At 39.1% G+C, this 144,179-nt stretch overlaps 6 protein-coding genes across 14 annotated transcripts; 2 read left to right on the top strand and 4 right to left on the bottom strand.

Annotated features, from left to right (window-relative positions):
* Nucleotides 1-5,332: 5,332 nt before the first annotated feature.
* Nucleotides 5,333-12,251, bottom strand: fam3c (FAM3 metabolism regulating signaling molecule C). Its single transcript, XM_063500859.1, has 10 exons — nt 12,144-12,251; nt 11,693-11,748; nt 11,461-11,565; nt 9,989-10,015; nt 9,510-9,633; nt 9,230-9,288; nt 9,080-9,130; nt 8,897-8,981; nt 8,676-8,802; nt 5,333-6,143 (listed from the first exon to the last, which is right to left on the bottom strand). Exons 2-10 carry the CDS (start codon nt 11,706-11,708, stop codon nt 6,054-6,056), a joined length of 684 nt encoding a protein of 227 aa, XP_063356929.1. The 5' UTR covers nt 11,709-11,748; nt 12,144-12,251; the 3' UTR covers nt 5,333-6,053.
* Nucleotides 12,252-13,736: 1,485 nt separating this feature from the next.
* si:dkey-159a18.1 (sortilin) lies at nt 13,737-27,446 on the bottom strand. The gene is made up of 21 exons (XM_063460591.1): nt 27,186-27,446; nt 26,839-26,901; nt 26,218-26,294; nt 26,048-26,144; nt 25,447-25,614; nt 25,218-25,291; nt 24,923-24,969; nt 23,989-24,125; nt 23,817-23,900; nt 21,482-21,542; nt 20,192-20,344; nt 19,363-19,460; nt 19,180-19,279; nt 18,907-19,081; nt 18,619-18,812; nt 17,861-18,053; nt 14,726-14,842; nt 14,502-14,643; nt 14,297-14,403; nt 14,091-14,208; nt 13,737-13,830 (listed from the first exon to the last, which is right to left on the bottom strand). Exons 1-21 carry the CDS (start codon nt 27,444-27,446, stop codon nt 13,816-13,818), a joined length of 2,481 nt encoding a protein of 826 aa, XP_063316661.1. The 3' UTR covers nt 13,737-13,815.
* Nucleotides 27,447-46,244: 18,798 nt separating this feature from the next.
* On the top strand, nt 46,245-64,412 carry impdh1b (IMP (inosine 5'-monophosphate) dehydrogenase 1b). Of its 8 annotated transcripts, none has more exons than XM_063500637.1 (16): nt 46,245-46,502; nt 53,234-53,332; nt 53,510-53,587; nt 56,695-56,743; nt 57,916-58,017; nt 58,129-58,203; nt 58,572-58,778; nt 58,874-58,961; nt 59,056-59,255; nt 60,526-60,616; nt 60,753-60,848; nt 61,177-61,320; nt 61,443-61,587; nt 61,675-61,818; nt 61,935-62,018; nt 62,308-64,412. In XM_063500637.1, the coding sequence occupies exons 2-16, from the start codon at nt 53,235-53,237 to the stop codon at nt 62,327-62,329; spliced, it is 1,623 nt and encodes a 540-aa protein (XP_063356707.1). In that variant the 5' UTR covers nt 46,245-46,502; nt 53,234; the 3' UTR covers nt 62,330-64,412. The 8 variants fall into 8 exon arrangements, with proteins under 8 accessions (XP_063356707.1, XP_063356711.1, XP_063356704.1 ...); XM_063500634.1 differs by lacking the exon at nt 46,245-46,502 and adding an exon at nt 46,511-47,124; XM_063500638.1 differs by lacking the exon at nt 46,245-46,502 and adding an exon at nt 50,993-51,133.
* A 112-nt stretch (nt 64,413-64,524) lies between these two features.
* Nucleotides 64,525-85,812, bottom strand: prrt4b (proline rich transmembrane protein 4b). The gene is made up of 4 exons (XM_063460558.1): nt 85,717-85,812; nt 78,800-79,940; nt 72,665-72,787; nt 64,525-67,168 (listed from the first exon to the last, which is right to left on the bottom strand). Exons 2-4 carry the CDS (start codon nt 79,845-79,847, stop codon nt 65,136-65,138), a joined length of 3,204 nt encoding a protein of 1,067 aa, XP_063316628.1. The 5' UTR covers nt 79,848-79,940; nt 85,717-85,812; the 3' UTR covers nt 64,525-65,135.
* Nucleotides 85,813-95,740: 9,928 nt separating this feature from the next.
* Nucleotides 95,741-99,552, top strand: LOC134646966 (uncharacterized). 2 transcript variants are annotated; one of them, XM_063501036.1, is made up of 5 exons: nt 95,741-95,930; nt 97,354-97,988; nt 98,346-98,487; nt 98,573-98,641; nt 98,826-98,935. In XM_063501036.1, the coding sequence occupies exons 1-5, from the start codon at nt 95,905-95,907 to the stop codon at nt 98,833-98,835; spliced, it is 882 nt and encodes a 293-aa protein (XP_063357106.1). In that variant the 5' UTR covers nt 95,741-95,904; the 3' UTR covers nt 98,836-98,935. The 2 variants fall into 2 exon arrangements, with proteins under 2 accessions (XP_063357106.1, XP_063357105.1); XM_063501035.1 differs by lacking the exons at nt 98,346-98,487; nt 98,573-98,641 and having other exon boundaries at nt 95,751-95,930; nt 98,826-99,552.
* Nucleotides 99,553-102,882: 3,330 nt separating this feature from the next.
* Nucleotides 102,883-103,525, bottom strand: LOC134615842 (leptin-B-like). The gene is made up of 2 exons (XM_063460530.1): nt 103,363-103,525; nt 102,883-103,220 (listed from the first exon to the last, which is right to left on the bottom strand). The coding sequence occupies exons 1-2, from the start codon at nt 103,510-103,512 to the stop codon at nt 102,912-102,914; spliced, it is 459 nt and encodes a 152-aa protein (XP_063316600.1). The 5' UTR covers nt 103,513-103,525; the 3' UTR covers nt 102,883-102,911.
* Nucleotides 103,526-144,179: the final 40,654 nt, after the last annotated feature.

Below are 144,179 nucleotides of genomic sequence, written 5' to 3'. Positions count from 1 at the left end.
GGGCTGAGCTATTCCAGTATCAGATAAGAGATTATAAGGGAGTGGTTACAGCCTCCAGACAACATAAAAGCGCACAAATAACTGTGTTTATGTTAGGAGAGAAGTTGCCCCGATTCAGGTCCTTCTAGCTGGATGGTGTAGTCTGGGAAACTTTTAGAGGGATGCCAAATATTCTGATAACACTCTGGTAAACAAAATATCTTCTAAAGGGGGAATGACAAGCAAAGTCAGGTGGGAATAAAGCAACAAAAACAACATGACTTAGAAAGGGGCTTCAAATAAGTGATTCAGTAAACTGAAGGACAAACACGCTGAATCCAGATTAAGACAAAACAAGGTCAATGTGGCAACTAAAATATTCCAACTTTTAGTTAGTGTCAGGACATCCATCCTGTCCATCCTAACATATCAAACTTTTAAGCTCAAGGCACTTTGCAACTTTCAGGCCAACCACAACACTAACAATTAGTATTAGTAGCAGTTGAGTATGCAGTTTTATAGTAGTCTAATGAGTTACTTAGTCACCCAGGAGAACTTAGAACTTTGTAACAGAGGTAGTCCATTAATAACAGGGGTTAATGGTTCAATATTAGCTCCTGTTTACATGTTAAACATAGACTATATATATATAAATGATGTACCCTCAAGGTCTTATCAGAAGTGCTTTAAACCTGCATTCCTTTTAAAACCCAGCATGTCTACTTCTCTCTTTCTCTGCAACCTCAGTAAACACTTTCACCGTGAGTTTATTGTTTCAATTAGTTTCACGTGGTTTCAGGTCTTTTATAATTAAACAGAGTGTTCATTTTAGAAATGATGTTCCCATTTAGGACAAAATAGACAATAAAACAGAGGATGCTTTAGGACATGACTGTCATTCAAGCAGACTATCAAACTACCAAAATGTCAAACTTGAGACTTCAAAACAGAAAAGGGCCTAGAAAGGGTCTTTACAAGGGCCTCAGTTATATAAGCTGAGCGACTGGTTGCCCACCTGCCCACCTCCAGTCGCTAGGCAAAGATGTGTTATTTGTTGCAATTTGTCGCAAAGAAGATCCCAAAAACCAAAACTAAAAACCTCCTTGTGATTGCTTTGGTTGCTATCAAATTGCTGTTGTCAGTCATACTTGGTGTGGAAGACACTGACTTGTCTGCAAACACTTGCAAACTACTAGCAGAACAGCAGTGAAGCTGGAAAATGTGCAGCACATAGGGTTAAAGAAAGCTGTGCCCTTAAAAGCAGAAGTTCTCCATTTCTATCTTGCTTTGCTGTCTTTCAGGTTTCACTACCACTTGCCAAATTGTTGGCAAGTATTTGCAGATAAATTAGCGTCTTCCACTCAAACTGTGAACAACTATAGCAGTGCGCTAGCAAACAAAGCAATCTCAAAGGTTTTCCCCTTGCAATCAGCAGTTGCCAAATGATCATCTTTAGGTCTTTATGGCTGAAGCCTAAGCCTAAGCAAGGCCCTTAACTCTAAATTGCTCATGGAACAATTAACTGATAGCAGCGCATAAAAGCTGAATAAGTGGATGAATAAGTCATCTAATGTCCATCTCAGACTCAAGATATGAGGCCTAGGCTATTTCTTGGAATCCATGCCATTGTAGACCAGTGGGTTGGTTCATATTTTTTCCTTCAAGTTTCCCTGAAGTCCTTTAAATTAATATGATAGAGCTTAACAATCTTACACCTTTTTGTAAACTATTTAATTTCACAACATCAATATCGTTCATTATTTCCATAAAAAAATAGTTTCCAACCTGACTCAGACAACAGCGGAGGGAGGTCACAAATTTAGCGACAAATCAGGTCTTCCATGAATCTTAGCAGATCGTGTAGCATTCGAATACCAAAAAGATACTCAAAATGTCATGTACTGGGCAAAAATGTTAAGTGGAATTTAGTTCAACTCATAGCCACAAAAGGCATTAAAAGGTGAAATTTAAGTGCTTTGGTAGTATGATGGGAGCTGACAAGATGCAATATTAACAAAATATAATAGGAAACATAGACCGTAATAGATGCTTTAATGCATATTTTACCCCAAGTGGTGATTTCTGCTTGTCGTCTGTTTTATTTGAATCTTGCAGAGACTAAATGGGTTTTCAAGAGGCCAGAGCTGCGATGTTCAGGTCACTGAGGGATGTTTGGTCAGCAGACTCACAGAACAGAGGTCAAGGGAAGGTACAGTACTGGACTGAAATGAGTGTATGAGCATGTGCATTTACAGAAAATACCAATGCAAGCATGTTAGAGTCTCATAACTAGGTCAAGAAGAGATGCATGTTAATCACAAGGTTCATGTTAAATAGAAGACAGTTGTTACGAAGCTTGTTTTGATGCAATGAGAACCTCGGGGTGTTTCGGTCAAAAGGCTAAAGGGCGGAGGTCAGGGGTCACAATCTGAAAATTTAGTGCTTCTGAGGTTCTTTCAGAGGCAACCACCTTTGTGTGGTGGACAGATTTATTTTAAAAACACACACACAAAAAAGGAATCTCAAACAGGGTTTTGTTCTACGCGCTAAAAAACAGTAATAGTCCTCTTGTGTTCATATAGTTTAGCACTCATGCTCGCACTAGACGTTTCTGTGTTCATATGTAACACGAACATGACGAAACATGACGCTCTGGAGAGGTTCGGCCCACGGGAGCACTGGCTCCCTTCTGAAGGCATCATGCAGATACATCTTTAACTGCTTCAAGAAAAACAGTAACATACTACGTCCTAACATAGCAGGCAACAGTGTCACACACAAATTACTACATATGGAACAGTTGGTAAACAAATGTTGCCCTTTAAAAAACACACGGGCATATAAATTACAACGGGGATGTGGGATGTCATGTGTGCTGCGCAGATGACATCAAAGAAAATACCCCACTGTGATTCTTCCACTACTGGGAGAGCTTTTATGTTGAGAGGAGATGAGGAGGTCACTTCAGTGGCAGAAGGTGTAAAAAAAAAAAAAAAAAAAGTGACTAATTGAAGAACTGTTGGCTTGCTGCCATGGTGCAGAGCATGCAGATAGTAAATATGCTTTGAGGAGGGAGACCGAAAAATTTTCCACTATAATGTGACGCTGACACGAAGAGAAAGCCCCAGGAGAGGTTAGGCAACTCAATTTTCACACCCTCAATAGACATGCAAGCAGGTACAGCATTTTCTATCACTTTTTCATGTATTAGGTTAATTATTCAAGAGGAAGAAATTGCATATTTAGTTGAAAGTAGGCCACACTTCATCATTAATGGGATATTTACAGGAGTGCTGATGGAATCTGCTACACAGACGTGATTGTACGAAAAAGGCCTCGGATCTTTCATTAGAAGGAGTAAAGCCACTCACGGACACTTACTCTACTGTACAGCTGAAGCAAAACAACATGCAAAGAGGGAAGTCACTACAAAACATATGGCCTGCCGCCTGAAAAAAAAATAAGGCAATAGCGCTCCCTACAGGTCACTTTAAAGAGTGTTTCTTTAACCAGTTGTTACATTTTTAAAGACTGAAAGGGCAATATGGTACAGGTGTGCTGATTTAATGTAAATATGACTCTAAACACAATGATCTAGTAATTACACCGCTATACTATAACTCAACATAATGACAAGGAATGTCCAGTGTGCAAAATAAATCTCAATGCAGCTAAATCTTGCCAATCAAAACAGTTAAAAGTTTATAGATAATCTGTTTATATACTCACTGACCACTTTATTTAGTTCAACTACTTATTAGCACAAATATCTCATCAGCCAATCATATGACAGCAACTCAATGTATTTAAGCATCTAGACATGGTTAAAATGGCCTGCTGAAGTCCTAATTGAGCATCAGAATGGGGAAGAAAGGTGATTTAATTGACTTTGAATATTGGTGCCAGACAGGCTGGTCTGAGTATCATTGAAACTGCTCATCTACAGGGATTTTCCCACATAGCCATCTCATCTCGGGCGCACAGGGAATAGTGTGCAAAAGGGAAAATATGCAGAGAGCAGCAGAAAAGCCTTATTGATACCAGACATCAGAGCAGAATGACCAAACATCTTTGAGCTGATAAACCTTTGCAGCAGGTGGGCTACAGCAGCACGAAGACCACACAGCTAAGAACAGGTAACCAAGGCTAAAATTTGCAATGAAAATTGCACAATAGAAGACTGGAAGAACGTTGCCTGGTCTGATGAGTCTCGATTGCTGTTGTCACATTCTGATGGTAGGGTCAGAATATGGTGTAAGCAATGTGAAAACATGGATCCATCCTGCCTTGTATCAGCGGTTAAGGCTTGTGGTATGGTAATGTCAACATGGACTGTTGGGAATATTTCCAGCATCTTGTTGAATCTGTAGAGAACTAAGGCAGCTCTGAAGGCAAACATTGGTCCAAACTGGTACTAGCGAAGTGTATCTAAAAAAGTGGCCAGTGAGTGTAAAGTCCCTTCACTGACTGCTTTCAAAACAAAAGGTTTTAAAAAATAAAAATACAATCTTATGACAGCATTAGAGACTTAAGAGTTAAAAGTTGTTTTGCACTTGTAGATAAGTTATGTCAAGTGAAAAGTGAAGTTGATCGGTGCTTTATTTTGTCACTTCAACAGAAAAAAGAAAGAAAAATGTGCAACTTTTAAACAGTGTTGCACAAACGTTTTCGAAACGTTCTTGTATGTGGTAGACAAAAGGAAACTGCACAGTGTGATCTGAAGTTGTGTAAAAGGTGAACGCAAATGGAAATGTAGTGCATGAGTATGTTGTAAAAGTTATGATCGCAGGGGCTAAGGAGTCGTTCTGAGAGCCGGTGTTTCCTTATGTTAAAAAAAGCTTCTTTTTTTTCACAGCCATAAAGAGTTTGGAAAAAACATTCGACAATTCAGTGACTGTAGTCTTCTCCGGCACCTCTAACATAGCTGTACAACAATAGTGCAAAATGACTCCTTTTTTTGGTAGCTACTCTAAAAAGTTCCCCTTTTTATTCAAAAACAAGTGGAAATATTCATGAACTAGTTCAGTGTTATACTAAAGCCACCAAAGATTTTTAAACCTTACCCCAAATAGAAGCTAAGCTGAAGAGAAGACAGGATGTCACGCCTAGCCAGTGTGAAACAGCAAACGCTCTATTATCTTGTTTGAAAGTGATAAAATGGTGAGCAAACAGAAATCCAATCCATCTACACCTAATGTTTAAAGAACAAGGTCTGTTTCAAGGGAACACGAAAAACCACATAGCAGTGCAACTGCTGTGGACACACTGAAAAAGCTACGTCCTACTTTAAGAGGCTACAAAACACTTAATCAACCGCAAACATTGTCAACAAGATCATTTATTTTAAGAAATTATATTAGTATTCAAATGCTCATTAAATTAATCCCTTTCAAAACTGCTTCTTTCTCTAAACAAATATATACAAAACATCACAGTGAATTTGGTACATTTGGTTATAAAATCTTCAAATCTAATTTAAAAAAAAAAAAAAAAAAAAAAAAAAAAATCACATTTCTAACAACAAACATCTGGAACAAACAAACAGATCTAACAATGGTTATTTAAGGCAGGGTACAGGTTATCAAAAAAATTAGCCACCCCTCCCCAAAAATCTGATCTACTACGTCCTTTTTGGTCAGCATTGCCATAATGCAACACTATCACAACCAAGTCCCAAGAGAATCTAAAGATAGAAAGTTTGATTGAGAGCAAATCATTAAAGCCTTCTGATCAGTGCAGTCTACTCATAAACCCGATTTAGCATCTATTTAATAGCATCCAAACAGAAGGAGAAGTGCAATAGAGTCCGAGTTTCCTTTCACACATTGCTTCCTGCTCTGATTGAAGCATCATCACAGCAGCTGCTTTTTCCTGCTAATGTCTTCTTTAGTGAGATTGTTGCTGTGGTGGACAAATTCAGATAAAAGGCTTCTGGGTAAGAGGTGTGCAATGGCCTTACTGAGCACAAAAAGTGCAACGACTATAAAGTCTCATCAAGATAGGAACATCAGTGCAGGTGAGAGCACATGGGTAGACAAGAGTGAATGCAAAGGTGGGCAGCACTTTAAAGAAGGTCAGTCCTGCCTCTGCGGTATGCAGCCTTCCATCTCCAACACTTCAGGCCAGCCTTCAAATTTGTTTGTTTCTGCGCTGTTCTTTATATGCTGAGAAAACAAAATAAAATACATGTTAAAGGTTAAAGTCATAAAAGTCTCTCTTGTTAACAGCTAATGACATGAGAAGAGTCAAATGTTATGATAAGAACAGACAAGGACCAGTAACCAACAAAACTGGTTTGTGGTCAAAGATGACAAACAGGCTGTAGACTGAATATCTGACTGCAAAATATGAATCCCTGAATGACTGATTGTGTGCACTAGGTATTCTTAGTAATAAAAAGCCTACTGATGTTCTGTTAGCAGTGATTCCACCAGTAAAATTAACTTAGCTACAAATTACAACCGAGCATAAAAACATATTAGCGTGACGCACACAGTTTGCACTGCTGTAACTTTACAGCAGAGTTTCATTTGGTTGTGTCAGCAAGGAACATCTTAGAAGGTTGTATACAACAGATTCCTCCAGTGGAGACTCAGCATCACGGAGCATACCATAAGTGATTTTAAATGAAAATTCTAAACAAAACATGCTGCAGAACTATGTTAACTGAACCAGGAAAAGAACCTCTGGGGATTTAAAGATTTACCATCTTACTTGTATTAAATATCGATGTATACATAAAATAGGGCAACTACTCTTGTGCCATCATCCACACAAGTTTTAGACTTTGCAGAGCCATCTAGTGGGCTTGACTGAACCCTTAGGTAGATAAGTTCTAGTCAATTCTAGTCTGCAGTTCACGTGTTTCACAAAGCTGTTCCCGACTCTACAGGTCTACTTAACAATGTATAAGCATATTCGTTGGCATTATCGGTTATGCAACATGCAAATAAATGCCTTCTGCTTTATCCTCCTGAAAACCAAGATAAAAATGAATCTTCCCCTTGAACCTTTTTTGTGATTTCCTCCTGAAGAGTGCTTTTTAGCAGGTAACTGTTAAAATGAAAATGATTCCAGATGTCGTGCACGAGAATTTTGTCTCAAGGCAACAAGTGTCCCACTTAGTCTTCCTTTGTTAGCTAAGTGTTACAAACTTTTACACTTTCAAGAAGCCAACACAGCTCAAGTTGACAGCAAGTTGTTACATTACCGTAAGCCCAATAAAAGCTGCTCAGTAAGTGTTAATCAACCCAAAGCTACAGCCGCCTGAAGTCAGCCCCAGATATCTGAATTTTTTTTGCAGCCAACCAGAGTGATGCCAAAAGGGAAAAGGGCCATAAAGTGTAGCGGTGCGCACGCACAAATGTCCACCAAGATCAAAGAAAACAACCACAGGATGTAATCTGACAAGAGATTTTGACAGTTCAGCAGAATCATTTGCTCAAGACTATCTTAGTAGCCTAATAGAAATAAAGTGTCAAGCTGTTTCATCCTCATATTTTACTCTATGGCTCTGTAATGTATGGCTCTTTCGTCTGATGTGCGAATGATCCCTGGTTCAAGGCTGGGACGGGGCACAATCTAAGTCCCATGGGTCACAAACCCCTAGTTCCTGTCCCAAGACTGGATAAACAGTAGAGTTTTTTTCCAGAAGTGTCTTTGTCATAGACAGACAAGGTCTGTTGTTGTGATACACTAGCAAACAAAGGAGCTGCTGAAAGTACCTTCTCATTTTGTTCTTCGTCTAATGTGCTGTAACTTTACCAGCAGTTTAAATTTAAAGACTATAAAGAGTAGGGCTGCAGCTACTGATTCTTTTATTAATCAAGAATTCTACTGATGATTCCATCGATTAGTTGAGTAGTAGGATAAGAAGTACTTTTGTCTTAATAATGAGCAATAATAAATCTTCAAAAGAGAAAAAACAGATCTTTTAAAATAAACTGCACACACCAACACAAATATCATTCCTAATGAGACCTTGGGTCAGCATCCCCTCAGTTTAAACATCACTCTTGTTTCTAGCTTAGCGTTAGTATGCTATCTGTGCAGGTGTGTGCAAAGAGCTGAAGTTGTAATCACAGCATAATCCAGTTGTTTTTTTGTCCTGGATGTAGTTTGCACTTCACCATTGTGCTCTCACCCTTTTTAAACAAAAGTAATACTTATATCCACGCTGTAGACTGCGTCACTATGTTCCCTCTCTGACTCACAAACGGAAATTATTGGATTGTAGTCAAGTGCAAGTGGAACCAATACGCAGAATCGATAGGCAAGCAGATTAACAATTGTAGAGATCTGGATCTTGATTCCCATTCCTACATACAATCTAAACTAAGGCATAAAACAAAATTGTTACTTCTTGGAGTGCTTTCTGACACTAGTGGGAGGAAAAAAAGGGTTGGATCTCCCGCATGAGGTAGATTAGGTGCGTGTTTGTGTAAATGTGTTTTGTGTGTCTGTATGCTTAAATGTGCTAGTGAAGGAGTAGGTGTGTGTTCCTGTAAGCCTTTAAAGGGACATATGGTGGAGGCAAAGAAGAAAAGCAAGTGTATATGCATTCTTTGTGGTTTGCCTTGTGGTTTGATCTGAATGTTTGAAGAAAACACACATTAAAATGGTGTAGATGTTAATAAGGTCACTAATAATTTAGTTTCCAGCTTTTGTCAAATATGGGATTTTGTGCATCATCTTACCTGCTCAAATGGACTCTTGGTCTTGATGCCTTTCCCTCCCACAAAGATCCAGTTATCTCGAAAGCCCAGATTATTAATAGCTGAGCTGCCAAGATCAGCAATTAACTTCCTGGCTTCATCATTGAGTCTATATAACAAAGAAGACATATTATTTCATGACCATCCCCGCAACTAGAAACAGCAAACATATTTATTGATCAAGCGAGTTGAAATGCTCTTACTTTGTTGCAGAATCATCAAATGAGGCCATCATTACAACGGTCCCATCTTCAATTTCATTCAGGAATTTAATCAAGGGAGCCACATCTATGCAAAGTGACATACGGTTAACAAACTGTATGAACTGGATTTGTAAATGTCTACAAAAAAAAAAAAAAAAAAAAATGGTTCTCAAGTATACTCACCTCCAGCCCACATATCAAAATATTCTGTTTTGACAACTTCCCCTGTCCTCCCTATGGAAAAAAAACAAACAAACAAACAAAAATACAGTTTTTCAGAATTAGGTTTGTAACTCGGAATTTAAAGTGGGGGACTCGAGTGGATAACGTCACCATTAACCAGGGCGATGTTGATTCCTCTTCCCACGTTGTTCTTCACACCGCTCATTACTCTACAACCATAAATAGGAAAGGGGGAGAACATATGGATACATTTAAATATAAAAGCATATAAACTTAAGGAAATGATTGATTTATAGAAGGATGGCACTTCATAACATGTTTAACATACTATAATGTAGATTTCCAGACAGCCCAGAATAATCAGACAACACTTTCTACCACACAAGTGAGTCTTTCTTTCTTATAACACACTGTCTCACATCTTACTTACACTTTGTCCTCCAGGCAGATTCTGGGCCCGACCACACTGGCTGCACCACTTGCCATCTTGAAGGCAAAATGTCCAGCTGAACATGCCTTGGACAGCCCACATTTATGCCTGACAGGCTTCGTTGCTGAGAACACAAAATTCCATTTGCCCAAACAGCACAGTATCAGATCCAATTACATTGTTTAAGGCTTTTCACAAACAGGCACAAATACGGGTGATCAAGGAATGGTACAGCTTGAACTCATCTAAAGGGGGTCTATTTGCACACTAATGCAATAGCTAAGCTTAAAACACACAGTTAAACTCGATATCTAGATGTTTTCAAAAGGATTTAGCTACATTACAATCTGAGACAAGCTCCTTATTACCATTTTTGTTCTGACTGTTACAGAGATAGATAAAAAAAAAGACAGAGGCATATCAAAACACATGAGTAATAGAGAATAAAAAGAAAAAAGTAAACAATTGAGAACACTTACAAATGACATCTGCTGGCACAGATCTTGCTGAAAAGCAAAAAAGGAGATGTAGATGTAAGTAGACTTTATAATATCTAATATATTTATTATTAGGATTATAAATAAGATTTATATTATATTTTTATAAATGTTTATCCAAGTAGCAACAATTAATACAGATAAGTAATAAGTGTGCAACATTTCTTTATGTCAAGATAAACTAGAGGCATAAAAAAAAATTACAACCATCAGTTATAGGAGTGCAGAGGATACTTTCAATGTGGAGGAATAGCGGCTCTACTCTGAGCTCCTCCTGGATGGCCAAACTCGTCACCCCATCTCTAAGGGAGAGGCCAGGCACCCGTTGGAGAAAGCTCATTTCTGCTGCTTGTATTCACAAGCTTGTTCTTTTGGTTACTACCCAAAGCTCATGAACTTAAGTGAGGGTAGGGACATAGATCGGCCGTTAAATCGAGAGCTTCGTGTATACACTCAGCTCTCTCTTCACCGCAACAGACCGGTACAGCACCAGTCTGTCTATTGATCTCCCGCTCTCCTCTCCTCTCCTCTCACTTGTAAACAAGACCTTGAGATACTTAAACTCCTCCATCTGGGGCAGTAACTCCTCCCTGACCCAGAGTGGGCACTCCACCCTTTTCTGGCTCAGGACCATGGCCTCAGATTTTCCACCTAGAAATTCTGTCCATAAAAATCATGAACAGAATCTGTGACTTAGGGCAGCCCTGGCAGCCACCAGGAACAAGTCCAACTTTTTGCTGGCTTAGTGGACCAAGCTCTTGCAGCGGTTGTATACGGATCAAATGGCCCGTAGCAATGGGCCAGACAACCCATGCTCCCAAAGCATCTCTCACAGGATACTCCAAGAAACATGGTCGAATCCCTTCTCCAAGTCAACAAAACATATGTAGACTTGTTGGGCAAACTCCCACACACACCCTTAAGTAACCTCGAGAGGGTAAAAAGCTGCATTTTTTTTTTAATTTCTCCACTTTCAAAACATGATAACGAACTCTAAGTTCACAAAAGAACTGAATGTTTCATCTTCTTCTAAAACTGTGCCAGACAGGCAGATAACCCTCCTGGAGCCAGGAAAGAAGAGAAGGGCCTATGAGATAAAATACTGGCTGGCGGCTCACAACTGACTTTAATCGATTAAAATGAATAATTTATTAATAATATATGTAGTAAACAATACATATACATTGCATTACAACCCATTATATCATGAACTGAAACCTGTGACTTACATTTTTTGTCTTTTTCCTGTACATAAATAAAGATTATTTAAAAGTCATAAAGTGCTGACCCAATAAATAAAGAAATAAATTAACCAAGATGCAGGACATGCCTGACTTAAAATGTCCCTGCAGACAGAAAGTACACAAAGTAAATGACTGTCCTGTTTCCTTTACAGATGATTATCTCCCACCTACACAGCTGTTCAATCCAATTTTACAGGAAAGGTTACTCACAAATCACATTAGCCAGTTTAAAATCCGTATTAATCTCGAATAGCTGAAAAGCCAGGAAGACAGCCAGTAGGAATGCAATGACCAACACTGTCAACTTGATAATTCCTGCGAAGAGAGGGAAAACGGAGAGGTCCGGTTAATCAGCCATCTGAATCACTGCGCAGATGAGAAATGGTTTTAGATAGCAAACATGTGTTTGTTTAAATATTTATAGTAAATATATCTGACTTACCATTAGCCCTAATCATCTTTGCGACTCTCCAGAATATTTTACAAACAGCCGACAACCTGTAATATCAAATAAAAGTGTAGGTGTCTGTATGTGTATATCAGTGACTACAGTCAATGGTGTATATCTGCGTGGCTTTATAGGGTGGTCTAAAGGGGGAAGTTAGCTTGTGCTGTGTGTTATTTATAGGAGTGTCTAATGCCGAAACACAGTGACCTTGCTCTTTTTCTAATAACTAGTTATTGCGACCGAATTAACGAACAATGTAACGTATGTAAGCACGTAATACATTTTTAAAGCTATATTTTGAAAAGCTAACTAGCTTTTAACCCCGTGGACAACTTCTTCGTCTTTGACAGGTTTTACTCACTGACACTGGAATGACTGCATCTCAGCCTCTACAAAAGACAAATACGTAGCTGAACTTTGAGATAAATATTCACGACTTTCTTACCTGTTTACGTAGCAAAATACCGGTGGACGCTCCGGTGTGGTTCTTTTAAGACAGGCTGACTAACTTATGATGATGGCGCTGATACGCGTCATGACAGCTGGACTGTGGAGGAGGAGCAAACCGTGAAAAAGAGGCGCCACTCCGCCGGAAAAAGGAAAGACGAACCGGAAATAAAGCGCCTGGACAGTACAAGAAAGAGCAGCTTCCGTAATTATTAGCAGGTAGTCTTTTTCTTCCTATTATTAAACAAACAATTCATATATATATATATGTATATATATATATATATATATATATATATATATATATATATATATATATATATATATATATATATATATATATAAATAAATTTATTTATTTATTTATTTTTAATTTTATTTAATTTTATTTTTTAATGATTCAAATGAAAATATAACCTACTGGATTTGGAAAGAGTAGGGAAATAACTGAATATGGGCTATTCCAAACAACAATATAGCAAACAAAAAATATACATCTACCTCAAAAATATCTACAGGAGATGCACAGCATGGGAAAGTCATGTCCTTAAAAAATAGGAAAAAATCCAGCAAAGACCTGACACATGGTCTAAGAGAGGAATCATCAGAAATGTGCAAAAGTAAATCGTTAGTATGGCCACTTTTACTCTTCACAACATAAACTCTCTTGGCCAATCCAAGACTGTTTGTCTATCATGGTATGCGTTTAGTGCACTGACAGTGTGTTAGCCAATCAGATCATTTCCAATTGCATCATTTCCTATAGCAACTGTTGACCAAATGTGCAAAACATGCTTCACTAAAGCCTCAGTGAAAAAGTCTCAGTGAAAGGGGGGTTCTAAAGAAGCCGATATTAAGGAAGGGAAACATGGAGAAAGGGCTGAGGTGTGCCAAATTACACAAGAACTGGACTGAAAATCAGTGGCAAAAGGTCTTATGGAGTCATGAATCTAGTTTTGAAATTTCTTACTCAAATTGTCCGCAATATGTACAGAGGTAGTCAACAGAATGAATCTTCAGACATCTGTAATACAGAGGCTCTGTTTGGGGTTGCATTTCAGGAAGTAGTCCTGGAGAGCTTGTACCATCAGAGATTAGTCCGCCAGCAAAAACATGCTGTCAGTGATTGGCCAAGAGAGTTTATGTTCTGAAGAATAAAAGTGGTCACACTAACTACTGACTTTAAAGTTTGTTAGAAGCGGTTTACCGTCCCATGTCTCTTTGTAGTTTTTTTTAGTAGTGAGTCATCTGTCAAAACAAAATCTTCACCATGTCACACCAACTTCCTGTTGCATCTTCTTCTTCAGTCATTTTAAAAGTACATGGGAGCGATAAAAGCGTCAACAGCGCCATCAAATGGACAGGTTTTAAGCAGAAATTTATTGGAGTATAATTTAACCTGTAACATTTTGATGAAGACTCCATAATATGCAGAATTTGTTTCATTTTAAATGCACATTCTGTTTTGGGTTTTATTTTTATGTTGTACAGAAGTACAATGTGTTAAACATGTAAATCAAGAAAACATACATATGTACAAAGAGCGAAAAAAGCAAAGTCAGCTCAATAAATTAAGACATTCAAACATTTGGGGAGCTTCAATAAAAAAAGAAAATCAAGGCAACATGCAGTCCATTTCAGTGCAGCTGGTGTCAATCATATCTGCTGTGTCATTCAATGAGATCCTAGAAAAAAGAGAACACAAAATGTATGTGTGAGAAAAATTACACCATCTGGAAAACATTATAAAACAGTGCAAAATAACATCTCGATGCATGCTTAATCATGCTGGTAAGGAAATCCCAAAATGTTGATTCTGTTCATCTGGATGCAGCGTTTTCAGTAGGAGAAACGTTTTGTCACTTATCCAAGTGACTTCCTCCTACAGTCTGAAGAAGAGACGAAGAGATCAATCAACCTTTTGGGAGTCCTAAATACCACTTACATCATCTGAGTCCTGTTGGCAGGCTGTGCTATTGCTGCTCGTGCCGCTTTCACGATCAGCTGCAGTGGAGTTTTCGTCGTCCTGGAGTCGAAGGTTGGAGAAACGATATATTGGTGTCCTGTAGCAGACAGCAGGAGACCACCACGGTCAGAGCTTTCAGGGTGCTTAAATTTGAACGTGCAGCAGAGACCGTATGCGTGCCTCACCTGTTTCTATAAATCACTCTCTTGACAACAATCACAGCAGAAACAATAGCTATGAGGACGATGATGACTGCTCCTGCACACACCAGGATCAACACCAGCTTTTCTCTCTGGAAAATGCACAAAAAGGTTGATATTTATCCAAAAAAAGACAATTTTATAAAATGAAGCAAAGACTGAAAGAGCACAATCAATCAAACCTACTGACCGGTGTGTCAAAGTGTGTGACTGAAGATGTGGACTTTGCAGGAGGAGCAGGACTAGGTTTAATACCACAGGCTTTGACTGTCTGCTTTATGAGCTGAGGACTGAACCCACCCTCACACCTATCACTCGGGACCTTGCGGTACCTACAAAGACAAAAGGGAATAGAGTGAGATTTGCATGTGCGCATAAAGGTAGTGTTTCTCTTTGCTTTATGAAGGCAATTACCCTTCTGTCAGAAGCTCATCCTCCTCTCCATTCAAACAGAGCTCATAGGTTTTATTTGCAGCGCTTGGCTGTCTCACACACTCTGAGGTGTTCACATGGCGATAGTAACCAAAGTCGCTGTAGTAAAGGAGAAAAAAGAGTTTTACTGCAACCACAAAATGCTTTTCTCTTCTTAAACTCTATATTTTGCAAGAAAGTGGGTGCAGCAAGTTATTAAAACATGTGCAAAGACACATGAAAATGCAGTACATAAGGAAAAAAACACAGTTATGGTGGGTTTTTGGCTGAAGCTATGTCTTTGGCTAAGAATGCAATTAAAATGTTTTAATTTTGTTTTAATTTTGTTGTCTGTTATGTGCAGACACAGCATCCCTTGAGTTAGCTGCCTTTTTTGTGCTTGAGTGATTCACATGTTTTCCACACAGAGCAGCATTATGTTTTACACACTGTAAGAACACTGGTCTCTCTTGGTTGCTTGCTGCAAAAAGAAGTTCATGATCATCTGCTTTCTCATCCCTGGCAAGGAAAGCACTCAGGTCACATTTGTATGGAAGTCCGTTTCCGCCACTAAAAAAAAAAAAAAAGGATCCATAACTTGAAATTTTGAGTTATTTTCTCGAAATTTCGACTTATTAACTCAAAATTTTGACTTATTAACTCAAAAGTTTGAGAAAAGTAACTCGAAATTTCGAGTTAGCACTGCCAATCAGTAATCTACGTGGATGACATCATTTCCTTGTTACCCGGAATCTGAAGCCCTCAGGTAGAAATGCTACAGCTAAGCTACCAGTATTACATCCAGTCATGAATCCACAGATTGCTGAGTATTTTCAGCGTGGCTTCAAAAATGATGAAATCCTTGTGTTATTAGCTGAATCACATGGCGTTACTATCAGCAAACTTACTCACGAAAGCACCAATTTGTTGCGATCCGGTTTTGAGTGAGCGTTAGTCTGCACCATATGCTTCCGGGTAACAAGAAAGTGACCTCATTCACGTAGATTACTGATTGGCAGAGCTAACTCAAAATTTCAAGAAAATAACTCAAAATTTTGAGTTATGGATACTTGTCTGTTTTGTTTTTTTAGTGGAGGAAACGGGCTTCCATAAAAATGTACCATGTCGACCATTCAAAAAATGATATGGCAACATGACATTTGGTTGTTTAGGAAGAGGGGGAAGGTTTAGGAGTGATGGCGAGAGAGAGAGAGAGAGAGAGAGAGAGAGAGAGAGAGAGAGAGAGAGAAAGAAAGAAAGACAGCAGAAAAAGAGAGAGAGCGAGTTTTGAGATGTGAGAGATTTGTGATGTTTAGCATGTTTGGAGTGTGTAGTTAGTGTGTTGTCTTGTGTAGTTCATGTGTAGTGTTGTGGATGGTTTTGTGTTGTGTGTCAGAACAATGAGGTGACTGCTGTCTCCACGTAGAAACAGGATGAGTGATACATCTGCTGCTGTCAGACCTGCAGGTATCAGGCTTGTGATGTTCTCCTTTATAGTGGATAGAGATCTTTTTCTCTTTTTTTTTTGGAGTGGCACAAATAATTTGTGTGGCATCTTGTTGAATGCAGAACAGCTGAATGTTCTGTAAATAGTTTGAAATGGTTATTATTATTATTATTATTTTTTTTAAAAAGCTAAATGGTAAATGGCTGCAAATAACTGTTGTTTGCAAAACTTGTGCATATGATTTTAAAATTGACAATTTATATTTGCATTTAAAGTTATGAAATATGATTCAATAAACATGTTTGTGGTTGTTACAGTAAAAAATATAACTTTTTCTACTCGGATTTTATGTTTTTTGTCTGATTTTAGATCAATTGTGTTAATACAGTATATGAAAATGAAAACATAACTGTAAATTCAGACACATGAGATTGTGCTGAAAAGTATGATACCAAACAAGGCAAAGTAAATAGTTTTTAAAGGTGAAATGTGGAGGTAAAATCAAAAGTAGTTAACAATGGCCAATTATACCCTGGACCCCAGAGGGTTAAACATTTTTTTTAAAGTAACGCAATAGTTACTTTTCAAGTAATTAATTACTTTTAATATCTTGCAACTCAGTTACTAACTCAGTTACTTTTTTGAAGAAGTGACTAGTAACTATAATTAATTACTTTTTCAAAGTAACTTGCCCAACACTGAGTAAGACCATCTATAGTCTTCAACAGAGCCTGTACTCTCTTCAGCAAGCCTTCTTCTAATTCCTTTAAGTCGTTTTCAGGAATAAATCTCCAGGCTCCTTGAAAGACATTCAAAGCTCTTTGGATGTTTCTGCCTTTTGTTCCATTCTCCTTCAAGATTATCCTACACTGCTCCAATAATACTGAGGTCTGGGCTCTGGGAAGGCCAATCCATGACTGATAGTGTTCCATTGTGCGTTCTTCCATCCTGGTATGCTTTTACTGCATTCACTGTTTGCTTTGGATCACTGACATGGTGAAAATTTAAGCCACTGGCAATCAAATGCTTTCCTCGCCCTAAACCATGACAGAGCATCCACTGTGCTTTACAGATGGCTTTAGACAATCACTGTTGTACCTTTCCTGACCTCATCCATACATACTGATGACAGCTTGAACCAATAATTTCAAATTAGGACTCATCACTCCATAAGACCTGGTACCACTGATTTTCAGTTCAGTTCTTGTGTAACTTAGCGTACCTCAGCCACACATCCACTGAGCCCATTTCTGACCACGCCAAACAGTGAGTCTGTTTTTAAATACTCACTCCCAGAGTCCAATATAATGTACCTGAGAGATACTTCTTAAGAACATGATGTTCATATACTGTCCATCTATACTGTAGATAGTATTTTTTTAAGTCTTCCATGACTTCTTTTGAAACCTGCCCACTTTCATCACATTATTAAGTGGCTTAACAAATGGTCAGATGGTGACTGGAAATGAGTGGAAAAGTGGCCAGTGTGCAAAGAAAAACTTTAGAAGACCTTCAGAAAGCCTTGAGAACTATTGCTCAAGGTCATTAAAAACAAAGAGGAAAAAAAAGAAAAAAAGAGTCTGGCTCACTGGAAGCAAAATATAATGAAATGAAAGGGTTTTTTTCACAGTAATACAATAATATGTAATACGTTACAGGACCATTAAAAAAAACAAAACAATCCAACATACCACAAGAAATCTTCTCTGGTGCACAGACAAGGGTTTTGCTTTTTCATCACCACAAAGCTTCGCCCATTTCGGCATAGAGATTGCTTCTTTAACCTCCTGTAGGTCTCCTTAACACCCAGGACACATCCATTTCTTTCTGAGTCCCCTCCTTCTGTTGAATGAGCCAACCACTCTTCATAGTCGTTGTCATTACCTGATGAAGGCAGTGATGACCTATTTAACTGTGACTAACAATCCTTTTAAAAAATGCAGGTTTAACAAAACCAAACCTAGAATGTAAATAAAGCAGTTTTAGGCAATGTTAGTCAAACTAGTGACGCATAAGTCTGTCCCAACACTTACTTCACTTACATCAGATTACTAATGCAAGTGCAAAACGGCATCTGCAATACAACTAAGCAAAATGCCACAGGGGAAATATCAAAAGTCCTGGGAAACTCGAAAGTATCTATCTTTTCACCACCAGATAAAAGGGTGTGGTTTAATTACAGCATCTCACACAAATTGTAGAGAAAAAAACAAAACAAAATGCAAACAGGTCTGTTTTCTTCTTCAAATCTGCGTCATAAACAGAGGTAAAACAAGAGGAATGTGTTTTTACAGGTTTTTAGAGGTTGTGGAAAATCCCTGCTTCTGCAGTGGAAAAACAGCTACTGCAAGGCACCAACTCACATGAACCTACCACCAGGTGGCAACATGCCATAAAAACCAGTGAAGAGCAAAGAGTGCACAGTAGTCGTAGATGTTATTAGACTTACATTCTCTGGTAATGAGACTCTGGAAATCAATGGTGACTGCTACCCACATGGGCTGGCCGTCTTCCTCGGGCCGGAAGCCCCACACACTGACAGTCATGGCATTGGTCCCCGGCTCAGACGCCAGGCCTGCAAAGAAGAAGGGCTGATCCGTAAAGTTATACAACTTCCAGCACTGACCCTCATCCGTGGAGAATCTGGTGGTGAAAAACAGTAGAAAAAGAGAAAACTTTAAATCTAAGAAAACACTTCCTGTCACTTCCCTGTGGTCTTTAAATGAGAATAAAGTACTTGATAGTCTTGACTTGTCCTTCACGATGGGCCTCCACAGCCACAATTAGACCCCCAGAGTCCAATATAGTGTAGTGATGAGGACCCCTCAGTGTCCCCCTCCAGTTATAACCTCCATCTGAGGAAACAAACACGTCGGGGTGCTGCGATGACGACAGAGAATCACCCACGCTGCCTGTTAAAAAGAGGAAATCATCTGTAAGTGTAAATTTTACACAGTATTTGATGCAATGATTTGGACTGAAGCACTGAAAGTAATTACAAATTAATTACCATGCGCAATAACCAGACCAACAGCAGCCGGCTCAGACAGGGTCACCATGGGAACTATATGGTTATTACGACTGTGTTCCCCATGTATATGGAGATTGCACTGGCAAAAGAAAAAAAGAAGATCAAAATGAAATTACACACATACAGACACATAAATTAATTTTTTTTTTCTATGTAACATACACTCTTGATCTTGTCTCCACAATTTATGTTCTCGGGTTTGTTAAGCGGTCTCCACGTCCCTCCTCTGTTAAATGAAATGACCGATTTTATACGGCCATCTGAAAGAAAATTAAAGTATTCCGGTCAATATTCAGTAAGTTCAATCAGGATTTTAGATATAACTGTCATTATGCATCTCATGGCTGTTTATTGAAAAATCAAATGATTTGCTTTTAGGCTACTCTAAAAAACATCAGAAAAGAAAAGACTGAGCTTCTGCTCCTATGGGATGATTTTAGAAGTCTCACAGCCTGACTTTTGTGCTCTGCTCAACAATGCTGAGGCCATGCATGTGCCAATGACAACCTCTCTGTAAAGTTTAATAAGTTTTCCTACTAATTTCTTTCTTTCTTTCTTTTGTAGCTTTTATAAGCAGGGTGGAGTCCACCTGCTACGGGTGTTACAAACCGGGATCTTTGTCTTTGCCTTTGTTTTTTCTTCACGTCAGCAATCAGCTCCTTAGTTTCGTTAATGTTGGGTAATATTTTGTTCTCTGCACTGCAATATTGCTGATGATAGTGTTGTCAACCACAGACTTCACAGTCGTGTTCTCTTCTGTCAGACAATGATGTTATTGGTTGAGCACTAAATTGAAAGCGGCATGACAGCGTGTCCAAACTCTTCAATTAAAACACTTATAACTCATAAAGTGTCACAAAACAGACAACTGTGGGCTACATTTTGGGGGTTGGAATCAAAAGCTTTTGGCTTAAAGCCATTTTTTACAAGAGTTATGTACGAAAAGCTACAAGACAGAAGATGCATACAACACCTGTACGAAGAATCTTACCAACGTCTAGCTTATTAGTGAGGTACACTCCTCTCAGTGAAGTAATGTTGGTGAAGTCACTCTTTCGATGTCCATCAAACAGGTGGCGCTCTAGAGATTTGGAGAACAAGATCCCACGGTCGTCTGAGGTGTACATGGTCCCAAAGAAGGTGTCTGAAATAAAACGGAAAGGGGAGAAAAGCACAAATGTATCTCACAAAATTACAACATATTTTAACCTCTCCTATGTAAAGAGTTGAATTTTTGCAAAAGTCTCAAGCCACTACTCACGTCTTTATATTTTGCTAGAAAAATAGTAAATCAGTGCAGTTACTTATTGAAGCATATGCAAAAAACAAAACAAAACAAAAAAAAAAACAAGTTCTAGCACATTTGAAAGCCAGTACTGCAATAATGTTGTTGTCTGGACTCTGAGGAGGTTAAACCAAGGCTAATAGTGTTAAAAGCATTGATTTATACCTTGAGTTAGGTGCTATTCTTGTGCCTGAATGATTCATAGGCCAGTATTAAGTGACTTAACAAAATAAGTTATAATAATAATAAAACATTTCTCCATCACCTGAACGAGGTGATGGACATGTTAAGCTTTTGAATGTGTGTCCTCGTGTGTGCATGTGTATTTGTGTTACACCCTGATGCCAAGATATGCTTATCAGCTTTTTGCAGTGAAACCTAAGTCTTCCTCGTTTCAGCCAGCAAGAGACAAAGTCACCCCACATCACCCATGCACCACTGTCTCATGCAGGTGTGAGCCAAAAATTGTATTATACTAAAAAGAGAATAAAATGGCAATGGAATGAGGAAGGAAAAGAAAGAGGGCACGAGTTGGAGAGGGAGATAAAAACAAAGAAAGAAAGGAACAAAGCCATGAGATCTAGAGTTGCATGGACAAACACACACTCAGTATTATGGACTGATTTGTCAGCAAGTCCAAGAACTTGTTAAACCAGTCTTGCCTTTACAGTTGAAGTTTTCCATTATAACAGAAAAAAAACTGAAATGCTGTGAGGACACGTTTGCAAATATTTGTCAGTCATAGGGTTAACCCTCTCAAGGCAGGCGTTGCAGATTTGCAACAGTTAAAACACTAACAACCTGATTACCCCACATACATATTTTATGAGGTTTTTTTACTCAGAAGTACCACTGCAGGACTTGGTTGTGCATTAGCAACTAAAACTTAATTTGAGCCTGAGAGGGTTAATTTTTATAGGTGTGGCTTTTTGAATGGAAAACATTTCCAAAGATATTAAAAGGTCCCATTTGCGGGTTTATGTATCTGTCTAATACCTCCCGGGTTGTCCACGTGCAGGAAGAGCATATCCTCATCTCCATCCAGGATGGAATAAAACTGCAAACAGAGACACATATGAAAGTAGAGAGCAGACGTGGATGAAAAAACACACACACACAAAAGAGATGACTCATTCAATTTTTTGCTATAAATCTTGTCTAATCTTCGTGAGACAGAATGTGTGTTTGTACTGTCAACAAGATGTGTGGGTGTTTCATCAGAGCAGGTGTGTGTTCAGCTGGTGTTGAAAGAGAAGATGTTGCCACTGATGTTCTTTCTGTATATCAACCAACTTCCTTAACATTCAAGCAAACAGAAGTATCTGCATTTATCTTTAATGTTCCCCACCCATAAACCTGACACAAAGACAAATGGAGCGGTGCAATGAACATCTCAATTATCATTTAAAAAAATTCCTTATGTGCCAATTAAATTCAATTTAAAGCTACTGTGTTGTGCTGGGAGGGAAAAGGTAGAACCATATCTTGCTTATTAATAACTTACTAAGAACTAAGAGCAGTAATAATACTATATCTTTGAAGGGTCCTTGATATGTGCTGATAAAAAAAAAAAGCAGACAAATGTGTGTGCACTTTAGTGGAAGGTTACATTTCGGTGTTGACTAGACAATCTGTTTTTAAATACTCAGTGCAGGAGGGGATTAATAATGAGGGCAAAAGCTGATGATGTGTGGAGTTCACACATCATCAGCTTTTGCCCTCAGGCAATTCTGATGAATTTACCTACAGTAGATTAATTAGATCTGAAAAAATTCCTGAATCTACCTACAGTAAATTCACCAGACTTGCCTGAGGGAACACATCATCAGCTTTTGCCCTCAGACAAATGTGATGAATCTACTGGAGATTCATCAGAAAGCGAAAACGTTGCTGTATATTCATCAGATTTGCCTGAGGGCAAAAGCTGATGGTGTGCGGAGTCAAGTGACTCCAAAAATCATCAGCCACACTTTTGATTTAATTTTCAGCCTGTTACTGCACTACCGTGTTGGGCTACCCTTGAGAAACTGCCCTAATTTTGGTAATATATTTTGGTACCAACACCAAAACATTACTAACACATTAGACTGTTGTCATTAAGAGAGTGCTATACTATGCTTTGCAACACCTCAAAATCTCCCAGTTTGATTAGTTTAAAGTAACTCTTTAGTACTTGAAGGCACTAATAAGCTCTACTACCACTTCCACAGTGTTCACTGTGATTCTAATAAGGTCTCATACTGTTTGTAGCCTCCCAAGAGGGTTTTTTGGCTACATTGTACATAATGCTGCTGTCATCAAAACACTTTATGAGTTCTGTGCCACAGTTGCTTTTTTTAAGTACTCTCAGCTGCCCACGTATTTCCCACATACAGCAAATGGATCCACATGTGTGGTTTGGCACAGATTCCACTTTTATCCAGACTCTGGATCAGATCGAGGAATACACTACTTGTAAGGCTGAGCTTGTTTCTTCTCCCAGAACTGAACAAGGTAATTGTACCGTGTAAGGTGAATGTGTTAACCTCTACACTACAGAGATGCATCTATATTGTCTATATTATATTTATTATAGACATGAAATTATATACAGAGGATGCAGTATAGAAATGTTAACAACACTAAAGCCAAGGAAATCTGCACAGGCTTTGGATTTTACTTCATGCTAAGTTGGCCTAAAGAGAGAGACCACTGGGGATCTGCACAAAGACAAATATTAAACACTTTTGACTCTGAATCAAACAAAACTGCTCTAGTAGAGCCCAAGATTAAAATGGAGCTGAATTCATGCAGAACAGATCCTCTTTTAGTTTGAATGATAAGTAAGCAAGATCTGTCTGTGTACATCCTCAGTCGTCTCGGTCATGGTAATCTTAAGCACTTAAAATAAAGTAAACTTGACTTCTTCTTGTTTGTGAAAACATTTTGCCGCTCATCCAAGAGACTTCTTTAATTCTAAAAACTGATGAGTTAGATCATCGCCTTGGAGGTTGTCCCAAGAGTTACTGACTAAGGCTGCATGAGGGTATGAGGGTCACATGAGGTAAGGAGTGAATTTAGGCTGTCAGTACCACCTCTCCGTCAGTTTTCAGAACTTATGAAGTCTCTTGGATGAGAGAAAAAAATGTCTTCATGAATCAAAAAGACATCCAGCTGCCTTCATTTCAAGCGCTTAAGAAGTAATCAAGATCATACATTTGACTGCCTGGTGCTACAGTTACATTTTGAATACTACCAAACATAATTGGTTCAATTCCCAGACCTACCTGTAGAATATTAGATGTAGTTGCTAACACACTCAACAGAAATGATGGTTGATATTTTCTCTCACCTGTTCAGTGGATGCAGAAGGCAGGAGTGCTTGACTGAAAGTATCTCCTTGGTCTGATGAGAAATACATCACACGAGGAGATCTCTAGGAGAAAAATAATGCATGACTATATAGATCAAATATATACTACTCGATAGACCGAAGTGTATAAATAATGATCCAGCCATCTTACCGGGTCTTCCATAACGGAGAAGAAGAGAAACCCTCCTATGTAACCAAAACTGTAGATGTCCTCGTGGATTATGGTGAAGGTCTTCCCCAGGTCCTTTGTTCTTTTCAAGATTAAATCTCCCCTCTCCTCTGCCTCAACTGTATCGACAAATGACAACAATAACACAAATAAGTTCAATAAGAAATGTGCACTTGCCTTAAACACATTTAAGCTCATTGCTCATCCGCATACAGCATGCACCCTCACAAGCAATAAATGTTTTGAGTGAAAAAAAGTACTTATATTTATTTTGAGCTTGTGAAATTAGGCTCTGATGTACACAAGAGTAGTGATTTACACATCTGACGGACAAGTGAAAGTTGTCTGGTTTGATCCTGGAAAGAGACGCAGATCCTTTTGCGGTTGAGTCAAGAAGGACTTTCAGTGTAAAAATCCACCAAATCAAAAGCTGTGGAGGGTAAGGTAATAGTGTTTTCTCATGCAGCTGTCTAAGAATAAGCACTGCTCTACTTACAGATTTAGTCATTTTAGCAATTATAAATCAAACTTAATCTCAATACACTATACTCTACCCCTCAGTTCCTCACACAACTTGGTAATTTATTTACTTGTTTTGCAATGTGCTTATAGCATGTCAGTTTTGAGCTTCTTCAGTTGCTTTATTGTTTTATTGTACTTTAATAGCCTTTATGCCGCCCCGTAATCAAAGGATTTTTCCTGTGAGATAATAAAGATTTTAACTTGGCTGCAAAAGCCATAAAGATGCAGATTAGATTAAACATTAAAAGCAGAATTCTTATGACTATGCAAACCCTGTTACACACAAAATAAAAACATATATACACACTAGAATACAGACAAGCCTGTATTACAAAGTGTCTGATCTTTAAATTGCAGTTTTACAAAACCCTTTAACGGCTTCACAGGTTCTTACCTGCATCTACTCGACTGCAGCTGAAGAACAAATTTATGCCAGCTCCCCTAATGGAAAGAGGAAGGAAAAAAATTCACAAACACCCCAAAATTCACAACTTTAATAGGTCCTGTTTCTTTTTAAACAAGCATTTAGTGCTTCAGAAAAACCTTGCTTGTATCATCTCAGTTTATTCAAAGCTAAGTCCCAAATCTTACCCATTTCATTATGCATTTTCCAGTGCTGTTATATTTGTGCCACAGAGCTATCCACTGTTTGATATAATGAATAACTCTTTTTCCTTCTTTATTCTCACCATGAGAAAGAATGCACTCCATCATGAACTTTTGTCCACCAGGCCCCAAAGTCCAGAGAAAGCCAAAGACCGCCCTGAAAGTCCGGAAACAGAGCAATGTTTACACATTAAGGAGTGTTCCTGATGTGTGTTTGTGTGGATGATAAACATGTGTGTCTGTGTGATAGCTAGAAATATTAAACAAAGCAACGGAAACCACTAAGGGACTTTAAAAGTTCAACAGACTCACATCAATGCTGAGGGCCACAAGATAGTCAGGGTTGGAGAAGTGGTACACGATTGGCTGCGCCAGGTGAAAGGGCAGTTGGATGAACTTGAAGGTTGCACCAGCATCCGTGGAGGTGAAGATAATCCCACCTGGATTGTTAAGCACCGGTGTGTCGGCTGTTAAAATCACCTGTCAGTGAAAATCAATGGAAAACAGCTCAGAGATGGAAATTTGAGAAAGAATTTTAGCTTCATCAATAACTTTTGGTAGTTTCGTGCAGAATTGTCTGCTTAAAATTCAGTGCATGCAAGCTCTGTACTTGTGATTTCATGAACTTGAAAGAAAAAAAGAAGGAAAGAAGAAAACCATCCACTTTCTCAGCTAAAGATTCTGCTTGCATAGCTCCGTGCAATATAATCAGTCTGTGGACAAAACTGTAAGAACACTAGTGGGTAAGACTCAAGCTGATTAGATGTCAGTATACAAGATATTTTCACACCTTTATGTGAAAACATCACAAAGTCCACAGTCAAACGTGCAATGCAGTTTACCATCACTAACTGCTCTTTCATTGCACACCCACAGAAAAGTGTTAGTAAGAGTGTAAAATAGTGCTACTTACAGAAATCCCAGGTCCAACACTGACTCCAAATTCCTCCTTAATAAAGGTGTGGTTGATGCTCTGAGAAATGTCATGAAAAGATTTGCCGTAATCCGTGCTGATGAGAGAGGAAAGATGGTTACGTTTTGATTGAGGTACCCACGGTAGCTGCTGATCAGATTCTAACTCACCTTCTGTAAAGTCGTGAGGAGCCTCCTTCATTTAAAGGATGAACTGGACCACTGATTGTTGACAGCACCAAGACCACCTATCAAATGAAGAAATATAGTTACAACTTTAAACACTGGGTTAAAAAGTCACAGTTAGATTAAGACGATCCAGTCTTATAGCACACTTTAATTTGGCTTTTATTTTAAACCAGCATGTTGTCTAACATGTCTGTTACTGCACAAAAACCTGGTCAAGTCTGTGCTTTCATTCTATAAACAAATCCTTAAAGTACAAGATGGAAAGCTCAGAGTTTGTGACCACTGTAAGAGCTAATGAAATGTAGGTTTTTCTTATTTTTTCCTTAACACTTTATTACTATATTCCAGTTGTCACTGACAGAACTAGTAAGATAAGGATAAAACCAGGGGTATTGTGAAATTACATACCCATGGATATTAAAGAATGAGGAGAATTTGCTGTGTTTAAAATCAGCCTCAATTATATTTGATTCATTATGTATATTGATGCATATTTCTGTGTTGTGGCACTTTTTTTCGTTTACAAACTCTTGAATTCTATTGTGCCCCTGTGATATATAAGAGGCCATATGCAATAAACTTTCTGTATAAGAAGCTACTCACCCCTGTATCATCACCAACCCATGTGAGAATTACGTAGGAACCATCATCACCATTAAAACCTGTCTACAGAGAGAGGAGAAAAACTCACACATCACAAAAAACACGCCTAACAAGCTAAATTAGATCTCTTCTCACAATTTCCTGTAATTTTCCCAATAATACTCTTTGCCAAATGAGTATACGGGCTTACATTAATATACGTGTTTATATTACTTTCACTTGGTTGAGAAACCCAAACACAAATAAAAACTGGTACCAACTTCAAAGTCCTGGAATCTCTTTCTTCACATTAAATAAAAGGCAAGACGGACATTGCACCTGCCTATATTGACCAAACTGCAGCTCACCTCGTGTGTGTTGTCATCCAGAACCTCGTGTTCGGCGGGGGTGAGGAGGAGCCGACAGGAGGTGAAGGGAGGACCATGTGAAGGCTTGGAAGTGCCTGGGGAGCTGCTGGCATCCCTCCTGGGGCGACGGCGCATTCGGCCCTGGTTCTCACTATGCTGAGTCCGGCGGAAAGTCAGCGTCTTTCCCTCCCTGATTCTGCATTCAACTCCCATAAGAAGAACGACGGACACCCCCAAAAGCACCAAAAGTCTCCAGATCATGTCGACAGTGATGTGACTGCAATGAAAAAAAAAGAAAAAAGAGTCCCACTGACCGATATGCCTGGCAATAATGACTCACTTTTGTTGTACTCTAAAGGTAAGTGGGTGTGGGAAGTGCTTGGACGGGTCATTAACATAAAAAGTGCTGCGCTAAGTGGCACTTTCACCACCAGCAGGTGCTTCTGCCCGCATCCTGGTGACCTAACTGCAGGGAGAAAAAAGTTTGGGGGAGTTTGTCTTAAAACAACAGATTAATTCGTGATTCGTTCACTTATCGTCAATAAATTAACAAATGAATTAACAACAACAACAAAAACCAACTGGAATTCACATTTAGAGAAGTTAAGGACATTTTAAGGACAGCTTCAAAAGAGAAGTTGTGGCAAGCTTTGAAAGAAATAAGAGGCGTTAATGTGACATAAAATCGCAGTAGTATGGGCAGGTTAACGCAAGAGGTCGACATGTATTCACTTGTGTTGCTTCCAGATGTATAGAATAGAATAGAATAGAATAGAATAGAATAATCCTTTAATTGTCCCACAAGGGGAAATTTGGTTGCAACAGCAGCCAGAAAGACACATATACAAACAAACAGTACACAGGACACATAACAGAAATATACACAATTCTTTCTCACATATTTACATGTATGAACATGATAGGCTATGGTGGTAAAATACCTCAGGGAATTATGGCTATGATTCATCTAGTTAAGTTGCTACGACGTCATGGTCATGTCCTGAACAAGTCAGATCTAAGGAATCAGAGGGCTGGGTTTTTTTGGCCGGGGGGCGGTGCCAGAGAATTACACAGCTGCTTTAACCGCGGGGTGATTCAGCTGTAACAGGCTTTCCCTTTGGAATAAGTTTTCATTTCAAAGAGACCATGTGAGCTATTACAGGAACTTTCATCATAACAGATATAGAAAGTGAATTAATACATTGTTTCAATTAGGATTAAAGATAAAGAAAATTAATTATAATGGTGCTGTATGCATTTAAGGGTAGGAAACCGAAACCACTGAAGTGGTAAAACAAGATATCTAATAATTTGTGAGAACTGAAGTGTGGCACATTAGTTAAAAACACAAATCATAATCTTATGATGAGTCACCTCTAATGACTTGGTTTTAGGTACAACTACAACCCTTATAGTGAAAAAGCACTCGAGATATTGGAAAACTGACAGCAACACGTAGGGGCGCCACCAATGGGTGGTCAGTGGGGGGCTCTGGCCACCCACCCAAAATTTGCTTTGTGGGAGAGTGAATCTTAAGCTGCTTCTCCCTTGCTCTGTTGAAAATCAAAGCGATGGCTGGACTTCCAGTCAATCAGTCAGTTAAAACTGATTATTATGGATTTCAAAATCTTCTTTGGTTTTCATATGTGCCTATTTTCAGTGATATCAACTTTAATAGCAGGGAATTAACTAAGCTTATAATCCTTTTCTTTCTCATTTTTGCCATTTTCAAGTAACCTATATTTGACAACAGCATAATAAAACCGGAAATTCTGTTTTTGGTGTGCCACCCCAATAACATTAGAGAACCATCCCACAGATGTGTTTTCAAGCAAAGGAACTATAATAACTGCTGATATGATGAATGAGCTTCTTAAGACACTTGGCAAGGAACTTATCTCTGCAGGGGGACTATTGTAATTCATTGTTATCAGCTCGCTCTAAAAGCTCCCAGTTCAGATTCAGGCGATAGAAACTCTCTACTTTACAATAAGGCTTAAAATTTTGTTTAATGTTAAAGCCTATAGTTAGGGCTTGATCAGATGTTCCTGAACGCTGCCTTGATTATTGCTATAGTAGGTTTGGATTGCTGGGGGCTTCCCAATGATGCACTAAGTGTTTGTACTTCAGTCTTATCTCTTCATTCTATGTATGTTTATACAACACAATATTTAATCATTAGCAATTATTTCACACTGCCTCTCTTTCCTGTAGTGTGCCTTTTGTCCTGTCTCTCTCTGCTCTCTTGTCTTTACCCTCCCCTCACTGGTCACGGAAGATGGATTCCTCTCCCTGAGCCTGCTTTTCCTGAAGATTTCTTCCTGATAATAGGGATAAAAATATTTTCATTCCTACTGTCGCCAAATGTTTGCTGAAATGGAGTTGTGTGATTGCTGGAGTTTCTTTCTAATATTGTAGCTTAATGTACCTTACAATATAATGTGCCTTTAGGAAAAAGTTGTTATGAATTAGCGCTATGTAAATAAAATTGAATTGAACTGAGTGGCATGTTCCACCGGAAGGAGGCCCCTGGGCAGACGCATGGCGTGCTGGAGAGATTATATCTCTCTGCTGGCCTGGGAAGGCCTCAGTTTTCCTCTGAGAGAGGTGTGGGCCTTGCTGCTTAGGCTGCTGCTCTCGTGGCCTGTCCCATGAAAAGTGGAAGAAAATGGTTGGATGAATGAACTGAATTCTATAATAGGTAGAATAATACATGGTTCCAATTAGGTTTAAAGGTAAAGAAAGTGTCTTAAATGTATTATCCCACATCCTATTAGGGCACTTTTCTGTAATGACTTGTCTCTGATTTGGTTTTATTTGTGCTTGGGTTTGCTTACGTACAAATCCCACAACTGCTACCCTGATTGTCAAAACACTTTAAAAGCCCTTGGGATAATCAAAGACTGAGAGCCAAGTCTTTTGTGCAGTGAAACCATTCAAGCTTCAATGGTTATTTTGTCCACTTGAAAGAACTAGAACCACAAAACTCTTATATAATTCACATTAAAGAGTGGATGTCTCACGATGCAGAAGCATCTCAAAATGCCCCCAAAATGCTGTTTCTTTGATTAATATAATTTCCTATTTGGATTTTTTTTTTCTGGAACCAGAGATTTTCTGATTTAGCTCCCAACAGTGATTCACTGTTCACTTTCTATTTTCTGATTTTGTCTCCTGAAAAGCCTGAGATGGTATCTGCGCTTGATAAGAAGAACACCCAGGTTTATTTATAACATTTTACCTTTATTCATGTTGAAATCCTGCACAGAGTCATGCTTTTCAGCTTTTACAGATCATTTCCCAGCTTTGTCACGCAACACATATTTGATTCATAAAACCTTACTCACAACAAAAAGGCAGACAGATCTTTACACAGTGGAGGGCTTGTTGCGCAATTTTTGCTGGAAGTCTGAAAGGTTTTTTTTCTTTTTTTTCTTTTCTAGAGAAGTCATGTTTTGTTAAGACCTGTTAGTTTTATGGCAGCCTGCATTTCTCTTTTTGACTCCAGGTTCAGTTGCTGGATCACTACCAAACCAAAATGCACACCTTGTACTCTGACTTCTACATGCTGCAATAAACTTACACACATCAAAAACATTCATCAAAAAATAACACCCCCCCCCAATAAAAAACAACAACAACAATGTTTTCATTCACTTTGTTTAGAAAATATATACAAAATGTGTACTTTTAACACAAGGAATGTGTTCTGTGTTCAGTAGTGGTTTTACAGAATAGCTGCTACAAGACATGACAGCAGACAATGGGCTACAAAAAAGTGCCCAAACAGAAAGATCCATTTGGACCATAAATCCACATAAGTGAACATTCCATGTCCTTCCAGACAGTTGCAGAACATGTCCAAAAACTACAACATGACGATCTTCTCATGAGCCAATGTTTTTAGTCACGGGCCGCCCTCTCCAGTTGTTTGAAGAAATGTCCCTCTCTGTCTGTTGGTTCAGCTCCTGTAAGTAGTGATGGTCCTGCACGTGCATGAGACCACCAACGGAGTCCGCTATTTCATAAAGGACTGCAAGGACGGAAAGTGCTGTTCCAAAGAAATACATTTTCAGGATGGCTGCCACCATGGTTTCTGTGAGGAAGAGCTGCCTGCAAAAGGAGAAGTAAATATTCAGATTTTGATGACAGCCAAACATTAATTCTACAGCAGGGTGGCCATATTTTGATTTCCAAATAAGAGGACACTTGGCCCAGTCATGAAGAACTTTAATAATACTGTTTGCTTAAAGAAAACTTTAACATATTTAAATGAAGCCTTCTCTGTGCGGTTAATGAATGGTGAAATAAAAAATGTCATATAGGCTTTTACAAGTCAACAAGTGCAAAAAAAGACAGTTGGTCATCCTATTCAACAGCAGATTAAAAAAAAATGTGAAAAAAAAACAAGTAAAAGATTTGTAAGAAAAGTTGAGGCAAAAAAAACCTAAACAAAAACATGCATTGATCTATGCACTTTTGACAGATAGCTTGTCACCAGCCTACAGATTTTTGAAGCCAAGCAGGTAGCTGAATTTTGAAACAGTTCGTGTGCATTTTGATCAGTGTTTATATCGCGATACAGTTAGATGACTGCAAGACACAGTAAAAAAGTAAAAGTGTTCTGTTTTAGAAAGAAATGATCTAGGAAGGAAGCTTGAGTCACCGGCATACATCAACAGGAAGATAATTCGTGCTGCGTTTGCAAACTTCTGGAAGAATCAACTTTACCCTGAGGAATAATCTAAAGTCCTTACGTCTCTACACATTTTCGACGATGCAGCTGTTACTTTCAATGCGGATGTAATAGTTTCAGTTATTCACTGTGCTCAAATTTACTTAAAAGCTGTGATAAATAAAGAGTAATGGACGACTCTGAAGGCAACAGTCAGAAAGCGAAAGACACATGGCTTTGCGATAAAACGCAGACATTAAATGCTGCTTGTCGGTACTTTAACCGAAAGGCTCTTAAAGACTGGGACATGGTTTCTAATGGCACAATAACATACCAGAAGATCCACCGATCTGTAAACTGTCGTTCTCTCTCGTTTCTCGAAGCTGTGCAGGCTCTGTTTCTCCAGCGGGCACGACACGACACGGCACGGCACGGCACAGATCAACAAAGAAACCAGTTAAGTTGTTTGGTTATTTTGTCCGTCTGTTAGTTCACACGGTGTTTCGTCGTGCGAGGTGAGGAACTCTTCATCCAACCCGCTGTTGTGCCCGCACGGTCTGCCTTTGACTCTCCCACTCGCACTCTCTGCTGTGGTATGATAGACGACGTCACGAAGAGGAGAGTTCTGGGTTTTCCAGGCTGTTGATTAATTTCCTGTTTTAACAGCACTCAAATCACTTTCGGTCTAATTGTTGTGTCGATAGTCAGTTCACGACTGCCACATTATCTGATAAGGATATGGGAAATTTGTAAACGATTTCTAGTGAAAAAAATGACAGTTAAGTGTGTGGACTGTGGTTAAGTTCCTTAAATCTAAATTCTTTTTTTTTTTAATGACCAGCAATTGTTAACTATTCTTGACTATACTGAGGTTTTACAAAAATGTGCCATTTTGGAATCGTGACACTCGGGCTTAGAGACCAGGCAAGCCGGTTGTGAGGGAAAATGAAGATTCCCCAGCTAGTTTCCAGTAGTTGCTGGGAGAATGACTGATAAAGCTCGAGTCATGCAGCCCTACTGTCAGTGACACCCTGTTGCTAGAGAAACTGGCATCCAAATGCCTCTTGGTAATTGCCTTGGTCTTTAGCATATTGTTGAGCAAATTAAACTTGTCTACAAAATCTGTCTAGCTGTTCTCCAAGGTGTAGTTTCTGCTCTGCATCACACTTAGTTTGATAGAGATAGATAGTAAGTTTCAAACATGAAAAACTACAGGCAGCCATGCAATCAAGAAAATGTTTTTGGTTGTATCATATCTAATATTTGAACATCAACTGAGCAACGTGTGCATAATGTCAAGTGAGAAACCTTAAAAAAGGTTTTAACTTGCTAGGGAAGCCACCAGCTGTTAGGGAAAAAAACGTGCATTCCCAGATTTGTTGGCAGTGGTTCTTGAAGGTTGCTGGCTGTCGCTGGGTAAGTCGATTGCAAAGAGTATGCAGCACCAAAAACCTCATGATTGCTTTGGTTGCTACTCTCTTTGTAGCAACTCTTTTTTTAGCAGCTCTCTTTTTTACTCTCTTTTTTGGTTGACTACTTGACAAGCGGTAGTAAAGGTTGGCAAAGTGCGTGCCAACTTGCTAACGTTAGGGAATATAAATTTTTCCTCAGCAACCAATGGTTGTGGACCAGTGTCTAGGCCTGTGTGACAGGGACCAAATTCACTTGACCCTACACTTCCACTATGATCAACATCATGTGGTTAGGAGCCACACAACTGCAAAACCTCTCATTATTACTACACTTCTGTATGGCTCTAAGTACTGGATCCTGCTGAATGAGGGCATGGACAAGCCTGAAATCTCACAGATAAGATGCCTGTGTCAAATCCTGGGTGCCAATTTGGTCAACCGTCTTATGAACACCTGCGTCTATCAGTGCTGTTCCACCAAACCAACCACTCCAACCCTGATTCATCAAAATGAACTACGGTTATGTGGACAGGTCTACAAAATTTAGGCTGGTTGCTTTGCCAAGAATTTGCTGCTTGAAACCCAACATGCCAGATCCTGCCTGTCTACATGCCTAAGAAAGCGGCAATATCAGATTTTACCTTTCAGTCTTGATGCTCTAAAATCTTACAGATGCTTCTTATGCCCTGCACCAGCACAAACAGCTGAAACATGTTCACACCACAGTTGACGAAGTGTGTGAAATGGCAAAAGGTTGAATGTGATGCAAGCAAATTTGCTGTGAACTCCTTGCTGTGACACGACAAGAAGCTATGTCAAGTATGTTATTGTGATAATGAAATAATGAAGGGAGGAAACAGCCCCTAGCTCTGTTTCTGTGTCAAATTAGTAAAGGCCTTCATGTGATTCTATTGGCTCACTTAGTTTTAGGTCATAGTGGATAACACATGTTTGTAAAGCGAGGTGATTTTGTAATTCAGCATCATTATTAAAGGCAGAAAGGAGGACTGACCAAGGTGGGCTAATGACTTGTCAACCAAGTCATTTGCCAGTAAATGTGTGGTGTGCTTGGCTTTTGAGTTAGATCCAACCCTGGCTTATCACATCCAGCTTCAAAATGCCAAAACAAGCATAGGTTTACAATAAAAACAAAAAGAGGTTAATTTGAACTTTGTTTGACCTAACCTTTAATACTTATTTTTACAGTAATAATAGAGCACTGTATATTTTTAAAAAAAAATGTCATTATTACACATGTTCAGTTATAATATTTTGATACTTTATAAACTGCTCAGATTTTACCATGTGTAAATTTTTTTATGACATGGAACCATTTCTCCCCATTCAGTATCTCTAGGATGCCTTGGTCAAAGAGCACACAGTGCCACAGCACTATTGTTGATTTACCCTGTGTGCTTTAAGTTATTGTCTTGCTGGGCAGATCGAGCGCTTTGGGGTTCTTAGGGACTAGTAAAGCGCTATATGTGGGACTCATGTAATGGGTGGACACAGATTGTAATAGATATTGCCCCCCCCCCCCCCCCCCCCCCCCCCCCTCTCCATAATTTCATGCATTCTTATCATTGTTACGTTATGCATTCAGTTCTTTATTACTATTTCTGACACATACTGTGCTCACTGGCAATCCAGCTAGAATATTCTGGTTAATGATGATTCCCATGGGTGGTGCTCACGCAGGCACTGAATCGGGCAGCTTTGGGGTCATCCAGATATGTCATCCAGATGTGGGCCAGGCCTGGCATAGATGGCACTGTCTATGTGATGGCATGCCATATCTGGCTTGATTGTGGCTTGGTTTATGTGGCCCAGGCCTTCAGAAAACAGGTCTGGCCCAGATCTGGCATCTAGCTGGCACTTCTGACTGACTGGTGTTTTGGCAGAGTGTATGTCAACCGGATGTGTGCCAGGTCTGGCAATGACGCCACTGTTTAGGTGATGGCATGCCATATCTCAGGTTGTAGAGCAGGTTACAAAGTGATCAGAAGGTTAGTGATTCGATCCCTGGCTCCTCCAGTCTGCATGTCAAGAGTGTGAATGTGTATGAATGTAGTTAGGAAGCACTCAGTTAAGCAAAAGTGGGTGAATGTGGCATGTTGTATAGAGCACTTGAGTAATCTGGGAGAGTAGAAAAGCGCTATCAGTCCATTCACTGTCTGAACAGAGTTTCGGCATGTTACTTTTGCACTGTTTTGCATGTTTTACTGCACAGATAGCCTGCAGAGTGCAGCTACGCTAACTGAAGTGCTTGTGTTTTGTATTTGCAGGTGAGCACAAGTGATGTGATTTATAAACAGAATGATGTTGATTTATGAGAAATGTATTAGAGTAAGGTACTGTCATTAATGGAACACAACGCTAATGTCGGAGTTTGTGATTTACATGATGTACCTGAACTGGTGTTAAACGGAATATCACATCGCAAATGATTAATAAGGGGATCGAGAGGGTAGTCTCCAGGTGCTACAATACTAGTTGGATGAGCATGCGAGTGTGCAGAATATTGTAATATGAACATTGGTAGGAAAATACTGAGTGAATGAGTACTTTGTTAATACAGGTTCAGTAGTTATGTGAAAAGCTGTCGTGTGTTTTACTGCACAGATAGCCTGCAGAGTGCAGCTACGCTAACTGAAGTGCTTGTGTTTTGTATTTGCAGTTGCAAATGAGCAAGTAAAGAGAATGATTCTGAACTCATGCACGCCTGGAAGTGTCATTTGTCCAAGTGTGCAACATATACAAATACAAGCCATTTACCATTTACCCATCGATCCAAATATCGATTGTATCGATACCAAGTCAGTAACGGTATCGGATCGATACTAGCCCTGTGAGATCGATTCTTTACTTTAAGTTCCACTCTTGTTTGCAATGATGTGGTTTCGGCAAAGACGAAACAGCCAGGTCGCCGGAGTAGCCGCTCCTGTGTCAGCGCAGAGCAGGCACACTTTGCTCCCCCTCCCTTCTCTTGTGTTTAGATGTTGCGCCGTGGACTTAGACGCTTTGGGGGTTGTTAAGTTGTTTACATATTATTTATATTTTCACCAGTTGTTGTTTTTGTTGTTGAGAAATTTAATTGTAATTTTTGTATTATAGTTTCTCAACATTACTTGTTTGTTTTAATTTGTTTACTGGTTTGTGGTGCACTTTTTATTTAAGATTTTTCTGAAAGAAAATTATAATAAAGCACTTTCTCTTTAATTACAAACTTTGTCCTAATTATGTCCTGGGTTTTAACTATTTAATAATAAAAAAGGAAACATCACAAAAAACACTTAAGGTCATGAAAATTAATTGAGATTTAGCGATTCAATTACGCATCCCCCTTATTTATTGAAAAGTATCAGTATCAGCGATACTGGACTGTATTTACCAATTCACAGCTTTTATTTTGGTTTCGGATCGATACCAAAATATGCTGAATCGCACACCACTACTTGCTAGATCACCTCTTCATTTATGTCTGTCTATCCAGGGTAACTTGGCCACTGGGGCCTATCTCAGCTGTCATAGGGAGAGAGCCAGGGTGCTGCCCCAACAGACTGGATTCTAACCAAGGATCTTCTTACTAGGAGGCATCAGTACTACCAACCTGTCCTACTCTTCAGGACTTGGTGTTCTTTGTGCACCAGACTCTAAATACCTTTTGTTCCTTCAAATGGAGAAAACGTTCTTATCGAGAAATTAAACATCCTAGCAAACATCACTGAGAGAGCAGTCTTTTTCTCATTGTGCAGAAGCTAATGAATTTTAACTCTGATTCAGTAATTTCACAAGATTTTCTTACATGTCATGGGGGAAAATCACCTCTATTTGATGAAAGTACTTTGAATTCACTGTCTGGTTTTACTTTTTCTTTTTTCTTTCTTTCTTTCTTTCTTTTTTTTTTAGCTCCCTGGATAAAAATGGGTTCCTTATTCAAGCAAGTACAAAGATAACTGTCAAAACTATTTAGTGAGCTTTACTCTTCAACTCCTTACGCAACTGTCTCCATTATAGAACAAAACCATTTTTTTAATCTGCCTCTTCGTGTTTCTCAGAGAGCTTTCACCTTGTCAGGACATGCTTGGCTTTTGTTGCTGTAATGCTCAGGTCTCAGTTTGACTGCCAAAATGTTTTCAATATTTATTGAATTATTAGTAAATCTGGAACTTTCTTAGCCTGGATATATTATAAAAGGGCAAAATCAATGGGGAAATAACAGCAGTAAAACCATAACAACTTCTTTCAAAGGGGAAAAAATTAAAGCATTTTTAAATAAGCTTGTGTCTTAAAAAAAAAAAAGATTTGATTTGTGACTTTATACATGCAAATTTTATATCAAGAAGGAGCACTGAATAAATGGGTATTTATATAATGCAAAATAAGTGCCCAAAAAGTGTCCAGCGGCATTGTTTTGACAAGGACTTCTTTCCAGAGAACAGTCGACATTTTAACTCTTTTTTTAAAAGTCAAACATTCAGTGCAAGTAACATTCAGCAGTGACTAGTTGCTACAGGTTTTTGGGGATCAGATAGTAGGTTCCAAACACGAACAAACACGTTCATCATCACCATCGTGTCCTTGCTTTGCGAATGTGCCTAATGAAAAAAACCTCTGACATTCTCCAATGAGCCACCATGAAAGTGTCATGTTCTCAGTCACAGACATTCGTCATTGTTGGTTGTTCGCAGACCGCTGTCGATGATCCACGTCCTGCAGATGATGGTTCTGCGCGTACATGAGCCCGCCACAGGAGTCCGCTATTTCATAAAGGACAGCAAGGACAGTAAGAGCCGTTCCAACAAAATACAGCTTCAGGACCGTTAACACCATGGCTGTGGCTGCAGACGTGAAAGCAACCGATGCCTGCAGCAGGGGGAGAAAGGGATTAGTTAATCTGTGTAGGGTATCAAGCGATAAATGCCTTTTTACAGCCCCGCCACCCATTTTTGGATTTTTTTTAATTCAAAAATCTTTTGTGTGTGTGTGTGTGTGTGTGTAATCTCAATCTTCTGCTACTGTCACTTTGTCAGTTAAATCCTACGAGTTGAGCCCCGAGACCACAAAACTGAACCACAGACTGGGAGATCACGTTTATTTATTTATTTGTTTTGTTTTATTATTATTTTTACGACAAAGCACAGGGATTACAATGAAAATAAGCGGCAAATTAACCTACCAGAAGCTCGGCTGTTTGATAGCTCCTCTCGCTTCTCTCTGCAAGATGGTAGGGCATATAGATGTGCGACAACCACAACAAAGAAAGAAGTTCATTATTTATTGCTCACTTTAATGTTCGGGTTTCTCTTATACGCCGAAAAACTCTTCCCGCCCCCTGTTGTAACCACTCAACAACCGGATCGCCTCCGTGCGGCGCTGGTATTTGACGGAGAGGGACGTCACTTTGAGGAAGAGAGACTTTTATACTTGCTCGTTTGCTCATTTGTTTGACACCGTTTCTGTGTAAACGTTCATTTCGGACTCCTCTATTCTGATATGACCAAATAGGAAAATGTAACAACTTTAAATGACTACGGCCACTTTATTAGAAACACCGGCTTAAACGCTGGTTAATGTAAACCTCTAATTCACCAAATCACATGCCAGCAACCAAATGCGTTTAGGCTTGTGGACATGATCAAGATCATCGGGTGAAGTTAAAATCGCGCATCAAAACTGGGCTGAAAGGCGGTAGGCAGGGTCCGAGTGATTCGGAGACTGATGATCTAATGTAATTCCCCCCACACAGCTGTCTCTTAAAGTTTACAGAGAACGATCTGTCACAAAAATCCAGTGAGTGGCAATTCTCAGGGGAAAAAAGGAGAAGCAACAGTAACTAAAATAACCACACCTTACAACCAAATTATGCAGAAGAGCATCTCTGAATGTACTACAGGGTCCTGCACAACACAAAGGAAACTGAAGCTAGAATTTGCACAGGCTCACCAGAACTGGACGATAGGAGACAGGAAAAACACTGCCTGTTCTGATCAATGACTGTAGAAATGACTGTATGCTACAGTCATTGGTTCTGATGAGTCTCAATTTTTCAAATTTCAAATCCAATTTTATTTATAAAGCACTTAAAACAGCCCTATAATAATAATAATAATAATAATAATAATAATAATAATAATAATAATAATAATAATAAAAAGATAAAATAGCATAGAATCAACTAAAAACAACTAAAATAAAACTAGAACTAAAACCAACAACTCACATGGTGTCAAAGGCCAGGGTAAAGAGGTGGGTTTGGAGTGATTTAAAAACAGGTAGAGAAGAAGCCTGTCTAATCTCTAAAGGGAGATCAATCCACAGTTTTGGAGCTGCTACAGCAAAAGCGCGATCTCTAAGTTTACGCTCAGTCCTGGGTAGTTTCAGGACTAGCTGATCAGCTGACCTGAGAGAGCAGGTGGGTGCATAAGGCTATATAGCAGCTCAGATAAGATGATGCTAGGCCATGGAGGGCTTTAAAAGTAAATAAAAGAATTTTAAATTCAATCCTAAAAGAAATAGGCAGCCAGTGAAGTGAAGTTAAAATAGGGGAAATGTGCTAAAACTTTCGAGTGCCAGTTAAAAGACGAGCTGTGGCATTTTTCACCCTCTTTAGAAGAGTAATGTATGAAGCACTGACCCATATCAAGTGTATTACAGTAATCCAGCCAAGCGCTAACAAAGGCGTGGATAACTGTCTCAAAGTGCAGCCAACTGCCTGAGCTGAAAGAAGCTTGATTTTACCACTACCTTAATCTGACTGTAAAGCTTCAGTTCAGAGTCCACTTTGACACCCAGGTTTGGGACAGTTGGCTTAATATACTGGGCCAAGGTATCTTAATACACGTTGGGGGGTCTCATTGGGGGTCTCAGTGTGGCTACCAAAAACCAAGAATTTGGCAGAAACAACATGAAAGCATAGATCCATCCTGCCTTGATTCAATGGTTCAGGCTGCTGCTGGTGGTGTAATGGTGAGAGGGATGTTTTATTGGACGCTTAGGGCCTCCTTTGGCGTTAAAACTGATCATTGTTTAAAAGTCACATCCTGCCTGAGTACTGTTGTGAGCCATGTGCATGCCTTTATGACTACAGTGTACCCAACTTCTAATTGCTCCATCCAACCGGACAATACACCATGACACAAAGCTCAAAACATGTCAATTTTTTTTTAACATGACTATGAGTACACTGTAATCATATAGAAGTACAGCCAACAACTGTGACACTATCGTATTAATATGGACCAAAATATTCCCAGCTGAATATACTGTTGTATATGAAGAATTAAGGCAAAAGGCGGTTCAACCCAATATTAGCAAGATGTACCTAATAAAGTGGCCAGTGAGTGTGTATTTGCTTAATAAACATAGCCATTTATACTTGTGGCGTTTTCTAGTCTGTTTCCAAGTATAACAAGATACTACAATTAGGATTACAATAAAAATGAGTTTATTAACCTCCCAAAGCCAAGTCATGTCGGTGTAAGGACAGAACCTGTGTGGCTGTTAGCAGTACTGCTAACTACAGTACTGTAACTTAAATGCTAAAGTTATCTGGCTAATGCTGATGTTTGGAAAGCCTAATGTGTAATTTCCAACATCTTGTATTATGGTTAAAGAATGGTGTGTTAGCATGCTGACATTCGGCAATTAGCTGACCCTTAAAGTGACTGTGTATGGACTGCACACAAGTTCCTTGTACTCTTGTCCAGCATATTCAGACATCCATTTTGACTGGCTCTGTTTTACAAAAGTGAAAGCTGTGTCTCAAAAAATTTGGAATGTGACAAAACCTAAAATTTCCATTTTGTGCTCTTTTATAAAGAAAATAAATCTAGGCCTTTCATACTGACATTTTCTTAGTGTATTAATTATAACATTTTCTTGATGTAGCTTACAGTACACTCAACACTCAACTTTCTTATTGTTATGTGTTTAATTATTTATTTATTTATTTATTTTAGGATACTAAACTTCTTCGTAAACAGCAAACATATGTTTTCACTTCTTCATTTTCTTAGGGCTCCTAGACGGTGAGGTTTTATGTCTTAGATCAACATTTGGAAATGTAAGGGAAATCATTGCTCAATCTATTTACCACATGCTCACTGAGTCACAAGCTGAGAAATTATAAAGGACTTGAGTAATGACTCCACTTTCAAAACGATTATTACACACCTACTTTGATGGACGAGTTTAGACCAGTTTATCAAGAGGTTTGTCACTTTACTCATGTTAAAACTGAGATGAGATACCAGAAAAATATGTAGAGCAACATATATCGAGGTCACTTCATACTTTTCACTATCTTAGCTCAGAACTTTGTATGGTCTAAGCTTTCAGTTGTACTCGAGGTCTAGTTACTCAAGTATGTTAACCAGTAACATATTACAGTAACTAAAACAAACATGTACTTTCACAAATAACACTGAAAATAGTTTTCCCTGTGAGCTGATGTCATTATGATATCTGTGCATTGAATCCAGTCGTATGATTTCCTGAGGTTGAAAAAAAAAGGTTTGGAGTTGTCTAAGCAGCTTGTAGATGCTTGGGCATGCAAAGAACTGAGGTAAAAAGGGATCTCCTATGTCGTAACAGTTGGTAAAGAGAGCACTGACTTGGAACTATATTAATAGAAACTGATTATGTTAGTTTAAAAAGAATGAGAATAGATAACGTAGGGGCACAGTAACATGTAAGCTTTATACATGACCGGTTTAGACTCTCAGATTTTTAGTGTGTGGCACTACATGTACTCCATATATTTTTCACATGTTTAGTATTCTCTCTTACTTCTTGGCAAAAGTAGAAAGGCTCAGGTTGCTCATACATGCTGTTAATAAATAATTATGGCTTCCTTTTTAAAGCCTAGACTTTTGTCTCTCAGTTTAATACAGTTTTATTTTTTTAGAGGTCAGTATGGTTTTCTTGCCAGTGATTCTCAAACTTTTTCTGTCATGCTTCATTTGAGAAGCCATAAAAAGTTTATGCCTCACTTCACATAACCTTAATCAATCATTAAAAAGTTAAAACAAAGGGCAACAAAGTCCATAACTGAATGGTTGTTTCCTTCATAGCTTGACTACATGCACAATGCTAAATATATTGTGGCTCTGTGACTCACTGGTGAGTTTATTCTCAATGCTGAAAGGCTATCTGGTAAAAGCAATGAAACAATAGGAGGGAAAGAACCAGATGAGACTGTGAATCAGAAGCTATTAGTTGTTTTACGCAGAATTCATCCAACTGTATCTGGGTCATCATAAAAATTCAGGAAGTAACTATGTTGGTTAACAACGTCTTACAGCTGACTCACTTTATAACCATCACCTTTAGAATTTAATTTCTAGGATTTATGGACTGGAAGAAAATTTTGATTTCCCCACTGCAAGAATATCGTTGAATCAACAGAAACAGACCTGTAAGAAAACACATGAAACACAGGAAGACAAACCTTGCTAAGGAAATGATGGCATTTAAAGTAATTACACATTGCATTCACTAGATGGCAGCGCTTTACAGTTAACAAAGCAATCTTGAAAGGCTTGAAAACTGAATATGAGTGAGAGGTGTAATTTAACACTGTATCAATAGTGTTGTGTTACATAATAACAGGAATCTTTACAGTAAACTTCCCATAGAGGGAAAAACAGGGTTGTTACTAATAACATTAACAATATATCCATTCTATTTGGATATAAAACAGTATGTTATTGCAGTTAGTGTGTATTTATAGTACCGAGGCATCTTACTGAAGCAGCTAAATATAATTCAGCTATTATTCATTTTATTGTTTACATTTGTGCTTTTATTTTTATGATACTGTAATAGAGCTACTGCACTTTAGTATGTCTATTTTTTTAAATATAATTTATTATATTGTAACATAATAGAGATATCAGCATGTCAGTACAGGAAGAGGTGAAGGTATGCAGTTGTTAACAATGGCACCACATTTCATTTAGTCAAGTCGAGGTTCTGCATTTGTTTGAGTTTGTGGAAGTTTGCATATTAACCCTCCCTGAGGTTTGCTTTTACTTACATTTATTTATATTTTTTATTATTGATTTTACATTTAAGCTTTTTTTTCTTTTAAAGATAATTTGATACATTTTTTCATAGTTTTTGGATTTAAATGTATTTTGCCAGCCCCTGGTGTCTGGTGAAAGCACAGTGTTTTCCCCCATTTACCTTCCACTTAGGTCTCATTTGTTTTTATTGTCACTTCTGTTTTGTACATTTTAGCATTCTTATTTTCTTCTTTTAGTCAGTTATTGCAACTGCTTTGTTCGTTTTCCTACTGGGCAAAATAAAAGTCCGCTTTTATGTCTTATTGCTTGATTCCTAACACATGGAGCAACACTAAAAGAAGACAACAAACCTGAACATTTGTCTTTATACTTCGCTGGGTAAGTACAATAACTGATCAGGTGATCTCAGGACTTAAAATAAATAAATAGATTAAAAACTTCACCTGTATCACTCCATTCCCCTAATTTGTAACCGTTTTACTTTATAAAGCATGCATGAAGAGTCAATGAAAGCATTATGCAACTACACACTATTTTTATTCATGCTTAAAATCTGTGTATTTCTTCAATATTGTGGATTTTGCCACATGTTGTACACATCTACAACTTCCACTTTTGTCTACACTCACATTGTGTTATCTTACTGACATTTTCTGAGATTTATGTTTTGAGATTTAAATATGAAACATTACAATAAAATCACAGGAAATAGGCACACTGAAGCAATTAAACACCTTACAAAATGCCTCAGTAGTACTCTGTCTGTGCTGCATGAGCTGTTCATTTGTCAGCTCTGAGACAAATTTTGGATTTCATGGAAAATAACCTTACTCCATTCCTCTTTGAAACGGTACATATAACAATTTCATATTATCTCTGACCACTTACGGTATATTTATATAAGATTAATTTTACTCTAATTACTGTAAAACAAAACTAATAGAACGAAGAAATGGTGAAACTGTAATTCACTTAAGATAAAATAACATTTTGATGGACATTATATTTATCTTTTCAGAACATGTAAGGTAGACAGGAACATTAATTTTAGTTTCTTCTAACTGAAATGAATTCAGATCATCTGAGGGAATATGTCATCCGCAGAGACTCACACATACACAGTTAGCCTTACAAGGAGCGCTCTTTTGTTACTCACGTGTTAAATCTTATGACTCTGATTTATCACAGCTAGTCAATGACTAACCACACTGTTCACATGATGTCCATTACAATAAATGTAATCAAATTATGAGGGACAAATTAAGGGCATGCACATGCGAAATTAACAGTGTGATCCTTCTAGTTCTCCTGCATGTGACACTAACCGTTTAATGCCAGATTAGATAACTTTCAGGCACTACAGCAGCAATGGGCTACTCTCAAAGAGGGAAGCGAGATCAATGCACAAATTCACTCAGATTAGAAACCAGTATATATTTAACATATGTTATAAAAGTCAATTTCTTGAACTTTTATATATAATTTTTAGGGTAGCTGAGGGGAAAAGCATGTGCATGTGTACCATGTGTTAAAAATGAGGGTGAATTGTAAACAGGGGGGGAACTCAGAGAACATGCTAAGAGGATTTTCCATCTTAACGTCTCAGCAACTATTACAAACAGTCAGTCACCTGGAGGTGATCCTTTGAGGAGACTACCTGCATATGTGTGTGTTTGGCCCAGGCACCATTCACGCTGAGTGGACCTCAGACTGTTTATACGATCACATTATAGAGTGCACAGACATTATAGAGAGGACAGACGAGACCAAAGTGGAGATGTCTGACCGCATTGTACAGTGGCCATGTCCAAAACCAACAACAAGACCTGGACACCTTTCAGTCTTTGAGTCAACTATGAACTTCTCTGTAAAGTATTCTATAGTCAAATTTTAGGCCATTTAGTTTTAGGCTAAAATGTAACCAGAATTGAAACATGCAGCAGAACAATGATCTCAAGCACAGTAGGCAACCTACAACAGAATAACTGAAAAATAGAAGAATCATCATGTTGCAGTCAACGTCCAGATCTCAACCTGATTGAAATGCTGTGGTGGGACCTCAAGAAAGCTGTATGTATATGAATGCCAACAAACCTCAATCAACTGAAGCAACATGGGCTAAATATAATCCTGTGAAAATGCTTTTTATCGCCATCTGTGACACATTTATCCACCTATTTTAGGGGGTTTGAGTTGAGAAGTTGAAGTCCACCTAAGATAAAAACCACACAGTTTAAAGTGGTCATGTCAGGATAGGTTAGGTCTAGGAAAGAAGTGGTTATGTTATTGTTATTGGTATTTTTTCCTTGAAGTCAATAATAAAAGAGCTTTATAAAAGTCTCACTGAATGCACAACAGCATTTAGATTGGACTGACTGTATAATGATGCTAAATGTATTTGAGATTTGCCCTTTGCTTTGTGATAAACATTCAATTTGACATAACAAGACAAACATAATGGACTTGCAGCCATGTAGGATTATGACTTGAAAGTGAAATTCTGAGCAATTATGTAACACTTAAACTTTTGCAATAAATGCTCTGCAGTGTTAAAGTACGAATACAAGTTGTTTCCAATTGCTGGTCTGACCTCGGCCTTTGAGTAGTAAGGAGAATGATTACACCCAAGCTGTTTTTATACAGACTGATATCTCTGGAATGCAAACTATTACCTTCTGTGAGGTCGTCACAAAGCTGGAGAAGCTGTAAAAATCATACCCTTCCAGCACGAAGAGCTAAATGCAAGTTTAAGCTGCCTGTGCCAAATATTTCCATAAATGTTGCTTCGTGTTTGTGGTTTTTGCAGAATGTGTTGCTCTCTTTGCAGAGCACATTCACTCTAGCTGTTCGGACTAATTCTGAAATCCTCTTTGTGAACATGACGTGCTGATAGAAAGCAGGATTAACCCGTGCATAGAGAGCGGGCAAGCCATAAAGAGAGCTCCATGAAGCACTCAGCAGGACAGTGCCACTCACTCCACTCAACCTGTATTCAAGGCTCGGGGCGATGACTGCTTTATCCCAGACAGAAGTACAATATGGAGCTGTTACCGTGCTCTTCCATCATTTCCACTGCCCTCCTCTCTCATGACTGAAAACCTCTACTGAGATTTCGAAGACATGAGCACAACAGCCTCACCAAATCAAAGTGCAGTTCCTGGCATTTCCACAGCAACACCCTCTCACTGGGAGAATCTCCAAGGTGACGCCCTCTATTGACACGCCTAGAGGTGGCTAGAGCCTTTTTGTAGGCAGGTGCATCCTGTTTACAGACAGATGGTGTAGCCTGAGAAGGGTTTTTCTGTTATCTCTGTGGGAATACCTATGTGTAGCTTCATAACCTGGCTGGAGAGCAGCATCAGGGTAAACAGAGCAGACAAAGTGGAATTCAGATTAGATTATTAAGAAACAAATGAAGAATTTGCATTTGGAAGGCACTAACTTTTACTGAACTTGGGTGAAGACATTCATATAAATCGAGGGGTTTAAAGAAAGCAATCTTCTCTGTTTTGGCCTGCATGTTGCTTTCAGCTCTTGGATATCTTCTCTGATATTATTAAGTTGAATTTCAATGCAAGGATCTGTTGTTCCAAGTCTGATCTTGGACAAACAATGGAGGGGTTTGGGCATGAGCACTTTCGAGAAGGAGAGAATGAGAACCAGCAAGTGGACTATCAAAGATTTGTAGGGGACACTCAGTGCTCATGTACCAATGTTTCATCCCGGGAATTAGAACGCTACGTCCGGCAAAGCTCACACGGTCATGAAACTGCAGCTCAGCGATACAATGCCAGACGGATCCAGGCTGGTTTAAGCCCAGAGAGGTAGGTTACTGGGATAGAATATGAAAAAAGAAACACCTTCAGGTATCAAACTAGACAGTATTTCGATTCAAATACAGCTGGTTTTTACCTTTAAAATAAGATTACTTTGTAATAACATTAATATTGCTCTTTGTTGTTGCAAATTTCTCAGCTGCAAGAGAAAATTTATGTCTTGCTAATAGTTACCACTCTTGGTGATGTGCGTTCAGCTCACTCTTACCAGCTGCACCTTTGCAAGGTTACTTCATGTAAATTACCTTCGTGTACCTGGGTCAGTTTACATGTCCACACACACACTTTGCAAATGTGCTTGAGGTTAAATCATGCTTTGAATGATGTGCTTCATTCTTAGTAGTTTGAAGGCCATGCAGACAATAACACTGAGTTTATGGGCAGGCTCTAATACAACAAAAATGGCTCGTCATACATTGTCAGGTGCTATTTTTAACCTGGTCCTTCTGCCCCTTGTACGGTACACACCCACACGCTCACAACTCTTTGATGCACCGTCAAGGCAGGAGTGAGCAGCATGCTGCAGGGAGGATAAACAAGGCTAAAGCAAGCGCTTAGAATAGCTACAGTGCATAAAGGAACCACTGACCCATATCTGCAATGACCCACATTTAATTTGACACACAACACAGAGAAGGAAAAGGATCCCCCCTGAGTCACCTTTGCAAACATATCTAGCAACTCTCACTTTGGATTAACACAGAACAAAGAATGACTGTCGATTTAAGGGCATAAAGTGTGATTCTGAATATTGTCTGGTGATAATATCAGTCTCAAATATTATGTGGATCAGAAACAACATCTATACAGTGGTGCTTTAAACTTTGTCAACCTTTTTCTATAATTCTGCAAAAGTACAATGCTCACAAAGGGAATGGTTTTGCAGAAAGTGGCCAAAGACTGTGCCCTGCTCATCCCTCATGGTTGATTTTTCTCAATTATTTATTTTTGTTAGTGTCATTGTCAGTGCTGGTAGTAGTACTTGCCACCCCTTCAGGCAACACAGGTCCTCCAGGATGGCACATCCATGCATTCTGTCACAAGAAGGTTTGATTTGTCCCCAGCACACTCTCGAGAGTGTGAAAGAGATACTGGGAGATGGGCTGTTACACAAGAAGGGCTGGAAAGGGCCATCTGGTTCTTTGTGTGATCAAGAACAGAAGGAGCACTATCAGAGCTGCACAGTGCTGGGCTGTGAGCACAGGTGCCACTAAAGGACATCAGGACCTTATGGCATGCTTATATATGTCTGTTTCTGACAGTTTGGTCAGAAAAATGTATGAGTAGCTTTCTGGAGGTTCTTGCTTTGTTCCTCTTCAAACAAAGCAGCAGATAGAGTTTAAGCCATTCTGCAGCCCAGTCCAGTTCTCCTTGTGCGATGGCTCAACTCCTTGCAAGGAAAACATTCTTGTGACAGCATGTGCAGGCTCCACTTACCACTTCCTGTTATTAGTACTGACAGAGATACGGGTAAAAAGCAAAACTAAAAAAAAGCCTCAGGAGGGATAAGCAGAGAGCAATGGTCTGTGGAAATCACCTGCAAAACCACTCTGTTTTGGAGGGTTGTCTTGTTGTTGCCTCTCCAGTGTACCTGTGACATTCACTTGCACCAAAGCAGATGACATTCACAGTGGTTTATGCTGATCTCCAGAATCTCAACTAACTTTGTGCTATAGTGTGAAATCAATAATGCAAATCTAGAGTAAAGTGTTCTCAGTCAATATGATAATATGGTGTGATGGATCAGAATGGGAAGTGTCCACCATCAGGAGAGCACTGAACAACAATAGTGTGCATGACAGGGCTTCAAAGAGAAAGTAACTGCCCCCTAAAACAAACACCGCAGTTTGCTAAAGATGACATGGACAAGCCAGATAGCTATCAGAGTAATGCTGTGTGAATGGATGAGCTCTGCATGTTGTCATAGAAGGAACAAAGAATGTAAATCATCTGAACTGAATCTCCAACCCGGTGTTCTAAAAAAACCCCACTCAGATAAGAAAGAAGGTAATTTTTTGGAACAGGCAAGCCAAAATCCTTATCTCGAGTCAACAGAAATGCTTAGGGTGGGACCTAAAGCCAGCTGGTTAAAGTAACACCAAACATCTAGGAGCTGAAGCTGTTCTGTACAGAGCTATGAGGAGAGATTCATTGAATTCATGTGCAGACTAATCAACAGTTAGTTGCAAACATTTGGTTGTAGCTATTGTTTCACAAGCAAGTCACGTGTAAGAAATTTTCTTTTAGTGCTCATTAGGCTTTTTTCATCTAGTTTGATGAAGGTTTAGGTCACATTTGCAAAGAAATAAAGACCTGCACACCAGTGTGTGAATGTGTGTGTGAATGGGTGGATGACTGGATGTGTAAAGCGCTTTGGGGTCCCTAGGCGGGACTAGTAAAGCGCTATACAAATACAGGCCATTTACCATTTACCATTACTTTTAACAAGCTTCACAAAATTTGTAAGAAATGCTGTTAGCAAACATACTGTTATGTTACATGGACATTTGTGTTGAATGTACAAGTTTAAAGTGAACAAAGCATTAACTTTTGACACAGTTCAGCCACCCTGTTATTGATAATTAGCCACTTATTTGGCTGTGAGGCGCATAAATGAACAACTCAGCCTGTTTCCTAAAAGTCTGGAATATATCTAATAATAAACTGGAACATACTTGACATTGGTGAAGTCATCCATGTGCAAAACCTTTTTTGACTGTGCCAGACCTGGTTTGGGTTATTGTTAAAGAGCTTAATTCTTTCCTTCCAGAGAATACAAGACACCCACCATCATATATATAATTGGATGAAAGTAATGCCATGCAAAACATTTATGCTCCTGGCAATACAGTGTCAAATTGTCAAGAAGTGTATGGATGCATACACTGTATGGAGTAGTTTGATGTTCCATATAATTTCAGTTCAGTATAACTGGGTGTGTACTGAATAGTTTTAGGAACTATTTGGCATCCTTAAAATAGACACTCCTACTTCCATACTAGTTGAACTTGCTTGATTTGTTAGAAATCAAAACACCTATAGATATGTTTTCTACTAGGAAGCTGTTTTCTATGTTTACTTTTAAAGACTATGTCACAACATTTGTTCAAAAAAGGTCCTTTCCTTAAGTCAGCATAGCCAGCCTGAGTTACAGTGTGTTAAAGTATATACAGTTTATTTGTAAGCTTCCTTCAAATGTTATCATGTGAATGAAATGTGGTTAGTGCTGGCCTTTCATTGCACTTAATCCTGTTAAGAACCTTTACACGTGACCAAAATTTAAATTCAAGGCAATGTTTCACTAGGTTAAGGATATTGAGCCTTAAAAGTCTCATCTGTATTTCAACCTGATATGAAAGAACTGTCTATGGTCACCTGATTTTCACTTTCACTTTGTTAAAGTTCATGCTCACGCACTATGTAGGATCAATCACCATTCAGGCTTCTGCCTTATTCTACCAAGCTTGTATTTACACCAATAACCTATATTTAGTAGTAACACATGAGGATGATTTACACATACACTATAGTTTGCTAATTACACACAATTAGAGATTTTACCAACAATACAAAAAAGGGGCTATTTTTAAGCGAAAGAAAAACTGCCAGTGTTTAAAGCTGAATATAAAGATTACATGGTTATAACTGTGATTTGTCACTACGCTGTGGGCAGGCTGACAAAATGTTAGTGATATAACTAGTCTGGCTGCACTTCCGTGTAGTAAACGTTTCACCTGAGCTCGTGTTGCTACTTTGATTCCAGATATTGGTCCTGATTTCAGGGTCGCAGGAAGCACAGGGTTAAACTCGCCTGAAGGGGAGAGGGGATGTGACGCTGCTGCTAATATATAACACCAACACGCACTGTCTGAAGACAGCGACAGGCAATCACTTCTTGACTGGCTTCATCGCTGACGTTTACATCTTGGAGCCACAAAAGACTGCTGTTTTTCTTTTGTTTTTTTGGCTAAAAAAAAAATCCAGTTTGTCTTTCGAGGTAACGGGAACAAACTGCTTTCTGTTTTAATTGCTCTCAGTCTACAGCTGGAAAGTTACCTCCTTTTTGGCCAGCGTGGGCATCCGCTCAATGAGGTAGCTAGCTAACCGTAATCAGCAAAAGATGTTGAGAGTTTACCATAGCAGAAAAGATGCGTAGTTTAAATTGCTTTCGCTTACCGGTTTTAAAGATATAAGATGCTTGTTTTAGAGTGTCGGGAGCCTTGTTTTTTTTCTCCCACAAGCGAAGCTAAAATAACAGAATAGCTAATGCTAAATGCTAACGGTTTCTCCCACATGTCTGCACGTATAGTTCAACGTATAACCAGGATGCAGCGCGTGAAAACTTTGGGATGTGTGTTTTCGTTTTTTATAAAATAACTGTTTTATTGTTAAGTGAGCAGGATGTTTATTTTATTCGTGCAGGCATTACTCTTAATGGGGCAATATGAATATCCACGAGAGTATCTAAAACTGAATCTGTGACGCTATTGGGGAAAACATCATTATTTGTGTCAAACATTAACGACTGATTGACTTGGCCAGCTTATCAGTTAATTTATTACTTATAATTACCGCTTAGTGTTTAGTACAAGTGCAAGCTGGTTGTTAAAACACTCGTGGTGATAAGACTTTCAGCCCTACGTATACTGGTAATGGTTTACTATTACTTTAGGCTAATAGCTTGACTCGACAGACTAACTGACTTCATTGAGTGATTATGTATTTTTGAACAGCTAAATTATAACGGTGTTACTCACATAATTTTAATATCATTAGCAGTAATGAACTTGGTTCAAGTGGAAGTAAACAAACTAAACTTTACGCTTTTGGAAATGCTAGATACGGTCTTGCAACCTTTATGCAGCCACATGCTTTAGGAAAATGCAACATATGCCACTGAACGCAGCACCAAACTCGCTCAAAAAGTCTTCTGAAATATCACCGATCGCCTGATATACCAGGGGGTTTATTCAATATAGAAATGGACCAAAATATTTACCAAGTATTAGAATGCGTTTTTTTTTTGTTTTTTTTTAAATATTCGACGTGGTTTAAACACTCAAACGCCAACCTTGGGAGTAAGGTTCACCTGTTAGCTAACGTTTGCTAAGTCTAAATGAGTAGTGATTTGAAACCCAAGGTAATTCATAAGCATGTGAGCTAAGTGCAGCGGGTGGTCTGTTGCTAAAATGTAATAATCCGTTATCGCTTCTGGAAAATAAGAGATGTGGGGGTCCTCGATAGCATGGATAAGGTTTCACGGATGATGCATAGTCGCATCTCTGTATAAACAAAGGCAGGTCTGACTGCCATGTTTTTGCTAACTCCCGGCGTGCAGCGTAAGCAGCTAATGTTTGCTAGCTGATAATGCAATGTGGGTCACTAGGGGAGTAAACGTTATCGTACAAGTGTAGATGACACGGCGTTTTGAGGTTACCGTGTTCTTCTGACATTTAATCCAGATCTTTTAACTCTACTGTTTTGCATTTCATTCCTTGAAAAATCGAAAGCATGCATGATTAGCTAATATGGAATGGTGCAGTTATATGTTAGTGGGTCACCCGGCCATGTTTTCCTTCACACGCGATGGTGTGGGGAGTAGTGCACCGTTATCTGCCTCGTGTGCGGTTTGTTTGGCATTAGATTAGTTATTAAATAATAACGTGTTTAATATTTGTATTACACATCTCCCTTCAGCAGAGACTCGATTTTTATTTTAGTTTTTAGTTTAGTGAGTTGTGGCTAAGCTGTGGTATTTACCCGTAGAAGTGTTGTGGGTTTCCGAGTGTCCCCTGTTTTGGGTTTAAAAGGTGATCTCATCTTAAGTACCACCAGCAAGGTTGCAAGTTTAGTATAGGATTATTTATGGGGGAAGCACCTGTCACGCAGGCGCACTGACCCCAGGCTGGCGGGGGATGTTGATGTTGCCATGGTTATACCTTCCTGTGAGAAGGTCACCCACCAAAGCTCTGCCTGCACAGTGGCTGTGCAGTCTTCCTGCAGAGCGTCATTACACTGTCTGTAGATGAACATCCTAATGTTGAGTGTTGGCGTTAAAACAGCTGATTGAAGTGGCTTTGTTTTGGTCATTTGACAGCATGGCAGATTACCTAATAAGTGGTGGCACAGGCTACATTCCTGATGATGGGCTCTCGGCACAGCAGCTCTTCTCCACTGGAGGTGGTCTAACATACAAGTAAGTTTCCCTTCATTGCAAAGTTTTTGTTTCGTTTGTTTTTCTTGAAAATGTTTTAATTAATTTAAAAGTAAGGTTTCCTCATTTAAAAAAAGGAAAAAAAAAACCTTTTGCAAAGTGGTGGGTGGAGTGTAAGCACCAGTGCTTTGTAATGGCCAACACGTTTTGAACCGGCAGATCTGACCAACAGTGTGTTGTCTCCGATGGTCAAACGGCTGAAGAGCTATGCTCTAAAGGAGATGGGTTGACTTACAAGTGAGTAAAAGAAAAAAACAGTCACCTTCAAACTGAAAATCCTTGATCTATCTAAATAGTGAATTCATAGAGGAGAAGCAAATAATTGTCCTTCTACAGCAACTTTATTTTGACTGCAACAAACTATATCAAAAATCCCATGAACCAAGGTGCATGAAGGCAGATATAGGGCTTTGTGAAATTCTTAACTTGATTTGGGTCATGGGAATGAAAATTGCTTTCAGGGGACATGGCTGCTTTATTAACTTCAACTAATCATCAAAGTGTGTGACCTCTCCTGTAAATGCAGAAAGCATGATGGAGCAGCTTGTGCTCTTTAGCATAAATACTTTTGATAAAAGCGCTCATTAAGCACTCATTTTTGACCTCTTGCAATTCTTGCACTCCTCTGCTTGACATGCTGATGACATGCTGTATAGACATGCTCATGCTGCATTTTGTGTAGAATTATTTTCCTTCATTAACTCTTGTAAATAGCCTTTTATTTTCATAACCATAAATGAACAAAGCAAGCTAAGTTGTAGTGGTTTTTTGGCACTTATAAACAACCAATTTAAGCTTGCCTGCATTCATAAGTTCCCTATAGTGCTGTGCTTTATTTTTTATGTATATATTTTTATTTATATATTTGTTCTTAGAATCAGTGCACAATCAATGCTTAAGGTGTTATCTCATTAGGACCATTAGCTGTTGTGTCGTTGGAAAGCTTTATCAGCTGAACATCTTAGAACTCTTCGCTCTAACCATGCCAGTCTTGCTTTGTAGAATCGGAGTAAAAATTATTATGGTGCATTTTAAGCAGGAGCGTCACATGTGGAGGGAAAGGTTGCAAACGTGACTGCCTGAATTGATATCATGTGAATTTCAGGGGTAATTGATAAGAATGAAATTCAGATCAGTCTCTCGACCTCCTAATTAACGCAATGCAGATAGCTGACTCAGCATATATAGTCCACCTTAATATTTTTTGATATGAATGAAAAAAATATTTGATTACATTTTTTTTTTTTTTTTCTTGGAGGAAATAGTCAAACAGGGAAACTGATACAAGGTTACAGGAAGACAGAATCAGATTTCTGTGAGTGGCAGCTTCCTGCTATACCAGATGCAGCAACCTTGTTCTGAACGTGACGTGTCAACATTTTGCCCCAATCAAGTCTACTTTCACACCTTTTCTTCCTGTAATGGCCCTCAAAGTATCGGTGCACGACTGCCTGTATATCCACTGTCTGTTCAAGGCAGTGTTAAGAGCACACAAAAGAGAGTTTTAGATGCCGACACTGTTCAGTACATCTACAGGTTCCTTCCTGTACATGTCTCTGTTCTAATGCAGCTTTCTGACACAAACAGGGTATTTACTGTGGTTGCATATGAGGTCACTGCCATCCACACAAAGCTACAGGCTTTAATTAACCCGTTTAATTCAAGCTATATAAATAAATGTGTGAACTTTTGAGACTTGGAGCCGAGTGTACACTTTCAAAATCATTTTAAATGTTAAAGCTGGTAAGGAGAACTTGCATGGCAGCGTTCTCGTAGAACCTGATAATGGAGTAGGGTCACACTTAGCCAAAGTTACCTCAGGCTAAGGGTGGAAATATTTTAAGCATGACATTATGATCTTTAGATAGTAATGAAATGTTTCTTTGGTAGTCAGTTTTAATAAAGGGAGGTGACTTGGATACAGAGATCTAACCTGTACCAATTCACTTTAATAATAGTTAATAATAGGATTTTAGGGTGTGGGCACATAGTGCTGTACAAACCTTGATACCTTCAGAGCTTCGTTTCTGTGCTTTGTCTTTCAAAATCAGTGTCAGTTTTACCCTCAACCAAGCTCTGAAATCTAACTAAAACCAAAATAATATTAATAATAATAATAATAATAATAAGACAGTGCGGTTAAAACCTGTGACAATACACACAACTATACAACTTCAGTGCCAGCGAAAAAGCTGACAGGTGAAGGCCAGTTGTGGCCTTTGGTTTTACTTTGAAACCATTAGCATGGTAGATTTGTCTACATTTAACATTCAAATGCTACCTGTGCGATATGGCCGAGCCAGTGTTTTCTTTAGGAGTCAAAGCCAACACGGCAATCAGGTTACTGCTGACTTGGGGTCAGCAGTAAGCAGACAGTATAGTCTGTGTGCTGCAGCTGCGGTTTGTAGCTTGTGCTAAATGACAGCAGATGTTCCTTGGACGTTTTGCTTGTCCCGTTTCGTGCTTTAAAGTGAGGGTAGGCAAAGCCTTCTACCAGATTTCTCAACTCCTGTTCTCAGTTAGAACCGCTTTATATGTTTGTGTACTGTTACCTCATAGTTTCCTCCAACATTCATTAGATGTATAAAGCTTCACTTATTCCTCCTTATTTCCATTTGTCCCCTGCTTTTTTTTTTCTCTCTCTCTTCCATAAACGTCTCAAAAAACCCACAAAATACATACAGACTCAAGCTGAAAAATAAACACATCATTCCCACGTCTGGCGCTCGCTGCTTCACTCATCTTTCTGCCTCTTATTGTGTTTATACAGGCCAGGAGCTGAAAAGAGGTCAACTGTAGCTTTTTACCAAGTAGAGGGCGCACCCAGCTGCACTTAGTGTCTGTACTCAGCCACAATGCCACTTTGTAATTTTCTGGAAACCACGATGTGGTGCAAGAGCGTCCAAAAATGGATTGTTGTCCTTGCTTAAAATATTACACAGAAGGAGAGGAGTGACTCTGAAGGAAACTGACTTAAAAAAAAAATACTCAGATTATTACAAGGCTTTGATTACAATCAGAAGTCTATTCACATTCTTTGCTAATCTTAATAGTTCTGTTATCACTACAGTTTACTTTAACCTCTTTTTTTCCCCCAATTTTTGATCTGTAGTACTTTTATTTGTTTGTTCAGTACAGCCTGTTTGCTTTGAGATACTCCTCAAAGTTGTGAAATCCTTTAATTCATCTGGTTTTCTTAGGCATGCCATTACAAGCTTTCACTGAAACATATAGAACACCATCTCCTGGAATATTTTTGAAGTGTTTTTGGAGTTTTAGACCTCACAATACTGCTAAACTGCTGCTATTAGCCCCTTACTTTGCATTTTGCTTATGTCTTTCAGCGATTTCCTGATTTTACCTGGCTTCATCGACTTTACCTCTGACGAAGTGGTGAGTAGAGTACACATGTGAACGAGGAATCCGAGTCATATTTTTGCCCTTTTAAAACAGTCTGCATCATTTGGTCTATTCCTGCTTTGCTATTTTTTTTCCCCCAGTGTGGTCACCCACTGGCTGCTCCCTCACACTCATGTTCACATTTGTGTCCGGTTAGTTGCTCATCTTGCAGCAGGCAAAAGGGGAGTTAATCTCAGGGCTTTACGGGAAATCCCTCTCCTCTGCTTCGTCTATCTGAAGGGTTTAATGTAGTTTTAATCTCTTTCTGTTTCCTTAAGAGTTAGAGTGCTTTCTTTACTATGGGACATATTTGCCTGGCTGCTATGTTCTAGTATGTTATGTTCTAGTTGTTTTCATCACAGTCTTGGTCTGCCCTAGTTTTTCTCAGGATAGTGAACCTATTCATGCCTAAATAACACAAATGCTTGCACAACCTTGAATAGTAAATAAGTCTAAATACTTTGAGGGACAGAAGCATGAAGTAGTGCTGTGTGTGTAGGGTGGTGGTGTTTTGGGACATTGTTTGCAGTCATGGTCTTCCTCACATTCTTTAATACCTCACAGTAGAATTTAGCAGGTTGGTGCAGTTGTGTGCTCTGGCAAAATGGCGTTAGCCATTTTCTCTGGCCTTCACCATAAACCTCTAAAAAACGCTGCAAGCACCCGCTATAGTTTATGTCTACATCAGATACTGTTGAGCCACTTTCTTGGTTTCCCATGTTGGTGGAATGTTATTATTTTCACTCTGCCAGTGGATTGAAACAAAATGTGCTGGTTGTTTTGGGAATCGGCGATAAGTAAAAGTAAACCTGGTCGTTAGACACTGTAGTGTGGCTCATCCCTATTTTTTTCCAGACAGTGTCATGTTTCTTTCCCTGGTAGGAACAACAGTTGCAGTATGTTACGTCAGTGTCTTTGTTTTTAATTTGGAGGCATTTCATATCTAATATGAACTAAATCTAAAGCTTAAAATATTTTTTTAAGCTTAAAATTGGCTCCATTGTTTTCCCATTTTTATAAAAGTTTGCTTGTATTAACCTTGTTGTGTCCTTCTGGTGTCTGATCTGAAGGATATTTACAGTGAAGTCCTACATGGCTATCTAGTTCATTCTGCCCCCTGGTGGACCTCATGCAAAATATCCAATTCCCTATTTCTTTTCTTTCAGGACCTGACATCAGCACTGACCAGGAAGATTACATTGAAAACCCCTCTCATTTCCTCCCCCATGGACACTGTGACAGAGTCGGCCATGGCAATAGCTATGGCGGTAAGAAACTAGCATCTTAAGGACACAGTTTTTTTTTCCTGTAACTGTTTAATTGAAAAGCACACATCTCATTCTTTTTTCTTTTTTTTTTTCTTTTTAAAAATTTGGCAGCTAATGGGAGGCATTGGCATTATTCACCACAACTGCACACCAGAATTCCAAGCCAACGAGGTCCGCAAAGTCAAGGTAAACTGTGACAAATATTTATACACATTAAAGGGTGCTAACCTTTACCTCAACCAACATAATTCAGCTGTCGTGTGAGCCATGCTCTTGACTTTTCTTGTTATGGTGTCCCATCTTGTCCCTATATAGGCTATGGTAATGGCATCATATGCGTGTTATTTTTGTGTGTGTGTGTGTGTGTGTGTGTGTGTGTGTGTGTGTGTGTGTGTGTGTGTGTGTGTGTGTGTGTTACTGTTTTTCTGCTGCTTCTGCTCACTTTTTTTTTTTTTTTTTTTTTTTTTGTGTAGTGTGTTTTGGCTTTTGCTGTTTTTTGCCACATTACAGATGTACAGTGGAAAATAATTGTTTTGGTTTCTGTTGGCTTCCAGAGGTTCGAACAGGGTTTTATTACAGACCCAGTTGTTATGAGTCCACGCCACACAGTCGGGGATGTGTTTGAGGCCAAAGTTAGACATGGTTTCTCTGGTATTCCTGTGACAGAGACAGGAAAAATGGGCAGCAAACTGGTGGGTATTGTGACCTCCAGAGATATCGACTTCCTCTCTGAGAAAGACCATGGCAAGCCTTTGGAGGAGGTGTGTATTCTTGTAGCTTTTAAGAAACTCTGTCATTTATAAAAACTTGGCTTTACTCACTTGATTATTTTTACACTGACCCTGTCTTCTCTCAGGCTATGACTAAGAGGGAGGAGTTGGTAGTGGCTCCTGCTGGTGTTACACTAAAAGAAGCCAATGATATTCTGCAGCGCAGCAAAAAAGGTGAATTAAAGAAAAAGTATTTGTGAAATAGATGTTGGACTTCTTTCTGGTTATTGTATTTTAATAGCCCGACTTTAACTTTCTGTGTAACCAGGCAAGCTTCCCATTGTAAATGATAACGATGAACTGGTGGCCATTATTGCCAGAACGGATCTAAAGAAGAACCGGGAGTACCCCCTCGCCTCCAAAGACTCACGCAAACAGCTTCTCTGTGGTGCTGCTATCGGGACCAGGGAGGACGACAAATACAGACTGGACCTGCTGGTGCAAGCTGGAGTTGATGTCGTTGTACTGGTTGGTGCTTTTTAAAAAGTTAGATTGTGGTTGGTGCATTAATAATGATCGGTCACATCACAGATACTTGGATGTATTGTAGAGAAGATAAATCTTTATTGTCATTACACAGTCATACATAGTACAGTAGTGCAATGAAATTGGAAAAACTGTTCCCCGTCGCCACTAGGTAGAAGATTCATTTCAAATTTTAGAGCAGCTTGTAGCTAAATGGCAGCCACTGTCAGTCACATGGCTAATTTCTGTAATTTTCTCATTAAGAAAATTTCAGAAAGAAATTAAGAAATATTTCAGATTATATTTTAATAGTTTTGGAAATCATTTTAAGGTTTGTTTTTTTTCTTACATTATTGTATAGCTAAAACATATTTTAGAATTCATAAAAAAATGGTACTATAAACAGCGCAATAAGACATCTAAATAATTAGCCTTGAAAAGAAAAAAAACTACTGTAGTAAACTTGAAAAACTGATTTTTAATTGGAGGTACTAACATTAAGAAAGTATTAAAACAGGGCACTTACATTGAAAGGGATTGAACTGGTCTTTGACTGCATTTTAAAACTCTACACTACAGAGTGCTACACAGAAATTGAGATTCAATATGAGATGCAATATGAGATTATGGGGTTTTATTTTAACATCGACGTCAATTTGAAAATGCTAAGGGGTCTGTCGGTGATTCTAGTGTTAAATGGTGACAGGATATGAAACCTGTGACATGTTTTGGTTTCACTGAAGAGCCTAGCAGTGTGGCTGTTGTTAATATTGGCCATGTAATGGCAGATCTCGAAAAAGAGTACAGGCACTATTCATGCATGATGAGAAACTGTTAGACTCTGTGTAGAACACTCTACTGTAACTAAACACAACTAAATGGAATGGGTACCACCTTGTGGTGAGATTTAGTATTGCAGGTAAATTACAAACTGATGTTATAGCCCAAATCATACTTCCTGTTGCTGTTTTTTGTTTTTAAATTGTAGCTTAAATGTTAATTATTACAGAGTAAAATTCTCAAGGAGATATGTGACTAAGTCCACAAATAAATCCATGGATTACATAATCTTCTAACTGCTTTAATACATCATGACATTGAGAATGAGTCATCAAATTCAAAGACTGAACCTGTTTGTATTGTTTCTACTTGTATTCAAATGTCTGTTTTGACTTATTAGGTGTTACTGTATTTTGGTCTAAACTTATTCTGTCTAATCCATAATTTTTTTTTTTTTAATGGTTTTTTTTTTAAATTTATTATTTATTTTTAGGACTCGTCGCAAGGCAACTCAGTGTATCAGATCAACATGATAAATTATATTAAGCAGAAGTATCAAGAATTACAAGTGGTGGGAGGAAATGGTGAGTCTGTTGGTGTGGGGAGTGAGTATTATATGGCTGTCCCTTTATGAACAGTGACATAAATGACAACAAAATAAATAGATACATTTTTTGCACACATTTCTTGACGGTTTTCACTCTTCCACCTTTCCTACAGTGGTCACAGCAGCCCAGGCCAAAAATCTGATTGATGCCGGCGTGGATGCTCTGAGAGTCGGCATGGGCTGCGGCTCCATCTGCATCACACAAGAAGGTATTCAGTGTGGAAACCATGATATGATGATAAAATTTAAGTGTAGTGATAAGTATTTATAAATAAATAAAAAAATATGCAGATTCTTTTTCTGGCCATGAGCTATGCTAAGATGAAAAGGCCATCAGTTGCTAGTGGAAACTAATACCCTGAGACCATTCCTAGTTGTCATGGTGATTTGCCGAGGCCTCTGTTCTGTGTTGCCATGGGGACCGGTCTCATGTTCAGACTAGGTCATGTTTATACCGAAAAAAAACAAACAAACGAACAAAAACAGTGTTTTTAAAACAACATGGCAGTCACGTTTGATGTGTTTTCTACTTTCTAGTCATGGCATGTGGACGACCCCAGGGAACCTCTGTGTACAAGGTGGCAGAGTATGCTAGGCGTTTCGGTGTGCCAGTCATCGCTGACGGTGGCATTCAGACTGTGGGCCATGTGGTGAAGGCTTTAGCTCTCGGTGCATCAACTGGTGAGGTTTAAGAGATGGCGACGTGCAGTTTGTTCAAGCTAATATTTCATACAGGTCTTTAGAAATGTCAAGATTTCTATACAGTGGAGCTGTCTTTGACAAAAAATTTGCTCTTACTCTAGTTATGATGGGCTCCTTGCTAGCAGCCACAACTGAGGCTCCTGGAGAGTACTTCTTTGCAGACGGTGTGCGACTGAAAAAGTATCGTGGTATGGGCTCCCTGGATGCAATGGAGAAAAGCACGAGCAGTCAGAAACGCTATTTTAGGTATGTGTGAGGTTATTAAAAGCTACAGCTATTGTAATATTGTGAACCACTGGGATGTATATGAATTTGGTGATATGTTGTCCACAGTGAGGGTGACAAAGTGAAGGTAGCCCAGGGTGTGTCGGGCTCAGTCCAGGACAAGGGCTCCATTCACAAGTTTGTACCATACCTGATAGCAGGAATCCAACATGGGTGCCAAGATATTGGGGCAAAGAGTCTTTCCGTCCTTCGGTGAGTTGTGTGTGTGTGTGTGTGTGTGTGTGTGTGTGTGTGTGTGTGTGTTTTTAAGGTTATGAGATGCTTTTATAAGCAGTATGTATGATGGTGCTTGTATGTTTTTTATACAGTTCCATGATGTACTCTGGAGAGCTGAAGTTTGAGAAGCGCACCTTGTCTGCACAGGTGGAGGGTGGTATTCATGGACTCCACTCGTAAGTACAAAAACCTACAAAAGAATATCTTTTCTTTTAGTCATATTTTAGCTACTTGATATAAACACTGTAGAGTGTAGACTGTGTGTAAAAGATGGGCAGTCGATAAGAAACTGTGCTGCTGCTTGCCTGATGTTACCTCAGAAAAGATGAGTTTCATTTTGTAATATGTGAGCCCATTGAGAGAAATGGAGGGTAAAGCATGATACGCGGTAGCACAGACAGTGCCCATGCATCCTTTCATGAACTGGTTTTCACTAGCTGATTTGGTGTTTCTTTGCCTCCACAGATTTGAGAAGAGGCTTTACTGAACAGGGGTGTGATATGTGGATCACCCAGTGCACAGGACCTACCCAATCTTACAGTGACCAAATGTTATATCGCCACTTCTGCTAGAACACATGCCGCCAACTACACCCCCTCCGCAGCATCATATTCACTGTTGCTCTTTCTGATCTTACCCGGCTGGTCTAGAGGGAGGGGGGGAAAAGAAGGGGGAGGGAGGCATCGTAGCGAAGTGGGAATTTTCAAACTGACACCTAACTCTCTGAACACCTTGGATTTTGCACTTAAGAAGCAGAGCATCAGGGTCTTTGGAAAAACACACACACCTGTATCACAGCTATACAGCCTGATCCTAGTTATATGTGCGTGTCGATGGCAGTGAGAGAACAAAGTGGCTGAATTAAGAGTAGTGTGCTTGAATGTGTGATATAGTTTTTGTGTGTGTGTGTGGAGACAGACAAAGTGAAGGTGCGCTATGTTTATTTGTCCTGTTTCTGTTAGTGAGCTGACAACAGTCATTGTGCGCAGGTCCCATCAGCATCCTTTTTTTGTCTTTCTTTTTTTTCCCCCTGACGTTTACCTGCAAGTTGCCTCAAACATCCCATTTTGGAACCAGAGTAATACACGTGTGCAGACAACAAGAGAAACACTTCTGCTCTATTTGTGCAGCGTGGCGGTCGATCACGGCAAACATCATTACAGGTATGCACTGCACGAAGAGTAGCCGCTTATAGTTGAGCATTCATTCACTCGGTGTATCGTGCAGTCAGAAATACACGGCCATGGTAGTCATCTGGTCAAGTTTGTCTCCTCCAGTGTCAACAGTAGATGGAGGTCAGACCTGCAACCTTTTTATCTTCGTGAATATTCATTTACCCCTTAGACATACTGAGCCGAATAACCAGTGTCCCATCTCGATGAATAGTGTTCATGTGTTGAGCAAGGAGAGGACCAAAATCCGAAGATCAGGTATATTTAAAGGAAAAAAACAATAAAAATGTGTCAATCAAAAATAGTTGATGAGAGTTTCTTTGCCCGTACTTTGAATACTTTTAGATATATTAAAAACAACAAAAGCTTTATATTAAACCTGTATAGTCTCGGGGAGGGGGGCTTTGAAATGAGCATGAAGGGTTTTTGATATGCATGTTTTTTTTCACTAAGCCAAACGTGGCTGTATTTATATTCTGCGTTAATTGCATACATACTGCCAAGTGTATTTACACTTCGTTTGACACTTCTTTTATAAGTTAAAAACCAAAATTGATGCAACAAGTTGCTTCTCACTTGTTCGTTCCTGCTCTTTTCACGTCGTGGCATAGTTTCTCGGAGTTTGTCATCTGTTTCTTAAAGTGTCTTTTCACTGGAGATATGCCTTGAAACGGGGGTGGGTAACAGCTGTAAGACGGCTATGTGAAAATGCATTGAAATGCATAATGTTACAGACCTTCTTGACTCCATTTCTTGCTTTGAAACAGTCTCATTGTTTTTTTTGTTTTTTTTTATCGTTAAGCTTATGTAGGAGTAGGTTTATTTTCTAACATTTTCATACAAAATTATGTTTTTGTTTTTTGTGGCCCAGAGTGTAAGCAAGAATTGTTTTCCTAACTGGCTAATGTATTACACCCTGCGCAGGGTTCACTTGACTAACATGATCTTGCAGCTGGGCTGAATTGCAAAAAGTACATGAAAATATATGGAGACTTGTATACCTGTAGTTGGAAATGACTGCTGCTTGTTTTCAGTTTCCCCACCTAAAGTTGTAATTCAGGTTTTTAAAACGTCTTAAGTTGTCAAGTACAGAGTCCTGTTGGTCCATCTAAAAAGGCACAAATACAGTTATTTGAAGTGTTTTTTTTGCCTTTTCAGCCTCACAAGCGTTGCCAAAACACAGCAGTTGCTTATGCAACTTGCAATCTAAATGGCAAGAAAACTCCAATGTAATTTCTTATTTTTTTTAGATGGACTAAAAAGACTATGTATGTAGTAAATCTTTTAGGGGAATTTGAGGACTGTTGTGTCAGAACATGTTTACAGTAAAACACTCGACAGAGGAACGTTGCTTTTGCTGTTCATCAGTTCAGTAAAAAGAATAAATGAATAAAACCATGTATGGGCTGTTGTCTTTTTGTATGAACCAAGTCATTTGTTTCAAGATATAAAAGAAGCAAACTTACTATAAAAACAAATCTTTATTAAACAATATGTTGACAAAGTTATAGATGAACATAAATAAGTTAGTAAGCTGGTCATTAATATGCTGTCTGGATTGTTTATATAGAAGCATGTGATAAATAGCTTGTGCTTAATACCAGTAGAGGGCACTGCTGCATCATAACTGCAAATGCGTAGCTTAGTGGTATGTTTTTGTTTTTTAAGCTTGAAATACTTAACTCCCATTCATTTGACATGAGAATTGATGATTTTGTAGAACTGGAAGGAGTCTGACTTCAGTAGTATTTAATAAGTGCTTATTTCACTCACAGTACTATCTATTGGAATGTTGGAATGCGATAAAATTATTTGTACAAATCAGTTCTTGTTAGATCACCACTCACTAAATGACTGTATCAAATGTCACTTGCTTTTATCAAACATGTAAAAGTTACAAATTACCATTTGGCTTTTGACATTCTTGGCACTTAGACCCTTTAATCTTTTTACCACATAACAAAGCCTTTCAAAAACTATATTTTGGCAGCTGTAGCTCTTCCATAGTGTATACACCGCTAGCCATGCACTATCAATTTGTAAAACTCCTGGACAGTCAGCTTGCTGCACATAGTAGTCACCCTAAAGTCCTCAGTATAACCCTCATTTGACCAGACTACTTCATAAATCAATAGTCTCACTGCAGATGCTCAAAGCATCGATTTGTCTGCAAACACTGATGAATTCCTCCTGGACAGATCGGTCTGCCTCTGTCGACGTGTCTAGGTCCAGGCTCTCTTGTGAGGCTGCTCCCAATGTGTGATAGTGCCTCTGTAGGTCTGCATGGCCCTGGTGGCCAGAGGATGCCACGTTACCCGTGCCGCCTTGTTGGAGAAGCTGTCGTGCATGTCTCTCTGGGCTTGCGCAGAGGACCAGCGAGCTTCCAAGAGAGGCTCGGTAGAGGGAAGAGGAGGAAGAGCTTCCCCTCCATCGTTCAGGTGATGAACAGCTGGAAGAAGAGCTCAGGGAGGGAGATGGCGGAGCACCTTCAACACCATTACCCTCAGATTCGTGTGGCTGGGGTTGAGAGGCTATCTCCACGCAGGAGGAGGTCCTATAAAGGCCAGCGTCGGCAGAGACGGGATCACAGAGTCCGTTGCTGGGAAGTGTCCAGTGCTTGTTTACTGATTGGTCACTGCACTGAAAAGGCCTAGCAGGGCTGAAGAGGCTCATGGGAAACAAGGCCTCACTGAAGAGCGCCTCATCTATGCTGCGACGTAGGTTGATGGGTGAAGGTGGACGTAGGTCTGCGGTGGAGTCACTGGTGAATGAAGATGCACCTGAAGGCTCTCTGCCACCTGTATCTTCAGGTTTTTCTGAACTCTGTAAATCCATGTCCAGGTCTCGGTAAGCCAAAGCCCGGTTACTGTGGTAGAGGAGGTCCAGGCCATTCAGACTGCTGCCAAGTCTTTCATCCACCAGAGTGTAAAGCGGGAGACTCTCAGTCTCTCCAAGTCCAATAGTGTCAACAATAGCTAGCTTCTCTTGCTGACTCAGGGTCCATTGGTAGCTTCCAGGCAGGATGGGTGACTTGGATGCCAACAGTTCGGTCCAACAACTTCCAGCAGCTGGAAGGTGGTCAGAACAATAAACTGGCTGTGCAACCACTAAGGCTAAGGTGAGACAAACCCCAAGCTCACAGAGTCTGCAGCTAAACTGGAACGCCCACCACGGCCAAGGATGGAAGACCTCCGCTCCACCCACAACACCCATTGCATTGAGCATTGCGTATAACTGAAGTCCTGCACATGCCAATGAAAACAATGCTGAAAGACACACCGTTGCAGCAGCACGATCCCACTCCCTGCTTTCAGCAAAAGGGCAGCGGTTGTAGCGCTCAGCAGGCGTTGGAGATGTGTTATTCAGGTGATAGATGTGCTTTGAGTCTGCCCGCACGTAGATATAGAACACAAAATAGGCAGCTGATAGAAAAGTTGCCAGTGCCACAAAGGTTCCCCGGGAGATGAGTGACAGAAAGAGGCACAGAGGAGGCTTTTGCTGGTAGAACTTCAGAAATGTAACTGGACCGAAAGCAGCGGCAAAATGCAGGACAACCAGGCAGGCCAGGAAACAGGGTCTCTGAAAGGCCGAGTAGGAAAGCTGCATCCGTGAGCGCATGGACAGGAGAAGGAAAACCAGACCAAAAGCTGCAGTGAGGCAGGGAAACGGTGCTTCGTAGAGCATCAGTGAGGCCTCTGTGGAGGGTAGGCGGTCCTCGTGGCCATAGGCATCATACAGGAGTGAGAAGGACCTGGTACAACCAGCAGCTAATAGGAACAGGCTAACCAGAGCAAAGTAGCCACAACCAGTTGGGCATCGCAGTGGTAAGCAGAGCAGATTCAGCGCTGAGGCAATCGTCAGCATCGCAAAGACGCAACCAGCGCCGTAAATGTGGGCCTCCCAGGCCAGGCCCCACGTGGCCATGGCGCTGTTCCAGTCCGTGTACAAGGGCACCAACATCGGTGGAGCTGGGATCAGAAAGGGGCTGCTTGACTGGTTGATGGCAGTGGCGTTTTCTGTGGGCTTAATGTCCATGTAGGTTGTGGAATCCCACGTGGTGGTGGAGCGATTACAGCCTTCTTTAGCGACGTTGGTTGAGGTGGACATCCAGTCTTCAGTATACAGAAGTATATGGGGAGTTTCAGAGGGAAGGTCTATAAAAAGAAAAAAGTATAGATGATTCTGGAACATTAATAATTGAATGAGTTTTCATAAAAACAGAGAAAAAGAAAATGCATAAACTTTGAATTGACAGTAGCTGTAAACATGTGCTGACACTTTTATATCACTTGAAAATGCACTAATGGAGTTCTAATGAGAATACACAGAAGCATTTAATAGTAAAACTATCTGAGTCAGAAAACAAATGGGCTCAGGCCCAGGATTGGGAAAGTTCTCCTAATGTGCTAATCCTGTGTAAAATCTTGTAAGCAGTTCAAACCGAGCGAGGCCCAAAAGCAGAGGTATGCATTTGTGGCTGAGTGTGGGTGTGTGATGTGAGTGTGTGTGAGTGAGATCAGCCCACTCCGAACCACAAGAGCTAGTTCTTGCGTTACGTAAGCCATCTGGAGTTTCCATGCAGCTATAGTTAATTGTGATTTTGTTAGACATGTTTTAGCACTGCAAAGGAAGTGGCTTGGCTTTGTAAATTAAGGAGTAGCCATGCATATGTGTGTTTGTATGAAATTTGCAGAGATGTCTGCAAAGCTCATCTACCCTGTACATGTTTATGCACTTCAATTACTCGAATAGGATGTACATAAGGCACTTCACACAGCATAATGCCTCACAGATGGGCAATCAGACAAACATTTTTCAGCCTTCTAGTCTCTTCATCACTGAGCTCCACATCCTGGTGCTTGTTCTTTTTCATAAAGCACAACCGACACTGCATTCACCATGAAAAAGAGCAAAACAACAACAAAAAAAGAAGGACCCATGCTAACAATGGAAGCTTATAAAGAATATGAATTCAAATGCAGCTGAAGAGAAACAGCTTCTAACTGCATATCAGGGATTTGCACACACACCCAGGATCATTAGTCATTCTGCTGCAGGCTTATCAGAGACAATAACTCCACCATAAAAATCCAGGTGCTAAAAGAGACCACAGAGACAGGGACAAACGGGCAGGATAAACTGACAGCCTATTAAATCACACAGCAGGCAGATTTAATGAAGTGCACACTCATAGATATATTTTGGAATCATTTACGTGTCAGAAAGTGATGTTTTTATTGATTAAAATATTGCCCAAGTGCAGATAAAAGGCACTCCCACTACTTTTGTCTGCAACAGTAATTGAAACGCATCTAGCGTTCACTGAAGAATCCATTATATCCGGTGGTAATGTTAAATGCCTGTTTAAGAACATGAATGTGTAGACTTTAGAACCGCAAACCCCCCAAATCTTTGCCTATAGGCCAAAGATGTCTAATTTGTTTCCTGAGTAAAAATAAAAGCGGAATTCATGTGGTTTTCTGAAGTCTTTCTCACATGTCTTTTATGGGTTATATTCTTGCGTTTCCCATCCCACCCTGTCCTGGTCACCTAATTCATTCTTTTGTTTTTGATTTTCCTTCGACTCCCGCCTGCAAACAGGGAAACTCCCATAGGTGGGCTTGTTATTTTTGAACAGGGACAGTTTTCTTTACCAAATCCACTTTTCTCTTTGACAGCCCTGAGTTTTACAAGTCTCTTCCCATGCTTTATTTTTTTGCTTTTCCTGGTGTTTTTCCAAGTATATAGATTCAATGTATGGCAGCTGCAGTTTCTATTACGTTTAATATGTCAGCGGCTCCAGATGGAAATAGCCGTTGTTTTTTTTTTTTCTCTAACGTGAAAACTCCTTTATTTTGTGCTTTCCATAAAACCTGTGTCTATATATGCGTTCATTTTGGGGTGTGAATCCTTGCATTTACATGGATTTGTAAGCTACTTGTGAACAAAGCCATCATCAGATCCCTATGAGCAGAAAAGGACTTTCACAAGCGCTTTAGCAAAAGCACCTCTCTGCTGTTTGCCTGTGTTTGTTTTGTCATTATTCACATTTATCTCCTGACCTCAGTGCTGAGTCACAGCCCCAGGTACTGATGAAAACATCAAGCCTGAGGAAATACGAGCCCACCATAGGCCCACTTCTGCATCTCTAAATGTGATGCAGCAGTTTTATTTCACACCCTGAGCTGATCCAGAGCAGCGGGCGGAAACGCAAGGATCGATTTTTGTGAGTGGTTTTGTTTTGTTTTTTCCACTTAAGTCTTGATGAAGCTTTAATAGCAAGATGCATTCAACATGGCTCTGTTACACATCTCTCTCTCTCTCTCTCTCTCTCTATCGATGATGCTAGATTATTAAGAGCAGGAAAGAGATTTAGATGTGCAAGTTTGCAGTCAGCACATTCACACCACATTCTGCTCTGCTAAGTACACGCTGTGCAACCATTAAGTCTGTTAAGCAAAATTGAACTAAACATCCTGTTCCATGCTGACATTTAATTTGCCATAATTCAGAATGACTGAATTATAAACACAAGCCCTGATGGGTGTGGAACAGAGACATGCTTTAAATTTGAAAGCGCTCCAAGCAAATTTTGATTACCTGCCTAAAAAAATGACAGAAATAAAACCACCTTTTTGACATATAACACGAAGTGGTCAAACATTTATTACTTTCATAACTGTCCCTGTTCTGTTTCATTATATTTACAGTACCCTTGACTTTTGGACTGCTAGTCTGACAAAACGGGAACGCTAAAGACATGCAATACTAGTTGTGCAGCACTCAGTGCTCAAAAAGTCAACCTCATGATGCCATTATAGGAAAAGTCGGCGCTCACTAGTGTCATTAGAAGTCATTGTCTGGGAATGTGTAATGTCTGTAACACGATATTCAAGTCTGGACAAATGTGGTGGGCTGACAAGCACTGGTGCAATGCAGCAAGCATAAATAAATATCTAAAGATTAATCAAGGTCAGCAGTAACCCTTTCTCCAGTATAGTGAAATGATAATTGGTTAACTGGTTAATTCAAACTCCATGTTGCATCAGTGCAAAATGCAAAAAACAAACAAAAAAAATCTTACAGACTCATTATTATCAAATAAAAATAAGATAAAATTATGTTTAATCTTGTAAAAGTTATCGCACTAGCAGCATAGAAACAGTCTATGTATTCGCACAGACTCCAACTATGTCATCTTATCACAGCACACAGTAGCTGTGTGGGAAATGTGGTTCGAGTATTAAACAAACACATGGCTGCAGACATTCTGAATGTGGGGGCCACTGATAAAGTAGGTGTGTTCTAGTATATGCATTATGTCAATGACCTGTGTGCCCACTTGTCTGCTTTCCAGGGCAATGACTTGGATTCCACTGAGGCAGGGCGAGTGGAAAACGTGATGGGTATTGAATGATCGCCCTGTTTTGTTTCCTCATGTCAATAAGAGTCCCATCTGAGCTGCTGGCCGACTGAGCGGCCTCGGGAGGGTTTGGTATGTGCCGGCGGCTGCACACTCTTGCCTCTGACACACTCTCGCCTCTCATGCTGGGAACCTTTTAGACAGAAAGACTTCAAGAGGTCTTTTGTGGACTCTGAGGGGTTAGAACTATCAAAAACAAAGTGTAATCTTTTAATTACTTGAGAATTGTTCTGCTTGTTGGGATCAAAGATATAAAATGAGCAGCTCTGTGAGACATACGATGGTGCTTTGAGCTCGCCGTTAATGGCTACTGTAAAATGTTTACAGTGGCAGTGCTCCCATATTTCACAATGTTCAGCATTTTTGTGTTAGCATGGCAATGTTCAGTAACAAAGCTGTGTCACCTCTGGAGCTCAGACAAAACCTCCGCACAAAGACAAGGCATCAAATCTGAATGAATGGATCATTTTCGCATCTTCTCTCGTTTATGTGACAGCTTATGTAACAATAATTATTTGCCTTCATTGCAGTAGCAACAACAGATTTCGAAAATGTGACTGCAGCAAGCTACTTGTCGTTATAGTTACTTGTGAAACAGTGCAGGTTGCTTATGGTTGTCACAAGACAGTGCCGCAAGGGAGAAGAGAGTTCAGATTTATTTGCCATTCTCTAACCTGAACTCTAGTGGGGGAGGTTTACACTCAGGATTTTATGCAACATAAGTATTTAAATCATCCAGTCGAGTTCCAAATCCACAGATGTGAACTTCTAGGTGGGGCTTGGGAAAAAAGTAGGGGAAAGTCACAAATGTTTAGAGGATTCCTAATTTTTAGACTAGTAGCATTTCATTCAGGAGTCGACCAATCCACCAACTGGCATCCCCGTAGCCACACAAAATTGAAAAAAACAAAAACAAAACAAAACATAAAAATCCTGTTTTGTACAGCTAATATTTATTTACTACCAGCACTTCAAGGTAGATAAAAAAAGGTCCTAGAGCTTTCTTAAGACAGTTCAGCCACAAAACAAATTAGCCAGCAAACCCACAGTGGGAACAATATTGGTACACAGGGCTGTATTTATGTCTTCATTGCTTTCAGCCTTACTAATAAACCCTCAAAGGTCTCACCTGGGGTGCCTCACATGTCTACCAGCTAAGATAATGAAGTAGAAGGGTTCTTCTGATGATACGTGGACTCCAGCTACCCCACACCCATCTTTAATTCACTGCATGTTGATTCTGTATCACTAAACTAAGGGACCCATGTAGTTTTCTTCTGATCGCCTTCATCTTCAATTTGGCTCACTTCAGAAAAAGTAATTTCATAGGAGCTCATGGAGAAATCCGATGCAAACTAAGGAGGGGCCAGTTGTGCTGGGACCTGTACAACAGAGGTTTTATCTCTCACTTAAACAGTTCTACACAATGCAGCAGGCCTGCTTAGACAAACAGAAGAGATTTTACGATAACTTTATGCGTAGCAGACATTCTCATTAGCACATTTATTTTATTTTATTTTTCTTTCTTGTTTTGTTTTTTTTTTGCTTTAGGGAGAACACTATTAAATAACAGATACGCACACTAGTAATATTATTGTTTCATTTACTTACTTGCGAGCCATATTCAGCAGGTGGCACATTTGAAGTCTATTTTTGAAAACCACTTGACAGTATCTGCTATTCTGGGTGAGGTAATGTGGGTTACAGCTGCTTCTGTGAAGTGGGCTGAAAGTGAATCTCTTCAAAAAATATCTGATCAGAAATCAGCTGTATATATAAAATATATAGCGGATATTGCTTTGTTATAATGCAAAAAGATGACTAATGATGATAATCATTGGCCAGCAAGATTTGTACTACTGCGTGTTTTATTTTTGTAATAGAAACTGTTATCATTGGATCAATAATTGTGTATTTTAGAAGCAGTACCTAGAAGTCTGTTCAGTGGTTGGGCATTGCTCCCTATCTGTTGGATGAGCACTTTTTCCCCCTCCCATTGGAAGCAATTAGTAGCCTCAGGCAATAGATGCAGGTAATTGTTTCTCCCAGTCTTCTGACAGATTTATACATACGCAAACATTTAGAGGATGGCTTCTGAAAGTAACAGCATGCAGACTTTTGCTTGTCCTCCTAACAGTATGACAGTGCAAACACATGCTTCTAAAATGGATTAGAGTTTTGAAGGAAGACAGTGTTTGTTTACATCTCGAGGGATGTGTTTGCTCACCTGTCTGTTGTTGCAGCTCAGTGGATGGCGTGGAAATGCCTGCCAAACTTATGTCACCATCATCGTCTGCAGTCGACTGAACCACACCTTTCTCATCCTCCTTATCCTCTTTGCCTGGCAGATCTAGGGAGACACATGCAGTTTAACCTAGGCGAGATCTCAAAGCGATCAATTTAATTAAAATAGCATTTTAAATAGCACTGGCATCTTTAAAGTAGTCTGAGTTAAAGAGATTAGCATACCCAAAAGAAAACTTAACCCTCTCTGTTCTCTGCTCAAAGCACATCTGAGGTTTAACACTGTAGCAAATGGAAGAACTATATTTCTTAACCCAGTTCTGTCAGGGATCGGCCTATCACCCACTTAGTTGTATTCAGTCATCCATAGCATAGCACAGTGGAATAGGCCTGTGTGGTCTAATTACATTGACATCCTTATGTGTATGTGCATGGGTGTGTACATCCTGGTCCACTGCAAATCCAGACTGTGTCTAGAGCTGCTGCGTTCCATAAAGGAGACAAAGAGGAAAAATGATGCAAGAAAGACGGCGAGAGAATGCTAATGTTAATAACTACACAAAAATGCCATACTGTTCTTTTCCCTTTAGCTCAGTATGGTTGAATCACAAAATATTTTCATAGTTAGCCACCCACACAGGAATTGTGTGTTACAACAGTCACAAAGACAGAAGAAAAGATTTAGGGCGCTGAATGAACCTGTTGGGAAAACCGGATGAGCTGACTATGTAATGAAGCCAGGGATACCAGGTACAGTTTTAGGCTATAAGTTCAGAATTAATATTAATGAAAAAAATACCAAATAAAGTGGAAGATAATGAGTTATGAAAAAAATCAGAACAGCTACAAGGCAATGCCTTCTATCTTAGAGACTAATCTAGGTCAAGCAGATAGTACCCGACTCATCTGTTAGTTTAAAAAGTCTTACAATAAATCGGTTTCACACAGCGAGAGCTACAGTTCAGCCAAGAAGAGTAAGAAAAAACAAAGAGATAATATAGCTCATGTACGCACCCACACAGCAGTATCTCACGCTACAAGTTTGTATTTTAAGTTTTTTGAGTTAAATTTCCAAATACTATTAAAGTGTCTTCTTTGCTTATGTTATTATATTGCGGTCTATCTAAACAAATGATTAGTAGGGAAAAAATATTGTATTTGATGAGGACATGTTACACATTACCTTTTTATTTCATTACATATGCTTGCTATGCTTGTTAATGTTTAACATTATGAGTTTTTAAAATAATAGTATAAAACTCTGTGTATGTCCTGGGCTTTTTCTCTGGTCTAGCTCTGTTTGTGGAAGCCAGGCAAGGAACAGCAAATCAATTCAGTTAAGTTTTATTTATATGGTGCAAAAATATTTATTTATTTATTTATATGGTTCCTCAAGGTGCTTTAGATTTTAAGGTGAAGACACTACAGTGAACCAGAGAAAACAGAGAAAACCCCATCAATTAGATGAACCCCTATGAGCAAGCACTTTGGTGACAGTGGAAAGGAAAAACTGTCTTTTAACAGGAAGAAACCAGGCACAACCAGGCTCAGGGACTGCATCAGTGACTCATCTAGGAGGTCACAAACATCTAAAGAACTGCAGGCCTCACTTTCCTCATTTTCCAGTTAGGGTCAGTTTGGGGTAAAAAAGTGGTTTTAGTGGTAAGGTTATCCTACTGCTGTCCCAAAGCAAAGGTTCATCTGACATTTGCCGAACACATCTAGATAGCCCTGGTATGTTTGGAAAATACTTTCTGTGGACTGATGAGTCCCATTACTTCTGGCATAAAACATTTCATAAAAAGGTCATCATAGCAACAGTCAAACATGGTGGTGGTAGTGTAATGGTCTGGGGCTGTTTTGCTGCTTCAGAACCTGGAAAATTTGCTGTAATAATGGAACCATGACTTCTACTCTCTACCAGAAAATCCTGAAGCAGAATATCCAGCCATCAGCTCATGAACTGAAGCTCAAGCTCACTTGGGTAATGCAGCAAGACAATGATCCAAAACACACCAGCAAGTCCACCTCTGAATGCCTCATAAAAACTAAATTACGGTTTTAGAGTGGCTTACTGAAAGTCCAGGCTGATATCCGACTGAGGTGATTTGGCATGAGGTTCAACAAACCTTCCAATGTGGCTGAATTAAAACAATTCTGCAGAGAAGAGTGGGCCAAAATTCCTCCACAGCGATGTGAAAGACTCATTGCCAGTTGTCAAAAATGCTTGATTGCAGTTTTTTTCTGCCAAAGGTGATGCAACCAGTTATTAGGTTTAGCGGGCAATTACTTTGTGTTGCCAGAAATGTAAGCAATATATTCTCACTGCAATTTTGTTATTATTCTGATTGTTGTAAAATTTTTCGCAGTTAAGTTCAACTCATAATTTAGATTTTTTAGGGAGCTAATGCCAAGTGTGTGTACGTCACATCTAAATCACTACAGATCTGCAGTGCAGGCAGCGAGTAAATAACAACGTCAAACAAGATCTGCTAAAAACGAGAAAGAGAGAGTGACGAGAGAGTTCACTCATATCTGTAGCTCATCACAAACTGATGACCAGCTTTTTAAAGAGACTGCTGAAATTGCAAAATAAAACAGTAGACAGTTGACAGGGATGTATGAGCTAAATATGGATGTGCTAACTCTCCACTTTATTTATTGAACAGCTCAACTTTCCACACCTCTGCTGACTTATCATGTATGCCTCTACCTAATTAGTACATCCATAATTTCCTTTGGTCTCCGTGACCTTAAAGTCTCATTCAGTTGTTTTTCAGTCACAGCAGAAAAGGAATGTCTCAGTGCCTTCCTCACCACAGGCTATAGCTTCATATAATTCAATTCATTTATGGCCACCCAAAATAAAAATAAACATAATTAGCGGCCGTGGCGAGTTTAAGTGTACCACAATAACACAGTGTATAGTGATGATGGAGCTCCCCTTTATCTTTAGCTACCAGAAATGATAAACAGGAGATGATGTTGCACTCCATTACTCTCTGGTTATCTATAAAAGCCTTGTGTGAGTTGATGAAACGAATGAATGCAATGGTTTGTAAGAAATTTACTAATAATTAGTTTCATAACAGTGGCGCAATAAAGTTTCTCATCTTGAATTTTGCTTCTAATGTGACTTACTTGCGCAAAATTGCATCACGTTGTTGCTAATTTGGTTCATCTTTAAGGCAGCTACACAGGAACCCAGAGCATCTCTTACTTTAAAATCAGTCTGGGCTAGAGTAATAAATCACCCCCATTGCTTAATATATGTTCCTCAGCCAGTTCTTTTCATGGAGTTTATTCAGCCTAAGAGTTGTGAGTCAAATCCTAAAAACAAACCAGGCTGGTAAAGCAAGTATTGTGAGAAGATTAGCATAATATGTAAGCCCCAGCAGTGTTCTCTATTTGCACTAAAGCCCATTTTCCATGTAAAATCTATAAAAGGCCATCAGATATTCATGTCACATGCTCTGTATCCATTTCCATAATCAATTACTCTGTCATTGGCCACGCTTTAGTAGTTGGGTACAGTGCTTGGATCACAGAGACAATATATCCTTGTAGGTATTAATGGAGTGTGCTAAGGGTCTAGTCTCACCAATGACTATTAGTGCGGTAATGGAAACAGGGAGGAAGGGAAAGAGAGCAGGGTAAAAGACAGATTTTTGGATGAAAATTAGCAGCAGTGGTTTGAGAAAACCAACACTTTCACCCCTCAGTTCTCTTTCACTCCTTTTCCCCCCCACTTTCTCTTCTCATAATTGACCTTGCTATGGCTGTTTTCATTGCTGTTTTATTTTTACACCTGACAGCCTCCTCAAGGGCAATGCTCCCTCGATCAATGTAACTCCCCCCCCTGTTTTTTTTTTCTTTTGTGGCGAAGGTGTCCAACACCTGAAACAATTCACCCCATGCAGCTTTCAAATAAATTACAGCACACAGATAGCATGCTCACATCAGGATAAAGTATGATAACACAGAGCTGCTATGCTGTTAGTTTCCTATTAATCTCCACTTGTGTCCTTTGGTAATGTGTAATAATTTAAACACTGCATGACTCCAGTCCACTAGCACATCAGTTAGTCTTATGTTACTGGTTTACATTTCTTTGTGAATGATCAGAAGCTTCTCAGCTGCTCGTCAGGGCATTTTCAACCTTTGAAGCAACAGCCGACATTTTTATCCATGAAACGAGGTGACAGGGGTTTGCGTCTGTACAGAGAGAAAATACATGGCCAAAAGAGAGGAGGGAGGAGACTAAATGGCAAGAAGCATGTTCAGCATCCATGAACAGCGACTGGCGAGCGGATGGTCCCACAGGAGAGGCGGTGGTTTCGCTGAGCGTGCGCTTAGAATACTGATACATGAACACAGCAGCCCTCCCCACCCACCTTCTGTGCTGTATCCCACCACACCACGCACAGCTGAAAAACAAGTGCAGACAACACTGATCACGGCAGACAAAACATAATAACTGTCAGCTTCAATACCCGCAGCCAAAGCAGACTGGGTGATATGGGATTGGGAATGGTTGCATTCCAACACTGCTGTTGCAGAAAAAAACATTCATGGAAGAACTGTAATCTCAAGATTTCAACATAACAACACTATAAACTGCAAGTATCTTGATGAAGCTCAAAAATCTATTCTCAAATCTGTAAACAGCACATGGCGAAACAATTGCATTTCAAGGTCGAAGGCTGATCTTGAGCTTTTGAGCTTGGAGAACTAAAGTGCGCAGAAAATTACAAATGAAGACATTTACAATTTTGTGATAAACACAGAAAATACAAAAACTGGAAGAAAACTACTCAAATGGCAAATTTTATGTTTTTTTAATAGGTAAGTATAAACACCGCAGCATTTAAATATTTTTGTAATTGGTGAGTATCTAAAGTTAAGTTGAAAATGTATTCAGTTAGTGGTTTAAATTAACTAAATCCAAAAAATGACATTAGGACAGTGATTCTATAAGAACATCAAGTAACACAATTTCATCCCGATTAATTTTATAACTCCTTTGCCGAATTGTACTTTATAAACAACTTAAAAATTATATTTGAAGTAAATTCCAACATTAACATATATCTGATCTATTTGCAGAAACAGAAAACAGTTGTGTCCTACACAAGCTAGGACACTGCTGTGTGTACCCATCCACCAAACAACTGCTGAGAATAATCGACTCATCATTTTCAGGACCGACCTTTGACCCCACATGATGAATGTGTCTGTACTTGGAGGAGGATCTCCCTCCGAGGGCTCGTTAAGTATTCAGACCCCAGACTGCCACCAGTGGTTGGGGGATGGGCAAGCGATAGGAAAGTATTGCCTTGGTGTCGTGTCAGGGTCTCCTGCGACATAAAGGCTACCAGAAGCTATTTCAGATTAACATCTTTCGCTTTATACGCACGAGGAGAGCAACTCCTCTTCCCCCTTCCTCACCCAGCAACCCCCACAACATTTAAACAAAATAACTTCCCTTTTCTGGTTTTAGCATAGGCAATGCTGGAGTTGATCTACTGATGAAAACACATTATAGGTGGTTAAAGAGATAATTTCTTTTAGTAGGGTGGCCCAAATTACTCACTGGAAGCAATTGTGCAATGCGAAATTAACTTGGGGTATAGATTTAACCAGTAAACAACAACACAACACTTGAAATCTCATTTTAACCACCCACAACACTTTACTCAACACATTCTGATCATTTCTTCTCCCTTGATGCTTTGGAAATATAATAAAGACGTGTCATTTTGTCAATGGTTTCAGCATGTTTTTGATTGCTTTACTTATTAAGCAACTCTCACTTCTCAAAACCATCATCACGCTGGCAGTTAGATTCAATCCATTTATCAAATGCTGAATATCGTGTGTAATAATTTTAACGATGATTTCCATCTCGTATTCAGTGACTGTTTACAAGGATTCATTTGGATCTGGGTTTTATGCAAATTTCTGACCTTTGACTTCATGCCATGTCAAACATGTCATCGATCTTTCATCTGTCTGCAGCCGTTTTGACAGCCATTTATTGAACACTAAAGACCTGTCAACACATGATTGATCACATCTTTCAAGTCAATCCAGCTACTATTGATTTAACTTTGCTTACCTCCAGTTGGTAAGTTAACCTTTTGGATCTGAGTTGTGCTTGTTGTGGATTCCAGGACTGGTTTATGATCGATCCCCGGGGCACTAGACATTACCCCTGGCTCCTCTGCCATGGCCCACGACCTGGCCTCAGTTCTGCTTTGAGTTGTGTGGACTTCTGATGTAGTGAAGTCTCCAGCTTGGAGGGTAATGCTAACAGATGCATCTTGTGGTTCTCTGCTAAATATTGTTTCTGGGGTAGCAGTGTGAGCAGCCGGCCCCACCTTGTGTCCCATGGTCAGCGCGATCTCCACAAGTCCTGGGTTTGTTGTCGTGGTTTGAGCTACTGCCCATGTCAAGGCAGTGGGAACTGTGGTTTCTGGTGCTATTGTTGAAGAGATCTCTGGAGAAAAATCTTCATTCGCCAGAGGAACACTGTGTTTCTCTTGAAGGTGTTGTGCGGTGGCATTCATGCTGGGCTCAGCTACCCATGTTGTGTCCCATGGTGGGTGGGTATGTGTTGCATTCTGTTCAGGAGCGTTAGTGCTGGTGGGACTGTTGGTGAACAGAGTGTTTCTGATAGAGACGCTTGTGGGAGAGTAGGAGTCGGAAACAAGAGTATCATTGTCGCTCAGAACTATGCTGCTGTGTGGAGAATCTGATGTTCCTGTGGGAGGTGATTTGCTTCTTATCTTAGTCACGCTGGTTAGGAGCCCCTGAGTCAAAGTGGTGGGTGACTGAGATGCTTCAAAAATGCTTTCGTCTCCAGATCCTGAGCCTTCTTGGACTTGATCATTTGATTCTGTCAGCCCTTTGGCAGGTGTGGTCACTGCAGCTACCTCTTCTTTACTATCTGAACTCCCATATAAGGAAATACCGAACGGCAATTTGGGAAGGGAAGGGAGCTTCGGCAGAGCCTGGGCCCACCAATACGAGCTGACTTTATTTTCAGGTGGCTTTTCACTTGATGCCGTTGATCCCCAGGGGGCCTCTTCGTCAGCTGCAGCCTCTCTGTGAAGTAGCAAAAAATACCAAAAGAAGAAGGCCAAGGTCCAGTGGAGGCGAAGCATGCTTTCGACAAGTGGTGCGCAGATCCGTCACATGTTGTTCTCCATTCTCCTGCTCCCTGAGATGGGTCTGGCTGGCTTGCCAGCAAATATGGCCTAGAAGACAAGAACACAGAGGACATCAGTGACACACTTTTCATCCAATCTTTGGCGGCTAAATTTGAGTTGATGAAAACTTGATAGAATTTGCATCTGTTCACTTTTTGGAAGGCGGAGTTTTCTTAGAGCATGACCTGCTTTTGAGCTGTTTTTCCAGACTGTAAAGCAAATTTTTGAAAAAAAAAAAAAAAGTATAGAAACGATGCCACTCATTACAAACGACTGCTGAAGTTAGCAGCCTTAAAAAATACGTCAGCCGCCACAAATCACAACAAGAGCTTAAGTATTATGGACACCCCACAATTAGCGGTATTCTGTCAGATGCCGTGGTCAGTATTTATGTCATGCTGTTGCTCGCATGCTCACTGTGTCGCAGCGGTTGGGCTGTTACATGGACTGATGAATTAGAGAAGGCACTTCCTTTCATATACATCCTCTTCTATAAGGAGTGGTTGAGAAATAATGTATAAGAGTTGGGTTGGGGGGAGGTTAGACTCTGAGAAGAATAGAGAGACCACTTATTCTTTTGTGGAGCATTGAATGGTTCAAAGTCACTAGCCTGTTGCCTCAGTGAAAAGACTGGAGCACCCAAGGAATTTCCCCTGTGAGAACAACAACCTGTATGCATAGCTGTACTTAACTCCCTCCTCAATAACTCCCAGCTTTGGTCTTGCTCTCTTTCAATCTCAGATTTATTTGTTCTTTAAAGCAGTGGAGAAAGGTCTTTTTGTGTGGGAGTTAAAAAAAAGCATTAATATTCACAGAAAACTGCTATCACAGTCAAGCTTCTCTACCGTGCTCTCGTTGTTTTTATCAGTCATGTCACACTTCCTCTTCATTGTCAGCTTTTCTTTTTCGCTATGACAAGTTTATTTAAATCCCTCTTTTTTTCAAAGCACTGCCTGTTAACTTTGATCTCTCATGTGTTGCCATTTTCTTTAGCACGCATACAATTTAGATCAATAAGCCACTGCTTATCCCGATGTCTCTGGATTACTTCCTCTGATCAGGAAAGCAGGGCTTTGTCCAGCCATCAACCCTTCTCTTCCCTGCCTGAAGGAATGAAATCAGCCAGAGCACACAGTCAGATGCTTAGATATGAAGACTGAGAACTGGAAGGGGGGGCAAACATGAAGCTTCCCACACACTCCCCACTTTTAGCATTTTGACTGAACAGCATGAAAATCCAATTCCAAGGAGGTGAGAATGTTTTTAGATGGCTGTGTGTTCGAGCTTGCCCCAGCCAACCTGCATACAGTCGCATTTCATGCATGCAGTGATATGAGTGATACGATTGTAGATGAATTTGGATCTGACTCTGCATGTTAGTACAACTTGTTCGCCTACATGTACTGTTCTGTAGTAGATCCACACACCCACGCTTGCACTCTCCTGAATTCTTCAAGACATTCTGACAGCAGTTTTTAAAGGCTTAGAGAAAGGGAAAAACATCTAGTTGAAGCATGGGGCAAATTATCTTTCATCCCTAGTTGCCCTTTTGTTGATTTGCTGTATAAATCATCAATTATTTACACAGCGGGTTAGTATGTATAATTTATTTTGGTTAACATTCTCACATTTCACTTTAGTATCACTTTCATTTAGTATCCTGCAGTGTGGTAAATGGGAAACTCATGTAGACTCATGTCGAGTGTAAAATGATCGCTTCCCTTAGCGTAGCGATTGCACAGTTCTCGAATAATCATGATATTTCCTATGATATCGCCTTTTCAGACCATTCACTGGAAGCAGTTGTGCAATTCAAAAGATACTTTGCTAGATCTTGGATTACACAACTAAGACATTTTTCATGCATATTCGTCAACATCAGGATTATTCTTGTATCTAACATATGTAAAATTTTAAAATTACCTTTCAAGTCATAATATCAGAGGATGTCCAGGAGATACGCAGCAAAGGTTGCATGCGTTTGAATTTGTGTTTCTAGCAACTGTGTTTCCTCGTTTTGAACTATATTTCAAAATAAACATTTTCTTTCCAACAAAGTCTTAAAGTGCCTTAAAGTTTAAAGGACCAGTGAGGCAGATGCTAGATGGGCTGCTCCATTCATCAGAAATTTGGTTTGTGGTGAGAAAATAGGTTTGTCAGAGCCAAAAAAAGAAAAGAAAAAAAAGATGAGAGCGGTGAGAGAAAAGCAATACTTAAGCAATAATTAATAGCATAAAGCAGTTTACAGGTGAGGGTAACTTCAGCCATGTAGTATTTCTTTGTGGGTGACACATTTCATGTGCATGTTCTCACATGACCTTATAAAAACTGAAGCCAAACTGAAGCTTTAAAATGTAAACAAAGCAGCCTACAAGTAATGTTCAACCACAAATTGTCAGAGTCAAATTTAAACAATCTTATAATCTTACTACAAACCACCAATTATTCCAAAATCCTACTCAGCTTGAGCTTTAATGCCACTGCCTTTAACATTCCTGTTACCATTCTTCCCCACATCAAATACACGCCTGCTGTAGGCATTGTCTGGTTTGACAGGCAGTCGAGCAAGTGGAAAGGAGCTATAAAAAAGTGGCTGTGGGGAATATGCAAGTCCCTTCTATTATTTTGCTGGCGTTTTGTCTCACTGCTCCTGACAAAGATGGTGGGGAGCCTGGCACTGTAGTGTGCTCAATGGAGCAGAGATAGAGAAAGATGGACCGAGAACAAGAGACAAGGGCAGGCGAGGAGAAGAACAACACCGTGTTGACATTCAATTGTGACATTGTTAGTCCAAGAGAGCAAACTCTGCGGCAGTCTCCTTGATGCTCATTTTAGTTTGCTGCCCAGAACCTCTTTTATTAACTCTGTCAACAGACTCCTGGCTTTCATTTTAGTCTCAGCGTGTCTGTGTTTACAAGAAAGCACATACCTCATATTTTCTCTGGGACCATTAGCTACCTGACACGCAGTCAGCTTTCAACGTGGTGCAGCACGTTTCTCCATGAAACATATGCTGTTTCTAAATTAATTGGAACTATCGCAGGACAACCCCTTCTGTTATCAGTGCACTCAAAATTTTGTTTAAGTTAGTCAAACAAGAAATATAAACCTTGTAACTGAAGTAGAGGCTTGGGTCTTTCTAGAGTGATTGAAATGGAGAGACTCTATAGCGAGGGGAGTCGCGAATAGAGATGAATTGACTGCAGCCAGCGTCATTACTATTTAACAAACCCTCTATGAGCGCGGGAAGGTCTGAGGATCAATGACATAGTCCAGGATAATGGAGTAATTTACCTCCCTGCAAATGGCTACTGTTGTGTGTGATAGTTGTTTTTTTCTGAGTCTGCTGTGTGGGTGTACATATTTACAAGCCCTAGTTTTCACTCTAGTATTATTTCCATGGTTATGTGTAGGTGCAATAGCATACAAGTGCACGTGCGTCCTCCCACGTGCCTTTGGGCCCTCTGTTTTTTAAATGCAACTCCATCTCCCATCTAAAGAGCAAACTTAAGTATTAAATTTGAAAGGATTTTTTTTTAAATCTTGGGAATTAGAAAGCTTTCCATATCAAGCAGGCACTGAACAACGTGTGACTATCAAAAATTTGTGTTATTGTGCTTTAGAGCCTCCTATGCAAATATTCTGATATTTTACCCTCCTTTATTATCTTTCACAACTACTATATTGTCTTTGCTCATGGTGTGTAATAATAATTCTGTGGCATTAAATGCCATAACAATACTGCAAACTAAAAAAAAGGAAATGACTCAGTTAACTTAACTTGCAATTCTGCTTCCATAGTAGCGTTTCAACATCTTGTGTGTGGTTACGTCGCCATGATGCCATACTGTGTTTTTATTCAAATTAGCAGTGACTGGCTAATAACTGTGGCCAGGAAATAGTAACCTTTTAGGCAAAGCAAAGTTTCTGTCTTCACAGTAACCTAGGTCAACCACCTGCTGACTGTAGTCTTATGTTTACAAAAGAGCACAAGTGAGAATTTTATTAAGATTCCCAGACAATTTTTAAAAGAACTGTCGTTAACTGCACAACCCTTTTGCCTTAAATTGCTATTACTGATTGCACAGAGCCTATAGAATAGTGACAAAACACCTGTGTTGAGACTGGTTGCCTCTAAGCTCCGGCAACCTTTACAAAATCCAGTGATCTTCTACCAAACTGAAGGGTCGATTGCACAACCAGCACAGGATGGGGATGGTGCTTTTGTTTTTCTTCTGAGAGCTGTTGGCAGCTTTCTTTAGGCGGCTGAAATGGGCGACACTTAAACAACCAGAGTAACTGTTGTTGGAAGAGGCAAAGAAGTCAGACACAGTGGGAAGCAGCATTAAATCTGCATTATTTCTATTAGATCAGGAAGTAAGACAACTTTCCTTGTGATAAACCTAATATAGACATTATAAACAATCATTCAGTATTTGCAGCAACACAGGGAGAGAAGTGATAAATCTATAAGCAAGCGCTTATGTGAGCTTCAGTATCTTCCTCAAGGACATACAGACTACAGGAGTTAGGGATCAAACCATCAAATCTCCTGAGCTACAGTTGCCCCTGTTTAATTTTAATCTTTCTTCATTTGTCATCATTTTAAAATAATTTCTCCATCTGTTGTCCTACACTGTAACTAATGTGTTCGCAGCAACATGTGCACAAATGGAATTGTGCAACCAGTCAATAGTGCCTGGACATTATTGACCATAATGAGAGCTGTTCTCATGTCTAAGAATAGCTAAACCCATCCACATGTGTCCAAATAGGCAGCATCATAAGCTGGACTCCCAACCGAGTCCCGTTGGCTTGACAACCAAACAACATCCTGAGTCACTGTATTTACAAACAAGATTAATTCCTTGCTATTTTCACCTGCAGGGCTTCCACTTCCACATCCACTTCCACTTGCAAGGGTACTCTGATAGCATTATCTTTTGGTTCTGGCATTCTTTTTCTAATGTATTTTTCTAATGTATTTTTCTAATGTATTCTAAATACCACCTCTTTAAAAAAAATCCCAGTTTGACCAGCCCTGAGATAGATCTCATCAATCTCTTGATTGAGAATGACATTGTAGTGGGTTAATGCTTGTGTTAGCTCTAGAGCTGATGAATGCAGTGAACCCGCTTATTATAGAGGACGCTTTCAAACACAGGCTTTCCACAGGCTGCCTTTGCCATGGTGACAGCTGAAGCCAAAGACGTCTTGTTAATCCCAGGAATTTGAGCACCTTCTGGATTACGCTGTTCGGCTTCTTGGAGCGTGTTGCTCTCACATGTAAATGGGCAGTCTGACACACAAACACACACACACATGCACATTCAAAAAAACAATCGATTCTTGCAAGAGCATTTGCTGGTTTGCTAACTCCAAAACGCACATACATACATCTGTACACCCTTCTAAAACGAAGTGAGTGAATATAGATACAACTGCTAAACGAAATCACAAGAGTGAAAATTGCAGATGCCAACATCTTTATATGTCAGATTTATCCAGATGCCTCACTGACAGGAACACACATACACATATATTTAGCCCTTACTCATCTTTGAAATCCAGATGTTAGTAAGAATCTGCACACCAACATCAACCACAACCCCTCCTCTTATATATGTTTGATGAAATCCAGTATGTTTGTGAGTATCAGTGTGTAAAACTGCAGCTAGAGTGTGCATACCAGCATGCAACTGCCTGCATTATAGGAGTCATATCCACACATCCCTTATTATTGGTCAAGACCACCTGATTAAAATACACATACAGAGAGAGACAGAGGGAGGAAAAGGACGGTGAAAACATGTCAGGTGCTTACCCGCAGATGTATGAAATAAGATCCACAGCCAGCGGTGTTCGAGTGTGAGTGCTGCAGGCGAGATCGTGTTTCTGAGCCTATGTAGGTTTGCCTGTGTGGAACAGAGTTCCAGTCTCCCACCCTCCCTCCCACTTGCTCTCGCTCCCTCTCTCTCCCTCTCTCTCTCTGTCTCTCTGTATTTTTCTATCTCTCTCACTCTTTGCATCTGTAGTCCACTGTGTGGCCACCATCACAATGCCTGTGGTCACACCTCACTGGGCAAATTGTTCAGCGGAGATGACCCGCAGCCGTGGACAAACACACATGCTTAAAAATGACAGACGCAGCCTTTAACATACATGCGCACACACGGGCAAAAAGCTGCCAGTATCCAGTTGCAGCAGTTTTTAAGGCCAGAACTAATATCACTGACGGTGCTGATGGGGACTTTTTTTTTCCACAATCACAAGCACACAGACTCAAAGCACGTGTTCAGATTATGTTAAGTTCTCAGTGTCCTCAAGCTGTCCTCAAGTAAAACCCAAATGTGATCTGACATCCTTGTAACTAAGGTGTGAGGAGGTTTAAGGTGTGAGTGGGATTACAGCAGTCTCCTTTGTAACAGCTTGACCCATTCAACCACTTTGACCTCCTCCTCCTCTTTTGCTCTCTATTGACACTTTAATGTCAACGTGTGTATTTAATGATGTTTTAGTATTATATCATTTCTTGGCAGGATAAACTCACCTGGTTACACAATGACACTGCTTTAACAAAATACATCTTGTGCAGAAACACGAGAGAGGTGGATACAAATTGTAAACAAGTCGAACAGTTTACCACATTTTCCTCAAACGTTTTTGAAGTTGCCACTATTTTCTACCCTACATTTGTGAGCTGTAAATGCCAACAGAACTCTCACATCTGTTCATTTCCCTGCTTTTTTTCTCCTCCAGCATTGCCACATTTCCAGCCACATACCTCAGCAATTGATTTGGCTTGTAATCACATGTTTAGGTCCAAAACCTCTTTCAATATGTGCACTTTGAAAGATTCTGTTTGTGTTAACTAAAGAAGTAAAACAGATGTTTACTGTTTTAATTAAATTTTGTTGCAGGTCTGTTTTGGGAGTGCATGCTGTCATTGGACATCAGTCCTAAAGTACATCATTGTCTCATATTGATGCAACGCTCACAATTTGTAGACTGCCAAAAACAGATGTGTAGTGTTAGTGATATAAGTCAAGCTTAGCTCTCAGTCAGATTCTACACATCCTTTCAAAAATCTCAGATAGGGTCTGCTATTTTAGTTGCTTTAGCATACCTACAATTGGTGCTAGCTCTACAAGCCCCTTTGCAAGCTACCTACCTAGAGAGCACTAACCTGTGTTTTATGCTGTGTCCATTTTAATCAGTGTAGGGCTTCAGCACCCTCAGGTAATTTGACATTCAACTGATGAAACTTTTATAAAAAGCTTAAGTGTGTGCAGTAGCTCCCTCGTAGCTCAGTCTTGGTTCATGCATCCTTACAAAAGTGTCTCAAGCTCTGCCTACCTGGTCCAAAAAGTAAAGCTTACCACCTTACAAGCCGGGCAAGAATACCGACAGAGCAGCTCTTTAAACTTTTAAAAATTCCCATTCAAACTCTGAGCAAGAACTAACATATCAATTGAGAACAACTAACACGGCAAACCTGGCTACTTGAAATCTATAAAACAGTTAATTAATTGCAGGCATTGCAGTAAATTTCTTTTTGTGGTTTTGCGTGTCTTTATCCATCTACAACTTCTTTAAAGTAAATAATAAGTGCAAATTTAACCTCTATGTATGAGTGTGGTAGGCTGGAAAAGGGTAGGGTGGTCCCAAAAACTCTAAATCACTAAATCTAAATTATATCAGCAATTCTGCATTAAAATCTAAGTTTTTATATATAATTTCTATCAATACCATCACTTACATATAGGAAGGGACGGCACCCCTTCATTTTGTTTTTTTGCAATTTTTGCATGCTTGCACTTTATTTAGTCCTCTGGTAATTGTCTGTTACATGTTATATGTAGCACCATGGTCTTGGAGGAATGTTGTCTCGCTTCATTGTGTACTGTACCACTGCATATGGTTGAAATGACAATAAAGGCACTTGACTTGACGACTTGACTAGATTTGACCTTTAAGCCAGTTTAGCACATCGTTTTGTGAAATGGTTCCACTTTTTTTTTTAATCTCCATTGACATCTATGGTGTCCAAAGAGAGGATACTACTCTTGTGCATTACCTTTGGTACAGCATTCCCCAGATCTTTGCCTCAGTGATCCCCAGGAAGTACCTAAAAATAGGAACAATCTGCCCAGTCCCAGAGCTAGGAAACATAATTTCCTGAACAGTTTCTGAGTAGACCTGCCTGTGATGAAGCCCCATCCCCAGTGTCACCCACCAGCATGGGCAAGAAAGCCTTAATAACATATCTGACCTTGGCTCTCCTTGCTATTTTTAACCACCTTTACTTTACCCTGGTTTGATCAAAGACCAGTTTCCTTACAAGTACTTACTCTACTTAGAATTGCATTGTTCTATTTTTATATCAAATATCTTTTTCTGTACTCTGTTGTTCTGACCTCCTGACCATATACTTTTAGCCTACTGTACTGTGTGTATAATGAACTGACAAAGCAAATGCATCTTCCATGCTAAACCGGACTGAAGAAGAAGAAGCACACTGTATACTGAGTACTAATACACACTTTTGAGATGGGTTCATGTCATACAATCTAATCATTTTGTAAATACTGTAGATGCTAGTGCTATGTAGTGTGCAGTTTAAGGTTTTGCTTCACAGAAATTGTCTGACATTTCTGTTGGACCTTTAAAAGTTGAGGTCAGCACATTTGAAGTGAATAAGAAGCCAAAATGTTTAATGCATAAGTCCGAATTCTCCTTTAAGTTGATTTTTATACTCTGTCTGGGGCAGCTTTAACAAGCATGTATGTGCATTCTAACATATAGTTTTTCTTTTTTCAGCCTTTATTCATTCACATTTTTGTGCTGTTGTGTCATATCTCCTTTAAATTCTCTTATATCATGCAAATAAACAGCTTTGAGCTCAAAGCAAGACAATAATAACTAAAAAACACAACAAATAAAGAAACTCATTGCACCCAAGGTTTGCAGAAACCATCCTACTTTGGCAAACTGTCCAACCGTACACAGTTTATGCACATTTCTGCTGTCACACAATAATTCCAACATAAATTTAAGTATGTAGGACGGTTTGCCACTTAACTTTACCCATCAAAGTATACTTGGAGCTCATATTCACAAAGATAGGACGATTTGCCACCTAATTTTGTGTTGTGCGCATACACAGCACATGCACAGAAACAACTGGTAGGATGGTTTGATCACATTAAACCTCGAAGCAGATGAATTACATCAGCAGAAGACCACACCTGCACCAGTCCTGTCAGCAAAGAACAGTAAGTTGTGTAGCAATGGTTTAAATTGGTTGTGGTAATGTAAGGGCAGGGAGAATATTTTCTTGGCTCACTTTGGGCCCCTTAAAAACAACCAAACATGATTTAAATGACACAGTCTGCCTGAGTATTGCTGCTGACCATGTCCACCCCTTATCACCACAGTGGATAACACACCATGTCACAAAGCAAATCTTGACAAATCTGCAGCAACTAAATGAGGTTCTAAAAATGTCAAAATGAACCAGAATCTCTGAGGAATGCTTCTTGAATATATATGACAAAGAATTAAAGCAAGCAAAGGCAAAAGGAGGTCCAACACAAAATTAATATGACCGTAAACCATATTTTGTATAAGACGTGAAGATGTTTCTCTGGCTGCCTGGAAATTTTAAAAGGAATTCTTAACCATACTCTACAATTTTGCTTCTAGTTAACTGTAATCAGAAAATTTGTTGTTAAAAGAAATGAATAACAATAAAAATTGTGTAAGTTCAGATTATTTATTCCCGCTTTGTCCATTGTTGTTACATCTTTAAGCGTCTGTCAGTATCCTGTTGTGATACCGAAATACTCTTCCTTTTCCAATTTAAGATAACCTCTCAGCATTATGTACTTTTACACATATTCCTGTGCTAATGATAGTGACCTTTATTGTGTTAAAGGGACTGGTTTGTCTCTTTCCAAGCCTAGCTTGTGTCTTAAAAACACTCAAAATTCAGCGTGTTATGCATGTAACTGCAAACTGAGGTCCTCTCCTTGACCAGTCTGCTGACTCCAGCAGACGGAAAGTGCCAGACAATAGCTATTTGTGAGAGTCAAAGAAAGTTTCTTTGTCTCATAAAAAAAGAAAACAATTGACACTCTGAGTAGTTTAGAGGCTCTACCATCTGCACGGACCCAGCCCAAGTTCCTTGGTGTGTTTACACGCCAAGGTCAAGATCTTAAAGCTCCCTAAACCTTTAGTCACATAAACAATTGCTAAATTTAGATTTTTGAACTTGTGCTTATTTTGCTAAAAGAATGTTTTATGTGTATTTTGTTAGCATGTTTTTACCCCGTCTTTAATAATAATGCTTCACATTTTTCTCACTGTGATCTGCAATTCGCTGAAAATAAAAAAAACAGACAATGTGGGGAACAGCAGGAGTCTTGATGAAGTACAACTTTTGAAATAATACGTAAAGACAATCTGACTGAGGGAAAAGTCCAATATAAAGACGCCCAATATGCAATACAACCTATAATCAAGCTCTGTGTGTGTATGTGTGTGTGTGTGTGTGTGCTTGTATGCAATCCTCATGTGTGTTCTTATGATGTTCACAGTTTTTGCTCCAGATTTGATATGGCTGATTAGAGCTGTTAGATGAGCATCGGAGATGACCTTGGCGGACAAATCAACACTCTTTGCTACAAGCCTGTGGGATAAATAATGTGTTATCTACACTTTCACTGGGGCACTCACAGAATTATAATGTATGCCCTTGGCAAAGCATTTGGGACAATCAGAAGAACATCAACAATTTAAAGATCGCTTAAAGTGAAGCAATTGAAAAACATATTTATTGTAAACAAATTGGTTGGGGCAGACTAGTTAGCAAACAATTTGTGCCAGTGTGATACCTCAATCACATAGATGTCTACAAAAGACTAATGTAGTCCCAAGGATTGGAGGTGAAACCAGTGTAATCAGGTTGATTGGATATAAGTTTGAAAATACCCCAAGTGCTCATTGCATATATGGCTAAAATCATAATTTTCTTTCTTTTTATTAAAGCCGCAGTAAGTAGTTTCAAGTCATATTTAATAAATGTTTAGTTTTTAACAAGTAAAATAGATAATAAGGCAGGCTATGTGTTACTACATGGGCTTGATTTGTCAGTCAGATTCAGCCTTGCTTGCTCTCTGCATGGTTACAGTTTTCCCATTAAGCAGGGTATGTTTCATTTTTACCAGCCAAAACTTGAATCCCGACTATCGTGACAGCTAGCTAAGCTATCTCGCTTGTGCTAGCATTAGCTAATCAGGTCTACTCTTTCATGCACCATCTGGTTTCAAAAGTGCAAGATGGAAGCAACCAAAGATGCTAACTGGCTTGAAAACAGTAGTTGCTGTTGTCATGGTGTTTTGTACTTCTTTATATACAGTCTGTACTCAGGCTGTTTTAATTCTCCCATTTTAGTGTCATTATCAACCAGACTACTTTTCCTGGAGCCATATAGCTCCATGCCCCATCTGTTCACAACTTTTAATCTTTTAGATTTCATATGCAGTCGCATCCATTCCAGAATTCAATTTACATTTAATGACAGCTGATTTTATGGACACTTGAAGGCACTGCAACAAGGCTAATGTTAGCAAACACTTAGCAACCTGTCTGAAGATAAACAGAGTATGTTTTTAAAGTGGAGAAGTAATATAAAGTATAAGCAAACACAAACTGTTTCTGTGCAGCTTGTCTCACAGTATGCCTGCTAGGCAAACGTACAATGGCTAAAAGACAGGACAGGAGGGGAAAGTGAGAGATTACTTTTCAAACGTAATGGCTGCTGATAGGGGTCAAGTTTAGCTTCATATAACTCACTATCATTAGCAACCGCCTCACACTAGGTATTAGGTAGTATTAAGAATTTGGAAGATTTCCTGTTAATGTTTCGACTTTGTAGTTTTTCAGCAGCTAAATTAACAATATAGTCTACTGATTTAAATTTAAAAAAAAAACACACACACACACACAAGCAAGAAGCTTTAAATGGATAATTTTTTTTTGCTGTACTCAGTGTTTGCTGGGTATCTGTAATCAGTGACTGTATGGTTGGAGATTTCACATGGTTTCCATGTGAGGAAGACTGATCCCATCAAATGTCCTTGGTTCTTGGTATGTAATTGGTTAATAAGGACAGGTGTCTCACATCGTAACAGTAACCATAACATCCTTTGGGCATGGCGTGAATGCAAATCACAGTCTTCAAGAATCTTGAAAGCTGGAAAGGCCTGGGTGGGAGAGTGAGACTGATGGAAATTAAGGAATGAGAAATAAAGGTTCATATTGTTTAACACAGCTTTCTTGGCATAATTAATCATGGATTAAGTAACACAACTTGCACCACAAAAGTAGCAACAAATATGATCATTACACCAATCCCCTCAGGCCTATAGAACATTTTAGCATCTTTCAGCTCATTGGTTCTGTTGCCCATAACTTTAATGTTTGTTTCACCCTTATTACTCATTAACTCATTACCTGCAGCCTGCCCTGTACCAAAGAGCAGACAAAATTAGCAAGCAAACAAACTAAAGAGCTGGATATTTCCCTAGGAGGCTGGCAGTGGCCAAGAAAGACTCAAAAAGAGAGTGAATATTGGCCAAAAGACCAGACATGTCTATCTGAAAATAATGAGGTTGTGCTGTTTTTTGGGAAATCTGATCAAAAATGATCATTTATAGTTAACACAACATAGGGTTTATGAATAAAAAAGGACTGTAGTTATCTTGTTGATATCATCAAACAACACTACACAATTTTGGGTTGGGGTTATGATGATGTGTTACACCTACTAGCTCCAGACAGGTATATATATATATATATATATATGAAAAATACAGGTTTCCAGTATTCAGTTTGCTTAACTCTGCGTTGTTTTTCTATTGTGATCATTTAGCTTTGAATGATGTTGCCACATGTTCATACCTACTCAGAGTAAAAATGCTCCTGGGTTATCCTCAGATAATGCTTTGCATTAAAATCTGGACGTTCCACAAAGCCAAGAGAAAACATGACAGAGATGACTGAGTGAGGGGACTAAAAGGAAAGGGCTTGAAGAGAAAGCAGGAAGCTGAAACGGAATTTCCACACCCTGATGTGGGTGGACGCCTCCAACCCAAAGAATAGAGAGGGCACATTCTCCCCTCTCTTCACTCTCTTTCTTCCTCCCAACTTTCTGTCTTTCCTCGGACAATAGAGCCCATGGTGAAACAATTCAGAAAGGGAAGGCCGGGAATCTGTATGGCTGCAATAGGGGGTGGTCCTTGCAAACCTCTTTTTATGTGTAGGGAGAGTTTTGGGGAGGGGGAACATATAGAAAATGAGCAGGAATGGGGGGGGGGGGGGGGGGGGGGGGTCCTAAGAGGATGTCATTAGATGGGAATGAGAGGTGTAGGGTAGATGGAGGCCAGCTAGTGATGAGAATACCACAGACACATGGCCTGGGGGGTGAGGGTTATGTTTTTGTGGGACTCAAACATTTTTCTGCCTGACTGAGCCTGAAAGTGATCGTGCTGAGGCAGGAAAAGCAATGCAGCCTTTTTCTGTTGCACACAAGTTTTCACACACAGAGCAGAAATTAAAACTGCATCAATCAATATTTTTATATTAACTATTGAGTGCGAGTCATTTGAAGTCAGTGCAGTTAATTGAGTAGAGAATTATAAGTCCAATCTGTTGTTCCTGACGACTCCTGAAGGTAATTTCTTTCTTATGTTCTGGAATTTAAATATATATTTCAGCTCATTGACCTTTGCGGCCTACAGCTTCACTGTTTTGGTTTCAATTCCAGTCACAGCAGGCAGCTTTCGTTTCAATAAACAAACTCTAATGAAACCACGTGCTGGAGGAATGAAGAAATTTAGGGACTAGCTTCTGATCACAGGTATATATTTAGCAAAATGAAACTAATGTTGCTCCATGTTTGCCTTCTGTATACACAGACAACTGTTTGCTTACTTGTTTGCCAAAAACAAGAGAGCAGTCCATAAAAGTGAACAAAAATCTTATATTATTATTTTGAAATCAGATGAGAAACTCAGGTATTTAGTTGAGTGTGTTTATATTTTTAATATTGAATAGATTTCTGGTGTTTCTGCCATTCTGGAAGTTATTCCAGTCGTTGAGGATGAATGAATTTGTTTTCTATTTACATGGACTATATTTACCACCTTGCTCTGACTGATTACAGTTATGTTAAGGCAATATTTTCTCACATTGTTTGTTACATGCCATTCATAGTCAGTTAGCTCAAAGGGACAATAGTAATAGGAATATTAGAGTAATCCACAAGTAAACACACACAAACCAGGGTTTCAAACATAAGCCGAAATCCTGGAAAATTTAAAGGTGTTGTAGGGGTGTGTGTGTGTGTGTCTGCTGCCTGACAGAATGGAAATATTTGATCATAAATGTGACATTTTAAAATTACCTACATATAAAGCACTGTCAGAGGACAGCCATGACTCACTTTCTCTGCGATTCCCATTGAGACGATCTCAAATGTAACTTAAAGTTAAGAACATAGACTCAGATTCTTGAACTCTACATAATTTAGAATTCAGGCACTTATGCCTGAGTTTGGAATATCTGTTATATTTGGTATAGATAAAACATATATAGTACTGTCTTACTGTGCAAGATGAAACAATTTTAATCTGGAAGCTTCTTAAAGGATGAATTACATCAACATGTTGCTGGCATAGCTTTTTAGATTTTGGAATTCCCCACTGTCTAAAACAGCTCTACACAATTAGATTTTGCTGTAAGAACAATTTGTCGTAAAGAAAGGCAAAGACGACAACACATAATAAACATATATAGCAGGTTATTCTGAGAGACATGGAGGAAGAGGATGGAAATGCAGGGTACACAGAGAACAGAGTTAAAGTTTAACGTCCAAATAATTATAATTTAAAAAAAACAGGCAAAGGTTATACACGGGGAATCATATAATGTAGCAAACAATCAAAATGATGAGCAGGCAAAAAGTAAAGTCCCTGACATAGTCCAGAGGTCACACACACACACACACACACAAAAATTAACACACGGGAGGGGAGTTTCCACAGTAAACAAATTAAAACTGGGAGTACATTTATTCCCAAGTGAGCAATCAGCTGATAGGGAACAGGTGAGGGAGACTAAACTCAGGTGACAGGTATTGAGGACAAATGATCAGAAAAGGGGGAAAAAACAACAACTACAGGAAGCAAAACTGGCATGCGTGGAAATGGACTAAGAATTACAAAATTAAACAGGAAAATCCCGAACAGGAAACTAACATCATGAAAGACACAATGGAAAAACACAGCACATACAACTAACTGTGCACAACATGAATATTTAATATGTTATAATACAGCCTTTTTGCTGTGTCAGTGCATCAGCCCAAAGCTGATTCTCTGAAATCTATGTGGCTCTCTGGCTCCATCTCGTGGCCCCTCTGACGTTTTGGAGTTAACTGGTTGGTATGTCAGAACAAATAACCTCGTGGCTTTCTGTGCTTCCCTATTTAGCCGCATGAAGCCTGTCGGGTCAGTGTGACCAGGGCATCGTCACCAGGCCCTATGCGTTATCGCCACGGGATCCAGGTGCACTGAGCCCTTGACGCTATAAATACCTCCGTGTTCCAATGTTAAAGGGTCAATCAAGAATTTTTACTGAACACCTCGTTTTATATTATTCATCACTAACAGTTGTTGCTTTCACATTGTGTCTTATCCGTTAGGCGACCTTTTATGCGCTTTTTATGCGCAGACGTACTGCAGCACGCGGTCAAGAAACCGCTCACGGAGGACTGCGGGAGTTAAAGGGGCGGCGAGAGCCGGTGGAAGAGAGGCGGACTCTTGGCTGTCAGTCATACATCCGGGGTTATCCGTTGCTACAATATAACGCTTTAGCAGATCTAAACGACTCTCAGAAGTAATTTTTTTCAGAATACCAGGAGGAGACGGACACACCTAAGTCTCTCAGAATGGGAAACCTGCTGTTCTCCACAGGGTAAAATATAAATATATACATATGTGTGTATCTCTATATATAGACAGATACATCACGTTGTTTTGGCATTGCTTGTGCATGCCCTGCTTTCTGCTCTTTGCATGAATATCCACTGAAACAAAGGTAGACAGAAGATGTGACGTGTCCTCGCGTGACCCGGTAATGCTCTGAAATTATCCCCCAGGATTTACTTCACTCAGTGCATGCGTGGGTAAAAGCAGCAGAGGTATAAAGCAAGCTGTAAAGCTATGTGTGGATCATCTCATTTTTCCGAAAGTCTGTTAATCACATTTTCAAACAATACGGTAATCAGTGGATCAGCGTGGAGCTCTAGGTGTGCGTCAAGAACGCAGTAAGAATATTAACAACCAAGGTCACGCATTCGTTTTGCCAGCGTGTCGCTATAGAGCACCACCAGTAAAGAGCCAAGAAAGATGGTGCAATATTGACTTAAATTATGGTTTATAAAAGTCTAAGGTGTTGAAAAAAGTACAACTACAAGGAAGTGACACAATAAAGCCAGATATATAGCTAAATGCCATGCGTTTTTGTGATCACGGAAATGGATCCATCGATGAAATGAAGGGGTGAATGTGTCACTTTAATCAGATGTTTTCTGTGTAGGTCAAATTAACAACCTGGTAAAGTTACACTGATTCGGGTGAGGCCAGAAGATGGTTTACAGCTGACTTTTCCTTTCCGTCATCCATAGTAGCAAACAACCTCCAATTAGTTATTTGTTTTCTTGTATTATTTCCTTTAAAACTACATAATTTTACGCATAAAATGGGCCAGACTTAAATAGGAAGTGCACACTGATACGCAAAAACCTTGGCCTGCTATGCATCTCAGTTTCATGTAGTCCACTAATGATGATTACATGGCTTCAACATCATCATCAAGAAATAAAACTTAACACAGTAAACATGTTTTCAATATAAATTAAGTCTTTTTAAAAACACATGTAAATAAACAGTCTGATGAGTCTAATGCATGGAAAATTGATCATGTGAACCACTGCACTCACAGGCTATAATGTCATTAAAATGGAAATGATGGCATTAAATAAGGTAAAATGATTTTACATTGAAGTTAAACAAATGGCCATCTGGCACAATACATAAACTTCCTTCCAAATTTAAAACCATACTGATGACTTTATTATAGTCATTTTCTTTGTCCATAATTTCAGTCCTACGATGGAACTTAAAGTTAATTTAGCCTCGAAGAATTCTCCACTGAATTACTGTTTGTGATGACAGTCACAACAGATATTGACAATAATTAGTCTTTAAGTTCTCTGGGTCCTCGGAGGATATGTTTGCAAATCCTTAGCCAAGCGAATGTTATAATCTGTTGTTCTGTGCTGTTTCTCTGGTGAACTGTGGAAAGTATTCATGTTTCAATCTGGCCTCTTTTTCAGCCTCATAAGGACTGATGCAACCAAGTCGGATCAAGTTAACAGACGACATTTAATAGCCAAAACGATCTGCAATGGCATAACCTATTATTACACTCCACTCACTGGTACAGGTTGCGAGACAGAATGTTTTGCCAAAGAATTTCAAGACTCTGCAGCTGTTTGCCCCACGTTCCCTGTTTCACCATCTGCAGGGGCCTCCTCTTCTACACCCCTCTCAGATTTACCATCAAACACATCTGTCTCCTCCCAAAAACAATCATATTCTGCGTCCACTTCCCGTCCACTTCTGCTTTTCTTCTCCTGGCTTGGTGCCCAACCAGGGGGAATAGCTAAGTACCGGGACCTTTATCTGGACCGTGGCATGGATGTCCTCCTGGTTCAGAGCAGTGTGATGCACTTCCTGTGGCCTCGATGGGGGCTCGACTATGGATTGGAGGTTCTGAAAATTCTGGAGAACCCTCCCTTCGCAGGGAGGGTGATGCTGGTTCATGCTTCTTCCATCGGTGGCTACACTTTCACTCAAATCCTCACCCACATTGTCCGAGAACCAAAAAAACATGCAGGCCTGGCACAGAGGATGATGGGGCACATCTATGACAGCTTAGTGGTCGGCACTCTGGAGCACATGGCGATAGGTGAGTGAGAGTGATCCAGTATAGTGGGTTGCAGTTCACTTTTGTGTTGGATACGTGTGTCAGATCTTTACATAATTTATTAGCCAATCGACCCACTGCTCCAGTTTCTCAGGAGTTCTCTCTAGCTGCTTGTTTTAATCTGCTTTAGGGTCGTGTCTGCAAACAGTTTATCCATTCATCATCTGGCATTTTTATCAGGTTCTAACTAAACCGCTAGTTCTGTCTAGTTTTCTAAAAAAAATAAACTGGCATTCACACTGTGTAGTTACTGTACTACCATCTAAAACTTCATTTATTTAAATTAAAATAAATTCAAACATGTGCACCCAATTCTTTTCTTTTCTTTTTTTTTTGAAGTCCTTAAAGATGTATCCTGTGCAATCATTCCAAAGAGGAAGAAGAACATTTTGAAGAAATCAAAAGTAGAAGTGCAAAATTTCCATCAAATTCATGCCCATGATGCATGTAAACTTCTGACAGCATGGACTCAAAGCACCTGGTGATTAGAGTTAGGTTACAAAGAAAATGCTAGAATTACAATCAGAAGAACTGGAGCACAGACTTGTTGGTGTGTTTCACTACAGGGTAAGCCATGACATTACTTGTCAGGTATTGGATTGGATCATCAACACAACAAAAGCACTCAAAAGGAGGTAATAATATTTGATTTTGCCCTACAGCTGGGCATTTTAGGACTTAGCTACATAGGTCTAGATAGGAGTTGGTTATTTTTGATACATGGCCTACATAAGAGTGTGTATATGTGAAGCTTTAAAACTCTAAACTATTTATGTCTATGTTTTTTGTTTCGTTTTTTTTTTTACATTTTTTATTCAGGCATTGGTAGAACTCTGGTGCCACGTTTTGAGAGCTTCGTCAAAAACACTGCCATGCTTTATTTCTGGCTGTTCAAAACCCACACGGCAGACTTCTACGAGACCAGCATCCAAGTGTTCCACAACAGCCCAGTTACCGCTCCCGCTCTCTTCTTCTTCAGTGAAAACGATGCAATGTGCAACACTGCAGTGATGGAAAAGCTGATTGACGTCTGGAGACAGAGAGGAGTGGACGTGCACAGCAGAAAGTGGAAGAAGTCGATACATGCGGCCCACTTGCGCTGCCACCCAGATGATTACCTCTCCACCCTGCAACACTTTTTGAACTCACTGTCCATTTCCTCCTGTAAAAAAACAATCTAAATAAGTGGGGAGGTAAAAATACACCACCACCAAATATTAAAAAACAAAATAAGCTTTATGATTTAAAAAAGAATGCACTTTGTTTTTTTTTTTTCCTTTAGCTTTGTCATTATTTAAAATGAGAAGTATTTTTTCTCTCTTTTGCATTATTATTGTTTGAATTTTTGTTGCTTGCTGTTAAGTAAAGTTGTATTTTAAGTTATTTAAAAAAAACTAACTGATGTTATTTACCTGTGTGCTTATGTTATGGATTATTTTGCACTTTAAACAATTCAAAAGCTTTAGTTAATAAACTGTTGGTACTCTTACCAGAGATGTGGTTGCTGCACATTGAGTGAAATAAAATATTTCAATTGCGCTGCTTGGAACAGGACTTTTACTTGTGAGTTTTTTCCATATAAAAAATTACCAACATGGTCTCACTTCTATTAAGAACTTCTTGAAAGTCGGCGCTGGTTTAGCTCAGTGCGTTGAGCGAGCGACCACGTGCCATACGGCTGAGAGCGGCCGGCCTGGGTTTGAGTAACACTCTCAACCCTTTGCCGCGTGCCTTCTCCTCTCTCTCTGCCCCCACCTCCCTGTTCTCTACACACTGTGTCCATCTAATAAAGTTAAAAAAGGCCAAAAAAAGAATTACTTGGAAGTCTTGTAACTTGGTTTATCATTTAAGTCATTTTAATTACTTTTATACACATATACATTAGTTTAGTTTATTTTATTATAATGATATTTAGTCTAGCTGATATTTTTTTTCCAAATATCTTCTTTATTGAAATCGGGTACTTTATAGTGTGGAAAAAGGCTCGTTTTCTTTGAATGTGAATGGGTGGACCTGCAAGTTAGTGGGAAATTTATTCCAAGTTTTAAAAAATACAATATATAAATGGGTTTATAATGTGTGTATAAGTGCAACCAAAGGCTTACTGTTAGTCTTTAATTAAAGGAGGGTAGCAAAGTTAAATCTTATACTAAAGAAATGCTGAAGATATATGTGCTAAAGCAAAAATATTTATCTTACCCTGAGCTTATCATCTTAGCTAGTTTAACTTATCTACACGTTTATTCCATCCATATCTTTTAATCTATTTTAGCAATTTGGACTTACAATAACTTTTGCTTAGGATTAGGCCTGTTTTCTAGTCTTTTCTGTTTTATTTTCAGTGTAATTCAAACATTCACGTGAACTCATGTTATGAAAGCACAGTCACTCTTGGTAAGTAAAACATAAACTCCATAAAACTTATGTCATTTAACTTGTTTCCAACCATCTTTGAAGTGGGTATGTCTGTTTTCAACCCTTGCTGATTATTTTAGGAAAACACAAAGATAAACATTTTGAAAACTTTAATATTTTTAGTTGAATTTCTTTTTTAAAATTTCAGTCTGCAACCCTCTCTGTGTGAAAAGGAGCTTATAACGGTGTTTTGAGGTCTCTTCATTCACTTCTGTGTGAGTTACATTTGAGGAATGATATGTACTGCAGTTACTCAGAGTTGTTTATATATATTGGGACCACTCTCACAAGAAGTGAACAAGAAGTGCTTGGTCATTTCCTGGCATTGTTCATAAAACTATGTTCTACATCATCCCAGATGTTCTCTGATAAATAGTCATGCTGTTATTCACTCTTATTGTAGTATGATGTTAGTAGCTTACAGTTGTTGCTGTTGTTGTGTAGCAAAGGCACGTTAGACCAGATAACTGAGAAACTCCAATGTAAAGTTAAGAATGCTAAAATAAATATAAGCACTAAAAAACAGGTCCACAGCAGTATATACCTCATTTCAGTAGAGCTGTTAGTAGTAAGCCACTGTTTCCTCCCTGCCACTGCTATCTAACACAAAACTAACCCTGCATTTCCTCTCTAAATACAGAAGCTTCTCTCACGCCAGGAAATAACAATTAAACACTCTGTTAGCACGGGCTAATGTATGATTCAAAAAAAGAGAATTTTACTAAGTTATCAATGGAAATTTAATAAATAAGTTAATAGAACAAACATTCTTTCAAACTGCTCTCAAACACCTCCATATCACACAGATATTTCTGGCAGTCATTCATCTTTCAGAGGAAGGCCAAGTGTAGATAACTGTAAAGGCGAGGAACACCAACAAATCTATGTTAAACACATCTTAATCCTATAATGTTATCGTTAGACTTTCTTTGGAATCTCATGTAACTCAGCTGGAATACACAAAAAGCAGACTTACCATAAAGTGCTTACAAGCACCGCCTCTTGTGTGTTTAGCCATCACTGTAGGTATGTAGTAATATTTTATTGTATGTCTGAGTAGTATGAAGAACTGACTCCCTAGAATGTAAAAGAGTGGATTTGTAAGAAATTACTGTTGATTTACCTTGTAAAACCTTATCAAGGTTCTTGCATTTCAACTCTGTTTACTTTTATATGTTAGCGTTTCATATTACACACACACACACTCGCACTGTGATTATTCACCATCGATCTGTGGTGACTTGTGTTACATCTCCATTATAAGGTACAGAGTTTAACATTTTCAAAACGTGTAGCATTCTCTGCTTAGTGTGGTTTAATGGCAGTAAAATTAGAGGGTTAATTTTTTTTCTGTTTGTTTCATTGTTTTTTTTTTAAATTAAATTTAGTAGAAATTCTCATATAAGAATTATCAACTTTTTTCTTTAAAGTTTAAGCAAAGAATTGCTTGGGGTTTTTTTTGTAAATATATTATTATCTCAGTAGTCAGCTTGATGTGATAAAATAAAATAAAATAAAACCATGATGGCTGAAAACTACATTTTATAATAGAAAACCAAACTTAATTATTTTTGCTGCTTGAAATGCTGCTCCCAGTATATGATATACATTAATGCCATTATTGTAGATTATTATATATGAAATGTAAATTTATTACATCTATTGCCTTGTTTTATTTTATAAAACTGTATCATTGTACTATTAAGTTTAGCTGTATTTTATGTCATACATAATATTTTAATAAAGATTTCTTATCAAAGTAACACACAAGTGAAAAAAGTCTTAAATGTATGACCTAAATCTTTGACATTTTAGAAGAGAATCAGTCGTGACAGCATTTGTTATTGCAAACTTTATTACAAAAAAATAATACATTTCATCTTTAAACACATCCTAATAACCTTTAGCTTAATGGTTCTGCTCAATAGAGGACTGAGACAAGCATCCACTAAAAAACAATTAAGATTGCACAGTCATCAAACAGTCTTACATCGTTACAATGCTATATGCTTTCTCTGGCAATAGTTTCATAGCACCATGCAATTCTTTGCATTAGTTTTATTTACTGGCAGAAATGACCACAATCATACTTATTCACACAACCTCCGTGTACTATGTAGTCTCTCAGTTTTCCCATCATGACCCTCAAAACACACCGTGTCAACCATGTGTAAAACAGTTTACCATAAAGTATTAAAAAATGTAATTTTTTTTAAATATATGAGTATTTTAATCTATCTGTAAAACCCTATAAAACATTTGTTGTATGAAATAAAATATGCCCTTTATAGGTTTTTGCATTATATTGCAAATCGCTGAATTATTGGAATTATTTGCATGCTTTTAATGACTGTGACAATTGTCCATGTAGTAATTATATATATAGAAAATATGCATTGCAAAGACAAATTAACCTTTGCCTACACTGACTTATTTGTCCCGATATATAGCAAGTCCTGGCTTACTATATATACATCAAGCTTAAATTTGTTAGCAGAGCTTGAGTTTGCCCTTGTTGAGAAGAAGGTTCTCTAGGTAGTGCTGCACCTTTGTCACTGTCATGTAAAGGCGGCTGTCTGGGAACACATTGTCATCCGTCTGTACTGCTGGTTTGGGCTCAAGGGGACACTCCATTGATAAGGCGAGGGAGCGCACCCTTCCTTCCATGCTGGAGACATCAGCCTGAATCTGGATGAGGAAAGGGTGCTGCAGTTCATTATCCAAAACTCCAAGATCATGGCTTATACTACTTAGTCCTTCAATGGAAGGAGTGGGAACCTCTATCGGTGAAGCCGGCAACTAAGAATAAAAAATAATAGGCAAGCTTAGTTTAATATTGAATAAAAACATTCCTCAATGAGAAAATTTAGGCAGAAAACAGTATATGCAATGAAAAAAACAGTAAATCGCATTAACATAAAAATAATCAATATATTGGTACCTTTAGTTTCTTAATGTGGACAAGGGTTATCTGAGCAATGTTTACAATGTTGTGTATGGTGTTTTTGATGGATTCTCCCTTTGTGAGAAGACTAGTGCTCTGATGAGCTGCTATAAGAAAAACCCAGAGAAGGGCCAGAATGTTACGCATCCTAAAAAAGAAAAATGAATTCATTAAATAGACAAAAAGAAAAAAGACATATAAACAAAGACATAATAAAAACATGCAGAAAAAATAAAGTGTAACTTAAATAATGTCTTCCTCTGGATATTTTTTGGATTTAGTGTGGGGAAAAAAATCTAATCTCTTACCTGTAATTCTTGAAATGTGCTCCTCTAACTGGCTTCTTTGCAGGTTTCCAACATTTAAATAGTCTGCCCTGAACTTGAGTCTTGCCTCGGTCTGTTCTCCTCCTCTATCCCCCCCACGATACATCTTAAACCTATGTCTGACCCTTGCAGGTCAACTTCTTAACATGCACTGATTAAAAAGGAAATTCACATTAAATGTCAATAAGAAAACAGATCACTCTGACTCAGACACACATGTTCTTATTTTTTTTCCCCCCTAAGATGATCATTAACAATGTTAGTATAAGCCCATTGTTAATGTAACACTTCAATCTTAACTTTGAGTTACTGGAAAATGTGTAGGCAGACTGGCACAGTGCAGAGTGCATGCAGTACAGCTGTTTAAAAGAAAATGTGTATGTAGTGCTATTTGAACTCTTCTTGTTTAGTATAACTGAGTCATCCTTATCAGCTCTTGTTCTAATATTTGTGATAAACAGTTATGAGTTGCAAAATGTCTGCTGGAAAAAAATTTGATGCAGTAAACCTCTTAAATGGAAACAAATAACGGTATATCGGTATGATTTTGAATTTTGAATGTTGTTTTGGTGTTACTGTGACTCATCTGCATGTGTGGAAGGGAGTACATTCTGTTCATTCTTTTCATTTTACCATTATCAGGAATATTACACTTTGTCTTCAGTCAGAGCTTCACTTCATTGAGAGTTCACTAGCCGTGATCAGAAATGGAATCAGTAATAAAACCAGTGACGGCATGAGAGTTAAGTGGAACTGTGTGGAAGACCCTTGAACACTGAAACCTTTGAATCTGCTGATGACTGGCAAACCACTAAAATCTTGGACTTCAAACCTTTACAGGGTACCGTCGAGGTAAATAGACCATTTTATTTGATTGCTTCCGTGTTTTTCTTTTTTGATAGCTATTTTACATGTTGACAAGCTATTTTCTGGGTTGTCTGTTTAGGTTCTCAGTTAAGTTCTCAGTTATGGCAGAACGTCTTTTTGTAAGGCAGGGATAGCATGTCTGTAACTAATTTAATTCACAATGAATCGTGTTCTCTATACCTGTAAATATACCTATACTTCTTTTTATGTACCACACAACAGAAGCTTAAAACCGAAAAAGCAAGAAAATGCAACAGAACCCACTTTTTGTAAGTCAGATGCGTCATTGCAGGGATAGCATGTCTGTAATTAATTTAATTCACAATGAATCATTTTCTCTGTACCTGTAAACAATCCAGTGAGCCAGCACGTGCACTACCAAGAAATTAGCTAAGGAAATTGGAAAGAAAGCAGCTTGTCTTCTTTAAGTTTCTTTAGGTTCCTTTTCAAAAGTCCAGTTGCTTTCTTTGCAGTTTCCTCAGATATTTCCTGGTTTCTTGTCAAAGTTATTATAGTTAACTAAAACTAAACCGAAAACTAAAACTAAAAAGATGTGAAAAAAGATTTTAGTTAACTGAAATAAAACTCAAAAGTAGAACTGTAAAAAAAGTTAAAAATAACTGGACTGATTTTGTGAATTTGGAAAACTAACTAATTTTTTTTTTTTAAGTGTAAATATGCTTGGTTTTAATATTTTTTAATTCTGTAAAGATTTTATGAAAACTTGCCTGATTAGACTTTGGTGTATGCATCTACTGAGACTGTGAATCAACTGTTTTCAAAAATGTCTGTGTTTTTATTGTCTGTGCTGATTTTAAACTAAACATTTTCAAACAATTAGAAACTAAACTGAAGCAAGCCCTCACTCTGGAAACTAACTAAAGCTAAACCTAAATGAATTGAACTGAAAAGTAAATGTCAAAATAAAATAAAATTTAAAAATAATTGGAAAATCTTCATAACATACATATGACTTATTCCTAATGCACTGAAAACTTCTCTGGCTGACCAGAAAATTTGTGTACGGGGTATAGAAAAAGAACTGAGCAATAGAGTTTTTCAGATATTTTTAAAAAAGCATTTGATATCTGCTTTAGTCTAAATATTTAAGTTGCGAGTTGGAGCAGAACTTCCCGGGTTTGCAGGTTTAGGAAAATGTGGGTAATAACAATATCCTTATTCACCCCTCGAGAAACTAAAAGACAAGCTTGAGAGACTCAAAATCAGACCTGAATATATATCTATATATATCTATATATATCTATATCTATCTATCTATATATATATATATATTTATATGGAATATCTTTGTCAAGAAGGTAATCAGTCCTTAAGCTGATCATGTTGACAACTTATAATAATAATTATACTATAGTAATTATGTTTATTATAGTAATAAGAACCAGAATTAATCTGAGCTGGTCTTCATATTAAAGAGACTGAGTTCTTTGGAAAGATGACAGTCACAGATAATGAAAGCTGAAAATAAAAAGAAAACACAATGTTCCATAATTAAGCTGTATTTATGCAACTTTCTGTCTTATTTTCTAACAAATTTGTGGTATATAAAGGCCATTTTTTCCCATCTTTTCCTGACAGAAAAGTGGATAATTTATATGACATATTCCACTAAACAGATTCTTCTTTTTTGCTTTGTTTGCTTTTCTTTTCTTTTCACAAGCACAGCTTGGTTGGATTTGCCATCATGCATCAATCTCCCCTTAAACTCAGAGGTCATACCAAGCCGATCCTATAGTTGCTGATGCCTAGTTGTGCTAGATGCAAAAAAGTCCCATAATTTTATTTGTTGTTGGTAATATATTGAGATGGTACGTATCATAATATGTACTCCACATTGCTCCTTTGTATTACAGAAATAACATAGTGCAGATGGAAATACTTTGTTTTTGAAGTAGATGATACATTGAGGCAAAAATGGGCAAGTGGGAGGAGAAAACTGGAAAGTGTATTCAGGTCACTTCCAGTAAGTTAACATGGCAGAGCACCAACTGAATTTGACCTTCACCACCCTCACTTGCCTTTTTGAAACCAACTGACTCGTCTACAAAGGAAATAGTTGTGGTTTAATACACATGACTAAAGCATTACTGCATGATTGCAGAGGATTTAAACCTCCCAAAAGATTAGTCATCGCAGACAGGATTCACAGGACTGACCTTTAAAAAGAAATCAGCTATTAAAATGAAATGTTCTGACCTCCTTTTGTCAGCTTTATATGTGATATCACTTACCTCACTTAGCTCACTTTCAACCTGCTCTTTGTAAATCACTTTTCCCACAATTTTATATACATTTACTATCATGGTCCTGGGTCTTTGACCCAGCGTTTTGAGTTTTGGGATGTTTTGAATTTTGTTGCGATCTTGTGATTCTTTCTTCTGCATTAAGAGATGATTCAAGTTTATACTTTGTACTTTTTAGTCTTTAGTTAGTTCTTCATAAGTGCCTCTGAGTTTGTTATCTACAGGGTGGGCCATTTATATGGATACACCGTAATAAAATGAGAATGGTTGATGATATTAAAGTCCTGTTTGTGGCACATCAGTATATGTGAGGGGGCAAACTCCTCAAGATGGGTGGTGACCATGGTGGCCAATTAGAAGTTGGCCATCTTGGATACAACTTTTGTTTTTTCAATAGGAAGAGGGCCATGTGACACATCAAACTTATTGGTAATGTCACAAGAAAAACAATGGTGTGCTTGGTTTCAACGTAACTTTATTATTTCATGAGTTATTTACAAGTTTCTGTTTGGTCACAGCCATTGACATGTCAAAGAGGTTAACACGTGAGGAGCGGATCGAAATTGTGTTGATATCTGGTGAATGCAGTAACCGGGTCATTGCAGCAGATGTCAATGCAAGACACCCTACCAGACCACCCATCTCCCATGCTACAGTTAGCAAACTGCTTGCTAAGTTTCGTGAAACTGGTTTAGTGTTGGATTTGCCAAAATGTGGACGCAAGAAAATTGTCACTAATGAAGAAACATCAGTGGCTGTCCTAGGTTCATTCAGCAAGAGCCCACAGCTTAGCACTCGCCGCATGTCACTGGAGAGTGGCATTAGTCGAACATCCCTTCGGTGGATATTAGCTACTCACAAATGGCACCCTTACAAACTCCAGCTACTGCAGCATCTCAACGAGGATGACCCAGATCGGCGCACAGAATTTGCAGAATGGGCAAAACAAAAATTGGAACAGGACCCTCAGTTCACGCAAAAGATTTTGTTCAGTGATGAGGCAAACTTTTATGTGAATGGTAAAGTTAACAAACAAAACCACCGCTATTAGTCTGACACTAACCCACATTGGATGGATCCCTCCAAGACTGTTGGAACAACAAAAGTGATGGTTTGGTGTGGTATATGGGGTACAACGATAGTGGGTCCATTCTTCATCAATGGAAACCTCAAGGCCACTGGATATTTGAAATTGCTACATGATGATGTGTTTCCCTCTTTATGCACTGAAGCTGGCACGTTCCCTGAGTTTTTCCAGCAAGATGGTGCACCACCACATTATGGGTGCCAGGTCCAAGCATTCCTAGATGAACAGTTTCCTGGAAAGTGGATTGGTTGCCGTGGGCCAGTTGAATGGCCCCCAAGGTCTCCCGATCTGACCCCCTTAGACTTTTATCTTTGGGGTCATCTGAAGGCAATTGTCTATGGTGTGAAGATACGAGATGTGCAGCACCTGAAACTACGGATACTGGATGCCTGTGCTGGCATTTCTCCTGCGGTGTTGCTATCAGTGTGTGAAGAGTGGGAGAAGAGGGTTGCATTGACAATCCAACACAATGGGCAGCACACTGAACACATGTTATAAGTGGTCAGAAACTAGTAAATAACTCATGAAAGAATAAAGTTACGTTGAAACCAAGCACACCATTGTTTTTCTTGTGACATTACCAATAAGTTTGATGTGTCACATGGCCCTCTTCCTATTGAAAAAATAAAAGTTGTATCCAAGATGGCCAACTTCTAATTGGCCACCATGGTCACCACCCATCTTGAGGAGTTTGCCCCCTCACATATACTAATGTGCCACAAACAGGACTTTAATATCATCAACCATTCCCATGTTATTACGGTGTATCCATATAAATGGCCCACCCTGTAGATTCCTTTATCATAGTTTCTTGTGTTATAATGTTAGTTTTGTGTCTCAACTTTGTCTCTGTGTCTTGTCCCCTGCGTCTGCTATGGAACATTACCTCTCTGTCTACCCAGTCGTGTCCCTATTTGGTTTCTTAGTCCTTGTCTCAGTGTTTGTTACTTCCTGTTTTATTTTGATAGGCTCTAGTCTTGTATGAATTCTTAGTTTTGCTTCCCTCGTCGTGTTAGTCAGATTCCGTTCAGCTGTGTTCCCCGCTGTTTCCCATCTCCCTAATTACCTGGTGTTTATATATAGTCTTACTCTCCATTTGTTCTTTGCTGTGTTGTCCCTCTTAGTTGTGTCCCTCCGTGTCCTGTCTTTTTAATCAAGTATTATTGTTTTGTGTTTTGTTAGGGCTTACAATAAAGCTGTTTTTGAGTTTTACGCCTTGACTTCCAAGTCTTGCAGTTGAAAAGCAAATGTTAGTTCCATCAGCCTCAGCTATTCTTTGTGTTGGTTCCAACACAATGTAGTACTCAATGTTAGCATGCTAAACATCATCACATATTAGCATACTAAACATCATCACATGAGTGCAGTGCCACTGCTGCGGTTACTAAAGTCTCCTTTAGTATGTTGCAGAGTTCCTGCAACATACTAAAATTTACTTCAATTTGTTTTAAAAAGCTAAAGCTTCACTTAACTTTACCTCTATTAACAGATACAAATAAATTATCAAAGATCAGTAGAAAAAATTGGCCTTGTCATTTAAATTTGAATATTTCTCTGAAGTATAGAGTCATGAGAAAGTACCCCCACTTTCAAATGTAATGTTTTATGTATCAGGACATAATAAAGATAACTTGGTCCTTAGAAGGTCATGTAATTAGTGAAATACAATCTCAGATTGTGCTCTATAAAAGCATAAGTTTTGCTAGTTTGGTCAGTAGCATTCAGGTGTATGGTAGCACAATGCCAAAGAGGAAAGACACCAGTAAAGATCTTAGAGAAGCAATTGTTGCTACGGTAAGAAAGATTATTCATGAGTGGAACACATTCAAGACAGTTGGCAATCTGCCCAGGAGTGGAAATCCCTGCAAATTCGGCCTTGACTCAAGGTCAGCTTGTGCAATGCTCAGAAAAACTGCAAAAACCCCAAGAGCTAAATCATGGACCCTACAGGCCTCTGTTAGCATGTTAATGTTAAAGTTCATGACAATAACATTAGAAGGTTTGGAAGCGTTGCCAGAAGAGAACCCTCTCCTTTAAAAAGAATATGGCAGCACAGGTTAAGTTTGCAAAGCTGCCTTCGACCAAACCACAAGACTTATGGAGCAATGTCCTTTGGACTGATGAGACCAAAGCGGAGATATTTGGCCAGAACGCACCACACCATGGTGAACACAGCACGGGTCATCATAAGGACACTGATTCCAAAACAGCAAATCATACAAAAGAATAAGTGAAAAAGAAAATGTTTAAGATGTCTCAATGGCCCAGTCAAAGTCCAAATCTTAACCAGACTGAATGAAAGAATAAATGAATGACTGCAAACCTCAATGAATGGAAGCAACATAGTAAAGAAGAGTGGGACAAAATTGCTCCACAATGATGTGAGCTACTGATGAAGTCATTACTTCAAGTTATTGTTGCTCAGGGTGCTTCTGCTTCCTATTGTATCATGGGATCCCCTTAGTTTTTCACACATTTCTGCATTCTTCATTCTTAGATTAGTTTTTGTTGACTACATTATGACAGGGTAATACATGATGTGATGTTGTTCATCTGAGGTTGTATTTACCTACTTTTAAGACCTGATAAAAAAGTGTATATATAAATATTTTTTAATTTTGTTCTCCCATTTAGAACAAAAGAAATATCTCTTTTTTTCGTACCTTGATAATGTGTAGCTCTCAGTTTCAGATATTATACCAAAGTTACAAAGTTGTGATCCACTGGCGTGTAATTTTCTTGTGTGAAATCGATCACACCTATACACTCTATGCATACATTTCTTCCTAACTCTACCTGTGGTATGCACATTTTAATTACATTTCATGTAACTACATTTGTGTGTTGTGATTTCAGAAATCCTAAACTACAGAAAGATAATGATTAAACTGCTAAAGACAACTAACAGATGTGCATGATTCTTTCTTTTGCGTCATTTCCAGAGGTCAGAATAACAATAATGTTTCCACTCCTGCCAGCAGCACAAATACATGGATTTCTTTTCTGCTGAGTCAACTCACAATAAATGGATAGTACTTGGCAAGTCTGAGAATAAAAACACAGACATGATCTTTGAAAGAGTGTTTTGGTAAATTAAACAAGGCATGAAAGTGTTCACATTTACAGCCTTTTACCGTAATCTTGTGTTGAATACCTCATAGGGAGGAGACTGCCAGTATGCATTTGGACATTTAACTGAGTAAGGTTGCTATCAACCCTTTATGCCTGCTGTGTAAACATTTCAGGAAGAAACTTTACTGTTAAGAATTATTCTGTGCTTTTTAAAATTCTTCCGTTAGTCTTTGTAATGGAGATCCATGTCTTGCAGTTCTCAATCCATCCTCTGGATGGCTATACTCACCCAGAGATGAGCGGTTTCCCAGTTTGTTTTGACTCTTGTCACAGTGTAAAATTCTTCCTCTGTTATGAATTTCCTTTCGAGCTTTAAATCTTCTATGAAACAACATCGCAGCATTTAAGGCCTTGAATTTTTAAAGGGTCTTATTTGTGAATTACAATAAACAACATTTCAAACAACTGTGTGGTGTTTTCCAGGTATTTACTGTGGTTAGTTTGAATGTATTTCACTTTAACCTGCTATTGGGATTTTGTGATTTACCTTTTCTGCATGCTATTCTTATGTTATGCTATAAAATAAATCAATTATCTCTGCAAGAGGATATACATTTTAAACAAAAAATTGTAGCAACAATGTAACAACGTAGCAATTAACTATTCCTAGATAAATCTCACTTTTTATACTTATCAGGTCCAACTAATCCCAGCTACATAGGATAAATTTTATCCCAAACCAGAGTTCATGTGTCACCAGGTTAACTTTTCTATGGCACTCATTTCTTTTTTTTAACATCTGTGTTAACATCTTTTTGTAACTGTGCAGGTTTAGGAACTAATTTCAGTGTCTAATGTATTGAAATTTAAATCTTTACATGTGACTTTTAGTCTTTATTGAAGGCAAGAGTAAAATTACTTTATGGTTCACTATTGTAAAGACAAGAATAATGTCACACATTTACTTTCCAGGCATTTTCTTCTGTATATGATTATCCAAAGCTACTGATATAAAGAAAAATGTGTAATACCAGACAATAAATAAATAAATAAAAAATCCCTATCTACCATCTCTTGCCTGTGGTTACTAATTCAATTTACTCCATTACAACTGAAAGGAGCCAAAGTGCATCCACCAACCTACATCCCTATCACGGATGAGGCACTGCTCTATTTCCCAAGGCTATGCGTGACACACAAATTTAACTGGGAATCTCTAGCTCCAATCAGAAGGTCAGTCAGAGACTTGTTTGGTCATTTAGTAGTTGCAGAGCCCCTTGTGCAAAAGCACGTCACTCCTATTAGTCTTTTTGATACTGTAATAACCCACAAGGCAGGAAGAGTGGATGACTTCATCTGGAATTTGCTGGCGTTGTTCTTTCAGGCTTAAAAATAGAAATAAAATTAAATTCTTGATATTTTTAGGAGCTGGATTCTTAAACGTCACTGATACACCTTGTGAAACAAGAGTTAGAAATCACAACCCATTCATTCATCAATCACTAACAGAGAAGCAAGTGTAGTTTAATATCCTGCACATATGAATATGTTGCTGAAATAACTAATCAAAACTATGCAATGCTTACAGTTTGGACACTAGATTGACAAAAATACAACACAATACTCCATCAAAATTTTATTTCAGCTTTATTTAACAAGGCACAACATTTAACAGGGAACATTCACGTTACTACAAGGAAGCTTCTAGAGGTTTTGAAGGGAAGAGAAGGAGAGAGAAATAGAAAAGTGTGAAAGGAGTAGAAGGGTGCAAAAAGTTGATCACTGCCATAACCATAAGGGACAAGCTCATCAGCATAACATCACTTAACATGTGCTCCTAATTGTAATTGCTCATGATACCGTAAAGAATGCCTCATGCACCCTTGTGTGCTATATGCAGGCATAAAAACGCTCCCCAAGCGATGAAGTCACATGGCCAGTGAAGTGCACAGAAAGTGCCTCTGGTTTTGATGTATAAAAAGTACATTGTGAAGGCTTGTGGCATTGGCAGGATAAATAATCATGTTTATGTAACACATAGAACGTCAAAGCCTTGGAGCTACACAACCATTTCCTCTTAGCTTATTTAGTCACTATTTACGTCCTGTTAATGCAGATTCTGGGGTTACGTTTTAAAATGTATGTCCCAATGAGAAAATGCCATCCTATTAGTTTCTTCTACGATAGTACACCACTATACGGTAGCATCAAAATATGAGGAAGGCATAGATGCACTTGGAATGCACTGAAAGTGTACAAAGGATCAGACAGTCATAAATGCCTTACCGAATCATGTTGTATTTCTCTATGCACTTTCATAAACAACTGATTGGGCAGAGATGATACAAAATCATTGAACGTGTACAACACAGTCTACATAGGAATGTATGAAGACAGCATCTGTTGTAAGATTTTTCTAGTAACATCCTATAAGTGCCGACATATGTAAAAGAAATAATGCATTATTTGCATTGCATGACAAAGAAAAAGTAAAAGTGTTCCACATTAATGAGATATGACAGATCTAAGTGGGAATTTTTTGTTTTTTTTTGTCAAATCTGACAAAGTAAGACAAGTTGCTACGTGGATTACACTGCCTGGTGTGTCTAAACTGGCACACTATAAGATTTTTCCTAGAAAGAAATTTGATATTAAAGCTCACTTTGGAAAGTGGAGCTTTACCAGACTGATGAATAAAGCTGGTGTCTCTTTCTTGCTGTTTCTTACTGTAATAAGATTCTTTCCGATCTGATTTTTCTCAGGTTGCAGACATGTGTTGTGCCACATCCTGTATTAAGCTTCTCAAATTCTTCCAATTTAAAAAGGTAAGTTCTTCTGTTTCGAACCAATCAAAAGCCACACCTTGCTTAGGTTCTTAAAGCAACTCAATACAATAAATATATAGTGTCCTCATTTCAAAACTCACAGGGAAGATATGCAATGATTTATCAGAAAGAAAAAAGGGTGATTTCTGCTTCAGATGCCATAATCCAGTGCAGATACTTTTTGGGGTAAGGGCTTCCTGGCTACTGCCTTAGGAACAGCAAGCCCAGACCGCAAAAAGACCCACAAAGGACAGTTTTGATCCTTTGTTCCCTATGAGAATGTCCACAGCACCTAGAGAAAGACAAAAAACCCTTTAAGGACATGTAATTCATGCAGTGATTTTTTAATGAAGATAATCTCAAATATGAGAGAAGACTATAAGACACATTTCCCTCAAAAAGTGCAGTTTCTGCATAGTAACAAAAAAATCTTTCTAATTGTTCTTTTAATTGTTTTGGAATATTGTGCAAAAAGCAGAACAACTGTGGGTTTGTGTCCACTAACAATAAACTGTGAATTGTTGATTTTAGACTTGCATTTCAGAAATGACTTTAACACTCCACGGTGTGGATAAGCAAATAGCAGTTAGCGGTTTCAGTCATCATGGTTCGGAAGACCACTGCTCGCACACTCTCTGTTTAACAAGTCTTGGTCAAAACGCAGACTGACGAAGAAGTGGTTCGGATGTCATGAATTTATAAAGCATATGTTCATGTTTTTAAAGGTGGTTGAGGTAAAAAGCCCTGAATGATGGAAAATGACAAAGAATATGACAAAATGTAGAGTCGATGTCTTCCACATTAGTGAAGCATACAGGGAGATGGAGCTGAAATAAGCCATTCTAGAACCACTTAAGTAAATAATAATGGAATGATACAAAAAACTTTCCTCACAGTTTTCATTGTCTAGCTCTACTTCTAGACTGAAGTAGAGCTAGATATTAGTTACATTTCTGTATCAGCTTGATCAAATGTTAAACTACTAGTTGAATTTGCCTATTGGTCAGTTCTGATGAATTTTATACTGCCAGGTTTGCATTCTGGTAAAAAAATACAAGTTCTATATATATCCTCCTCTTTGCATAGATAGATAGATAGATAGATAGATAGATAGATAGATAGATAGATAGATAGATAGATAGATAGATAGATAGATAGATAGATAGATAGATAGATAGATAGATAGATAGATAGATAGATAGATAGATAGATAGATAGATAGATACACGCACACACATAAGTTAAAACTATATGTATGTATTTATGTACAACCAGAAGCTTTATATGGCTTTAGGAATGAAACAAAGGGGTTGATTACAAGAATCTTCTTCTAATAACACACAGTCTCTCCCTTATTCCATCAGCAAAAGATCAAAAAGAAGTAGCTGTAATTTTTCCTCAGATGGAGATGACAGATGGAGAAAGGTTCAATATTATGCAGACTTTAAGTTCAGAATTCCTGACGGCACTGCAAGAGACGAAAAATTAAATGAGCTTTTGACACCACCCCTTCACTTCAGTGCAAGCAGGGTAACATGGCACCCCAGTGGCTGAAAATTAGGTTGTCATTCACACAGATGTCGCAAGGGACAGGAACTGTAACTGTGGACCTGGCGTGGTCTTTGATGTTCTTGGTGCATTTTCAAAGAGCAACATTGTCACCGCTTAGTGATGATGAAACTGGTGTGCAACCATCTTGTACTCCACTAATTCTTTAGCCCTCTGGCCAAAAAGGACACGGGTCGGCATATTTGCTTGGTTCTGTCACCTGATAAGTCAAGTCTTCATTGTTGGCCTTCAGCGCCACATAACTTTGACTAATCTCAGCTGGACACTAGTGAGCTCACATAGTCCCGTCCAGGGAACAATGGGATCTCTTTTTCCTCAAACTAACCCCACTATCTCCACATTCAAGATCTTCAGCTTTCGATAATCCCGCACATGCCTTTCCAGGAAATGAAAACATTCACGTTTTCCTTATATTTAGAGCAATTTGGTTTCTCAAAATGAAGGTCAGCGTTTATATAGCCACCCACTAACAGAATGTCTGAAGTGAACATTGTTATGTAGCCTGATCATAAAGACTACAGTCTAATTTTGAGAAAAGTTTATTATTTAACATTACATTTCTGTCACACGCAGAAAAAATAATAGCTCTTTTCTATCCCATGTGACTCACAGAAAAATGACCATCACTAATAAATCTCTGATTCAGCTTCATCAGCTGCAAATGTGTCAAACCTCTCAGACCAAACTACCTTAACAAACTATCAAAAAGCTCTAAAAGGCTAAATTAGACAAATAAACCTCAGAGATATAAAAAACCTCTATGAAATATAATACAGCAGCCACCATATTATATCAGTATGCCTTACTATGTGAAGAGGACAGTGGAAAAAGTAATAATTTAGCTGCATTTTTTGTACAGTGGTATTCAGGGACACAGGTAGCTGATTTAAATATGCCACACCCTTTTTGAAACTAAATAACTACCTGCAGAGCCACCACCTGCTGAAACTCATAACTGCTCCTGCTGAAGGCTACAGATAACATGGTGCAACAGGGCTAATCGCAGAAACTTTTTTATACAGTCTCTTGGTCAAGGTTTGGTTTGATCCTCTGGTTTTCAACATTTACTAACAACAAAATATGATGAATATGTTTCACACCATTTTTGTTTGACACTAGTCTTTAAAAAAAAAAGCTTCATGCTGTAGTCAATTTCATTACCTATAAACACAGTGAGACTTTAGTTTGAAAAAGTAAGAAATAATATAAACACAATATGAACAATTCACACAGCTCAAATCATGCACACAGCATTGCCAGTTTCATGAACTTAGCAACAACAACAACAATAATAATAATAATAATAATAATAATAATGATAATAATAATAGTAGTAGTAATAATAATAGTCATAAGAAGGCATATTCATCAAAGACTATGGGAAATACTTTGAAGATGTGCATGCAATGATCAGTACAGGAAATATTCTTGGAGGTGCAGCATGAAAAAATTATCTGAAATAAAGATCCACCTCAAATCTAGAAAAAACAAAGAGAAAGTCTAGTGAGACAATCCACACAAGCTAAACTATGAGTCTAACTCCATAGACCATAAAATTTCACGCTCCAGTAAAGAACAAGTTCATAAAAAGGGGGTGGGGGTGCTTTAAAAAGGGCTTTTGTGGTGTGTACTGAGGAGGCACGAACAGCACACGACCACATCTGGACGACAGGGCCTTTGCCTATGGGTGTTACATCAAGCCCAGGGCGGATAGGGACCAGCACACTGGACCATCTGCACACGTAGGCATCTGCCACACTTACCTCACCACATGCGTCATATGTGAGGGGGGGAAAAAGTGTCACAGTTTCTGCTCTTCTCTAAATATATCTTACTTTCTCCCAACCAATCTCATATACGATTGAAAGCGATGGAAGATAGGGCGTTCTGATCGTTTACTTACTTAATGAATGCAACGATGATGGCTTCACTGGGCTCCATTTATCTCATTTTCGTAGTGTCGGTTGCGCAGGCCCTCAGCCACTTTAGGATCTCCTTCTTAACAAAAGTTGCAGAGGCAAGCCGACCTTTACAGCAAAGAACGACTAGTCCAGTGTTCACAGAAACAGCAACAAAACCCCACAGCGCCTAAAAACGACGGGTGAAAGAAGAGCGCTCTCCATGGTCCTGAAATGTACAAGTGATCTGTCCATGGTGCTGAAACCAGCTCTTCCCCGCGTGGTGAACGCCCTGCACCGGAGCTCAATTTGTGGAAAGACTGGAAAGTGGAGTTGGTTAAAAACGAGGCTGAAAAAACCCCACACACACCAAGGATCAAAACTAAAAAAAAAAAAAAAAAGAAAAAAAAAGAAAGAAAGAAAGAAAAAAGACAGAAAGAAAGAAGAAAAGAAAAAGAAATTTAAAAAAGACAGGCAAACAGAGCCAACATGTCGATTTGTAATCTGCGGGACGAACTGATCGTGCATGAACTGGCACTTGTTGCCATAACGCATTTGAAAGCCGGCAAAGTGGGCAATATTTGTATGCGTGCGCGAGCGCGTGCATCGGCGGAAAGGGAATCTTTGCTATTCCGAGCCAAAAAAAGAAGTAACGTTACTTATTCTAGGTTCCACGCGCACGACTGCCCCCCCCCCCCCCCCCCCCCCCCCTACCTACACACACACGCGCGCGGCTATGAAAAGTAGCCTCTTGGTAAACGACGATCAGCCAGCTCAATTTCTATAGATAGCTCGATCTTAATGAAATTCGCCGGAATCGTTTACATTTCACTCTCCAAAACTGATGCAAGATGTTGGGTGACTGGCATTGCAATTAGACCGCTTGCAAGTATCGCATTGATCCTTTTAATGGTGTTTCCAGTGTTTGAAAGATTACGGCCAGTCGTCGGAATTGTAATTATAGATAGTAAAATGTATTTCCTCCCGGTGCACGCTCTCTGTCAGCGGTGAATATGTGCAGAATTGCTGTTGCATCGGAATAGCAGGACTGTAGACAGAGCACGTCTACCGTTGCGGTTAATGATAAAGAATTGCAATCAACTCGGTGGAAGTCAACACGAAGACACTTTTAGTTTAATATCTTTTCCACCACCCCCCAAGCCAACCCCCCACCTCTCGCTCCTATCATCACACATCAACACGTCTCCCCTCCGGAGGAAGCACCGGCCACTCACGCTTCACCATCAAACTCTAGGGAGGGGGTGGTGGTGGTGTAAATTTCTCAATGGCTCTGTACACAGCAACACAGTCGATAACCACGAAAACAGAACGGCAGGTTGTTGTTTTACTCACTTCAACAATAAGCAAAGAGGATATAATAAAAATAGAATGGGCTCACCCAGTCATCACCGATCCGAGGAAGCGTGCATCATTTTTCTCTCGCCCTCCCGCCCCCCTTCTTTTTTCCCTCCAATAATCCCTGGGAATTCGAACGGCACCCATTGATATGCAGCAGTAGCCCCCCCCCCCCCCCTCCCTCCACCCTTCCTCCTCCTCCCTCCACCCCCCTCTCGCCCTCCCTCCGTCATTTCTCTCGCCAGACGTCAGTCGCATTGCCTCCCATTCATTTTCGCTCTACATTTATTTTTATTTCTGTGCATTTCTTAATCTTAATCCATTTTGGTCCTCCTCCCTCCTCTCCGGAAAATGCTGCAAAACCTCTAATGGAAGCCACTCAATTCCTCCAGTCTGCTTCTTGCTGGTGACCTGCATTGACGTCATTGCGTCATTAGGTTTCCCCTGGAAACACGGGAGAACCAAAAATAGAAGCACATTAATTCAGACCCCAAGCTGGGGGAGGGAGGAGGTTGGGGTAAGGGGTAGTTGGAAAGGGCTGTTTTCGACGACTATTTCGTTCAAATAATCCATATTCTGACCCTCGCTGGACACACACACACACACACACACACACACACACACACACACACACACACACACACACACACACTCTTCTCTTGGCTTTCTTGTGGAGTCCCAAAATAAGAAATTAAGATTTAAAAAAAAAAAATGTATTTGGTCAATGCCCACCTTTTGGAAGCAACGCACTGTTTGCAGCTTTTGTCGCATTTCCAGGATACAATGTGACACACTGGGGTTATTTTCCTCTTTGATACAACCTCTGTTTTTCTGTATAATCTTCTGCAGTGAACCCGAGAAGCTACAATAAGTAAATAAAAGAGGTCTTTATATGTACATAACGTTAAAAATCGTGTTTGTTTTATATATTTGATGATTATATGTTTACTTAAATTCTCTCTCTCTCTCTCTCTCTCTCTCTCTCTATCTATCTATACATGCTACATTTGTTTTTATCTGTCTGTTTTTTTCCAACTGGTATTTCAATGAGAGATGCCACAAATATTGCTTGAGTGAAAATAGCAATTATTATGAACATGAAGATTGTATGTTTGTTTTTCTGTCACATTTACATCACATGGGTGGATGCCCGTATCACAGCAAAAATGGTCAAAATTTAATCTAAAGCTCTGGCGTCTGGCGTTCGCTTTATATGGTTTATTCTACTCTTGGCTCTGTATGATGTCATTGAGAGGGAATATCCCATAAATGACCATTTCTGACACATAGCTCTGGCTGTGAGCACAGCGGCCCCACCCATAAAGGGCAGAAGAAAGAGGGCCTAAAGGGAGGGTGGCCTTAAAGGGGGCTTTTTATGCTAATTTCCAGCTCTGTCTTTTTATTCTTAGGTTGTACTAGAGTAGCTGTGGACAGTTTATCAGTTTATCCGCTTTATGAACACCAGCAACACCAGCAGGAAGACCTAAATGTACAGTATATGCAAAACATACATTAACTGGCCACTTTATTAAGTACAGCTTGCTGAATGAACCCGCCTCCATTCTTAATAACATATATTCAACAATGTACTGAAAATATTTTTGTCCATACTGACATGATAGCATCACACAGTTGCTGCAGATTTGCAGCTGCACATCCATGACAAGAAGCTCTTGTTGCACCACATCCCAAAGGTGCTCTATTAGACTGGGATCAGGTGACTGTAGAGGCCATTTGAGTGCAGTGAATTCATTGCTATATTCAAGAAACTAGTATGAGATCATCTGAGCTTTGCGACATGCCGTATTAATCAGTTAGCAGCTTTCATCAGCAGACACTGTATTTAGCAACAATCCTCAGGTAGGCTATGGCATTTAAATGATGCTTAATTTATAATAAGGGGTCCAAAGAAAATATCCTCCACACCATTACACCCCCAGCAGCTGTGTGGGGAAATCAGTGGATCAGTAGTTTCTGAAATATTCAGGCATGTACAGTAGGTGTGACAAAAAATGAGGAAAATCATAATAACTCAACTTGAATATTGGAGGAGCAAAAATGACTTGATTCAGTGCATGAACTGGACTCCAAACGACCTCTATTAAAAAAAAAACACACATGAAAAACACACAAAGTCAGAAAAAAATGTGAATGAATAAATACTGATCCCATTAACCATCACTTCTCCCACCATAAGAAAGAAATGTTTAAAGCCCCAAAACCAGAAATGCTTTAACAGTACGACACAAACTCACTAATCTCAAGTCAGGCTGTAAACCTTGTCTGCGGGGATCTGGGTTTTGGTTAGTCATCAAAATTTTGGCGACTCGCTCTGTATGAATGATCCATACAGTAGATCATTTCTTTGACATCTTGTACTCTGAGCCCAGAGCGCTGCTGCTTTTAATTTAAACTTTATAATCAGGATTTTACTTTTAATGTCAGGGAGCCTGGGGGACTGCAAAAAGAACATTGAATATCTTCATATCAGTTTGAGGGTACTCTGTGTGTACTGGAAGATTTAGATTTATTAAAGAGGGAATAAAATTTTGTGATATTCATTCATTGTCCATTCATGCACTCAAGTTCCCTTCTTAATCCATTCACATATCCAGGGCAGCCACCTTGCCAGTGACGCAAGGCGCTCCTCTCATTTAATCGCTTTAGCTATATCTATCTGCTCTGATGTTCGAGATCAAGTGACATGCAGCGCTGCGTGCACCCCTCCCCCCTTTTCAATGCAGACCCACCGTGCACCACCGCTCACATACAGGCACGTGCTCAGGTGCACTCTCCAACCTCGTGAGATCTGGCTGCTCCCATGCACACTGGCACATGGGTGGTGATGCTGCATTCATGTTATAGCTTTAATGAAAGAAAAAAAAAATCATAAAGAAATAATTGAATGCACAAAACAAATTTGTTAAAACATACACTCTAAGACTACAAACAGTGCTAAATGTTTGTACTTTGACCAAAATCCAAAGCAGTTACAGCCATTATTGCCAAACTCAATGCAACACCCCCCGGAAAAGAAGACAATGCTGTGTTAGTTACTGCTGTCATGCTCTAGCTAATCTTCTTATTTTACCATGTCAAATTAAATGTCTTGATGCGTGCTAAATAATCCAAGTAAAGAAATCCCAGAAATGTTGATTTTGTTCATATGGATGCAGTGTTTTCAGTGTGTCATCACTCATCCAAGTGACTTCTTGAGTCTCAGCTGACTGCAGGTTTCCCCGGCCTTATAAAGAAATCACTTGGATGAGAGATGAAATATATTTTCCCACTGGAAACGCTGCACCCACAGACGAACAAAATCTACTTTCTGGGATCCCAAATTAAACTTTATTCACATTTGAAGGGGTGTACACAAACCCGGCAAGTCACCATCATAACCATAATATGACAAATTTCCCTCAGAACAATTTGGCTGCTGTTATTTAAGCTCATTTGTCCAGTTTTGTCATTCCCAATGCAAAACTGTCATTGTTTGTGATGTGTTTGTCATGTGATTACATAACTTGTCACAAAATTAGACAGAAGACCTAATGATCAAACCTTTACTATTTAGCACTGCCTGATCTCATATGTGGTCAGCTTTTTTTCATAAGATTTCAGCTTGACTTTTCCTTCAAATTAGCCATATAGCCTTTCAGGTAACCCTACCCCATCTCAAATAATGTCATCTTTATTAATAACCACTAACCAAACAGATCACAGAAGTAACTAACCCATTATGAAATTGTTACAGTTGTAGCACTGTTGCTTGACAGCAAGAAGGTCCTGGGTCTATATCTACCATCTGGTCAGACTCTTTCTGTGTAGAGTTTGCACATTCTCTTCATGTTTACTGGGTTTTCTCTGGGCACTCCAGCTTCATCCTGCAGTACAAAGACATATAGATAATGAGGTTAGGTTAACTGACGACTCTAAATTGGCTGTAGGTGTGAATGCGAGTGTGAATGGTTGTCTGTCTCTCTGTCCAGGATGTACTTCCCCTACAGCAGCTGAGATAGTCTCCAACTCCCCTGCACCAGTGAATTAGATAAGCAAAAGAGGATGGATGAATGATTTTCATTGCTTATAAATAAAGCTTTAACAAGCCCAAACCCTTCCTGTATTGTGTTTTTTATGAAAGCTTGTGTTCGTTTTCAGATACGTTTACTTTTGTGTTTTCAAGGTAGGTACTACTCCCCTAGGGCACCTCTTTATTTTTCTATCGTCAAAACAACTAATACAAGTGATTTCTACAAAGTTAATACTCATTACCACTTACAGATAAATTGATGCTTTGAACAGCATATCCGTATCCAGTCTCTAGCAAGTCACCATTTCTGTCTTGGATTATTTTCCTTAATGGAAGTGGACACACATTTGTTTCTTGCTTTGGTCAAATACATTGCTAACACAGTGTTCAAGCTAATCTGCGTTTCTCAATGTCTCCATGTTTCAACCACCCTGTTTTAGCTGTTGTAAAAGCGCCTCCTTTGTACTTCCCTTAGACCATTTTGTGATGGACATCACAGCAATAGGCTTCTGAAACATTTAACCAATTTTATGAGTTAGTCATTCCACCAAGAAGACTGTGATTATTCCACCAGTCTACACTTTAAAGTCACTTCTAACTTTGACTGGCTTCAGATGTAGCGTACCTCTTTCTTTCTTTGACTAGTTTGCCAAACAGTTTCTCAAAGTTTGTTGTGGTATTCCTTTGATCCGGTTTCCTCCTATAAATCCTTCCTTTCTCAAGGTGACCTCCTCAGTGTCAATCCTACACTTGATGGGATTCACATGAACTGAAGCTCTTTCCTCTCAGCAGTGCTACAATTTTCTCTTGACTGTTTCTAAAAGAGCTGTGATTAGCTAGACTGTTGAAACAACCCTAATAGACTGATGCATGATGTTCTCTACTGTGTGGTCATTTTTAATGAATTTGTCCCTGACTGAGGATGCACCAGCGTGAGTAACACAAGATGTGCCCAAATGACTTGATGAAGAGTGTTGCAGGTGTGGTGCATTCCTTTCAACACTGGAAACTACATCTGAGAAATATGTTAGTAGATAGATAAGTGGATCAGCAGGTGAGGGACTTTTTAGTTTTATTTTTTATTTATTTATTTTTACCCCTGAGTATCCATCCTGCATGGTTCACCTTAACCATGGGCATTGCATTGTAGTTAAAATTATGATTTTTATAAGAATCATAGGCCGTTAAAACAAACTCTATTGGGGTGCAATTTAAATAATTAAGGTAGTCATCACAGTGATGATGACACAGTCCTTTATTTAAACTAACTAAATACTAACCTTTTAAGTACAGAGAAAAGAGAAATAATAAAATAATGTTTTAATATTGTACATTAAATAATTCGCAGTAACTTTAAATTTCATTTTTTTAAACTAAAAGTGCGCTGGGAGTATGTAGTCTTGTATCTTACGTTTGTAACGTGACCCGGATGTATACGTTTCAAATTAAATTTGTTGTATGCGACTGAAAAACAGGCTCCTGCCCAACAGGCAGAATGACGATAAATTTAACTTCTCACTCTGATTTTTAAGCCTTCACAATATATTTAAGTTTTATACATAACCATTAAATAATCTTGCTTCAGAAAATGTAAATAAGCATTGTCCACAACCTGACTGGATTCTAATTTAATTGCTTAATTGTGTGATGTACCACACCCGTTGTTTCTCCAGTTCCATTATCATAAAGTCTACGTAGTGAGCTACCGAGAAAGATTGCAAACAAGGAGTAAATCAAATGGTAAAAATGCTACGAATTAATTTGCGAATAGGTCGTCATGAAACGTTAACTAGCTTAACCTAACTTTAAATGCTTTTTAAATGGCGTACTTGTCAGTTTTTTAGCTCGCATTGGCTGGTGTCAATGCACTAGCTATAAGCTAACGTCACTCCTACCAAAATAAAAGCTTGCTGTAGCTGCATGTGTCATGGAACAATCATTCACTGCAAGTTAGAAATGTTTTGTACGTTTTCGCAGAACAGAGGTCAGTTCAGTATTATGTAAGCGATTGTCACGAATATTTGCCTTTTTTTGTATTTATTTTTAATTGTTACGTGACTGGCAGTGTCATATTTCCTTTGCCACCTTGTAAACGTTTCCTTCTTAAATTTCAGGTATGTTAACAGACTTGAGAGTAAAGGGTCAGCATTATGGAAAATATAAAGGAAATGTACTATTTACTCTAGCCATACGTGCTACCTTTGTGATATTGTAAAGCTTTGCATTACTCAATGACTAGTATTATACTGTATGTATGGTCATATAGGTTTGTTGTACGTTTAAAGATGCAATATCGTGGGAGAGCAACATGGTACCATAGTAAATTGTTTCCATGGCCTTGAATTTGTTTTTAGAACTATGGTATGTGGACTTTCAACAGGCCTAAAATTGGTTTGCAGGTATGTATTTTCTACCTAGGCTGGCCTCAGATGTAGTACATGGCAAATGAAAACCTCAATTCTGATGTTCATATTGAAACAACACAATGGATTGGGAAGCCTGTAGTGCTTGCTGTGGTCTGTGAAGCTAATTTTATATATATATATATATATATGCATGCGCAGTTTTCATATAATCATTATGAAATGCATAGCTTTTTCCTCTTGAACGTTTTTTCTTTCGAATTCCTTGAGTTTCCTGTGTGTGAACAGGATAACCAGTTGGTACATGTGTTAAGCAGGTGTTTTCCTAGCTCAGAATGAGCCTTTGGGGAGTGACTACCCATGTAAGCACAATTGGTTTGCATGTAGTTAAGACAAACACTCAGTGTTACTTTAACTAACACTGTTTTATTTTTTAAGTTTTTGGCCATTTGCTAAACAAAACTGAATTAAAGCCTGGGTAAATTAAAAGCCAAATTAGAAAAAAAATTAAAAATATCAAAGTCCTGGCAATTTTCCTTTTATGAAAGGACTAAACAATATTACATCAGCAGAACACTGATATGGGTTGATATCAACCTAGTTGACTGTGTTTGGCATATTATACGGCCATTTATTGATAGCAGGGTCACATCAATTTTGCACTCGATGTTAATGTGATGAGCTTTACAACTTTAAAATGGTTCAGTTGTTTTTATGATTTTCTTTGTGGAATAAACGACACATTGTTACTGTAAACAACAGTTTTGGCTCAGAAATTGTGTTCCCGTGACTTAACAGTATTTTCGATTCACTGGTGTTACTCGTGAATTCACTTCATAACTGAACCCAGAATCATAGATTGAGCTAATTAAATATAAACATTTACATGTAAATCCCAAAGCCTATAATTTATCAAGGAAATGAGAGCTTGTCCTTAGTGCTCTGAAGAAACCCCAACAGATCAGTATTGTGTTTAACCAACGTGGTGAATTAGGTGTTAAACCATCAGATTTATGCTTATAATGTTAAACCTCTATAAACCCATTTTATACGGTACTTGTAATTCTGTCACACGTAATATTTCCTAGTCTCCTAATTCCCACAGTGACACTCTATGTACATTAAATGGATATTAACAGATAAAAGTTTCTCACCCATTTAGACAGGCCATATTAGAGCTGCAAGATGAAAACACCAGTTGGCTAACTGCAATTTTTTTTTCTCACCTCACCCCATTACCTCAGTCAATATCTAATCATCCTCTTCCTCCTTCTGATGTTTCTATTGATTCTCCAGACAAGTTTTACCATGCTCCTTAGCATGTGTATTAATGATCTACTGCTTTCTTTCTTTGTCTGTTTCACATGCAAACATCTGCCGTGCTGCTGGGTCAAAGGCACTTTGAAAGGGGTAAGTATTCGTGTGTGTGTGTGTGTCAGTGTGTGGGAGGGTGTACAGTTCAAAGGGGCTTAAATGTCGAGCAGAATTTGGTGAAAACTTGAGAAGAGTGAGGCCAGCAGTGCAAAAGTGCCAGAAATTGTAGCGTATTCTACAAATCTAGACCCCCGGGTGTCTGATCAAAATAAGGAAGCAAGCTATTTGCTACAACCAGATTGCCAAATTGTAGTTGCTTCACTGCAGCCGCTGCCCTAAAGGACAGAAAACGGGGGTGGTTGTACTGCTCCACAGCACACTGCACTAACTGCTGATGCCATCTGCTGGCCAAAGAGGTAAACTACAGATGCAGGGTTCAGTCACATTCATCAGATCAAACGCCTGTCCGCAGACTTGTCTAGCTTTTCTGTGCAATTATAATCCGTTCCTTGTTAACTCTGCTTTTTGGAGCTCAAGAATCATCAATCAAATTTATGTGCTCACAACTTAAAGTGCACAGCCGTTTCTGCAGGATTAAACAAACAGATTTGTCTAACATGATGCTAATAAGACCTGGTGCGGCTGTGTAGTTCAGAATTGTACTTAATTATCTGTGCTAGTGGCAAATAAAACCACCACAGTGAAGGCTGTATTCAAAGTCTGAAATGAGTGTTTAAAATATCCAGTAAATGAAATACAATTCGCTTGAAGAGTATTATGAAATGATGTCTGCTCTTTCTGTAATTCCAGATCTAATCCCAGTAGCTGCATTTATGAATGAATGAGCTCTATCATGCCTCGGTATTTTTTGCCTCTTTGGAATTTAAATGTATGCAAAGATCAAAGCCACCCTTCGGGAGGCAGAGGTGGTGCAATAAGCAGAAACCCCTAGACTATTTTTGCAGAAGTCCCCCTTCTACTGTAACTCTCTTACAGCCTTCTTTACATAGTACAGCAAGATGCTACTGCAAACTGCCACCAGGGGGCAGAAGTGCTCAGGAATGTTTTTTCCTTCCTTCCCTCTTTTTCCTAATCACTCTGTCTTCAGTCTCTTCAGACTGCGCATGCATATGCATGTGCGTGCAGTTTCACTCTGATCACAAGTCCACATTACGCTTGAATGTAGCTCTGAAGTGACTTCACAAGGTCACGACCTCCCCAGTTTTCCCCCTACTGATGGCTCCATTGCTGCGCTGCATTATCAAGGTTCAGCTACATCACCCATCTCTTCACAGCCGCACGTGTACCAACATTTCTACCAGATTGTTAATGGCTGTTCTTATTAATTTCACAGGGAGGCGATCAAACAAAGTCTTATCTGGGTGGAGCAGCAGATGTCTGGTGTAACCTTTGCAATATTTTCAAATGGACACTTAGCAGGCATACTGCAACCTTGTTGTTGAGAGGGAGAGTGAAATCATGGGTGCGTAGGGTTGGGGTTTTATGCCAGCACAATCAAGCAAACAAGAAAAGAGTGTATTAGATGCAGAGAGAGTATAAAATTGAGTGAGAGAGGGTGGGCAGATATCAAAGAGGCCTTTGTTCCAGTCTCTCCCAGTAGCTGTATAAGGATCACAGCCAGAGAGCAGTGGACCTTGAGGACCTTGAGAGGGGGAATTGAATGCTTACGGTGCAGAACTCTATCTTCAAGGCTCTCTGCCCTCAACTTTTTCATTTTTTATCATTAATTATTTCTCGCTAATTGCCAGGATTAAAAAAAGAGGGAGCGAGAAAGGGCATTCTGGGTCTCTGGAGCCTCACACTATGAGTCTGTGAGCGTGCCGGTGTATGGCGTATACACCTCTGGCTCACATATAAAGAAAAATAAGAAGAAGAAGCACAAATTGGACATTCTTGGTCAGCAATGTAGTTACAGTTGATAGTGCTTCTTGACCTATGAAACTGTTTCCATTAAATTTAAGATGTTTGCCATGTCCTTGCACAGCATTTAACACTGAATGTGAGGTTATATTTTTCTTTGCCGGTTCTGTTATGTCCAGCAAACTTTAAAAGCATATAGTGAAGATTTGTCCTTTTCCATTTGATTTCATTTTACAGGTTAGTCAAGTTGTTTACAGCCCCATGAAATGCAGAGCTGAATGTTTACTTTTCCCTCACATTTTTGCAGTTTCACAACAGCTAAAATAGGAATGTGAAACTTTTCCTGTTGATCCCAAGATAACACCTTTATTTATGCTGCCGTAAAAAGGATAATTCAAATAAGTAACAATTTTTTAAAATTATTTTTATGGCTATTTTCTCCTTTTAAAAACTGCTTTTAAAGGTTGTTAAATTGTATTTTCTTTAACCAAAAGTGTATTTGGGATTTTTATATCTGGCAGGAAATAATTCGCTCTTCTTTTCAGTACAGTAGAAGGTCTCACTTAAAAACATACGCTTTGTCTATTCCATTACAGAGAATTTTAGTTTTTTTCTTTTTTTGTACATGTTGGTAATGGCTTTAAAAATGCACTTTCTTTTGTTTGTTTGCTTGCTTTTACATGGTAGTAAAAAATCTGAGGCACATGTTTTTTGAGGTACAGCAGTAACATTTGCAAAACAGGTTCTCAGAAAGACAGCAAACTCACAAACATAAAGATATGTAAATTTCACAGCACTGGGGGGTAAAACAGCTTCTATTGGTATTATTACTCTTGTTACAGACAGGATTTAAGGAATGCAAGTTCTCCTCCCCCTCCCCTTTTCTTTGGACAGAAGGCTGGGATGTATTTAGCTGAATCATGCTCGGCCTAATGAGTTCTTAATGTTCTTGGGCAAGAAAGACATTTTGTTGGATTTTGATGGACTTATGAGCAGAAAGCTGTTTGAAATGGCAGACAAGATCGCACACTCATTGGCAAGATCAAAGCAAGCAGTAGATCTTTATCCGAAAAGCAATTTTTTCCAGCTTCTATAAAATAACACGGCAGGATAGGGTTTTTTTTTCTGTCCAATCACCACACAGCAAGGGGAGTTTTCTGACACATATAGAAGGCAATAAATGTAAGATAATTCCTGAACCTTTGACTTCTGTAATGAGTGGATCTGGTATTGTTCCTGTGCCCCTTGTATCCTTAGAAGAAAGGCTTGGTTTCATGAATACAAAGTCAGTCTGAGTCACCATACCCTTTGAAGTATATCTGCTCTGATATATAGATATATATCAACACTGATGATAATGTATAACAGTATGGAAATGAGGTGAATCTGATCTGACATGTATGCAAGACTTTAGACCAACGTGTTTCAAAGAGCTCTGTACCACTATCTTTAAAAATGAAGAAATATCCTTTGGAGGAAGGTGCATTGAAGCTGTTCCGGTGCAACGTTGTGACACAACACCTAACGTATTTTATGGTTGTAATTCAATTAACTGACCACCTGTCTGTTTCACAGTGTGCTCTTTGTGATAATGAAAGCCATCAATAATCTAATGGCTCACCAGCTTCTTTCCCAGTGTGAAATCATAGATTGCACTGTGCATCTTTGGTAATCTACATTAAATTAGCTTACTCTGACCTATTACTGTGCCCTTCTGAGGGCCAAAGCACTCAGAGGCTGAACCTGCCACTTGCTAGCAACAGTCATTACTAATATTGAGGAACTTTCTTAGGTTTAGCTGAAAATGCATTACATTACAGCCTTCATTTGTGCCCTTTTTCCTTGTAGCTGGACTTTAAGGAGTCTTTCTCCCTCCAACAAGGCCAGTGAAAATGGTAGCATTTATGTCAATTTCTTGGATCTTTTTGACACTGTAAATCATTTCTCCATACCACAAAGCTCAGGCTGGCATATCAGCTGTGCCAGCTGTGATGTAATGGAATGGAGCAAAAGAAATGTTTGACCATAGCTTGGCTTCAGACCAAGAATCCGCAGTTTGCATTTTAATTTTGATCCCAGACTGGCCAAAAAAAGAAACAGCCTAACAGAGAATATCCTGTAGCACCAGTTTTTTTGTTGTTGTTACACAGTACTTTATGCAAACAGGTTATAATGTCTTGGCCGTGTTTCCTATCTTTGCTCTCAGCTTAACATTTTAACAGACAGAGTTGTAGTTGACAGCAATTTATATGGTTTGTATCATCAAAAAAATAGTCTAACAGACAACCAGATCATGAATAAATCTTTGGCTGCACTGTAAAACCATTTTTAAGGCAGATTTTGATTTGTGACCCAAGCATTTTAGAGTTAAGCTGAACTTACAGACACAGCATGCAGTCACATAGTATTTATTGGCTTAATTATTTGGGTCACACCTGTGTAAAAGGAGCACAGAACACAGGTGAAAAAACAGCAAGGCTTCACAAAGACGAATGAAACATAATGAAACGAAACATAATCAAATGTGATATCATCATTATTATACTTTGTAAACATAAAGCTATTTTTTAAAATTAAAATGTTTTTGGGACCTAATAGGGATATTCCTGGCTCAATATGGGCCCTCGGGAGTGGCTACACACATAATTGTGTCTCCTCACATTGGTGTGGTCATCCAATGCAGGAAGTTGCTTTTACTTCATAAACAAAGTTTATACTGTGCAAGAGATTTCAAGCAAAGAATGTGAAAACTCACCTGCAATTTATGCTTATTGAAGAGATGTATGGGAAACAATCTTAAAAATGGCTTTTCATCTGTGAAGGTGATGTGCATGTGTTTATTAGCTTGGTAAAACTCTATATTTTCTACTTCTTTATGACCTCTTGTACCTGTGTGTAAGAGGCTGTGTGTGTGTTTGTGTGTGCTCAGCCCTTCCTTTAGGCAAACACTGACAAAGAGAGCACAGAAGAGAATGATAGAGAGGAGAAGCCCCTTGTGCAACGACAATTACACCAAAATCAAGTTTTCCGCTCTACTAATCTCACTCGCGTCTTCTCAAGTACAGATTTAAAAAAAAGTCTTAAAACTTAAAAAAAAGCCATGGTTCTTAATAATTTAGATGCATTTCCAAGTCCGTATCTGGTTTAGGGACCATCCCTGTATTAAACTCAGTTAGTTGCACTGGTGCACCCAAAAATTTTTTCTCATTTCGATATCAGTTTTCAGTCGCGTATGCAAATAAAATGCTTCCACTCTGGAGCCCTGTCTATTTGAGCTGCCTCACTACACGGCATAAGGGTGCAAAGCCAATTTGAAACAGAACCTACTTTTTCATTAATGTAAAGCTTGTTCTCATGGTATTACCATTTATCATACTAAGATTGAGATCACCTTGCATAATATCCATCTTCCAGTAAGCTGGGCTTTATTTCTCATCAATTGGAAATAACTGCTCTTGTTGACAGCACGGCGCAGCACATCCATCTGGCACTGGACCAGGTCCTGTGGCTTCTGTGATTTTTGTAGTGATGGATGAACCTGCCTTGTTGCTTCTTGTTGTGCCGTACAGTTCACCTGATGCCTTCAATGTATGTTCCAGTTCAGTGCCACCAATAAAACCGCTTGAGCTTGAGCAGCAGAAATGTTAATGTGATTTGACTGGCACCTGCTGACAGTCACTAATGTCACAGTTTGCCACCATAGTTAATTGGTTACATTAGCTTTGGCCACTGACATACAGTAGCGTAAAACATCTTGCATACTTTGAGATAGGAAATAGTTGGAGCAGTTCACAAAGTAAAGTTGAGTTAATCTTACATTCACTGTGGGATATGTGGAGGGAGATTTGGAAGGAGTTTTTCTCTTTCACGGTTAATTTCTGGAATTTTAAGGTCAGTAGCTCTGCATACAGTTTTTTTAATACTAATGTTGGCAGGGCACTGAAGCGCAGGTGTAAAATTAACCTCCACCTGGCTTTAGAAGGTTTGTGACTTTTAGTTGTCATGTTAACCCTCCCATCTCTTTCTCTTTGTGTCTTTGTCTCTACAGCTTCTTTTTGCCTGCTCTTCCAACAGCGTGCTGACATTTTAGCATTAGTGGCTCTGTCAGAGTGTGAAAGAATCAACCCTTACCGTCCCCCCATAACACCCCAGGATAGAACTCTGTCTGCGAGGTATGTGTGTTTTGTGATTTCTCTGCACCAAGCAACGTTGTTTTTCATTCAGTCCTGTAACCTGCTGTGTGGCACTGGGAATGAAAGCACCGTGTAGACTTTCAGCTCCTCTAAATCCACTCAAGATGACTCTGTAACAAGAGTGTCAAAGTTCAGATCAGACAATATTCTTGCTTGGTCTTTTCACAAAACCACTGTGCTGTCCAATTGCATCACTTTGCAGCCATCCGTGCCCCATCACCCAGCCTAGTCCCTGACTAAAATCCTTTGCTAGACCAAGGTCTAAGGCGTTGTAGGTCATATGCAGAACACAGGCGCTGGCTGCTTATAGCACAGAGCATTCATTATGTAATTTGTATATGGAACAAACAGAGTTCAAATTATGAGTACCCAGATGGACTACCTGAGGGTAAAAAAAGGTCCCTATTTATGTAATCTTACAGTGCGGTAGATAAAATTCGGTTTGTGTGAGGACATTTTCATGTTAGATTAGAGGGTATTGTATCTGTGTCAGGTATGATAAAATTAGCGTGTTTTTGTTTGAGTGTTAGATAGGAAAGAGTATAATGTGTTTGGGCGCATGGCCTAGCCTGCCTGGTGTGCTTAGTGTCAGGATACAGTGTGACTGCATAGAGTAGGCTGACATGGCTGGGCATGCCCTGTGCACCCCCACAGGGCTTTTTGGAAAGTGCACATCTCAACAAAATGTCACTTTAACTACTGTGAGCCACCCTAAACACAAGCAAGTGCTCTTTCTGCTTTGCACTCCTTCCCTCTCTTGTCCTTTTCCACTCATTCTCTCAATCCCATTTCGAACACACCTAAATCATCCTCTTGAGGAAAAGAGGCAATTCAAAGTGCCAAACAATATGTTCCGCACCTGACTGTGGCCACTCCTGTACCGTACACAGTATATGCAGATGTGTGTTGGAGATATGACCATGAAAGAATATGTCCACATGTGTCAATAACTTTTGTGCATGAGTGAAATTTTGCAATCTTGTTATACATTAATAAGCAAATAGGCTATATTGCCTCAGTTCAACAACTCAAATGCTATATGCATAGTTATGCAATTTTAATAATAAGCATTTTACAAGCTGCAAAAGAGGCGCCAGGGGCCAAATGGGGAGATGAGGGAAAAGTTACTTAGTCCCTGAAAATAATTTGACGGTAGTTATTACAGGCTTATTGCTGTGGATGACATCTATTTCTCTGGCTTCTGACAGCACATCATCCTGACTTTCCTATAATAGCTTTGGTTGGCAGATCAGGACTGGTGAGAATAAATTAGAAATGATTCCTAGAGCACAGTATTAGGAGCTTTTTTTAAAATAGTGACACTTTCATGAAAAAAAAGGGCCATGTAATCACTCAGGCTAGACTTTGATTAAGCGGTAAAGTGAGCTGGTAAAAGTGTGGATGTCATGGTAACGGAGCTTATGTGGTTTTGACAGTTCATCCTCCATGTCTTCTCCTATCATCATCCTCATCCTCATCCTTCCTGTTATGCCACACCCCTTTCATGTTACTTCATATTCTTTCTCTGTGTTCCCGTGTCATTTCTGCCTACCCCCCTGCCATTATCACATTCCTTGATTTTGCAATCTATTTTGCAGTCTTCTTCAACATTAAAGTAAATATTTAAGAGGGTCTTTTACCATGGCCACCAAAAAGTGTAGCTCCTTGGAAGTAATATATATAAAGAAATTAGCAGTGGCTCAAGACTTTTGCATGGAGGTGTATACTTGATGGGTAATGCAAATATCTAATCAGCCAATCGCATGGCAGCAACTCAGCACGTTTGTGGATGTAGACATGGTCAAGATGACAAGGTGAAGTTTAAACTAGGAACCAGAATCTGGAAGAAAGATGATCTATAAAGACTCTCAATAAAGCATGGTTGTTGGTGTGAGACTGGCAGGTCTTAGTGCTTCAGAAACTACTGATCTACAGCTATTTTCTGCACATCCATCTCCTAGGTTTTATAGAGAATGGTCCAGAAAGAGAAACTATCAAGTGAGCACCAGTTTTCTGGGTGAAAATAGCTTGTTGATGTCAGAGATCAGAGGAAAATGGCCAGACTGCTTTGAACTGGTAGGAGCAATAACTGAAATAACAGCTCATTACAACCAAGGCATGCAGAAGAAAATCTCTGAGCACACAGCACGCATTGAAGCTTGAAGCAAATGGACTGTAGCAGCAGCAGAAGACAGCATCAGGTACTCCTGTCAGTTAAAAACTGGACTGGCTACAATTTACACTGGCCCACCAAAACTGGACAGTAAAAGTATTGAAAACATTAACATGGTAGAGTCATAATTTGGCATAAACATCATAAAAGCATGGAGCCATTCTGCCTTGTATGAACAGTTTAGGTAGGTGTTGGCACATTTTGACTCTCTTGGGCCCCATAGTACCAACTGAGCACTATTTAAATGGCATGCCCTATCTGACTATTGCTGCTGTCCATCCTTTTATCACTACAGTATATTCATCTTCTGATGGCTGCTTCCAGCAGGATAACAGACCATGTAACAAAGCTCAAATCATCTCAAACTGTTTATTATAGATGACAGTGAGTTTCCTGCATTGGCCTCCACACTCAACAGATCTGATATGAAGAGCACTTTGGGATGTGGTGGAACATAGACTGATATCATGGAAGTACAACCAGCAAATTGTCAGCATCTGTGTGATGCTATCATTGTCAATATGGACCAAAAACTCTGAGGAATGATTTCATCACCTTCTCGAATCTTTGCCATGAAAAATGAAAGCAGTTCTGAAAACAAAAGGTCGTCTAACATGCTAGCAAAGTGTATCCAATGAAGTGGCCAGAGAGTTTGTATCTACTCAGAATACAATTTTCTCTATTACATGTTTTTTCTTTCACATTGAAACCCATCATTCAGTGATAATAGGGGAAAAAAATAAATCATCACTCATGTGTCCTGTAATTGCAATTCTGTTTCCCTCTTCAGCAGATGTGAAAACAAACCCTGCGAATACATCTTCATTGTGAAGCCCAAACTATTTCAAGTTAGAATGAAAAAAAAAATGTTTGCAGAGGATTATCAACAAACATGTGCATTTAGTGACTGCAATACACAAAGATAAAAAAAATAGATCTAGTAAGCTAAAAAGAAGTAAATCAGTTTATTTCTATTTGCTGACTTAAAACCTGTTGTGATGAATGAGAATCGCTGACAGCATAAGAGAGAGATGCACATTTACATGTATTTACATGAGAACAAATAAAGTATGCATATAATACATAAATATTTGAAAGGCAGATAGTTGATTTAATGCTAAGCCACCCTAGGAATGTTTATCTGAGAGTCGGGTGATCAAGTAACTTAACTCTAAACATACAACTCGCTTTCTCATAAAATTGTAAGCAAGTAGGATATTATATAAGATCATATAAAGACACGCACATTTTAATGAATACCCTCTTTGGTTAAGATTTGGCTAGCGGGAAACTATAAATAATGGATGGATGAATAGCCATAGTGTTAAACCTTTGCTACCTCAGCAGAAAAATACCTGTAGAAATTCTGATTCTGATAAGAAAATATGTATTCAGGGTCACACAGGAGCAGAGTGCTTTGATGTGGTTGAGATATTGAGTTGCTAAAAAGCAAAGTTCTATATTTCTTTATTGAAGAGCTGATACATGTGATGGTATGGTGGGGCTGGTGGAGCACGCTCTAACTGTTCCCAGTAGATATACTGAACTGTGGTAGTGTGAAGTGTGTTCAAGGGCGTATTGGCTGCTGTCAGAGTGCTTAACATTTTTTTTACCAGCTGTGGCTCAGAGGGTGCGAGTGAAATGATAATCTTTGCTTGAAGTGATTGATCGCTTGTTTTTAAATTCAAATCGGCCTTAGTGTTGCCTTTAAGCATTACTATCTCCTCTTTCCATGTGTCTGTGTACAGTGCAGAAGTTTGCAAGTGAGTGAGTTGACTTCATATGGCTTTATCGTCTGTGTGTGTGTGTGTGTGTGTGTGTGTGTGTATACGTATGTATATATTGATCATATTGTTCTAAATGATATAAAATGAGGGAGAGGGAGAGAGAAATAGAGAAGCCATTAATCTACTGGTGTGCTTTTGGAAGAGATCTAACAATGTGTGCTCATCTTGACTTGATATCTCTGTATGAGGGATGCCTGTGACCTCCAAGCATAAATTCTCGTGCGTGACAGTGTTTGATCTTTTATCGCTAAAACACAAAGATTGAATAGGACTCTACGTGCGGCCCATGACGAGATTAGCTCAGAGCCCAGAACTTATTGATCAAGATTACATTCGCAGTGCAGACTTGCAATAACTAGCAAACCACATTCATTAGTTGAGGCATTTAAATTTTAATTGCTCAACACCCACGAAACTAAACTGTCTGCGCACAGTGTTGTTATTCAGAAGAGGAGATGGGCTGCTTGTACGATGAAAGAGAAGAAAATGGTCACGAGAGCACACACACACAGACTGTATATAATCAAACATCAGCCTTTATGGGACATACATTAAAACACACTTATTATCACTGTGGCTTCATACATGTGCCACCAAATAGATCCCATTTACGGATATTTAACCACTGTAGGGTTAAGTTATCACACTTGTCCAATTATTCTTCTCCCAGCTTCATTTGCATTCTTGCTCTCTCCCCCTCTATCTGTCCTCTTTTTTCTTCCTTACTATATTTTACATTTTTTTCCTCTTTTTCTCTTTGAATCTCCATGTCATTTGTAATGCTGTAGAGCTGTAATTTAATGAATTAGAAAATAGACAGTAATCATAATTTCTGTATCAACACACCCCAGTGATGACACTATAGCCACGACGGAAACGAAGCATTTCCACTACCTCTATCTCCTCTGTGTGTCTCTCTTTTTTTCTCTCTCTCCCGTACTCACTTACTAATGATCGATGTATCCTAATGTTTCAGACTTGCCTAAGTCTCTCCTATCTCTACTATGCAAACAAAATTACACACAGTAGTAGGGCTGTAGTAAGAGAGGAGACAGTTAATTTTCTTTTAGCCGCAGGCAGGCATCTGGAACCAGCATGGAGAAACATGTAGCGAGAAAAGAAAAAAAAAAACAGAGAGAGAGAATGAGAAGAAGTTCGAAGGGATAGAGATGGTGAGAGAAAACAGCTGGTGAGGTCTAGCAGTGCTGTGTTTGCAGAAAACATAGGCAGCTGGTGACCCAGAAACATCCTCGCCTCTTCCCAACACCCAAGCACTGCTGCAATCACCGCAGTGAAAGGGAGAGAGTGACTACACATCCAACCTCCACTCGTAAGATAGCGGTTAATTAGCCAACCATAATGAAACTGAAAATAAACAGAAAGAACGGCCAAAAAACACAGAGTTAAACTTGCAGAATGCTTATGCAATTTCTTACCTCTGTTCCAGCACCCACAAAATAAATAAATAAAAATGATGCCCTATGTGAGGCACTGAAAAAAAAAAAAACTAGGTGGATCTTTCCCCCTTGAGTTGTTTATTCATTGTACTATTTTATTTATGCATGCATTTTTAAATAAAAACAATTCAAGATGTTTTTTGTCTCTTTATTATGCTGCTTAATTGCAAAATCAGAGGTAAACAGAAGGGTAAATTGTATATCTGAGCCTGTGAGGGATTTACGTAGCATCTCAGCGCCAGAAGATTATATGCCCAGATTGTTTACTTTGCTACTTATGCTTTATCTCTTTTAAAAACAACCTAAGGTAAATGTAGACGATATGATTCGTTTTTAAAAAAAGCCATACTTAATGCGGTGCTGTGCGAGCATTTAAAATTTGTTGGCTTCGCTTCACTTTTAAGTCTGCGTTTGGGGTAATTCTGCATTAGCGTGTGCACTGATTATGTTATTAGTGCAAATTTGGATGATGATATTGGCCAGTGTACAGCAAACAATTACTTGCCTGATTGCCTGGCCCAAAACAGCATTAGTTGAAGCTTTTGATTTCTTGAATCATCAACACAAATGAAGAGGCTAAGTAGTTAATTCGAAGCTGTATTGCATGATTTAATAAGGTTTTCATAGATCCCCTATGGATTTGCTTACAGTCGAGCTCCTATAATGAATAATGTTTTGCAATCTTTCCCTGTTTAGTCACAGTCAGACGTCATAGCAATTCAAGTTTTATCTGCAGAGTTTTATTCCATTTCTTATTAATGAATCATAGCCAAAGACTCTGTTAAGCTTTATGAATCTTAAGAGAAACTTTGACTTGATTCATTTTCTATGAAAGCACACATTCGATTTAGCAATTAGATTGCCTTGATGCCGGCTGGGATGCCTGCACACATAATAAGCTTCATGAATGTGGTTGAGAGGTGGGGATTATGATGACAGACCCTGACATTAAAAGCTTAGGTGCGATAAATGAGAAAATTCAATTGAGATATTTATTTATAATAGCAGAAATTCACAAAAATTTATATGCACACTTTCACACATAGCCACTAGTGTATCTATTACCATGGCAACACTCTCCAGAAGCAAATTTGCAAATGTCCTCTCTCTCCCCCCTCTTCCCTTTTCTTCTACTCTTCATCTGTTTCTTCTTCTGACACTGTTATTCTTTTGCATTTGTCTCTCAGCTGTCTGCCATAGCCAGCGGTGAAGCTCAGCAGGTAGGCATACTGCGATACGCAGGTTAATAATAAAAGGCTGATAGGTGGGATTAAATTACTCTGCACATAAAAGAAGACGTACATACTTTATATACTTGCACCTGCCTCATTTTTTCCACACCATTTTTTAAACCTAATTTATCCAGTCCTTGGTTTCCTGTTTCTCTCTTTCTCTGTCACGTCCTCTTACAAGTTTTCATCTTGAGGTCTTCAGCTACATTGACCACGCTTCTTTGCTTTTCTTTTCCAGACTTCTTTGATGCATTTAATGCCTTTGTTTTTTAACCCTCGCTCCCTACATATTTGTCTCTTATAGCATCTTTTCTATACAGGCAATATCTCTCCCCTACAAAGGCAAGTATCTTTCTCTGTTATTCTTTTTTGTATGCTCTTCTTTTCTCACTCCCTCTGTGTAGGAGGAGCGCACTCTTTTTTAGCTGAAGTCCTTATCAAGTGTGACTCACAATTCAACTATTTCTACAGTGAAGCTTGTCCTCTAGAGTCTTGTTCTTTTTCTCTGTCTTCGTACATATTTTATCTCTTTTCGGCATTTCTTCCAATTTTCTTGTCCTGGCTTTTTATGCTTCCTAATCTTACCTCTCTTATTATCTCCCCTAGTCGTCTTTTTTTTCTAAAAACTCCCTCGCTCTTTGTTACACCGCCGTCCCTTTCTACTCTCCTCGCAAGTTCTGTAAACATAAACATAAACATTTTGGGTGTCTGCCATCAGAGATATCAGGGGCAAGTCTGTCACCAGAATCATTTCAATGCTAATTTCTCTGATAAATAAATTCACTCTGACAAACACAGTCCTCACTTCAGAGGATTGGACCCGCTCGTTTTTTATCCTTGCCTCCCTCTTTTCCCAGAGCAGGGGTATCAGGGATCTGAAGCCAGCCGTGTTCAGTGAACACACATGGGCACGTGTACACACAGGCACACACACTTTTTATTCCAGAGCAAACATACAAATATTGTAGGCATACACGATCCAGCATATACTCTACATGAAACGAATTTTGACACCAATGGAGGCATACACACTCAATAATAAATGCAAATCAAAATACATGATATATATGACTGTAATTACTAATTCATATTCTTCATTTAAAAGCACATTTTCCCAAGTGCAATGATGCATTCAGATGGACAGATCCCTCTCTCTGAACACCTGAATGCCCATGTGTGTGTGCATGCAGGAAGAATATGTGAAAACCAGACATAACGTATTGGAAAGAGTTGCATCTTTACTTTATGTGTGCTTAGTACAGAGTAGAGGGATTCCAGGGGAATCCTCTGCAATGCAGTATTGTTGTGGGGAGTGAGCTCATATAGCCCTCAGATGCAAATTCATATAGATATCCAGATATAGCACACTTATATATTCCTACTGCAGCAGCAATGCTCTTCTTGTATCACAGAGATCCAAGGCACAGAAAGAGCCCCAGTGTTTGTGTGTATGTGTGTGTGTTTGTTTCTCCCTGTGTCACTTCATCTGTGTTCCCTGTGTTCTTCCTTGTGTTGCCCATGTTCTAAATTCCGTCTTCAACATCCGTGGTTTGTACTTTTGGTTTTTCAAACCTTTTTTTGTTGAGCTTCTTTTCAAGGTTTTGCCAGCAACTCCATGTTTTAGTGATTAAAGCTCGCCTTTTTTGTTCTGCTCACCACACTTGTGTGTCCTGTGTTTGGTGCATTGTTCTTGAACTCTATGCTACAATATCAAAAACAAGAATAATGTGTTATGGCAAACCAAGAAAAGATTTGTGAGAAGCAAAGGAGGAACCTAGCCATTATAACTGTTGATGACTAACTGCAGTATTGCAGTAATTACTTCTTTTATATTAATGCTATGTTGGGTACAAAAGTCTTAAATGAATTTGTACACCACTTCTTCTTTTTACTTTGCTTTATAAGGACTCTCCAGTAATTTATAAAAGCTCTAGTGATATCTGTTGTCTTGTCATCATCATAACTTCAGGCCATTACCTGAAGGAACAGCTATACACCAAGCACATACACGCTGTCTTTCTTTGAGCTTCATCATGATCAGTTTCTCTCACTCCCTCATATGTACTGTTTATCTACCTTTGTCTCACCTCATGGCTATCTCTGCCCCCACCCTTTCTCTGCCTCTTACACAATGCCTCTTAGACCTTTGTCTTGCCTGTCTCATTCTTTTCCCATCATTACTCCCCCTCTCTATACTTTTTGCCGTCTCTTGTCTGTCCATCTCCTTGCTTCCTTTTTCTCTCTCCTCCCTAGAGGGTCTGCCTTCAACACTGGGATCAGGGGGCAGGCACTCAATATCTTCCACCTTGTCATGCCGCGAGGAGGCCATCACCCTGGCTTTGTTGTGTTGACACATTGATTCTCTCTACCATGCTACATAGAATGTGGATAGCAAGTGTGTCTGTGTGTGCGTTTTGTTTTTGATAAGCATGTGTCTAGGTTTTTGATCTGTGTGATTACTAGCAACAATGGTGTGCCTGGTATCATTTTCACCTTGTGAGTCTTTCTGCCTGTCTGTCTTTATTTATGTGACATCTCGGGAAAATATAATCCTGGAGACATCTACAGTTGTTGGAACTACCACAAAGGCGGTGTAGGTGTTTATTTAGCCTTTTCCACACAAACTCAGGAGAAATTCATTCCAAAGTTGCCCTTTCATGCATGTAGCACACAGCAGGAGATAGTACCTCTTCAAAAACATTTTCACCAGTAATAGAAATGCTCTGTTTAGCTTGGATGACGGAGCTGCCTGGGTAGAGCGTGCAGGAGAGAGGCATGACACCCACTCGATCACTGTGAATTCATTGGACGATTATCTATTCTATCTATTTTCACATCGGGTGCCTCTCAACCTTTGCACTAGAGAGCTTGCAGGTTAAAGACTTATTCTCACATGAATCTCCGATGGGTTATATAGAGAAAGTTCAGGGCTGCGGTCCATTTTTAAAATCTAACCCCATCAGTCTGCCTGACAGATTTTTGCCAACAATATCATCACAACTGTATAAGACGTGACTCGGAGACGGTGCGGTCTGAGAAATGAATATTTGTGAGTGCATGAGTTTTCAAGCTATGCCCCAGTGAACAACAACAGTCTTCAGAGCCATTTTATATGGTAAAAGAAAAATCTCTCAATATTTGAGGTGGAACCCCAATGACCAACTGTCCTTTATGTGCTTGGCGACTCCCTTTTAATAGAAAGAGTCATCTGGCAGAACTAGGCCCAGTTAGTGGCAGCCAACTGCACAACCAGTTGTGGGAGAGAGAAGACAGAAAAGAGGAGCACAGAGAGCCCACAAACAGCAGTAATAATCTAGTAATGACTGCTAAGTAGTCAAGGTCAAGCATGCAGAGCAGCTGGTGTGATCTTGTTGCAAGATGGTCTGTAGTTTGTTTTGATGCCTGCCTGGTGAGAAGCAGTTTTAACTTCTGTAAGGACAGTGGATATTTTTCAAAGATAAAAGTTGAAATCTAACAGTCAGTTTGTGTTTTTCACTGCTCACCCCTGCAGTCAGCTTGCTGACCCTTCTCTATCCACAGCTGGTATTGTTTTGCATCGCCATGTGGTACGTTTGTAATAGAAAAGTGTTATATAATGAATATCCTCCAAATAAATATATTTCTTCAAATGTTTGCAAATCTGTGATTTAAAAAAAGAAATTATGTGAATTGCTTGATGTGGTTTTGTGCCATGGTGTTTCAGAGAAGGTAGCAGTTGGTCATTCAGTTAGATGGCAAACTGCTTACAGTTTGCCTTCATCATGATAAATGCTGTTTATATAATATACATTCAGCAAGCACTTTATTACAGAGACCTCCTCAGGTATTTTATAATCCAATATAGTTAGAAGGTTATACATTTTCAGTCCTTGAGTTTGTATCAAAAGTGATTGTTATTTATGTTTATTATTGAGGTTTTAAGAGCAGGTTAGGGTTGTTGTACTAGGTGTAGGTGGTAGAAACAATACAGGACTGTGTTCCTATTGTTTTGCTAACTTATGGATGTCAGTAGGACAGGCAAAATATATTCGAAGTCGCTTTTCTATTTAATTCTAATGTTGAATTTTCACTTAGTGATAACATGACTTGAAAATATAATTCCTTTGATTTCACTCATTTTATTGGTGTCATATACCCGTAAAGGCAAATGGAATTCTTGTTTTTTGGCTTAGTCTTTATTTTTTGCATTGTGCACTAGGCTCTGGGCACCTAGTACACAAGAATGTGGGCAACTTACAGTTCCATACTTATCCAAACACCTCCAATCACACCTCACCTCATCAGTTTTAGGAGTTACAGTGTTCCAGGTAAACATTTTTTCATATCAATAATTTAAGAATAGCAGGTGTTTTTAAACACAGTGCTTTGTAAATAGCATTTGTAAAATGGCACCCTGAATGCTGACAACACCTGTACATTTGTAGCAATAGTAAATCATCACACACTTGGAGGCCTGTGCCAGTTTTCCTTATAAATTCATATAATTATTTATTCAGTTATCGCACCTGTGGGAGCAGCGTAATTCATCTTTGTGAGTGAACCTACATTTCTAGTTAGTCAGACTTCAGTGTGTGGTTGTGTGTAACTTTCAATGGCTTTGACCAGGGTATCTGTTTTTTTACTGCCACTGTCTGCAGCTCCAGAATGTTAATTTAGGATACTGTCTGTGAGGGGAGCTCCGCTGGGAGCTTTGGGCTGCTAGCAAATAAGTAGAGTATGTCTGGACTTACGTGACGCGGCAATAATTCCCCGACCCGCTCCAACCCCAAGCTATAACCCCTAATCCGTTACTGACCCTCCGAGAATGCCAGAAAACTTGTCTGTTCAGTTCCTGAATCTACACTCCCACCTTGGATCAGACCTCAGGGATCAGCAGTCTGAACAGGAAAGACTAGATAAGGCTAGAGAATGGGGGCTGCTTTCACTTGCAAAATGTCCCTGTTCACAGAATTGGACTAAGAGTATAAACATATAACATTTTGATAGAAAGGGTAAAGGTGAGAAACTAACTGAGAGAAAGAGAAAAATGGATGGGCTGCAGCGGAAATAATCAATGTCTTTGAATGCATCTGTGGGTGAGATGAGTCAGTAAAGTGTGTGCACAATGGACATGAAGGCCA

Source organism: Pelmatolapia mariae, linkage group LG17 (genome assembly GCF_036321145.2).
Source record: "Pelmatolapia mariae isolate MD_Pm_ZW linkage group LG17, Pm_UMD_F_2, whole genome shotgun sequence".
Classification (NCBI taxonomy): Eukaryota; Metazoa; Chordata; class Actinopteri; order Cichliformes; family Cichlidae; genus Pelmatolapia; species Pelmatolapia mariae.
This window is presented reverse-complemented; position numbering and strand designations above follow the sequence as displayed.

Excerpts from the sequence above, each read along its gene's own strand:
- fam3c (XM_063500859.1), bottom strand. Across the intron at positions 9,634-9,988 it reads TGTGCCAGCAGATGTCATTT|CAACGAAGCCTGTCAGGCAT; the intron begins GTAAGTGTTCTC and ends TTGTGTTCTCAG. Across the intron at positions 6,144-8,675 it reads CCAAGAGTCCATTTGAGCAG|CATATAAAGAACAGCGCAGA; the intron begins GTAAGATGATGC and ends TTGTTTTCTCAG.
- si:dkey-159a18.1 (XM_063460591.1), bottom strand. The coding sequence starts at position 27,446 with ATGATCTGGAGACTTTTGGTGCTTTTGGGGGTGTCCGTCGTTCTTCTT. Across the intron at positions 26,145-26,217 it reads TCCTCACGACTTTACAGAAG|CACGGATTACGGCAAATCTT; the intron begins GTGAGTTAGAAT and ends CTCTCTCATCAG. Across the intron at positions 14,644-14,725 it reads GATGAGCTTCTGACAGAAGG|GTACCGCAAGGTCCCGAGTG; the intron begins GTAATTGCCTTC and ends TTGTCTTTGTAG.
- impdh1b (XM_063500634.1), top strand. The coding sequence starts at position 46,913 with ATGGAGGGGTTTGGGCATGAGCACTTTCGAGAAGGAGAGAATGAGAAC. Across the intron at positions 47,125-53,233 it reads GCTGGTTTAAGCCCAGAGAG|CATGGCAGATTACCTAATAA; the intron begins GTAGGTTACTGG and ends GTCATTTGACAG. Across the intron at positions 53,333-53,509 it reads GGAGGTGGTCTAACATACAA|ATCTGACCAACAGTGTGTTG; the intron begins GTAAGTTTCCCT and ends TTGAACCGGCAG.
- prrt4b (XM_063460558.1), bottom strand. The coding sequence starts at position 79,847 with ATGCTTCGCCTCCACTGGACCTTGGCCTTCTTCTTTTGGTATTTTTTG. Across the intron at positions 72,788-78,799 it reads GGTTAACTTACCAACTGGAG|ATCTGCCAGGCAAAGAGGAT; the intron begins GTAAGCAAAGTT and ends GTGTCTCCCTAG. Across the intron at positions 67,169-72,664 it reads TGAGCTGCAACAACAGACAG|ACCTTCCCTCTGAAACTCCC; the intron begins GTGAGCAAACAC and ends TTCTTTTTATAG.
- LOC134646966 (XM_063501035.1), top strand. The coding sequence starts at position 95,905 with ATGGGAAACCTGCTGTTCTCCACAGG. Across the intron at positions 95,931-97,353 it reads AACCTGCTGTTCTCCACAGG|CCTCATAAGGACTGATGCAA; the intron begins GTAAAATATAAA and ends CCTCTTTTTCAG. Across the intron at positions 97,989-98,825 it reads TCTGGAGCACATGGCGATAG|GCATTGGTAGAACTCTGGTG; the intron begins GTGAGTGAGAGT and ends TTTTTTATTCAG.
- LOC134615842 (XM_063460530.1), bottom strand. The coding sequence starts at position 103,512 with ATGCGTAACATTCTGGCCCTTCTCTGGGTTTTTCTTATAGCAGCTCAT. Across the intron at positions 103,221-103,362 it reads TCCACATTAAGAAACTAAAG|TTGCCGGCTTCACCGATAGA; the intron begins GTACCAATATAT and ends TTTTATTCTTAG.